At 42.3% G+C, this 144,179-nt stretch overlaps 3 protein-coding genes and 2 long non-coding RNA genes across 10 annotated transcripts; 2 read left to right on the top strand and 3 right to left on the bottom strand.

The window, feature by feature from the left end:
* Positions 1-33,224: 33,224 nt before the first annotated feature.
* On the bottom strand, positions 33,225-34,539 carry LOC104602553 (RING-H2 finger protein ATL64-like). The gene has a single exon (XM_010266281.3). It carries the CDS (start codon positions 34,176-34,178, stop codon positions 33,342-33,344), a length of 837 nt encoding a protein of 278 aa, XP_010264583.1. The 5' UTR covers positions 34,179-34,539; the 3' UTR covers positions 33,225-33,341.
* A 799-nt stretch (positions 34,540-35,338) lies between these two features.
* On the bottom strand, positions 35,339-103,969 carry LOC104602554 (6-phosphofructo-2-kinase/fructose-2,6-bisphosphatase). Of its 5 annotated transcripts, none has more exons than XM_088898219.1 (23): positions 103,609-103,969; positions 103,431-103,494; positions 103,022-103,317; positions 101,007-101,225; positions 100,495-100,686; positions 100,247-100,342; positions 99,687-99,785; positions 99,557-99,586; positions 91,522-91,575; positions 90,626-90,679; positions 90,473-90,550; positions 87,781-87,872; positions 87,587-87,642; positions 87,413-87,489; positions 52,991-53,038; positions 52,499-52,596; positions 44,953-45,028; positions 39,248-39,310; positions 39,022-39,113; positions 37,156-37,224; positions 36,986-37,049; positions 36,831-36,896; positions 35,339-35,622 (listed from the first exon to the last, which is right to left on the bottom strand). In XM_088898219.1, the coding sequence occupies exons 1-23, from the start codon at positions 103,792-103,794 to the stop codon at positions 35,545-35,547; spliced, it is 2,247 nt and encodes a 748-aa protein (XP_088754345.1). In that variant the 5' UTR covers positions 103,795-103,969; the 3' UTR covers positions 35,339-35,544. The 5 variants fall into 5 exon arrangements, 3 of the variants coding, with proteins under 3 accessions (XP_088754345.1, XP_088754346.1, XP_088754347.1); XM_088898220.1 differs by having other exon boundaries at positions 101,046-101,225; XR_016082550.1 differs by having other exon boundaries at positions 35,540-35,622; positions 36,831-36,892.
* A 247-nt stretch (positions 103,970-104,216) lies between these two features.
* Positions 104,217-105,679, top strand: LOC148802167 (uncharacterized). 2 transcript variants are annotated; one of them, XR_016082553.1, is made up of 2 exons: positions 104,217-104,809; positions 104,933-105,679. It is a non-coding gene; the product is annotated as an uncharacterized LOC148802167 (long non-coding RNA). The 2 variants fall into 2 exon arrangements; XR_016082552.1 differs by having other exon boundaries at positions 104,927-105,679.
* A 9,996-nt stretch (positions 105,680-115,675) lies between these two features.
* LOC104602555 (uncharacterized) lies at positions 115,676-116,132 on the top strand. Its single transcript, XR_736097.3, has 2 exons — positions 115,676-115,814; positions 115,935-116,132. It is a non-coding gene; the product is annotated as an uncharacterized LOC104602555 (long non-coding RNA).
* A 21,129-nt stretch (positions 116,133-137,261) lies between these two features.
* LOC104602557 (pyruvate decarboxylase 2) lies at positions 137,262-139,984 on the bottom strand. The gene is made up of 6 exons (XM_010266284.3): positions 139,310-139,984; positions 139,042-139,205; positions 138,281-138,931; positions 138,073-138,190; positions 137,790-137,978; positions 137,262-137,677 (listed from the first exon to the last, which is right to left on the bottom strand). The coding sequence occupies exons 1-6, from the start codon at positions 139,835-139,837 to the stop codon at positions 137,507-137,509; spliced, it is 1,821 nt and encodes a 606-aa protein (XP_010264586.1). The 5' UTR covers positions 139,838-139,984; the 3' UTR covers positions 137,262-137,506.
* Positions 139,985-144,179: the final 4,195 nt, after the last annotated feature.

The raw sequence follows: 144,179 nt of genomic DNA, 5'->3' as shown, positions 1-144,179 counted from the left end.
AACTCGGCGTACTAAACTCGTCGGAGCCCAGCAATATAACTCGGCGGACGTAGCAGCTCGCCGAGAAGAAACATTTAGCATACTCTGAATTCTCCCCAAGGGAGGAGGACTCCCGAGCTCCTCTCAGTGGGCCCCAAACTCTTCCTTCCTGAGAAGGGAACACCCCGATCTACGGGAAGTATCCCGAAGTGAGGACACTTCGGGATAACCCCATTAAGGCTCCTGCCCATACTTGCCTAAGGCTCGCCTCAAGCACTCGCACCTCGGCTACCCCATCACCCCGGTGTAGGGTAGCTCGGACCAAAGCAGCTCAATGCAAAGTAGCTCGGCAACCTGCAGAAAAGATGTGCCTGACAATAGTACCTGCCGAATCTAGAGGCTGCGCCCACGTCTCTTGTCAGGCGGCGTCGTGCCTGCCTCTTCTGCCAGATGTGGCACGCCTGACAAGTCCGTACCCTGCAACGGCTGCCCACATCCGCCACCTCGGCTCTGACAATAACGACTGTGGCAAAGGTGGTTACGCCTGATTTGAGAGATCTTCAATATAAAAAGACCCCGACCCTCGAAGAGAAGAGGTATTGAACTTGCGCCATCTGCACTCTCAGCTCTTTGTTTGTATTCTTCAGTTTTCTCAGAGTTCTAACTTAAGCATCGGAGTGTTCCCGCCGGGCGAGCTCCCCGGGAATTCTTCATCTCCCTCTTCGTCTCAGGTACTGTCTGTCACAACTAGGAGCCAGGTTTCCGCCAGGTAGGAGTGCTCGGATCGCGCAGCATCATTTGGCGCCGTCTGTGGGAAGCGCTTCAAAAAGCCTTCCTCTAATCTCCACAACTCCCTCTCTAAAATTCAGCATTCATGGCTTCTTCCAGCAATGTCAGACGAGGTGCAAACCGAAACATCTCTGAGGAACAACCCCAACTTCCCACTGTCTGCATCGGATAGTTCACCGTCCCCCTCTCTGCGGATGGAGTTCCTAGTCTGAATGTGCCTCAAACAGTGGCACCCGTGAACGTTCCACTCCCCCCTACAATTGGAGCAACCTTCCTAGAACCCTCCACCATCCCTCCGGTGGCCAGCCAAAGCCAGCTTGAGGACCTGATGCAATGCATGCGAGCTATGCAAGCTCAAATGCAACAGTTCCAACAGCTTCAACTTTATCAGCAGCAAGTGTTGCACCAAGTTTCACAGTATCAGTATCAACAGTAGTTTCCCCCACTGCCTCAAGCCCAGCAGCCACTCCCTCCCCGACATCCGGCCACACAGCAAGCTAAGCCCCGCCGCCGGAGCGGACTTCCTTCTCGCCGAGGAGAGACCTCGGCATCGTCTCGTGGCGGAAAAGAGAGACCAGCTACCCCTGCCTCGCAACTTGCGGTCAGGTCGGGGGCCTCCCAGCCAGTTAGGCCCACGTTGCCTCAGCATTCACAGTTCGAGCTCCCACTTGTGGAAAACTAGTTCGAGGTGTTGGCCGCAGACTTGAGGCAAGGCCCCTCAGTTCGCAACTACCAACAGCAGTCCAAGCCCCTCCTTGGGCCCATTGAGCTCGGTAATACCGAAGCCAGCAGCACTAACGCCGAGCCAGCAAGGAAGCAGCGGAGGCGCCGCCGAGCTCGCTGAGCTCCCACTCACGACCTCCCCGAGCTCCGGGGTAAGGAAGAGGTAAGCTCGGGTGAAGTAAAAGTTACACCACTTCTTTCACTTCCTTCTCTTCTGTCTCCAAAACTTCTTGTTGTTCCTATGCCAAAGGATTTCAAGCTTCCACCACTGGATAAGTATGACGGATCCTTTGACCCGAATGACCAAGTGGACGCCTTCCAGTCCCAGATGCACCTGGCAAGGGCCAGTGAATCCTGTATGTGCGTGGCTTTCTCCACCACCTTCAAAGGGGTAGCCCGTACATGGTACCGAAACCTTGCGCCCGGATTGATAAGGAGCTGGGCGCAGTTCGTGCAAGTCTTTGTTTCCCACTTTGTCACCAGCAAGAGATGCCCAAGAACTCAAGAGAGCCTCCTTGGCATAGTCCGTACATGGTACCGAAACCTTGCGCCCGGATCGATAAGGAGCTGGGTGCAGTTCGTGCAAGTCTTTGTTTCCCACTTTGTCACCAGCAAGAGATGCCCAAGAACTCAAGAGAGCCTCCTTGGCATAGTTCAGAAGGAACGGGAGTCCATCCGAAACTATATCAAGCGATTCAACGACGCTTGTTTGCAAATACCCGACCTGGACCCTGCAATTCGGCTCATTGCGGCCAAGTGAGGCATCACCCAAAAAGAATTCAAGTGGCATGTGGTTGTTAATCAGCCCAAGACTGTGATCGAGTTCCTCAAGCTCACGGATCAGTTTATAGGGACGGAGGAGGCGATCAACCAGAAAGGTGAACAGACCCTTAAGAAAAGAAAAAGGGAGACGGAGCCCTCAACCCAGGGAAATAGTAAGAAGAAGAAGGACCAAGCTCGGGGGGCAAGGCCAGGACAGCCTTTCCGAGCTCCGGTAGCAGAAAGGGCAGACTACACGCCCTTGGACGCGAAGCAGGCCGAAATCCTTATGGCCATCAAGGACGCCCCGTATGTGAAGTGGCCACCTCGGTTGAAAGCAAACCCTAACGTAAGGAATAAAAATTTGTATTGTAATTTCCATAAAGACCACGGTCATAGTATCAAAAATTGTAAAAACCTCCGTGACGAGATAGAGGAGCTCATCTGTCGCAGATACCTGAGGAATTTTGTATAGAATAATAATAATAAAGCACCTCGGTAGGGGGAGTAGAGTAGAAACGCTCCCAAACCCAGCAGGCAGGCAAAGCAACCGTAGAGGTAGCCCCCGGAAGAGAGACCAGTTCGGGGGACTATCCACGTGATCATTGGAGGTTCAATTGTCACGGGCTGCACTTCGGCAGCAGCTCGGGCATCAGCTCGCGAGGCCGCTAGGGAAGAACAGAATCCCCCGAAGCGGCCAAGGATGGAAGACTCAATCTTCTTCACAGAGGACGACACGTGCGGGGTCCACTACCTCCATGATGACGCGCTCGTCATAAAGATAAAGATTAACGACTTTGAAGTCAAGCGTGTCCTCGTCGAGTCGGGCAGCTCGGCGGATATCCTTTTCAAAGCAGCATTCGACCAGCTCCAGCTCCAAGAAAGTGATATGAAGCCCGCAAATACTCCTCTGGTAGGCTTCAGCGGAGAGGAAGTCAGGCCCCTGGGAAGGATTACAGTACCTGTGGAAGTCGGCACTTGACCTAGCATAGCGAGGCTCAACCACGACTTCTTAGTGGTCGCAACCCCCTCCCTATACAATGCCATAGTAAGTCGGCCGATCACCCATGCTTTACGTGTGGTGGTCTCCACTTACTATCTGATAATGAAATTCCCCATAGACTTCGGAATCGGGATAGCGCGGGGTGATCAGCTTGACTCTCGCAAGTGCTACGTCGCCGCCCTCAAAGGGAAAGCTAAGGTGGCCGACGACCTCGAGCTGGAACGACCTACAGAGCAATGCGAGGAACGAGCTGCACCCACAGAAGAGATTGTCTCCATCCCGGCATCGACAGAGGACCCATCTCGGACACTTCAGATCGGTGATTCTATTGAGGAGCCTCTGCGATCCCAATTGGTAAGTTTTTTACTTGAAAATTTAGATGTTGCATGGTCCGCGACAGAGATGCCCGACATAGACCCTAGCATTATGACTCACAAAATAAATACTGATCCTGTAGTTAGGCCCGTTAGATAGAAGAAATGCAACTTAGCCCCAGACCGATGAAGGGCAGTCGACGAGGAGGTCGGGAAGCTCCTCGCAACCGACTTTATTAGGAAAGTCCATTACCCGAGCTGGGTGACCAACCCCGTTCTGGTAAAAAAGGTTAACGGTAAATGGCGCATGTGCGTCGACTACACCGACCTGAACCGAGCTTGCCCAAAGGACTGCTTCCCACTCCCCAGGATCGACCGTTTGGTGGACGTGACCTCAGGGCATGAGTTGTTGAGCTTCTTAGATGCCTATTCGGGCTACAACCAGGTCAGGATGGATCCAACTGACAAAGAAAAGACTGCCTTCATAACCGAGCTCGGCCTATACTATTACAAGGTCATGCCCTTTGGGTTGAAAAATGTTGGGGCAACCTTTTAGAGACTTGTAAATAAATTATTTGAGCCACTGATTGGCAGGAAAATAGAATGTTATGTAGATGACATGGTCATCAAAACCCAATTTTCACATGATTTAATACAAGATTTGCATTCGGTTTTTGAAATTCTGCATAAGTTTAACATGAAATTGAACCCAAATAAGTGTGTCTTCGGTGTCACCTCGGGTAAATTCCTAGGGTACATTGTTAACCGGCGCGACATTGAGGCTAACCCGGACAAAATTAAGGCTATCCTAGAAATGAGACCACCCCGGAAATTGAAAGAGGTTTAGAAGTTGAACGGCCGTTTAACCGCTCTGAGTCGTTTCATGTCCAAGTCGGCATACCGTTGCATGCCTTTCTTTAAGGCAATAAAAAGCAAAGGCTTTGAATGGACTGAAGAGTGTTAGCTTGCGTTCGACGAGCTCAAAAAGTGCCTCGCCAGCGTCCCTATCTTAACCCTACCCGAAGAGGGTGATGTTTTAGAGTTGTACCTCTCGGAAAGTGACGAGGTGGTCAGCTCGGTACTAATAAGAGAAGTAGATCGGGTCCAACGACCTGTCTACTATGTAAGCAAAGTGTTGTAGGGAGCAGAGACGAGGTACCCAGAGAGAAAAAAACTAGCCTATGCACTAGTCATCCAGTATGCACTAGTCATCACAGCTCGGAAGCTCCGTCCGTACTTCCAAGCTCACACCATCGTCGTCCTTACCAACAAACCTCTAAGGCAAATCCTACTCAAGCCCGAGGTCTCCGGAAGGTTAATGAAGTGGGCCATCGAGCTCAGCGAGTACAAGCTTCAGTTCAAGCCGCGAACTGCTATCAATGCTCAAGCCTTGTCAGATTTTGTCGCAGAATGCACTTCAACTCCAAAGTCCCCAGGTCGGTCGAACACGAGGCCCCCAGCTCGGGCGAGCCCGAGGTTCCCAGGCCGGTTGAGCTCGAGCACCGTGAAGTAGCAACCAGCGCGGCATCTCTCCTAGTCAGACCAAGTGCGAATTGGGATGAGGAGCCCTGGATCCTTCACGTAGATGGCTCGTCAAACCAACAAGGCAACGGAGCTGGGATCGTTCTGTATGGGCCGAGCGGTGTGAAACTGGAGTATGCACTATGCTTCGAGCTCGCAGCATCCAACAACGAAGCAGAGTACGAGGCGTTACTAGCTGGGCTGAATCTAGCAAACGAGGTGAAAGCCAAGCACATTGTCGTCTGCAATGATTCTTAGCTCGTGGTCAACCAGGTTACGGCTGAGTACGAAGCTCGCGAGCCAACCATGATAGATTACTTAGCCAAAGTAAGAGGGGCTCTGCTCAACTTCTAGTCACACTTCATCCAGCGGATCCCGAGATCAGAGAACGCTGTGGCCGATGCCCTATCCCAGTTAGCCAGCACTAGTGATAACACCATGAGAACCGTGTATATAGAGAACTTACCTCGGCCTAGCATTCTCAGGGGGGCAGAGGAGGTCGCTCCCGTCGTTCAAGCAGAGTCGAGCTGGATCGATCCGGTCGTGAGCTTCCTGCTACATGGAACCCTCCCTGCAGATCGTAATGCCGCCAGAAGGGTAGAGCGTCAGGCAGCCAAATACATCATGATAGATGAACGACTATACCGAAGATCGTACACGCTCCCCTATCTGCGCTGCTTGTGACCCTCTGAGGCCGAGCTCGTCCTCCGCGATACTCATGAGGGCCTGTGCGGCGGACACTTAGGGGGCAGGGCCCTCGCCCAGAAAGCACTGCGATAGGGGTACTACTGGCCAACGATGAAGGCAGATGCAACCGAACTCGTCAAAAGATGCGACAAGTGTCAGAAGCACACCAACATCCACCACCAGCCTGCCGCCGACCTAAAGTACCTTACTAGCCCGTGGCCATTCGCACAGTGGGGGATCGACATACTCGGGCCATTCCCACCAGCAACAGGGCAAAGAAGATTTCTAGTGGTAGCAGTCGATTATTTCACTAAGTGGGTTGAGGTTGAACCCCTCACAACAATCACAACTCGGAATGTGCAGAACTTCTTCTAGAAGAGCATAGTGTGTCGTTTCGGACTACCTCGGGTACTGATCTCTAACAATGGTAAGTAGTTTGAGGACATCAAATTCCAGAACTGGTGTCAAGACATGGGAATTCAACAGAACTTCACCTCGGTGGCACACCCTCAAGCAAACGGTCAAGCGGAAGTCACGAACAGAGCTATCCTCTGCGGGCTAAAGGCATGCCTAGACCGAGCTAAAGGACTATGGGCAGACGAGTTGCCCAGCGTATTATGGGCTTATCGGACCACAGTAAGGACCGCAACAGGCGAGACTCCCTTCAATCTCACTTACGGCACTGAGGCAGTAATCCCTGACGAAATCGAGGTTCCCACGCTATGACTAGAAGCATATGATGACAAGGGAAATGAAGACGAGCTACGCACCAACCTCGACCAACTTGACGAGGTACGGGACCTTGCATATATCAGGACCGCGGCCTACCAGCAAAGAGTAGCTCGGTACTATAATGCCAAGGTCAAAAAGCGGAACTTCCGCGTCAGAGACCTGGTTCTTCATAAAGTTATGGAGCCTGAGCCCGGCGTTGGTAAGCTCGGGCCTAATTGGAAAGGACCCTACCGAGTAAAGCGGGTGCTCGGGGAAGGTACATACGAGCTCGAAACCCTAGAAGGGAAACAAGTACCTCGGGCATGGAACACTGTCAACTTAAGGCAATATTACCCATGATCGTCTAGCTGAGTAAACTACAAGTCGCTCTCTGAGCCCAAGGGCCAAAATGCCAAGCTAACGATGACCTCGGCACTATAGGACCCAGTCGCCTCTTCGGCATGGGCAAACTCCAGGAGAGGATGGATCGTAGTCGCTCCCAGAGCCTAAGGGCCAAAATAACGAACTAACAATGACCTCGGCACTATAGGGCCCAGTCGTCTCTTCGGCATGGGCAAACTCCAAGAGGGGGTGGACCGTAGTCGCTCCCAGAGCCTAAGGGCCAAAATGCCGAGCTAACGATGACCTCGGCACTATAGGACCCAGTCACGTCTTCGGCATGGGCAGACTCTAGGAGGGAGTGACTAAAGTCACTCCCCCCAGCCAAAGGGCTAAAACGCCAAGCTAACCAAGGGCCTCGACACTGTAGTGCATAGTATGCCAAGGACGCAAGCAGCTCAGGTATGGACCCTACGATGCTTAGCCCACCTCGGCATACAACGGGTTGGACCCGCTAGGGATAGCCAGCAAGTCAAGTACTGGAAGACAGTTCGGGCATATGCCTTACTATGTTGCTCACCTCGGTGTATGTTATAAAAACCACCCCTACAAGGTATTGGGAGACAGTTCGGGGAGGCGACAGATGAAAAACCCTACTTCGGACACTTAACAGTTCGGATAAAGCAGTCACTCTAGCAAAAGTATAAAGTGCATAGTACTTTGCAAAAAAGCAAAATTCATTGATTGAGAGTTCCATACAATGAGCTCAGTAAAAAAGAAAAGAAACTAAAATTGAGCTCACAGGCTCAAGGTACAAGGACTACACACTATTTTGGGGACTTGTCATCTTTACTCGGGACCTCCCCAGGAGCTTCTACCAGGTCGGTGGCATCTGCCTCTTCATCGCCGCTCTCCTCTTCAGAATCTAGGTCCTCTGTGGCCTGGCGGGCTATCTCGTCCGTGATCCGCGAAGTGGTGATGACGCTCGTGTCGAGCTCGGGGTATGTGTGCCTTTTCAACCACCTACTAAGCTTGAAGCCCTTACAATAGGCCTCCGTCAGCACGGTGTCAAACTTGTCTGATCTGACATAGTCTAGGGCGGCCTTAACCTTGGTCTCCTCTATGGCCTGGTTGAAGATCTCAGTTTTCTCCTCAATATCGGCCTTGAGGAACTCCACCTCGTGCTTCAGGACCCCTTTATCCTCCTTAAGGCCTTTCACCTTGAGCTCTAAAGCCCCCTTGCCTGCCTAGAGGGCGCTCACCTCGCTCTTCAGCTCATCCCTCTCACGTGTCAGCTCCTCCTTCTCCGCCATCAGCGCCTCAATGACATTCTTTTGAGCTAAAGAATTGCTCTCCAGCCGATAGATTTGGTCACGAGCTTCCCTCAGATCGGTGTGGGCTGCGCAAGCCAAGTCCTCAACAGTTAGAGCCCGTTTCAAATGCCTCTCGGACTGAAGGGTCAAGGCGTACACGGCGGAGTTCACCTGACCAGAGAGGATTGGTTAGCACCGAAGAGATGTACAAAAAAAAAAGAAAAAAAAAGGGGGGATAAAAGAGAAGAGAGAGAAGGGTCTTTATAACTTACCACCATTGTGTGGGTGGCAGCTCGGGCTCCGAGTTGAGCAGGAGTGAGGTCGACCCAAATGGAGACCTCTTCGGTGTAGACAGCCCCCTTGCTCTTTCAAAGGCTGCACTGAGGAATCAGGATGCTCCGGGCTCCCTCTTGACTCCCCGAGCTGGAAATGGCCGTCTCGGCTGTGTGGATGGGCTCAGCGGATGCTTCAGCCACTGCATCATTGGCCTCGGTGGCGACCTTGCGCTCCACAGCTGCCTGTGGAGCAAGCTCTGCCGATGTCTCGGGCTCCCGAGGTGGTCGGATCTCCTCCAAGTCGATGATTGGAGGTACGTCAGGGAGCTCAGGCTCAGAGGTAGGAGCTTGCGGAAGCTCGGGTTCGAAAGTGGGGGCCTGTAGAGACTCGACGCGAGCTCTCTTGGCAGCTCGCTTCTTCCTCCCTTTCATTTGGTGGAAAAGCTTCTCCCCCTTAAGCTTCTCTTCTTCCATGGGCCCTACAACATAGCTCGGCATTAGTAAACATGAAAGTACCAACTATTTAAGCAAGGTACTAAGTAAGACAACCTACCCGGGCTCAAGCTGGCCTGTATGAGCTTGCTCTCGGGGATATAATCCTAGTAATTAAACCCGAGCTCAGCCCATGATTGGAGCATCTCCCTTGTCTTCTTGTCTAGGATAACGCCGGGGTCTTGAATAGCCACCCTCCAATGAGTGGGGAAGGGCCACCTCGCGGTGTTCCGGACTACAAAGTAGTCCTGCTTCCAGGCCAGAACTTTGCTAGGAAGCTTGTGTAGTAACTTAAAACCCGGGCGAGGGGACAGGTAGTAGGCCCGCCTGTGCTCGGGGAGAATGCTTGAAGCGCTCTTCTTTATTGAGAGGATCGAGCAAAAAATATCCAAGTTCAAAGGAAGGAAATACTCGAAGCAAAGGGATATGGTCCCGACCACGTTATGAACGGAGATCGGGTGAAGTTGGTCTATTGTGACGTTGAAGTGGTTCAAGACCTCTACAATAAGAGGGTGGAAAGGAAGACGGAGCCCGGCTATAAGCTGCTCCCGGAAGATCACGATCTCGTCAGGACCATGCTCCCATGGTATGTTACCCGCAGGAAGTCTGTAGGTATACTCCCTACGTAGATTGTATTGCCAGATGAGGTATTGAAGCCTCTCCAGGGTCATAATGGAGGGACTGAACCTATCCGGCATCCGACCTCGGTGAGAGGTGGACGCCAGATTACCCGAGGCCTCCCGCGCCTCGTGAGACTGGACTTCGGTGGGGTCACCCTGAGCCGAGGTACCTACCTCGGGCTCATCCAATTGGCTATCGAAGCTAGACATAGTGGAGAAAACCAAAACGAACTGGAAGGAAAAGAAACTGAAAGAAAAGCAAAGGGGACTCACCAAGGAAAAGCAACCGAACTAAGGAGAATTGACCCGAGCTGGAGACCTTAGATGCGAGCTCAAGACGAGTCCTGAGGACTTATTGCGAGGGAAAATGACCAAGACCCCCGCTATTTATAGCCACTGTACTCGGGCATCAACGGTCAAGATTAAGACGATCTGACGGCTCTCAAGAAAATCGGCTTCACGACCCCCGAGATGAAATCGGTTTAGCGCGTTTTTTGACGTCCGTGGAGTTCATAGATCGCGTGACGTCCGCGCGTAGACTGTACGTGACTCGGGTTGCCCTTGATCGAGCCGAGCAGTGAACTGGTCTAACTAATAAGCTGCCTGACCAGGAGGCCAGAGCTCCGAGCCAAATTCACCCAGCACACCGCAGACTCCCCGCACTGGGTCAGAACCCCCAGCACGGGGAGTGGGGGCAATTGATGGAGGGTGATTTGGGGTGACCTCGTCGCACGGGGACACGTGGGTACAACCTGGCATAAGTGACAGCTCAGCGTGGCAGCCTGGCCATAACTCGGCATACTAAACTCGCCGGAGCCCAGCAATACAACTCGGCAGATGTAGCAGCTCGTCGAGAACATCTAGCATACTCTGAATTCTCCCTAAGGGAGGAGGACTCCCGAGCTCCTCCCGAGACCCGAACTCTTCCTTCCTGAGAAGGGAACACCCCGATCTACGGGAAGTATCCCGAAGTGAGGGCACTTTGGGATAACCCCATTAACGCTCCTGCCCATACTTGCCTAAGGCTCGCCTCAAGCATTCGCACCTCGGCTACCCCATCACCCCGGTGTAGGGTAGCTCGGACCAAGGCAGCTCGGGGCAAAGTAGCTCGACAACCTGCAAAAAAGATGTGCCTGACAATAGTACCTGCCGAATGTGGAGGCTGTGCCCATGTCTCTTGTCAGGTGGCGTCGTGCCAGCCACTTCTGCCAGATGTGGCATGCCTGACAGGTTCGTACCCTGCAACGGCTGCCCACATCTGCCACCTCAGCTCTGGCAATAACGGCTATGGCAGAGGTGGTTACGCCTGATTTGAGAGATATTCAATATAAAAAGACCCTGACCCTCGAAGAGAAGAGGTATTGAACTTGCGTCATCTGCACTCTAAGCTCTTTGTTTGTATTCTTCAGTTTTCTCAGAGTTCTAACTTAAGCATCGAAGTGTTCCCGCTGGATGAGCTCCTCGGGAATTCTTCACCTTCCTCTTCGTCTCAGGTACCGTCCGTCACAGCTAGGAGCCAGTTTCCGCCAGCTAGGAGTGCCCGGATCGCGCAACATCATTTGGCGTCGTCTGTGGGAAATGCTTCAAAAAGCCTTCCTCTAATCTCCACAACTCCCTCTCTAGAATTCAGCATTCATGGCTTCTTCCAACAATGCCGGACGAGGTGCAAACCGAAACACCTCTGAGGAACAACCCCAACTTCCCACTGTCTGCATCGTACAGTTCAGCGTCCCCCTCTCTGCGGACGGAGTTCCCGGTCTGAATGTGCCTCAAGCAGTGGCGCCCGTGAACGTTCCACTTCCCCCTACGATTGGAGCAACCTTCCCAGAACCCTCTGTCATCCCTCCGGTGGCCAGCCAAAGCCAGCTTGAGGACCTGATGCAATGCATGCGAGCTATGCAAGGTCAAATGCAACAGTTCCAACAACTTCTTTATCAGCAGCAAGTGCTGCACCAAGTTTCCCAGTATCAGTATCAACAACAGTTTCCCCCACTGCCTTAGGCCCAGCAGCCACTCCCTCCCCGGCATCTGGCCATGCAGCAAACTAAGCCCCGCTGCCAGAGGGAACTTCCTTCTCGCCAAGGAGAGACCTCGGCATCGTCTCGTGGCGGAAAAGAGAGACCATGCATGTGGGGCTCACATACATTTTACAAGGTGGGCCCGGCATACCATTGGTAAACATGCATGTGGGGTCCATGTCTGGACATGTATGTGGGGCCCACATACCATCAGTGGACATGTATGTGGGGTCCATGTGTTGACATGTATGTGGGGCCCATGTACATTTTACAAGATGGGCCCAACATGACATTGGTGGACATGCATATGGGATCCATGTGTGGACATGTATGTGGGGCCCACATACATTTTTCAAGGTGGGCCCCACATACCATTGTTGGACATGTATGTGGGGCCCACATACATTTTACAAGGTGGGCCTAACATACCATTGGTGGACATGCATGTGGGGTCCATGTGTGGACATGAATGTGGGGCCCACATGCATTTTACAAGGTGGGCCCCACATGCCATTGGTGGACATGTATGTGGGCCCACATACATTTTTCAAGGTGGGCCCCACATAATACCTAATGTGGGCCACAATTTTTCCAAAGTGGGCCCCACATACCATTGGTAAGTCCCACTTACACATTCAAATAGTTTTTAGTGGAAAGATAACCCATTTTCTCCCAAGCATGTGCATCATGCCACACATTCGATGAAGACGAGATGCTAAAAGATCGTAAAAGCTTCCTGAAAAAGCTCAAATTCAGGTTGTTAGCGTCTTTTATGGGCAAGAGCTTTTTCCCAATAGATCTTTTCATTGCCAAACGGGAAAAACCCACAATTCAGGCTTCTGGATTGGTCCATTCCCATAGTCTGTTTGGTTCAGATAGGAATGGGAATGAGAATTAAAATTAACAGGAATGGGATTTCATTCCCAAAGGAGGGTCATTCCCTCGAATGGGGGAATGTCATTCTAGCAGGAATGAGAATGGGATTTCGATTCCACCCAATCAAACAATTAGAATTGGAATAGCCCATTCCGATTTTGATTCCAGACCCATATTCTTGTGAACCAAACGGGGCCTTACTTCATGGTTTGAATTATAAATTTGTTTCGTTTTTTTTTTATGCCTAACGTCACTTACAAATAAAGTTGCTCAAAATTAACTAACATTCAAATTCAACACATCCACAATGAAACAAGGACAATGCGACCATGTGTTTGCATCAGAGATGGAGAGAGAATGTAGGAATGGCAATGGGGCGGAGCGGGGCGGGAGGGGGTGGGTTCTGCCTACCCTGTACTCTACCCTGAATTCAAATTCCCTGCCCTGTACCTGCCCCAAACCCTAATAAGGCTAAAAATCCTAACCCCATCCTCATCCTCGTGGGGAATGGGGATCCCCAACTTTGCCCCGCCCCACCTTGGTGATTCTTACTTGTATACTTATTAATTTATTTTTTTATTTTTTTGAAACTTATGTAGAACTATTTTACGTTATGTAATATAATATAGTATAATATAATAAATAATACTATAATATAATATAATATAATATCCTATATTAATAATTATATATATATTATGTTATATAATATAGTCGGGCCAGGGTGGACAAATATCATCCCTGCCCCGTCCCTGACCCTAGAGTTTCAGATTTTCTCTGAATTCGCTTTAAGCCCTAATCAATGGTAAAAAAACCCACCCTAATCGAGGCGAGGCGACACGGGGCCTCACAAGTACGGGTCAAATTACCATCTCTAAAAGCATGTCGAGCAATGAAGAAGTGAGCCAACTTATTTAGCATTTCGAGTCGAGGTACATATTTCACTAAGCCGTGCCTAGTGGAAGCAAGGATTTAAGTATCAGTATCGGGTATCTTATCAGACAATTCGGATACAGATACAGATATGCTTTGGAAACGCATGGATATGGACAAAAAATATGAAAATGCATAGATACGCTAAAAAATACATACAAATTCCATAAATAAAATAATATCATTAAATTTAAGATCAAAATAATCACAAATAGTATATAAATACATAGGAAATGTATATTTTAGTGATATATATGAAGAAATATATTATAATTAATATATCAGGATGCATAGATATCATATAATTTTATATGCAATGCATTAATCAAGAGTCCAAGGCACTAAACATATGCACCTATTATATTTTAATTATTATATAAATTATTTTTATTTTTATTTTTATTTTTAAAATTTTTAATATTAACAAAAGTCAACTAAATATTAAATTCTCAAATACAAATTAAAATATTAATTAATAATTTATAAAAAAATCTAATCTTAACTTAATGTATATCAAATTTGTTAAAATTTATAATATGCATATCATATAAAAAATCATAATTTTTAATTACTAAAATAATTATTCCTTTATTAATATTTTATTTATATAATTTTTCTAATATGAAAAATAATTTTTTGAAATAAATGTAGATTAATGGATTTGATAAATTCAATTTAATGTTATTTTCTTAAATATTTTATAAATAATATTTTTCTTTTTATAAATAATAAATATGTTGTTATTACTTATTAAAATATTAATTAATAATTTGTAAATATATAATAATTTTAATATGCATATCATTTGCAAATTTATAAATATTAAGTATTAAAATAATTATTCTATTCTTAATATTTTATTTGTATAATTTTCTTGATATTAAAAATCATCTTTTTATATAAACATGGATTTGATAGATTATTTATTGTATTAGTTTATAAAATACTGTTTTTGAATATTTTTCCTTTGAAATTTTAGTTTTTTTCTTTTTGTATTCGTTTTGAAATTTTAGATAGAGTTTTTTTTTTGGTAATAGAGATTGAAAAAATCGCATGTAGAGACAGAAGTTAATAAAATTTATTTTATTTGATTTATTATCACAAGGATAAATGTGGATTAATGGCTTAGAATTGCATTTAAAGTATAAGGCTCTGGTGCACTCTATATCTGAGATTGAATCACCATATTTGCACTTTTTATAAAGAAACACTGCATCCTGTATGGATCTATTCTCGTATCGATATCTAAATTCTTGAGTGAGAGATATGAGCTAAGATATATGCATGCAATCGGCTGGGTATCAAACATCTGATACACAAGGAGGGGCAATAGAGCCACCCAACTCAACAGTGGATCTCCCTCAATTTCGATATTTTAGAAACAATAACGCCTAAAGATTCCAAAAGGGCCAATAGTCGACAGCGATCCAACTGATTTTAGGTGATCCAATTCAGCCCAATAGGAAAAGCCAATCCAAGAGGGAGAGTCTCCAATCAGGCGCAATCCTAACCGAGAGCCCAATTGCTTTTTAATAGATGGGTTTATAGGACATATGAGGAATATGCAAAATCATCCAAATTGTGAAAACTAGGTAAAATACGGAAAAAAAAGGCGCCTACATAAGTTATGCTTTTTAAATTGTCCCTATATTTACCTTAACTTGAAAATAAAAATAAATAAATAACTGTAAAAACTGGAGAAAGAAAAAAATTGCTTTTAAATAGTTCCAACTTCCGATATCAGCTTGAATCGGTGCAAATTCCACTCAAACGGTGTTCCAACAGTCTTGTATTGAAAACATCTCCCTACTTCTATGTTTTATTTTAGAATTCAAAATTCTGCATCATTTGTATCCATACTTGCCCGTTTATTTTATGGGAAAATACTTCCAATGCAAAAGTATAAAAACTGTTCGAATGCGACGAATGGGACTTGCACTGACTGAAGCAGTTTCCCAACTTCCAACTAACCTAGACGAGCCTCACAAATGGGATGCCACAAGAAATGTGTATTAAACAGATCTATATATGCTATTCAGATGTTATGCATGTGTATACAATAATATCTTAGCAGCATCAATTTAAAATATATTTCCTAATAAATAAAATAATTCATTAATTTTCAGTAAATGTATTGGGTTACTAGGCAAGGTCCTGGGCCGTCCATCCTGGGCCAAAGTTAGGCCCAGGCCTGACATAACCCCAAAAGCATTAACTGTTCCCTGTAAATGGTGCTCTATCACCTATCGCAACGGCATGCGTAACTACTGTGTTGTCACTTTTCATCCATCAAGAACAGCTACACCTGGCATTTACTTCTCAGTTCCCACCATTGTTAACATTAAGTCGGTTAACATCAACGTTTTTAAAATCGGATCGGACATGGAACCGTTCTGGGATCGGTTCTCAGGTTGAAGGGTCCGACTGTTTGATTTGAACGGATAAATGGCCAAAAACCACTGTTCTGATCAACAATTTGAGTGTTCAGGTCTATGGATCGTTTGATCAAATCAATAATTTTTTATCAAAAAACGATTTTAGGGTGAAATATAACTAATCGGTTTCTGGATTTTTGGGTCCAATCCGATTTTCAAAACCATGGTTAACATCATAGAATAATCCTTTGAACATTTTTTAAACTCGAAATTACCCTTATTTTATGAGATTATTCTGCCCTATGACCCCATAGTCAAGATGGTCACTCGGTATCCTTGCAATGGGAGGTGCATGATCAAACCTATGGAACTATGGGTCCATGCCCTTAAGCATTTTTCACTTAATGTAAGTGATCATACTACTATTTTCAGATGGCAAAATAAAGAATTCTTAACGAAATATTGATTAAGTAAATAATTATAAACTATAATGGATTTTAGCAAAATAAAAACTATAGGGTAGGTTTAATTAAATCTATAAAATTATAGGGATGTTTAATAAATGACCCTAGGAGAATAACAAAAGAAAAAATAAAAAAAGAATCACGATGCATGGTGAATTGACCCCACCCCACGCATCAAAAATAACAAATATAGGAGAGCTTTACATTAGATATTCACGAATTTGATAAAGAGTATTGATGATGCGCAATCCGGCCGGTCTTAGCTGTCAATGACCTTGCCTCTGAATCGAGTAGCGGGGACCTGAAACGGAGGAGATGAAGAAGCTCCAGGGAGAACCCGATGTAAAGGCTCCGAAGCTTAAGTTAGAATCTTTCAAAGGCAAGATAAACCAGATAGCGCAAGGTTTTTGCATACCTCCTCTTTGGGGGTGGAGCACCTTTTATAACCACCTCACACACTCACTCCTAGACTCCTGTCAGGTCGGGAATGAGTATTTCCGTGCTTCTGCCAGTCCGAGCGTCATTGCCTCTGCTGGGGCAGAATCGTCGCTGCTCCTTTTGTCGGAGCCGTCTTTGTAACTGGAGGCAGTGGTGACAGGTGATGGTGGCAGGTGGCCATTGGAAATGCGGCCGTCAAGCGTCAGATCCCAAGTCAGTCAGGTGTGCCGCCCCTGGATACGGACTCCTTCAGTGTCTCCCTACGGTGTGGTTCATCCAGTTCAATGCTCCGGAAGCGAAGTGCCTGGAGTGGTGCGTAAGGCAAAGTCTCGAGTTTGGAGAAGGGGAGAACCTGAATTGTCATAAGACGGGCCCGTTCGGGTCTCTGCTTTGTGTGACAGGGTCAAAAGGGAGAGTTCGGGCTCCTCGCAGGGAGTCCGATCACTAAGTAGGGAGTTCGGGCCTCTTGCTAGGGAGTTCGAACTCTAGGTAGGGAGCTCGGGCACTAAGTAGGGAGCTCGATCACTAAGTAGGGAGTTCGGGCCTCTTGCTAGGGAGTTCGAACTCTAGGTAGGGAGCTCGGGCACTAAGTAGGGAGCTCGGGCCTCTTGCTAGGGAGTTCGAGCTCTAGGTAGGGAGCTCGGGCCTGCTGGTCCCTTCCCTTTGGCGTTTGTACCCTCAGTATGCTGTCTTGAGTTCCGAGCTGCTTGCCTTCTTTCCCACATGCCGTGATTTGCGAGGTCGGGCCAAATCTTTCTTCATCAATTGCCCCCCACTCCTCGTGCTAAGGTCTTGCCCTGGCGCGGGGAGTTCGCAAGGTGTCAGGTAGATTTGTCCTGCACTCTGAACCTTGGTTCGGCTGGCGCGAGGTGCGTTTGTCAGGGTTTCTTGGGTTTCTTCGAGCGTCCATTTATGCGGGAAGTGTGTTGGCCTGTCTGAATGTTGCTAGATGTGGCAGTGCACGCGCTTTGCTTCGAAATTTCAAAAAAAGGGGGGCACGCCACTTGGGGGCGCGAAAGCGGGCACTTTTTCAAATTTGAAAAAGACGTGCCGCTGCCGTCTTTTTTGAGACGTGCGCTGACGTTCCGTCAGTTTCGAAAAGATGCGCGCCGTCATTGTCAGTTTCAGAAAGACGTGCACCAATCACGTCTCGGTTTCGGGCGACGTGCAGTCAGGGCGGTCGTAGGCCGTCGGATTGGCTTTGATCTGAGCCGTTGCCTTTTGGTCACTGTGTGCATAAATAGCGGGGGGGATCCCGGTTCGTAGTCGCCTTTGTATCTCTCGAGCTCACGTCTGAGTTTCAGCTCGCATCCAGTTCGCGTCCAAGTTTTTTCAGTTCGCACTCAAGGTCTTCCATTCGTCCGAGCTCCTGTGGTCTACAGCTTTCGTCCGGGTGAGTACTTTCCTGGGTCTACTCCCAATGTCTAGCTCGGATGGCTCAGATAGTCATTTCAGTGGGTCTAATGCAGGTTCTACGAACCAAGTTGCATCCCCCGATAGCCTTAGCGAGCCAGAGGTAGAGCTCGAGGAAGAGTTCGAGCCTATAGGCCGTGGCGCTTCGGGTAGTTTGGCGTCCACCTCTCGCCGGGGTCGGATGTTAGACAAGTTCGGCCGTTCGACCATGACGCCCGAGGGGCTCCAATCCCTCATTACTTACTATAACTTGCCCGAGGAGTATGCTTATTTCATACCTTCGGGTAGCTTTCCTTGGGAACATGGTCCTGATGAGATCATAATATTCCAGGAGCAGCTCGCCGCGGGGCTGCGATTGCCTTTCCACCCCCTCTTCGTCGAAGTCTTGAACCACTTCGGCGTGACAGTCGGCCAGCTTCACCCGAACTCTATTCGGAACTTGGTGGGGACAATCTCCCTTTTCTGTGACGAGAGCTTTCCGTTGGACTTGGAGATTTTTTCTTCAATCTTGATGCTCAAGAAGCAAGCGGGTCCTCTCCCCGGGCGTAGGCGGGCTTACTACCTGTCTCCTCGCCCGGGTTTTAAGCTTTTACACAAGCTCCCCAACAAGGTCTCAACATGGAAGCAGGACTATTTCGGGGTGCGAAGTGTGTTGGGGTGGCCTTTTCAGACCGAGTGGGGAATGGCCGCTCCTGACTCTGGGGTTACGCTTGACAAGGAGACGGCGAAGGGCCTCTGGCAACGGGCGCGGCTTGGGCTGAAGTGTGAACAGTATCTGACGGAGGCCAAGCTCATTGCGGCCGGCCTGAGCTCGGGTAGGTCCTTCACTTAGAGTCTCTTATCTTGTTGTCTTTCTTGCTTTTTACTGATGGCGAACCTCTTTTCGCAGGTGTGATGGATTCGCGAGGGACCCGAGGTGGACACTTGTTTCAAGGTATGAAGAGGAGAAAGCGGGTTGCCAAGCGAACTCGCACCGAGGTGCCTCAGGATGCGGAGCCCGAGGTGCCGGGCTACCAGCCAGAAGATCCGCACAGGGGGCCCGAGATGGTCCCTCCGATGCAGGAGCCAATGGGGGGCCCTTATGCTGAGACTACATACACAGGGGCTCCTACATACTTCGGTGCTTCTGCTTACTCCGGGTCTGCTCATACGCGAGCTGGTCCCTCGGGCTCGGGGGCCCTGGGGGATTTCAAGAGCGTGTTGACGCCGACCTACGCTCTTCAAAAGAGTAAAGAGGCCATCTTCCCTGAGGAGGTCGCGGCATGGACTGATCTCCCTCTGCATCAAGTGGCCTGCCGTGCCGTTACCCACGCTATGGTGGTAAGTGTTCTCCTTTTTTAGCTCTTTGGCTTTTGTTTCGTTGGTTCTTTTGATCATTCGGTCTCTTTTTTGGCAGGTAAATTCTTCCATTCACGCCTTGGCGGCTCAGGTGGAGAGGAGCTCGAGGCAGGCGCGAGCTACCGAAGAGGCTCGTCGTGCAGCCGAGGAAGTCGCTCGTGCTGCTGAAGAGACTGCTCATGCTGCTGAAGAGACTGCACGTGCTGCCGAAGAGACTGCTCGTTTTTCCCGGATTAGGCAGGTGAGGTCTCAGAGAGATGCCGAGGCCATGGGAGTGGTGGTGAAGCACATGGCGGACTTGAGGCTGGATCTGCAGCATCAGGTCGAGTATCTTCAGGAGGACATCAGGGAGAGGACACAGATCTTCTCCCAAGGTATCGAAGATGCCAAGAAGAAGGTCATCGAAGAGTACATCGCTTCGCCGGGTTTTGACGATCTGATGGTGGATTCATATAGGTGGGGTTTTAAGCTAAGCCGGTGGATGATCCGGAATACGTACCCCGAGCTCGATGTTAGCGTCACATCCACTTCGCACATAACTCAGGAGATCGCTAATGCTGCTGACGCCGAGCCAGACTCCGAGGGCGAGGCGGGGCCTTCGGGTTTTGTCGAAGTGCCTTCAGACGATGATGAAATAGCTCCTAGCTTGTAAATTTTTTTTTTTTGTATTACCCTACTTTTGGAATAGAATGATTTGTTCAAGTGCCTGTTGTTCTCTCCCGAACTGAATGTATTTGCCGAACTGACTATACGTCCGGTCTATTTTCTTTGCTTGTGCCAAGATTCCTTCGTTAGCTCAGCATCCTAGCCCGTAGGCTTTGGTGGTGATTTTACCCATTTCGCTTGGCGGTCTATAGGTAGTATCGCCTTAGGTTGACAATGTTCCATGTTCGAGGTACTTGTTTTCCCTCTAGGGTTTCGAACTCGTATGCCCCCCCGAGTGCTTTCTTTACTCTATAGGGTCCTTCCCAATTTGGTCCAAGTTTCCCTACGCCGGGTTCGGGCACCATGACCTTACGGAGAACCAGGTCGCCGACGCGGAAGTTCCTCTTCTTTACTCGTGCGTTATAATACCGAGCTACCTTTTGCTGGTAGGCCACAGCTCGGATGTGCGCGAGGTCTCTCACCTCGTCCAGTAGGTCGAGGTTGGTGCATAACTCGCCTTCGTTTGTCTGTTCGTCGTATGCTTCTAGTCGCAGCGTAGGTATTTCGATTTCTGCCGGGATTACCGCCTCAGTGCCATAGGTGAGGTTAAAGGGGGTCTCTCCTGTGGCGATTTTTTCTGTGGTTCGGTGAGCCCATAGAACACTTGGTAGCTCGTCTGTCCACAACCCTTTAGCTCGGTCTAGTCGTGCTTTCAGTCCGCGGAGGATGGCTTTGTTCATTACTTCTGTCTGACCGTTTGCCTGCGGGTGTGCGACCGACGTGAAGTTCTGACGAATTCCCATATTTTGGCACCATTCTTGGAACTTGATATCCTCAAACTGTTTGCCGTTGTCGGAGATCAGTACCCGAGGTAGCCCGAAGCGACATACTATGTTCTTCCAAAAGAAGTTCTGTATGTTTCGGGCTGTAACCATTGCCAGAGGTTCAACTTCTATCCACTTTGTGAAGTAATCTACTGCCACCACTAGGAATTTTCTCCCACCTGTCACTGGTGGGAATGGTCCCAGAAGGTCGATGCCCCATTGGGCGAAGGGCCATGGACTGGTGAGGTATTTGAGGTCGGCAGTGGGCTGGTGGTGGATATTGGCATGCTTTTGACACTTGTCGCATTTTCTGACGAGCTCGATGGCCTCTGTCTTCATCGTTGGCTAGTAGTATCCTTGTCGAAGTACTTTTTGGGCGAGGGCTCTGCCCCCCAGGTGTCCGCCGCACAAGCCTTCATGAGTGTCGCGGAGTACCAGCTTGGCTTCGGCTGGGCGCAAGCATTGCAGGTAGGGGAGCGTGTAGGATTGTCGGTACAACCATTCGTCTATCATGACGTATTTGGCTGCCTGGTGCTGCACCCTCTTGGCTGCGTTGCAGTCTACGGGGAGGGTTCCGTCTAACAGGAAGCTCGCGAGTGGGTCGATCCAGCTTGGCTCTGCTTCAGTGATGGGAGCGACCTCTTCTGCTCCACCGAGAATGCTAGGCCGAGGTAAGTCCTCTACATACACGGTCCTCATGGCGTTGTGGCTCGTGCTGGCTAGTCGGGACAGGGCGTCGGCCTCAGTGTTCTCTGACCTCGGGATTTGCTTGATGAAGTGTGACTGGAAGTTGAGTAGAGCCTCCTTTACCTTTGCCAACTATGCAATCATCGTGAGCTCGCGCGCTTCGTATTCGCCTGTAACTTGGTTAACCACGAGCTGGGAATCACTGCAGATAACTATGTGCTTTGCTCCAACCTTGTGGCTTAGGTTCAGCCCGGCTATCAGTGCCTCGTACTCCGCCTCGTTGTTGGATGCCGCGAACTCAAAGCGTAGTGCGTATTCCAACTTTGTTTTGCTCGAGCCGCGTAGCATTATTCCAGCCCCGCTGCCTTGCTGGTTCGAGGAGCCATCTACGTGAAGGATCCAGGGCTCCTCATCCCAGTTCGCGCTTGGTCTAACCAGGAGGGATGCTACACTGGCTGCTACTTCACGGGGTTCGGACTCGATTGGCTTGGGAGCTCCGAGCTCGCCCGAACTAGGGATCTCGGGCTCGACCGGCTCGGGGGCTTCGAGGCTAAACGTGCATTCTGCGATAAAATCTAACAAGGCTTGGGCCTTAATGGCAGTTCTTGGCTTGTACTGGAGATCGTACTCGCTGAGTTCGATGGCCCATTTTGTCAGTCAACCGGAAACCTCGGGTTTGAGTAAAACTTGTCTCAGAGGTTTGTCGGTCAGGACAATGACGGTGTGAGCCTGGAAGTACGGTCGGAGTTTCCGAGCTGCAATCACCAGTGCATAGGCTAGCTTTTCTATCTGCGGGTACCTCGTCTCTGCTCCTTGCGAAATTTTACTAACATAATATATGGGTCGCTGGACCCGGTCTGTTTCCTTTATTAGTACCGAACTGACCACCTCGTCGCTTGCCGAGAGGTACAATTCTAAGACCTCGCCCTCCTCGGGCCGAGCTAAGGTTGGCACACTAGCGAGGTAACCTTTTAGCTCGTCAAACGCGAGCTGGCAGTCTTGGGTCCATTCGAACCCTTTGCCTTTGATTGCTTTGAAGAAAGGTAGGCAGTGGTCTGCTGACTTGGACATGAAGCGGCTTAGGGCGGCTATGCGACCGTTTAGCCTCTGAACTTCTTTTACTTTCCGAGGTGGTCTCATATCTAGGATGGCTTTTATCTTGTCCGAGTTGGCCTCAATACCGCCCCGATTGACAATGTAGCCTAGGAATTTGCCTGAGGTGACGCCAAAGACACATTTGTTGGGGTTCAATTTCATGCTAAACTGACGCAGGATTTGGAAGACAGAATCTAAGTCTTGTGAAAACCGTGTCTTGACGACCATGTCGTCTACATAACACTCTATCTTCGTGCCAATCAGGGGTCGAAATAGCCTATTTACAAGTCTTTGGAAGGTCACCCCGGCATTCTTTAATCCGAAGGGCATGACCTTGTAACAATACAGACCGAACTCGGTTATGAAGCTGGTTTTTTCCTCATTGGACTGGTCCATCCGGATTTGGTTGTAGCCTGAGTAGGCGTCTAGGAAGCTCAACAACTCATGTCCCGAGGTCGCGTCCACTAGGCGGTCAATTCTGGGGAGGGGGAAGCAATCTTTCGGGCAAGCTCGATTCAGGTCGATGTAGTCGACGCACATGTGCCACTTGCCGTTTGCCTTTTTTACCAACACAGGGTTGGCCACCCAGCTCGGGTAATGGACTTCCCTTATGAAGTCTGCTGCGAGGAGCTTATCGACCTCCTCGTCGACCGCCCTCCAGCGTTTTGGGGCTAAGTTGCGTTTCTTCTGTCTAACGGGTCTGACTACAGGATCAGGGTTAAGCTTGTGAGTTATAAGGTCAGGGTCAATATCGGGCATATCGGCCGCGGACCATGCAAAAATATCTAAATTTTGAAGTAAAAAACTCACCAGTTCGGTCCGTAGGGGTTCTTCGACGGAAGCACCGATCTGGAGTTTGCGAGCCGGGTTCACAGGCGAAGTCGGGATTGCGACTGTTTCTTCTGTGGGCGAAGCTCGTTCCTCGCCTTGCTCCGCAGGCCGCTCCAGATCGAGGTCGTCGGCTGCCTTGGTTTTTCCCTTCAGGGCGGCAACATAACACTTGCGGGACTCGAGCTGGTCGCCCCGCGCTACCCCCACACCAAAGTCCGTAGGGAACTTCATGGCCAAATAGTAGGTGGAGACCACCACCCGTAGGATTTGCGTGATCGGCCGCCCTATTATGGCATTGTATGGGGAGGGGGTCGCGACCACCAGGAAGTCATGGCTGAGTCTGACCGCACAAGGCCATGTGCCGAATTCCACAGGTACTGTTATTTTTCCAAGGGGCCTGACTTCCTCTCCACTAAAACCCACCAAGGGAGTGTTCGCGGGCTTCAGTTCTCTCCTCCGTAGCTGTAGCTGGTCAAACACTGATTTAAAGAGGATGTCTGCCGAGCTGCCCGAATCTACGAGGACGCGTCTGACCTCGAAGTTGCTAATCCTTGGTTTAATGACAAGCGCGTCATCGTGGGGGTAGCGGACTCCTCGCGCGTCGTCCTCCGTGAAGAAGATTGGTTCTTCGGTCTTTGGTCTTTTTGGAGGGTTCTGCTCCTCGAGGGCCGCTTCGCGAACTGAAGTCTGGGCTGCTGCCGAGGTACACCCTGCTACCACCGAACCTCCCACAATTACATGGATGGTTCCCCGAACTAGCCTCTCCACCGGAAGCTGCTGCTGTAACGGTTCGGTAGGCCTACTGCTAGATTCGGGGGCATCCTTTTCGTGCTCCCCTGGCCGATCTGCCTTATTGTTATTATTGTTGTGTTGTACAAAGTTTCTCAAGTATCCGCGACAGATGAGCCCCTCTATCTCGTCTCGGAGATTATTACACTGCTCGGTACTGTGACCATGGTCTCTATGGAAACTACAGTACAAATTCTTATTTCTTTCGTTCGGATTTCCCTTTAGGCAAGGTGGCCACTTCACGTATGGGGCATCCTTGATCGTCATTAAGATCTCGGTCCGCCTTGTGTTTAGTGGCGTGTAATCCATCCGAACTGCTAGGGGAGCTCGGAACGACTAGTTCAACTTTGGCTCTCGGGCTGGGTTTTTCCGGTCGACTGGGTTAGAGGGCTCGCCTTCCCTCTTTCTTTTCTCGTTTCCGCCCTCGGTTCGTTGGTTGATTTCTTCCTCCGTCCTCATGAACTTGTCCGCGAGCTTGAGGAATTCGGCCACGGTTGCGGGCTGGTTAGCTAGCATGTGCCATTTGAATTCTTTGTGCGTTACCCCTCTTTTTGCCGCCGTGAGCTGCACTGCGGTATCTGCAAGCATGCTTCGTTGAATCGCTTGATGTAGCCCCGTATGGATTCTCTTTCCCTTTGGACTACCTCGAAGATGCTTTCTTCTACTCTGGGGCACCGTTTGCTGGTGACAAAGTGTGCGGTGAAGACCTGCACGAACTGAGCCCAACACTTTATCGACCCGGGGGCCAGATTCCTGTACCAAGTGCGGGCTACCCCCCGGAGGGTGGTGGTGAAGGCCACGCACATGCATGATTCGCTGGCTCTCGCGAGGTGCATTTGGGACTAGAAGGCGTCAACGTGGTCGTTGGGGTCGAAGGACCCGTCATACTTGTCCAGAGGTGGGAGCTTGAAATCTCTGGGCAAGGGGACCGCCAAGAGTTCTGATGCGAGGGGGGAAGGAACTAAGAGAATCGGGGCAACTCCTATCTCGTCCGAGCTCATCTCTTCTTTGCCTCTGAGCTCTGATAGGACACGGGTGGCGGTTCGGCGACTTCGTCGGCGCCTCCGCTGTTGAGTGGGCCTTGTACTGGTGCTACTGGCCTCCGTGTTGCCGAGCTCGATGGGCCCGGAATGCTGGTAGTCTGCTGCTGCCAGTGCACCGAATCGGTTTTCCGTAAAGGGGAACTCGGGCTTGGAGCGCCGAGGTGCCGACCTCGCGGGTGAGGTTCCCGACCCGCCTGCGAGCTGCGAGGCGGGGATGACTTTTTTTTCTCTTCGGCCCGAGGACGAGGCCTGGCTGTTAGGGGGGTTCTGGGGCCCGGAGGCCTTTCCTTGGTGGGGGCGCCCATCCTGCGGGGAGGCCTTGACCGGCCTCGGAGCAGGGTGGCGAGGTGGAAGTAGTGATTGGTTCAGTGGCAGTTGGGGGAACTGCTGTTGATAATGATACTGGGAGATGTTGTGCAGCACTTGGTGCTGGTGAAGCTGGTGTTGCTGGAACTGTTGCATTTGGGCTTGCATTGCCCGCATGCACCGCATCAGGTCGTCCAACTGGTTTTGGCTGGCTGCCAGGGGGACGGCAGTCGGTTCACTAAAGGTTGTCTCAATAGGGGGAGGGAAGGGGATGCTTGTGGCAGGAAGGTTTACGGGCGCCACCGCTTGTGGCGCATTCAAACTGGGGATTCCATCCACCGAAAGGGGGATGGTGAACTGTCCAACACACACCACGGGAACTTGAAGCTGTTCCCCGGTGGTGTTTGTCTCTGTGCCGCGTCTGACGTTGCTGGAAGAGGCCATGAGTGTTGGGTTTTTTGAAGAAAAAAGGGGGTATGAGAGTTTGAAGGGAGGCTTTTTGAAGCTTTCCCACAAACGGCGCCAGTGATGATGTGCAATCCGGCCAGTCTTAGCTGTCAATGACCTTGCCTCTGAATCGAGTAGCGGGGACCTGAAACGGAGGAGATGAAGAAGCTCCGGGGAGAACCCGGTGTAAAGGCTCCGAAGCTTAAGTTAGAATCTTTCAAAGGCAAGATAAACCAGATAGCGCAAGGTTTTTGCATACCTCCTCTTTGGGGGTGGAGCGCCTTTTATAACCACCTCGCGCACTCACTTCTAGACTCCTGTCAGGTCGGTTATGAGTATTTCCGTGCTTCTACCAGTCCGGGCGTCATCGCCTCTGCTGGGGCAGAACCGTCGCTGCTCCTTTTGTCGGAGCCGTCTCTGTAACTGGAGGCAGTGGTGACAGGTAACGGTGGCAGGTGGTCGTTGGAAATGCGGCCGTCAAGCGTCAGATCCCAAGTCAGTCAGGTGCGCCGCCCCTGGATACGGACTCCTTCGGTGTCAGGTACGGCGTGGTTCATCCAGTTCAATGCTCCAGAAGCGAAGTGCCTGGAGTTCGGGTCTCTGCTTTGTGTGACGGGGTCAAAAGGGAGGGTTCGGGCTCCTCACAGGGAGTCCGATCACTAAGTAGGGAGTTCGGGCCTCTTGCTAGGGAGTTCGAACTCTAGGTAGGGAGCTCGAGCACTAAGTAGGGAGTTCGATCACTAAGTAGGGAGTTCGGGCCTCTTGCTAGGGAGTTCAAACTCTAGGTAGGGAGCTCGGGCACTAAGTAGGGAGCTCGGGCCTCTTGCTAGGGAGTTCGAGCTCTAAGTAGGGAACTTGGGCCTCTTGCTAGGGAGTTCGAGCTCTAGGTAGGGAGCTCGGGCCTGCTGATCCCTTCCCTTTGGCGTTTGTACCCTCGGTATGCTGTCTTGAGTTCCGAGCTGCTTGCCTTCTTTGCCATGTTCCGTAATTTGCGAGATCGGGCCAAATCTTCCTTCATCAAGTATGAACAAGAAATGCAAGACGATCCGCTGCAAAGTTCCCCTCCAGCATGATATGATATGCTCCTAAGAAATAAAGACAGGGGATGTGTCTCTTACGAATTTCCTGACATTCTTCAATGAGGTTGTAGATGCTGCATGGGGGCTTCATCTGACCACGAGGACAGTTAATGATGATATATTTGAATCTCTTACACTGAGTAAACCTGGCAGGTTTGCTCATCCGACGGTTTCCAGCAAACTAATATGTCATCTTGACTTTTGGAAGCGTCAAAGTTGATTTTGAACCAACTTTGCTCTGGCGGTTTCCACTTTCCACCGAACTAATATGTCGTGTGAGAGGGTGTGAGGATTTTTAATTCCATATCTACAAACAACCCAATCCTCTCAAGGAGGAGCTGGTTGAGCATGTTTTTATTTTGGAAGAGCTTGGTATTTCTCTTCTTCCATATGTGCCATAACGTTATACAGCCAATTTCAGGATTCCATAAGTTATTAATTAATCTTCGATTTAATCACTACTTTATCCCACTAATATATCCTTAGTGGACTCACCTAACCAGGGTTTTATGTCAATGATGTTCAACTCTTTCCAGATTTGTTTTATCTCCGCACAGTGTAGTAACATATGATCAATATCTTCCTCTTCCTCACAATGTGGGCAGGATGAATATTTCTCTTCTTATCTTCCACCGTGCAAGCTTTTTCTCAATATTTTCCTCTCATCTTTTTGAAAATTTTCTTCATCAATTTACCCTCAATAATTGGGGCTCTCAAATATTTCTCTTCTTTCCTTTCTAATGGAATTTTGAGAACTCTCGCAATTAGCTTTTTGAAACTAGGGTGAACGTTTCTGGAAAAGAACAAGGTGGATTTATTAAAACTGGGGCTCTGTCCCCCAAGGCTCCCACAAACACCTCCATTATCTCTCGAATTTTTATTTCATTATCAATAGTAGCCTTTGCAAAAATAATAGTCATCAGCAAATTGTAATATGGGGATATTAGGACCCCTCTTAAAGCCTTGAATCCTAGGTTTTTCCTATAGAATCCTAACTTATATGGCATGTCATCCTACACAGAGCCTCACTACATAGAACAAAAATGTAGGTTGATAGAGGGCCACCTTGTTTAATTCCTTTGTTGGGTTTGAAAGTTCTCTCCTAGGGGACCCATTTATGAGAATTTGGTATGAGGCTTAGTAATGCACTGCATAATCCAATTTATCCATTTCTCATGAAAACTCATTTTCTTCATGATTTCTTCAATGTAGACCCATTCTAGTTTATCATACTCCTCCATGTCAATTTTACAGGCCATAAGCCCCTAGTTGCCTTTCTTCCTCTTCATCGTATTCATCATTTCATGGGATATTAATATATTATCAATAATTTGACTATCCAACACAAAAGCAATTTGGAATGGGGCCACAATATCCCCTAGCATCGATTTTGATCTATTTATAGACAGACTTGTAGGCCTGTAATTTTCGTTCTGTCTGGATTGCCAGTCTTAGGTACAAGGGCAATAGATGTTTTATTTAACTCTCGTCACTTTGGGCCCAGTGGATTTCCTCTCTAAGGAGAAGTTTATTTAGTTGTTTTTAAGAGCTCAATCTCTGTTGACTAGCTCTCTTTTATTGGGTTTCTATTCTAGTTTTAGTTGAACTATCTTTATTTCTCTTCTTTTCATGGATATTGTCAAATACTTCTTTATTCCATCTTTATATTTCCATTGCCGTTCTGTTTTCTTTTCTTTTTTTTTTTTTATAAATTATTGTCCTCTTGATCCATCGTCTCTTTGTCTCCGAGCTCTATCCATGATTTGGTCTAAATCGACTCGATCGATTATTCCATATTATTTCAAATCTGAAGGGTATAGGCCGAAAGTCATAGTTTTGACCATCATGAACGACAATAGGAGTATGATCCGAACTTAGAAACGGAAGATACTCTTGATAGGCCGTCGGGAAACTACTCAACCACTCTCTGTTGACCAAATTTCTATCTGGTTATTTTTCCATGTATACTTCCCCTCGTTTCCAACTCAATTAAATTTTTTTGACAATTATAAAAATTTTCCCTATATTTTGATTAAAACAAAAACCTCCACTGTAGATTTAAATAAATTGATAATTTCCTCCTTTCGTCATCTAATCAATAACAGGGACAAGAAATATTACCCATTTAAATTTTTTTTTTTTGTTCTTTCACCTAGGGCTGTTCATAAGAATGCCCAACCCGACCAACCCGGACCGACCCAACCCGAGTCGGCTGGGTTTTCATTCGTACTGGTCGGTTTCGGGTTGGGCACATACAAAAACCGATATGAAAACCGAAACCGACCCGACCCGAACCGAACTAGTCTTTCTTCTACTAGTTTGGTAGTTCCTACTTCCTAGTTTGAGTAGTTTCCTAATTCCTACTAGTCTTCTAGACTTCTACTAGAAATAGAAGGCCTATTAGGCAATTACAATTAGAATTCAATTAATTAGGTGTCATTTTTTAGTTTTTTACCTAGATTAGGCAATTACAATTAGAATTCAATTAATTAGGTGTCATTTTTTAGTTTTTTACCTAGATTAGGCAATTACAATTAGAATTCCTACTAGAACTAAAAGGCCCATTAGGCAATTACAATTAGAATTCCTAGTTTCCCACTAGTCTTCTAATTCCATTTTTGTCTTCTCTTAAAATCTTCTATTCTCTAACTTAACTTGGTTGGTCCGCCCCCCTCAACTGAAGTCCTCAATTAATTCAGAGTTTATTCGGCTTTGTACAGGAGCAAAACCGAAACCGACCCAAACCGACCCAACCCGACTCAAACCGACCAGGTCGGTTTGGCCTATCAGTGGGTCGATTTCGGTTCCCACCTCTGGTAACCCGAATAGGTTGGGTCGGTTGGGAAAATCCCATGAAACCGACCCAACCCGACCCGTGAACACCCCTACTTTCACCAATAATAATCCACCAAGTTAAATGAATTGACAACGATATTAAGAAGAGGAAATAGATGTATAAAGGAGAACGGATGTCCCCTCCGCCTCGTTCAGACCATCACAACTAATTAAAAACAAGCTTTGTTCTCCCTCATAGGGATGCAAATCGGGCAGGTTGGGTCGGGTTTATGGTCAACTCAGGCCCAAGATCAAGTTTGATTTTCTCAACCCGAGCTCATCTTTTACTGTAGTCTAATGCACTCGGGTTGGGCTTGGGCCCAGGCCGGGCTTGGGTTAATTAATGAACCAACTCTAAAATTATACATATATGTATTTAAATAGGTAAATATGTATACAAATCACAAATGTGTGTATATATATATACACACACATGTGTATAGTTGGGCTGGGCTCGTGCTGAGTTCAGACTATTTAATGGCTAGGCCCAGGCCTGGCCTGAAAAATAAAAAAAAAACTCAATTTCTTGGGCTCAAGCCCAGCTTGAGGACCGAAAATCTAAGCCCATCCCATGTAAAATTTTGGACTGGGCCGGTTCAGGTTCGGGTTGAGCCCACCCAAGTTGCACCCCTACTCCCTCCTCACAACCATTCCCTCGTCCATCTTGATTCTTACCAGTAGACAAAACACTCAACCTTGTGGAAATTTTTTCTATTGCCACATCCAAATCCCGGCACATGTGTCCCTCTTACTCATCAATCCCATATCAAGAACCTTAAGCACCTCTTGAGAATTTCCAGCTCCAAAATGGAAAACCACAATGTAGAAAGATCTCTCAAGACAATTAAGACAAAGTAACAAGGACACAAATGGAGCTGCTTCCATGCCATCTCCAGCACTACCTCTGCTGCTCGGAATTGAAGTCACCGGTGGTAGCGAGAATAGCGCGATGTTAACAAGTGCCGGAAGCGAAGTGTCGAATTCAGAGATATAAAGCCATTGAAAGGCATAAATAAACCTTCAAATTAGAAAATAGTCTCTTGGGAGACATTTCATTAAAAAAAAAATAGAACGATAAAGAGAAATTAGAAAATATATAGGAAAAAGGTTTCGTGCCTAAATGTAAATATAAATAAAGGGAAAATCTGTGATGCCAAAAGACATGATACAGGAAATGCTTTGACCAATCACAATCCCATTAATTTTGGTAAAAAACACCTGATTAATTCTTATTTTATGATGTTGGTTCATTGATTGTAAGTTTTTTCAGTATCATATTTCTGGCAACATAGTCGAACCCATAAATAAATACAACTGGCAAAACAAAGAAAAAAAGATGGTTCTCAAAGATAGACAGCCTATATATTTCATGGCTCAAGTTTATTCAAATCCATATCACGAATTATGTCAAAATCCATCTTTTCTAGTCTCTACTTTATGTCTCATGTAGTAGTGCAATAATTCTTATGTTGGATGAAATCAAAACCTAGAGGAACCCAAGGCTGACCATATACGGTATTCAGGCCCCATTTGGTTCACGGGAATAGGGGTCTGGAATTGAAATCGAATGGGTTATTCTGATTCTAATTATTTGGTTGTGCGGAATCGAAATCCCATTATATTCCTCCATTTGATCAAAAAATAACCTCTGCTCTTCCCTTGAGAATGAAACCTCATTCTTACTGATTTGAATTCCCATTCTCATTTTTATTTGAACTAAAAAGACTATAAAAATAGACCATTCCGATTCTAATTTCAACTACAAATGAGATGATTTTGGACCAAGGACCAGCAATATACAAAGTGAGCCAAATAGTGGATATTTACTGTAGGTTTGAGTATGTGGCCAATCTAATTGATCCTTTGTGCAAGTGTAGAAAGGAAGAGAGAGATGAATTCGAAAAATAGTGGAGAGAGAAAGAGTGATAAATAAACGAATTTTATATTTTTGGCATGGTGGACTAGATGTGATAGGCAAGTATTAGCATTATAATACCAACAGGTCCTTGACGTGAATCCAGGATTATTATTTGGGGACAATGCTGCAAACATTGGCCAGAAAACATGGAAAATAAGTCCACCATGGAATTAAAGTATCAACTCAAGAAACTTCATAGGATGGATCTTCTTCTTCTATTTGGATGAGGATGACATAAATGGTTGTCCTCTTCCTATTAAAGCCGGTGAGATAGACACGTGGAAGAATAGGGCTGCTACAGTTCTATCCCTGTAGCCCCCACTACCACTATATCTTTAGTGGGCAGAGGGCAGATAGGAATAATAGAAGACAAAACGCAGGACAGTGATGTGTCAGATGAAAAGACCAAAGAAATGGTTTTGATCAAAGAACTGCTAGTGCTCAATCCATCTGCTCAAACAGTTTTTTTACGTGGCCAGTTGGCCTTGTGGGTCTTACGCCAGGAATCTGGCCCACTTTCAACTTCAACCCTCAGTCCCAACCCAACTTTCCCATTTCGCGTAAGGCCCGTTGCGTTTGGTTTTTCCCCTTTTACACCAATTGAAATTTGGAGCTTGGAGCCGGGGCTATATATGTACAACAAACAATACAAGATCCCTTCGTTCAAGTCAAGTCACTACCATAGCTTACGGGTTGACCCGAACCGTGTACCCAGCTCTTCCTTTCTCTCCTTCCCCAGCAGGCATGGAGGGTTCCCGAGATTCCAACACTAACAGAGTCAGAACCCCATCATGGCACAGTGGCTAACTACTGAAGCTGAACGCCTGAACCCAATTTCGATCGGTTTCCACAATTGAATGAAGAGTTCTCAAATCTCAACTTCCTTGAGTCAGAACCCCATCATGGCACAGTGGCTACTGGCTAACTACTGAAGCTGAACGCCTGAACCCAATTTCGATCGGTTTCCACAATTGAATGAAGAGTTCTCAAATCTCAACTTCCTTAAAACACTTTTTTACCAAAAGGACAAATTAATAATAAACCATTCATTCAGTTCAGCTACTCCGGCTGTGTTCACTGGTCCCAGTAACTCAGTCAGAAAGATGAATGTTGGGATTATCAAGTAAAGACCGCGCGGCTTAGCAAAGTCAAAGTTGTTTTTATTTAGAGAACCGGGTGAATCAGATTCGACCAAACGAACCCGTCCCTAGAAAAAGAATAGTGCTCGCGCGCGTTACATCAGTCGGACTTGGAGTTGGAGGCTTGGAGATCGAGTCGAGGACGGAGGACCAGAGCAAGGGAAACATCAGTCATGAAATGCACAGAGATGGATCGATCGTAAGCATGAAGTGAAAATGTACAAAGTACAAATAACATATATAATATAATATTATATGCATCTACTTCAGTAGTTCTAATTAAGAGGAAGACTTTCGGAACCTCAACAAGGAAAATTTTGCAATCAAACGTTCAGCTCATTTGCATTAGACGAAGGAAACACCTTGCGCTCTGATCTATTCCTACTCAACATTCTCTTCAACGAACAACCCAAAGACGACGACGAAGCCAGCGACGACGGAGATGATGGTTGCGGTGGCGACGATGAGGAAATTTTGGGGGCTGAAGTTGTGTCTACCTGTATCTCAATTGAAGCATCCGAAGGAGAAGTCCCCTCAAAAGCGGCCGAAACACCGGAAGTTGTGTCGACGGGTTCTCCGCCCTCTTCACTGGGTAACATTGCACTTGCAGATGATAATGGAGTAACTCCGATCAACTTGTCGGGTCCCACGGGAGCTCTACAAATGGGACAGCTCGAGTGCGATTGCAGCCACATGTCTATACATTCTACATGGAAGGCATGTTGGCACTTGGGTAGGCTCCTTCCCGTCTCATCATCCTCAAACACGCTCAAGCAAACTATGCATTCCAACTCGTTCTTGTTCTCATCATGATCAGATTTATAGATGAAAATAGGAAGGGAAGCTATGACTGAAGAGTCGAGACCGTCGGCCGAGCAACCGGTGTGGGTATCATCGTAAGCAAATGCACGAACATGATGTAATCGGGCGGGGCCGAATACCTGTGATATAGATATAGAGCGTCCCCTCCTTTGGTGGGCTTGTCCCAGTAACCATCTGGTGTACGCATGAAGCAGCAAGACAAAGAAAACTACGACGAGTAAGGATACAATGGCCGCTAACATGACTTTCCCATCGTAGGAGTAGATGCTGGGGAAGATCTGACTCGGCCCGTCAGGGCTTTCTGTGGACGACTCCGGTGAACTAACCATGCCCATCATCGATCTCGATCAATGCTGCTTCTTCCACTCAGTAGAGAAGAAGTGGCAACGGAGGCAGTGGTGGCAGAATGGCGGTACTAAGTAATAAGACTTGATACTTGAGAGAAGACGAAATTCTGACGAGGAAGATGAAGCCATAAGGTAAAGGTCCCAAAGGAATCTCTATAGGAAAACGTTTACGTGAAAATGAAGTCGTTAATAACGGATTGAATTACGGGGATGGTTCCCACGTTTCTTTACATTGCGTTTGCGTGTATAAGTGATCAAGTACCCTTATTGATTATTTTTCTTTCTGATTTTTTCTTCCATCTAATTTACCCATACTCTCTCTCTCTCTCTCTCCATTCCACACACATTGATAAATGATAAGGGGCATGAGTGTTGGTTCCTTGGATAAAGGGATTCGCTTTGACCTGAAGGAGAGAGAGTGAGAGACCAGAGACTGAAATAAAAGTCTCGTGAAGGTGACGGCAAGCAACTATGGTTTTAATTATTTTCATGAAGGCTTTATTTTTATCTTAACGGGTGGGATGGATCCCTAGATATCAATATAAATCTCTCTCTTCTTGGGTTCCACTTTTTTTAACTACGGGGTCCCCTTTTGTCTCCCGAGTGAATTTATTCACTCCTCCCATGTGAGGGCGTCTGAAGTGTGAGCTTACAAGTACTGGTACTCTCTATCTCCCACTTGCCTACTTTCATTTTCTTTTCGCTTTTTGAGAGCAAGAAATCCAAGTACGTGGCGGTGACTGACATGGGACAGCCCCATTGAAATTCATGGGGAGTGAAATTTTTTCCCCATTAGTCTCTTTTCTCAATGCTAAAACTGAAACTACTATCCAACGGTAACACGTGAATGTTACGGTAACCATCATAGTCCCAACGAATTCTGACTAAAACATGGGCACAGATTCAGGATATGCCTCTTATTTGCACCAATTTAGGAAGATGTGCAACCAAATATGCCCAATATCCCTTTCTTAGCCATCCCCAGTTTAAATTTTAAACTGAGATAATAACCTCTTTTGTTGATTGTGGTTGGAACTTGGAACTAGTTAATGATTAAATCACAAGTTTTGTAGGATAGTTTGTATCAGTTCAAATAAATAATACCAACTAATTACCTAAAAAAAAGTTAAGAATATCAACTGGATCAGCTCTTTTGAATGGTTTAATATTCAATAAATAAAAACGTATCCATTTCAACAATAAGAGCTATAATGATTACAAACAGTAAGATGCATTTTCTCTAGTCTCACATCTTGTCAATGAACGAAAATTAAATAGACCAACTACTGCAATGGGCATTGCATATGGCGTTTGATGTGCCAATGTGTTACAAAACATAAGATCTCTTAAAACAAAATCAGTCCATAAGTTTGTATCTTTTCTCTTGCACACCACTAACCCCCATTTGTATCTCAATTATGGTATGAAGTGGAACCTGAAAATGGAAAATTTGTCTCGGTCAAAACGAATTTATACCATAACATTTAGCGAAGTGCTCAAACAACATGATGCAATCCTTTTACTAGTGACGGGATTTTTCTTGAATTTCTGCTTGGTAGGAAATTGGTTCTGTTCTAGATATATTCATAGGATGAAAGTAATGCGCATTTTCTGAACCAATGTTGTCAAACTTTGACAAGACTAGAGTCAGACTTTCAGAACCGGGAGCCGGCAGACAATGATTTTTAGGTTGTCCAGTTCTTAAAAATGTTGACTCGGTCAAACCCACCTCAGATATAAATGTGTTAACATCTGTTATAATCCATAATATTTTTCACGTTAAGCTTAAGTTGAAGTAAAATGGATCTAAAAGATAATCTCAAACCATATGCTATTTTTTAGGGCCCGTTTGGTTCACAGTCGGACTCGGAATCGGAATCAGAATGAAAATCCTTTGGAATCAAAATTGAGAATGGTCTATTCCCATAGTCTGTTTGGTTCAAAAAAGAATCGGAATGAGAATTGAAATAAGCTGGAATGGGATTTCATTCCCAAGAGAGGGGGAGGGAATGGCCATTCCCTCAAATGGGGAAATATCATTCCACCAGGAATGGAAATGGGATTCTGATTCTGTCAAACCAAACAATTGGAATCAGAATAGGCCATTCTGATTCCAATTCCAGGCTCCTATTCCCACAAACCAAACAGGAACTTAATTTTCTTTCAGTGCATGCTTTTGGGCGAGTTGAACACAAACCGGACGGTCTACCCATGACCCAATGACCAGAACAGTTTTGTGTCCGGTCTGAGTCTAACAACCTGTTCGAATGGATGTGTTCACAGGATGCAAATAATGGACATCGCCCAGGTTTCGAGGCTTGATGTTTTGCTGCCCGTATCATACACCTGATAATCTGATATATAACAGCTGGATGCAACATCTGGAAGGCTACATGAAGCAGATTTAATAGGTGGAATATCAATGGGTTAGGTGACAGTATATAAATTTCAATCCCTTGCCTAGTTCGTGGCCTTGAAAATCTCCCAATGCCACACTCAACACCCCCTCCCCAGAGCTGCATACTATGCATCTATATGTATAGCACAAGCACAGACAATGGCTTATTCTTATTATTTTTTGCTTCCTACACAAGACCAAAACCAAATCATTCTGGGAGTGCATATTCAGTATTTATGGATTACCTCAATGTGTGGAATTTCTTTCAAAGGCCTGTCCGCAAAATATGCATATAATGCTCTCAGTACTGCCTATAAAGATACAAAGAGCATGTTACATGGCAGCTCTTCTAAAGCTTCAAAAATTCAAAATAAGATGGACTTTAATAAAAATGTATAACCTGATGAGAGATCACCACAACAGGTGCACGTTGTCGTTCAAGCTCAACAATTACAGGTTCTAACCTGCATTAAGATTGTAAATGGAATTATAATGCATGCTAATTAAAAAAATGAAAGACACAAACTAACATGTTTACTCATTGAAATTGAAAAACAATAAGCTGCAAACCTTTGGATAACATCTAGGTAAGATTCCCCACGAGGATAACGATACCTCAGTTTATCCTTCTTACGAGACCTGCAGTAACAGAACAGATCCTTGTAATCAAGAATGAAATGAAGTCCAAAGTACTCAATGGAAATATGAAATAAAAAAAAGGATTAATTTCCATGTTTCAGCAAGCAATGTTTCATTCCCCACTATGCTACCCAGATATTGTAAAATCACAGCTGAACAAGGTGTCAGATATGGAATTTTACAAATGGAAGTATCCAACAAAACATGTACAGGTATCCACATATCTTAGTTGAAAGTCCACAGAGAACAGCAAAAAATAAATGGGTCCAGTTTAACCCCTACTAGTCTCGTATTTGAATTTCATGACAATGCTAAAACCGTATCTAGCATGACAAGTGGCTGACTGGCTGCTATTGTCATTGATCAGTCAATTAATGACTGTCCTGCACTCTTTCTGGTAGTACATTTCCCTGGAACTCTTAATTAACTTCTCTTTACCACCTTTTGAAGGATAAACCACCTTTTCCCGTACATATTTGGAGTTTACCTTGTGCTTGGAAGTAGTGCTACTTGTAGGAAAAAGTAAGTTCATACTTTGTTCTCTTTATCTTTATAGTAAAGTACTACAGTAATTGATTATGTTTCTTTACTTCAACAAAGTAAACTTGAGGTAAATTTTATCTTTAAAAAAGACCGAAAATATTGTAGATGTGCAGAAAGCCATATTTAGTTAATGGTTATTCATGAAGACACCCTTGGATGTGTTTCTTTGAACATACTAATGCATTCAAAAAGGGATAGTTATTGCAAAATTAAAGGCTGGAGATAGAATTTGCAAGATAATGAACAGGCTCAATCATTAATTTCAATATTCAAAATCATTAAACATTGGTACAGAGAATCGTGGAAGTGCTAAATACAAATGATGGACAAATTTCATATGGACATACATAGAAAACATAGAAGAGAGAGAGTGAGAGAGAGAGGCCTTAGTCAAGCCTTACAAGCCCACATGCAACCAATAAAAGCCTTATCCCAACTATTTTGATTGGCTTCATTATGCTTTAGGTTATTACAAAAAAAAAATGTATGCTTTAGGTATTTTTCTTTTTCCCTTCCCAAAATTCCTATTCTCTTCTCTTGGATTCTATCTCTCAAGCAGTTTGGTTTAGTGATATACTTCAGAATCATGCTTAATTATTTAGGAAAATTTTCCTTGCAAATTAAAGCAGGGATGCCAGTAATGATAATCTTGCTTGAGTAGGGCTTCTTCTAAGCACATCCATATAAAGCCATGTGATTAGACTCTTTAGATGAATGTAACTTTTCTTTAAGGATTTCACCTTGTATCGATTTACAAAGGTGATTCCTCTCACTATTCATCATTTCCTGAATTCACTGGAATTCAGTGCCATGCTTTACCCTTAATAGTGCTTAATCCGTTCATATCTCTTTCCCTCTTTGTTTCTCTTTTTCCAATTCTTTCTTCCCTCTTTACCACTTCCGGCTATACCTCCATTCATGTTTTGCAGCTCTCTAATAGGCTGATATTATGCCATTCCAATTGTTTCTTTCAGCCCTAAATCCCCTTAAAAATCACCCATCAAAACCTAACATCTCAGCAAATTTCCTTTTATAATCCAACTCTAGATTTCTCCTCCTTTTAACCCCAAAAAAAGCCAAATAAATGTTATATGCTTATTTAACTGCTCTATTGTACGAAAGGATCCATTGTCAGACAGATATCTTCCAATGAAATTGAAATTGGAGAGAGATATTACAAATAAAATAATTACCACATAAATAAAGAATGGAAACTTTCGGTATACAATGTTCAGATGATACATAAAAACATACTCATATTCCTCTGGCATGTTTTTCTTTATCTCCTCATATGTCATTCCATCACATACTCCAGCATTTATCTCATCAAGTGCACGCCATTGTATCTACAAAAATTTATAGAAACAGTTTTTTTTTTTCTGCTAAATTTTCCAGGATGCACATGTCATCCACCAAAATTTTGCAAGTAATGTAATATAGAGATTCAACAAACAAATGACACATGTGGTTTAGAAACAACCTTTGGGAATCCAGCAATTGGACTTGCAGTCAAAATTGTTCTCTGCAATGTGCTAGTCCATATCTAAACCACCAGAAGTAACATAACTGTTATTTACTTGTATAGCATGAATGAACAACATCATGATTACCTATCCCTGAGAAATTTTAAGCATAAAAAATGGTGAAGATAGATCAAATTTCTCCATACACAAGTTTGGGAATATTGATAAAAGAAAATAAAGTAGAAATTAGATGAAACTAGTTTATTTTTAACAGAACTTTTAAGTTAAATGGAAAATGACTGGTCCTAGTACTTTTTTTATACTCAGGTCCAATTAATAAGCATAATTCCTCAGGTATAAATCTGCCTGAGGCAGATACTGACCTACTAATGCTAATGTCCTTTTTATTAATAACATTATGTTGAAACTTGAAGATGAATCAAAAGCTATTCTCTGAGCTAAGATTCTTGCATTTAGGTTTCACTTTAAATCAACTGTGAATTAATTGATAAGGGCTGTTTGGAAGAAATCCATCATATCAAATTGATTTTTCAGTTTAAAACTTCTCTAAGGGATATTCTTTATGATGTTGCCATCCAGAAAAAGAGAACTCTTTTGCTATAAATGTCATCACTTGGGCATTGCCTCTTTTTTTTACTGATCAGAGATTTTTACTGACCTAAAGGAAAGCATGGAAGATGCAATTGTTAAACATGATCATAAGTGTAACACATCAAACCTTTCTATGGTACTCCAACTATTTGGGGTCAGCTGCAAGGTGCCAACCAGCTGGTTGGTAAGGTCTCCTGCTGGTCATAGTGGAGACTTGGGATTGCACCTGGGTTGGGAGAATTATGGGTTGGGGGACAGGCTACCCCCCCGTTTTGTAGCCCTTCAAAAGATATAAAAAAAAAAAAAAAAACTATTTGGGGTCAGCTGCATGAATCCTGCCCCATCATTATTCTGATATTCTCTATCAAGAGCCCTAAACAATCAAACATCTCTATGGTAGCAAACAAAAACACCATTAGTACATGCTCATACAACAAGAATACTAACTTGGAAGGATGGCTCCCAAGCACAAGTAATGTCTGCCTAAACTACTACATGCCAGGCTATTAACCAAGAACCTAGTCGATCTTTGAATCCATCTGAACAAGATATTTAAAATTCTAGAGCTCAACCTTCCCTAATAAAAAAGAACCCACAGACCCTCCACGTCATCTCTGAGGTATCATCCTATGACCATCTGGAAGTATATGTCAAAACATTCTAGAACTACCACATATAGTAAGCAACTCAACTCAACTAAGCCTTGTCCCAGCTATGTAGGGCAGTACATGAATCCTCTTCTTCCTTTCCTCTCTATTCAGTGCCCATATATATTGTTAAGGGTCCTTAAATCATTTCTCACTACTTCTCCATGCCCTTTTTGGTCTGCTCCTAGCTCTTCTAGACCCTTCAACTTGTAATAGTAATAGGTCACTTCTTTCACTGTTGCTATAGATGGTCTTTCTTTAGTTTTTCCACTCATCCATTTCTACATTCAGTAAGCAGTAAACTCCTTTCTGCTTTGGCCGAGTCCCAGAGTCAATGGTTCCTGATATGCTAGTAGAATCTCTCCTGTCATCCCTTTGTTAGCATCTAATTCCATATGGTAGAGCATCTACCCTGGGCTCTTAAGCACAACACTAGTACAGCTTTATATAATAACATAATGATAAATGGTGGTGATAGTTCATCAATTCTGAAATTGATTTCAGCAACGCACATACACAACCAATATTCTTACTGTGGTTCTCAACCATGTTTTCCAATATGGCTCCTAAAAACTTCAGCTCTTCTTAACAGTTTTAAACTGTGAATATCTTGCCTTGAAAATTTCTCATAAAAAGTGGCTCCAAAACTGTGTTGTATGGACTCTGAAATGGGAATCAGAATGAAATGCATGTGGAAGACTCTGACAGAGCAAGAAAAAATTAATATTTTAACAAACAAAAACGTGTGTGTGCGCACACACACTGACATAATACAATATATAGAGTAATATAACATGCATCCAAATTGCATTTGGGAATTCTTACATTCTCTTATTAGTTTGATCCAAACAATCACTTCTTGTGCCTCATAAAGCTCTAATAGGACAAAATAGACCATGGACTATAACTGGGACAAAATAAAGGTTGAAATACTGTTGCATGAGTTGCTTAAATTATATGTAAGGGTTGATTTTTCTGTAACCTTTTTTTTTTCAAATGGATCGTGTCAGCTTGTTTGAAGGTAGGTTGGACCACTGTAAGTCTGCAATCCTTATTGGTTTGTTATCCATTCTCAAGTTAGATCCATCTGACATATGGTAAAGTTTGGGACTTCTATCATTAATAAATGAGATCTAGATCTGGTGAAGTATTTCAAACTCCTATAGAGATCTTCCTCCTCTCCCTCCCTCCCTCCCTCCCTCCCTCTTAGGGGTTGATCCATGGAGACAGACAGGCTATACCTGAGTTTGGATGACAGACAGGCTATACCTGAGTTTGGGTGACAGACAGGCTATACCTGAGTGGGCAAGGGTGGCAGTAGTATGCTGTGAAGTAGTCTGGAGGAACCGCTCATACTCATCACGCGGTACACTCACCATCTCCTTCCCAGAAACAGATGTAGATGTGGAAGGAGTTAGATCTGCCTGTTGGTTATCACTGACATCAACCCCACCAGCTACTGCATGATTGGCCCATGTAGAAGGAGGGCCATGGAGATCACAACAGAAATTCACCGAATGTCTGTCCCTGCCACAATGTGTACACTTCCTTGTAGAGTTACTTTTTCCTTTATCACGGCCTCCCCCTGAGTCACGACCACCACCACGACCAAATACGGAACCACCACGACCTCCTCGGGAGGCATGTCCTCCCCTTTTAGTACCACGTCCACCTCCTCTGGCTATCACAAATGCTGATCTGTTAGACTGTGTGGGATTCTCTGTAGGTCCCAAAGAAATCCTACGAAGTCGTGCAAACACTTCCTCAAGTGTAGGAAGAGTAGAGCCCCCTAATATTTGGGCCCTAACTAGTTCATATCCTGATTTCAACCCCACTAAGAACCTAGTGACATCTAGTTGTTCCCTCTGTTGTTGCTGAACCTTAACATCCGGAGTGAGGGGATGATAGACATTGAGTTCATTTCTGAGGTTCTTCATACTGGCATAGTACTCTTCTAGGGTTTTATTCCCTTGTTGCAGATCGAAATACTCCTGATAGAGCTGATATACTCTTGTAGTATTATCCTGCCCAGAATAAAGCTTCTTGGCATGTTCCCATATGTCCTTAGCTGTATCTAAGAACATAAAGTTGGCACTTATTTTGGGTTCCATACTATTCCATAACCATGTCATGATTTGGGCATCTTCTTGTTCTCAATCATCAAACCCTGAAGAGTCAGCTGGTGGTTTATCTTCCTTCACATGCTTCACTTTCCTCTTTGCCTTGAGAAAAACTTCCATTGACTTGGCCCATGGAACATAGTTCTCACCATTAAGTTTAATTGAAGTCATCTGCACACCTAGATAGTCAGAGGGAATCACCACACTAGGTTTCTGATCACTACAACCATCTCCAGTTGCTGCCATGATTCTCTTCCAGTGCTACTTCTAATCTGAATTCCCAATCACCAACTAAGTACTGCTATCAGGGGTTTGATGTTCCAGACACTACAGCAGTCCCCAAACACAATGATAGGCTCACAACCAGTCACAATCAATCACTACTGTTCACAATCAGTCACAATCAATCAGTCCCCAAACACAGTTGATAGGTACACAAGCTTTTGTTCTTGTTCACATCACTACTGATTTCATAAAACCATGAATCACACTGACATTAATTCAGCACTAACTGACCACATACAAGCCCTCTTGAAGCTACTCAATAGAGATTGTGCATCACAAGCACCACCACACAGCCATAGCTGTCACACATGGTACAGACCTGTCTGACCTTTTTCAGAGGGCACTACAAGTCCAAGGAAAACTCAACTAGTGCCACTGCAGTACCCCTTACACCATTCGGCCACCTGCAGTACCCCTTACACCATTCGGCCACTGTAAACACAGCCTGTTCTTGGACCTTTTTCCAAGAACCAAGGCTACAAACAACCTAGTTCTCTAGGTTCTGATCAGTCCCCACAGATTTTGAAGGCTTTCAACCCAGAAATACCAACAACACAAAAAGAAAGGAGGTAACCAACCTTCTTTTGAGAGCTTCAGTCGACCATTCACTGCTGAAGTTGTTCTCTTGAAAAAAAAAAAAAACAGGTTCTGCGCAGAGAAAGAGGAACTGAAGTGTTCTCAGACCTAGGTCGAACCTGTGTTCTCCATTTTCAGCCCAGAAAGAAGAAAAAAGAAGAGGTCACGAATCTGTGAGGAGCTTTAGAGAGCAACGTCCTGCTCTGATACCATATTTTCTCTGTAGCTACAGTAATTCGAACCAGGAGAAGAAGAAGAAGAAGAAGAAGAAGAAGAAGAAGAAGATGAAGAGAACAGTCGAACATGATAGATTAAACCCTATCAGTCAATCCTTAATATGGATTAGGCTCTAATTAGTAGTACAAAGACTAAACTGCCCCCACTTAAGTATGGGACAGGAAGTCTCTATTAAGACTGCCACATAAACACATAACTTAACAAAAGTAAAATGACTAATCTACCCTTATTCGGCTAGCTCTAACAATTAATAAATGAGATCTGGATCTGGTGAAGTATTTCAAACTCCTATAGAGATCTTCCTCCTCTCCCTCCCTCCCTCCCTCCCTCTCAAGGGTTGATCCATGGAGACATCTCAGTTCATCAGTCTTTGAAAAAATATGGGGAACATCACTGCTTCAAAGACATTGTTCACCTCATTATTTATTTCTACTATATGCATCCCTTGGTACCACCTGAATTGGCGTCAGAACTTTTATGAACTGATTAAGTTCAACAGCAATACAATAAGCACTACTTACAATTGTATAAAGCAAGTATTCAATCCAGATGCCTTAGCAAATTGAAGCCACAATTCACAGACAATAATTCTCTTCTATTAGTATGCTCCCTTAAAGAATTTTCATTTTCAATGACAACTTGATAATACTCTCTCTCTCTCTCTCTCTCTCTCTCTCTCTCTCTCTCTAACCACAAGATGGATAAACATGTAGACGAGTGAAAGTTATAGTATCTGGACTGGAAAAAGAGAATTAGGATCTCTCTTTAATACATAGAATACTAAGCTTTAATACATAGAACAATCAATACACATTTATAGGGGGTATCAAAGTTAGGCAAAATGTTAGGAGAAGGAATGACAAATTACTTCAATAATTTGAAAAAAACTATAAAAAATATAAGCAATAGGTGCATAGAAGACCATCTACAGAACCCATAAGAGGCTAGAAGGGCTAGTGGCAAACCAAAAATGACATGAATAGGAGTAAGAAATGATTTAAGTGCTCATAATTTTACAATTCCTATCGTGCTAAACAGAATGGGATGGTGAAATAGGATTCATATGGCCGACACCATATAGTTGGGATAAGGGTTAGACAATGATGATAGAAGATGCAAGCAATCTACTTAATGACTTAAACAAACATTCATATTGAGAGGTGAACTAATAAATAAAATAACTAAATAAACAATAAATAATTCTATAGTAAAATAATTAAAAGGAATTTTTTTTCAGAAGCTTACAGAAGCAGCACGTTCAGATTTTAGCCGTTTTTCCACAAAGTTGGCAAGTTTTTTTGCATAAAGTTCTCCGGCTTCACTGCTCAATCAAACAATATTAAAGAAACAATTGAGAAGAACAAGCTTTGTAGGTAATTAGGAATGCACCAAGAAAAAAATGGTCAAAGGAACAACAGAAGCATAAATGTGATCATGGAATAGACTTTAACAACCATCAGATCTAAGTTATATGGACCCAAGGGTAGCAAAGATATAGAAAACTGGGGATAATATACCCTTGCACATATCCTAATTTTCATACTTGCAGGGATGGTAGATGCATAATTTAGAATATAGACCTTTACAGAGTAACAGCACATGAAATGATGGCAATGACAAATTTTCAATAAGACTGTTTGGATTGTGGAACAGAAGTGGAAAAGGGCCACAGATTCGATTATTCAATGGACAATGGAAAAGACTATCCTCCTGAATGTTCCTTTTTCCTCAAATCTACAGAAAACACATCTAGAAGTTTTCTGTCTTCCATGTTTTTCCTCATCATTTTTGGAGCCAAATGGAGTGGACATATATACTTTTCTGCTGCTCATTTCCACTTCTGCCGCAATTCAAACACAGCTTAACCAATTTAGCCACATTACACACAAGTATTAATTATATACAAAGCTGAAGAAATGAAAGACATTTCTTTTCTTTGTGGCATTTTTTTATTTTAATATTTCTGTGTATATAGTTAGTTATATTAGTCTTGAATTTGGTATTGGCAGTTACCCTTTTGTCTATAAGAATATACCATGCCTAAAGATCTTATATCATTTGAGATTTAGAACTTTCACCTTAGCAGCTTATTCATCCATCCTTATGAAATAAAGTAAACATGCTCTTAATAAGTTCTATGAGTTTAAGGCATTCTACCTTTTATATAGTAGATGTTCAGGACTGCTATCAGTCTTGAACCCTAATGGATTTCAGGTTCGAAAATAGAAGAAAAAGTATAGAAAAGAGAGGAGAAAGAGAGAAGAGAGAGAGCAGTAGAACACAAGAGTTGAAAGGAGGAACAGAAGCATCATGTTCTGCCGCCGCCACTTTATTTAGTATTTATAGGTTATGCTCATTACATGGAAAGGACAGATCTGCCCTTAGTATTTACATAACAAATAGAATAAAATAAGACTGAAATAAATAACAACTGACATAACTAACTGACCACCAGCTAACCCTAGGAAGACTAGAACACCTTCTACCCTATGAACACAGTGGGACCGTAGCTGTGGGGCCCACATCAGTGTTCTCTACACTCCCCCTCAAGTTGGGAATAAATGTTTATCATTCCCAACTTGGATAGATCCGCTTCTAGCTTCTTCCTTGGTACAGCTTTGGTGAGGATATCTACTAGCTGCATGTTGGAGGTGATGTACGGGAGACACACTTCTTGTGATGAGACCCTCTCTCGTACAAAATGCCGATCAACTTCAATATGTTTGGTTCTGTCATGCTGCACCGGATTGTGTGCTATATTAATAGCCGCTTGATTATCACAATACAGCATCAGGGGCTTCTCATACTCAATACCCAACTCCTCAAGTAGTGATCTCAGCCATAGAATTTCAGCCACTCCGTTAGCCATTGACCTGTATTCAGCTTCAGCACTAGATCGGGAGACAACACTTTGTTTCTTACTCCTCCAAGAGACAAGGTTACCTCCCACAAGGGCACAACATCCAGAGGTAGACCTTTTGTCATCAACACTCCCAGCCCAATCGGCATCCGTATAGACCTCCACCTTCATGTGGCCATTGTTCTTGAATAGTATACTTCTACCCGGGCATCTCTTCAAGTATGCTAATATTCTTTTTGCTGCAAGAAGGTGCATGGTTCTAGGAGAATGCATGTACTGACTGACAACACTAATTGCATAATTGATATCTGGCCGAGTGAGGTAGAGATATAGGAGCTTTCCCACTAATCGCTGGAACATAACTTTGTCTTCAAGAAGCTCCCCACTCTCTGCACTAATCCTGTGGTTCTGTTCAATGGGTGTATCCGCAGGGACACCTAACTTTCCAGTTTCCGCCAATAGATCTAGAACATATTTCCTCTGAGAGACAAAGATCCCCTGTTTAGATCTAGCAACCTCAATACCCAAAAAATATCGAAGGGCACCGAGATCTTTCACCTCAAACTCTTGATGAAGGAGCTGTTTGAGGAACTCAATTTCATGACTGTCATTTCCTGTCACCACAATATCATCAACATATACTGCAAGTAGTGTCAGAGAGGACTCCACCCGCTTGATGAACAGTGTATGATCTGACTGAGCCTGTACATAACCGAACTTCCCAAGGGCTAGTCTGAATCTATCGAACCAAACTCTAGGTGACTGCTTCAAACCATACAATGCCTTATTAAACCGGCAGACCTTCTTACCTGTCTCTGTATCATAGAATCCAGGAGGCAATTGCATGTAAACCTCTTCCTGCAGGTCTCCATTCAGAAAAGCATTTTTAACGTCCATTTGGTACAAAGGCCAATTGTGGCTTGCTGCAAGAGATAATAGAACTCGAATGGTGGTCATCTTGGCTATCGGGGCAAATGTCTCCAAGTAATCTATACCATAAGTCTGGGTGAACCCTTTTGCAACTAGCCGAGCTTTGTACCTCTCAATGGAGCCATCCGCGTTGTGCTTCACAGTAAATACCCATCTGCATCCAACTGGTTTCTTTCCTTTGGGCAAATCAACTAGCTCCCAGGTATTATTTTTCAACAGGGCATCCATTTCGACTTGCATTGCACCTCTCCACTCCGGGACTGATAGGGCTTCTTGCACTGTTCTTGGAATAGGAACATTAGCAACGGAAGTAAGATAAGACCTATAGGAGGGAGATAGGCGATCATAGGATAACAACTGGGAAATGCAATGGGTTGTAGATGTGGTGCAATGCCATTTTCCTTTACGGATGGCAATGGGAAGGTCAAGGTCGTCTGTAGGGGGTGAAGTGGAAACAATGGAAGATGTCTCTATGGATCCTGGGACTGTAATACCTGGACTTAGAGCCGCAGAAGAGGTTGGAGCTGGCCTGGACTGCTGATGACCGAGATCAACCTGCCTACATCGCCTGTGATAGACTCTCAACTCCTGATCCCTCTGACCACCCTCACTACTGCAGCCCTCATCACCCAATGGAATAGGTAAAGGAACAGCCCCAAAAGTATTAATCCTGCCCTCACTGCACTCCCCCTGAAGAAAAGGACCCAAATCCCCACTCTCACTGCTCTCCCCCTAAGGAGAAACCCGAGAATAATAGGGTGTCTCCTCAAAGAAAGTGACATCCATGGAGACAAACTTCTTCCCTGAAACAAGATCATAGCAGCAATAACCCTTTTGAGTTTGTGCATAACCAAGAAAGATGCATTTGGAGGCCTTGGGTTCGAACTTGGAGTGATGGGGTCCGAGAAGCTGAACAAAACAGGTACAACCAAATGTTTTAAGGGGAACAGTAAACAACTCCTCATTTGGGTATAGAAGGGAAAATGGAGGTTTCATATCAAGAACCCGGGAAGGAATCCGATTAATAAGATATACCGCTGTGAGGATAGCATCACCCCAGAACCGAATAGGGACATTGGAGGTAAACATAATACTTCGAGCCACCTCCAAGATGTGCCTATTCTTCCTTTCTGCAACCCCATTCTGCTGAGGTGTATGAGGGCAAGTGCTCTGGTGGATAACCCCATGATGAAGAAGGTAAGATGCCAATGGCTTAGCAAAGTATTCCTTTGCATTATCATATCTAAGAACTTTGATCTTGGCAACAAACTGGGTCAAGATCATTTGGTGGAAGTTTTGGGTCAGGGCGGGTACCTCATCTCGTAAACGCATAAGATAAACCCAAGAAAACCGAGTATAGTCATCAACAAATAACAAAAAATATCTATACCCACCCATGGAAGGGATGTGATATGGCCCCCAAACATCAGTATGCACAATATCAAAAGAACTATTACTCCTTTTATTACTCAATGAATAAGAGTTTCTACAATGTTTAGCAAACTCACAACTTTCACATTTCAACTGGGACAACTCAACAGACTCAAACAAAGTAGGGAACAGACTCTTTAAGGACCGAAAAGACAAATGACCCAATCGGTTATGCCAAAGCATAACCGGACTCACAATCTGAGAAACAAGTGACTTCTTATCCACTGACTCTTCCCGACAAGAACTCTCCCGGAGCAGATAGATCCCATTCGTCTCACGGCCAGTCCCAATCACCTTCTTCATCTCCAGGTCCTGAAAAACACATCGGTCAGGGAAGAAAGTTACTAAGCAGTTCATATGTTTGGTAATACTACTAACTGAAAGAAGGTTAGTATCAAGTTTAGGAACATGCAAGACAGAAGACAAGGAGATAGTATCCGATAGTTTGATGTCACCCTTGCCAGAAATGGGGACAAGAGAGCCATCAGCAATAGATACCTTATCCCTACCAGAAGATAAATGATAAGTGGTAAACAATGAAAGCAAGCTAGTCATTTGGTCAGATGCACCTGAACCTATTACCCAACAGGGTGCAGTAGTACTTGGAGCTGAGGCATGGTAGGCTGAGGCTCGAGTACCTGAATGTGCGAAAGCAGATGTGGCAGGGGCTGATGGTGACTGCGATGACTGAGCTGAGTTGCCTACTTCCTTTTCCAACTGTATTAGAGCAGCCCGAACTGCAGCTAAGGTCTCTAAAGGTGTGCCTCTTGTGCCAGACGAGGATGCTGAATTAGTAGTCACTGCCACATGAGCATTACCCTTCTTGCTTCTCAACTTTGCCGGGACCAAATGAGGATGCAGCTTCCAACATGTTTCTTTTGTGTGTTTAGGCTTCTTACAATGCTCACATACCACATCCCTTTTATCTTCCTTCTTCCTGTCCCTCTCTGAATCACCCCCTGATTTGGGTTTAATTGCTACAAGGGCCGGTGTAAGAGGTTGAGGTTGCATCATGACTTTCCTCCTAGTCTCTTTACTATGCACTAAGGAGTATGCCTGAGAGAGGGTCACACTATCTCTAGTCAAAATCCGTTGCCGCACAATATCATACTCTGAATTCAGGCCTGCCAGAAACTCAAACACCTTGTTTGTCTCGATGTGCTTTCTATGGGTCTGTGCATGTTTGGGACTCTCCCACTCAAGAGTCTCTAAGTGATCAATCTCATGCCACAGGGACTTCAAGGTAGAGAAGTAGACCGAAACCGATTTCTCTCCTTGTTTAAGGGTATTCACTTCACATTTCAATTCATATGCTCTAGCAACATTAAGGGGTTGGGAGTAAGTTTCTTTCATAACATCCCATATCTCCTTGGCTGTCTTTGCCCACAAGTAATTGCGGCTGATATGAGGCTGCATAGAATTATACAGCCATGTCATAACCAAGTAGTTTTCTTGGACCCACTCAGTATACATGGGGTTTCCCTTGGAGGGTTCTTTCACATCTCCCAAGAGATACCCTACTTTACCCCTTCCCCCAATAGCCATCATGGCTGATTGGGCCCATTCCAAATAGTTTGATCCATCAAATCTTACGGTTGTAATCTGGAAACCTGTCTCAGAAACACCACCACAACTGCTGTTCCCAAAACTGCCTTCTGCCTGATTCTTAAACTCCATTTCAGTCAAGAACCAGTAGTCTCAAGATTAGGGTTACTACAGTTGAAAAAACTGCACTTGGACTATCAACCACAATCACAAAATCAGTATAGAACCAATCTGTATTCACGGCAGATGTGCATGAAACAGATATAAGTCTGATCTGAAACCAATTATCAAACACAACAGCAACAGTCCATACAGTTTTCACCCCTTAGAAAAGTTCGAAGTCCCCCCAAAAGAAATCTGAAAACAGCTTGGAGAATAATCTGATATGCTGAAACAGAATTAGGGTTTTAACCAGTCCTTAAAAGCAAATTCTCAGCCACACACTCCTGGTAGTACCGTATGGATCACACTTGTAGTAGGGTTAATATGAAACCCTAAAACTGATCACACTTGAGAAAAGTTTCACAGATAGATCACAAGGTTCAGACCAGTATTAGGGTTTGCCGCAGGGTTAAAACAAAACCCTAGAGAATAGAAGGAAGAAAACCCTAGAGTGGTTTGGCCGCCCTTTCTAGATAGGTCCAGCCTATCTTCTCTGATAGTACTTCTCTCAGAAAATAAAAAACTTACAAGAGAATGCTGTTCGCTGCTTGATTCTTCCTGATCACCAACACTCTGCAAATCTTCAAACAGCTGCTAAACCCTCTAGCGATCTCCAAGAATCAGTCAACGAACTCTACTTTCTCAGCTTCCAGCCTTAGATGGTTCTCATGTGGTTGGCTGGACTAGACTCACATGAGAAACCCTAGCTCTGATACCAAGTAGACGTTCAGGACTGCTATCAGTCTTGAACCCTAATGGATTTCAGGTTCGAAAATAGAAGAAAAAGTATAGAAAAGAGAGGAGAAAGAGAGAAGAGAGAGCAGTAGAACACAAGAGTTGAAAGGAGGAAAAGAAGCATCATGTTCTGCCGCCGCCACTTTATTTAGTATTTATAGGTTATGCTCATTACAAGGAAATGACAGATCTGCCCTTAGTATTTACATAACAAATAGAATAAAATAAGACTGAAATAAATAACAACTGACATAACTAACTGACCACCAGCTAACCCTAGGAAGACTAGAACACCTTCAACCCTACGAACACAGTGGGACCGTAGCTGTGGGGCCCACATCAGTGTTCTCTACATATATATTTTGTAGTGGTATGAGGCTATTAGTATGCTTCAGAGAAGCATATTTTATAATGACAATTTTATTTCTACATAGTATCTATTGATTAAAAAATAACTTCCACAAAACCATTGTTGGGTTCCTTGAGGATATGGTTGATATACATGCTCATGTTTATTACACTATTGCCAATATTGGGTGATTTTCTATTTGCTACTAAGGGCCTATTCTTCCAAAGGCTTATGAAGAAAACTGAAGAGAGGAGAGCTTGAGAGTTCGGCAATGAGGATCTGAGAATGAGAGTTTCGAACCTTCACTCTCTCAGCACCCTAACACTCTTTTATTAAGATATATTTGAATAATTACAAGGAGGCCCTTAGTTGGGCAAGAATTTACAAAAAACTTAATATAGATAGGATGGGCCCAGAATAAGGCCCATTACAGAAAAACATAAATAACAAGAAAGAATAAACAACCTATGGGCCATTCGGCCCATCTTCTCTACAGCTTACTTTTGAAGAAAATTTAGATCCAATTACTGAAAGATATTAATATTAGAAATCTTAAAAATGATGACCAGTTGCAATCTTGGAGGTTCTATAAAAATTATCTATCAAAGTCATTGTAAACATCATGCACATTCCACAATTGCAGGTTGCAGGCTTGCAGCTCTTATTTCTGTATGAAATGCATGAAGAAGAATTCAATCATATGTGAACATTTTTATTTTTGGTGATATCAGTAAAAGGTTTTAAAAATTTCCACCATTATACTTTATAATACACTGCACCTCAAAACTGTGTCTCCTCCAATTCTGCCCCTAACATTATCCCGACTCTCTCCATGTCGAGTCAGCAATATTGGTCGGGGTGTGAGATGCATATTTACCTGTGAAGAAATAAATTACATGAAATTCGATTTAGAAAAGACAACAATTTTTTAAAACAAAATTGATGAATCACAGAAGTAGCTGCTGAAAAAGGAGATCTGCATTTGAGTCTGGCATCTTAGCCCAAGTGAGGCAACAGTATTATTATAAATGTATTTCAGGATATTCCTTTTGCTCCATATCCACTTAAGCTAACTCAATTCATGGTTGTATAGAGGAGAAAAAAATAACTCAGATATGTACAAAATTTTGAATGATAGACCCATATGCAGAAACTTATGCACAAAGTTGTTTCCTTAAGTTACAAACTAGTTTGCCTTTCTGACTAAAGAATCAAAGAAAAAATATACGATGTCAAATTATAATTGACATCTTGAACATGTTTTCACATACCAAGAAAAATACGATCCTTCCTGGAAGATAACCACTGATATTGTTAACCTGAACAGAGAAGATTTCTCAATTATCTTAGTATGAAAGCTATGATTACAAAAATCAATAGTATATGATTAACAGATGTAGCAAACCAGAGCAATATGGCAGAATGGCATAACAGGATTCAATTAGCTGACCCCATATAGTTGAGACAAGGCTTAGTGCCTGTTTGGAAGGGATTTCATGTTGTTGCTTTTGGTTTTGTGAGGTGGGGTCCACCAAGGTTCAATGTATTGATACACCCTGTAGAGAAGATGGGCCGAATGGCCCATAGGTTGTTTATTCTTTCTTGTTATTTATGTTTCTTTTCTGTAGTGGGCCTTATTCTGGGCCCATCCTGTCTATATTAAGTTCTCAGACCCTCATTGCTGAACTCTCAAGCTCTCCTCTCTTCAGTTTTCTTCATGGTATCAAAGCGTATCTGAACTTGAATATCCTAGGGCTGGAAGCTTAGTCACGTACTGCCTGATTCTTGGAGGTCATTGGACGAGCCCAAGACTAGAATCTCTTGGAGAAGTGGTTCGGTGGCCAGGAAGAATCAGAGAAAGAAAGAGGGGAAGAGGAACAGCTCGGTTCTGTTTTGAAGCTCGACTGTGTTTGGACTGTTGGAGTTCGAACTATAAGTTGTGCTCAGTTTTCTGGTTGTTCTGTTTTGAAGCTCGACTGTGTCTGTTGAAGCTCGAACTGTAAGTTGTGCTCAGTTTTTCTGGTTGTTCTGTATTATCTTCGACTGTGTTTGGACTGTTGAAGTGTCCAAAAATCCTAGCTGTTCTGTACTACCTTCGACTGCATTAAATCTGGTTTAACCCAGAAATTTCTGGGCTGTTTTTCTCTTCTTCTTGGACTGTTAAAACCTGCCGAAACATCCTTGTAACAAAGCTGTGTATTGTTACTCATATTTTGGCTGTTTTAGGGGGCTGTACGAACTGTTTTTTGGGTCTTTTCTCTTCCTTGACAGTGGGGTTGTCTCTATTGCCCACACTGTGTTTGTGAAAAGGCCTGTTCAGCAATACCGATTGGTATTTACTCTTCTTGGCTGAGTGCACAGCTTTGAAAAGGTAATTCGGCTGAGTGCACAGTGCCTAGGAGTTTCTGATTACTTCTTGAAGGCTGAACTCAGTATATTGTCTTCTTGTGGTCGGCTGAACTCTGTTATTGCTTGTCCTCATTCAGTATACTTGTATAAGTCATCTGAAATCATATTTAGAGTGTGTACATGATGTACTCCTCAGAGTTTGAAAACAAAAATGGTGCTGAATATGGACTGGTTCAGGGGACTCCAAGTGATTCCTTATTGACTGTGACCATAGTTAAACTAGATGGAACTAATTATCTGGCATGATCACAATCAGTAAAGATTCATGTTTGTAGTAGAGGAAAGTGGGGATTCATTTCCGGGAGTAAGAAGGCTCCCCCAGAAGATGATCCATCCTATGAGAAAATTACACTGTCATTGGGTGGCTTGTGAACTCAATGCAGCCACAAATCAGCCAACACTACCTATGGATGAATTCAGCAAAAGAAGTTTGGGACAGTGTTGCGGAAACCTTAACACAAAAACTCAATGTGGCCCGGGCATATAAATTGAGAAGTGATGTAAAGAATTTAAGGCAAGGGGAGAAACCTCTTGCTGTATATTTCTCAACCCTGAAGTCCCTATGGCAAGAGATTGACCTAATAGAAGCTGTAACTTGGGACACCACCAATGATGCAGAAACCTACAGAAAATTGGTTCAAAGGAACATGGTACTTGAGTTCTTAACTGGACTAAACCCAGAATATGATATCACAAAACAGAATATTCTTTCCAAGGAGTGTGTCTCTTTGTCACAAGCTTATGCATTGGTGAGTAGTGAAGAGAGCAGAAGGGTTGTTCAGGTTCAAGGGGCTGATATTAATGATCACTTTGCCAATATGGGGATTAAACCCAAAGGGAATGCTGGAACTTCTAGTGGCATAGGAAAGAAAGAAGTTATATGTGAGTACTGTAAGAAGCCGAAGCACACCAAAGACAAGTGCTGGAAATTACATCCTAATCTTGTTCCCAGTCGGTTTCAGAAAAGGCATGATAGTAAAAGATCAGGAAGTGCAAATGTAGCTGCCGGGCCAGATAGTGAAGAAATGTCTGCTTCTGCACAGTTGGCAGCCATGAGAGCAGAATATGAAAAGTTTGGGAAGATGATCAGTCAGCTGAGTGATGTGACCTCTTCTTCCAACCCTTCAGGCAATTCTTCTGTTGCTTCAGCATTTGCTCATTCAGGTATAAGGGCTTCTGCCAATCATGCTACCACTTCAGGTAATCTCAAGATCCCTTGGATTATTGACTCAGGTGCTTCTGACCATATGACCAATCTCTCTACCTTATTTGTTTCATATGACTTGCTTCCTGGACGTGATAAAATCACTTTAGCTGATGGTTCACTTGCCCCTATCTCTGGTAAGGGAACCATCAAGGCTACGGATTCCTTGTTCCTACCTTCTGCCCTTCATGTACCTAAACTAAATACAAATTTGTTGTCTGTAAGCAGTTTAACCAAATCACTAAATTGTTGTGTAACCTTTTTTCCTTCCTATTGTGTTTTTCAGGATCTGGAGTCTCAGAAGGTGATTGGGAGTGGCCATGAGGCGAACGGAATATACCTGCTTGACACCCCGGAACAATGCACTGATCATCTTGGGAATGCTGCTCTTGGATCTGTTTCTTCAGAATATGTTAGTCGGATTATGTTGTGTCATCGTCGTTTTGGTCATCTGTCTTTTTCTGCCTTGAGTCATCTTTTCCCTGAACTGTTTAAGGGAATTAGTTTGTCTAGTCTTCATTGTGAGTCTTGTGAATTGTCAAAGCATTGTAGAAACAATTATCCTTTGAGTAATAAAAGATCTTCCTTTCCTTTTAATATTGTGCACTCTGATGTGTGGGGGCCTTACCACTTACCTTCCATGGGTGGCTATAAATATTTTATCCTGTTTATTGATGATTTTTCTCGGTTCATTTGGATATTCCTGATGAAATCCCGTGATGAAGTTCCAAGACTTGTAAGACAATTCCATGAATTTGTTCTAACCCAATTTGATACCAGGATTAAAATCTTCAGATCTGACAATGCAAAAGAATACTTTGAGAAAAACCTATCCTGCTATCTCTCTGACATGGGGGTCATTCATCAAAGCTCATGTGCTAGGACCCCAGAACAGAATGGGGTTGCTGAGAGGAAAAACAGGCATATTGTTGAAGTTGCAAGAAGTATCTTATTTACCTCACATGTTCCTACCAGGTTTTGGGGTGATGTTCTTCTTACTGCTACCTACCTTATAAACCGTATGCCATCCAGGGTTTTGGGGTTTAAGTCTCCCTTCAATCTTCTTCATCCAGACAATGACCTTTTTCCAGTTCCTATTCGTGTCTTTGGCTGCACCTGTTATGTACATGTTCCAAGTGTCCAAAGGCATAAATTTGAACCCAAAGTTCAAAAGTGTATCTTCCTTGGTTATTCCCCCACACAGAAGGGTTATTGTTGTTTTGATCCAAAGTCTGGCACTCAGTATGTCTCAATGGATGTCACCTTTGATGAGTTTTCCCCCTTTTATGGTTCCTCCCCAGAAGGACATTGTCCACAGGGGGAGGATTTGTCACAGGTGTTTGCTCTTCCTCTTCCTGTCCCTGTTGAATCTCTTGATGTGTCTGCTTCTCCTATCCCTGTTGAGTGTCTTGATGTGTCTGCTTCTCCTTGTCCCAATACTCTACCTCCTCATCCTATCCTCAATCCCAAAGTGTATCAAAGGCAAAGATCCAGAAATGTGCAGGTTGTTTCTCCTACAACACATGAGCCTCATACACTTCCAGTCACAGAAGAGACAACAGGTACTGTTTCAGCACCTTTGGATTCATCCTTCCCTGACCTTGATATTCCCATTGCTGTTAAGAAAGGAAAACGGAAGTGCACTGCACACTGCATTTCCAAGCACCTTTCTTACAGTTTGCTTTCACCTCCATACTTTGCCTATCTCTCTTCTGTTGCTTCTCATCCTATTCCCAGGTCTGTGTCAGAAGCTCTTAAGATTCCAGAGTGGAGCGATGCTATGAGATCTGAAATCGATGCCCTATACAAGAATGACACATGGGAAGTTCTGGATTTGCCTGAAGGGAAGGATCCAGTCGGTTGCAAGTGGGTCTTTACTATCAAATACCGAGCTGATGGCACCAGTGAAAGGTACAAGGTCAGGCTGGTTGCAAAAGGCTATACACAGACATATGGGATTGATTATTTAGAGACCTTTGCCCCTATTGCCAAGATGACATCTGTGAGGGTTCTTCTATCTTTAGCTGCTCACTTTGATTGGCCTCTTTATCAATTGGATGTGAAGAATGCATTTTTGAATGGTGAATTACATGAGGAGGTTTATATGTCTCTTCCTCTAGGGATGTATGGAACTGATATGAAAGGGAAGGTATGCAGGCTGAAGAAATCTCTTTATGGACTGAAACAGTCCCCTAGAGCATGGTTTGAGAGATTTAGAACAGCACTTGTTAACTTTGGTTATGTGCAGACACAGTCCGATCATACTCTTTTTGTGAAGAGGAGTGAACCTCTGGCAGTATACCTCATTGTGTATGTAGATGATATTGTAGTGACTGGTAATGATGTTTCAGGAATTCATGGTCTAAAATCTTTTCTCCATACAGAGTTTGAGATTAAAGATTTGGGGGACTTGAGATACTTTCTTGGTATAGAAGTGGCTCGATCCAAGGATCGGATTCTTATCTCCCAAAGGAAGTATGTTCTTGACTTGCTCTCCGAGACTAGAAAGATGGGTGCTAGACCAGTTGCTACTCCTATTGATATGAGTCATAAACTCTCAGCCTTAGAAGGGACATTGTTAGAAGACAAAGGAATCTTTCAGAGACTTCTTGGGAAACTTTTGTACCTATGCATGACTCGGCCAGATATTGCATATGCAGTTAGTTGCATTAGCCAATTCATGCATGCTCCCCGAGACACTCATATGGCAACAGCAGAGAGAATCCTATGTTATTTGAAGGGCTCCCCAGGAAAGGGTATTCTGTTTACCAAGCATGGTCATCTGAAACTTGAAGCCTACACCGATGCTGACTAGGCCGGAAACATTGCTGACAGAAGATCTACTTCTGGGTATTGCAGCTTGGTGGCTGGTAATGTTGTTTCTTGGAGAAGCAAGAAACAATCGGTTGTTGCTCGGTCTTCGGCTGAAGCAGAATACAGGGCCATGGCACATGGAGTTTCTGAATTATTATGGCTAAAATCATTGATGGAAGAACTTGGAGTTGAATATGACAAGCCAATGATGTTGTACTGTGATAATCAAGCTGCCATCAACATTGCTCACAACCCAGTGCAACATGATAGAACCAAGCATATTGAAGTTTATCGACACTTCATTAGAGAAAGGGTCTCTTCGAGTGAAGTGTGTTTTCCTTTCATCACATCTGAAGGACAGTTGGCAGATTTTCTCACCAAAGGCATTCCCAAGGCAAAACTTCAGCATGATACCAGCAAGCTTGGCATGATTGACATCTATGCTCAGCTTAAGGGGGAGTGTAGAGAAGATGGGCCGAATGGCCCATAGGTTGTTTATTCTTTCTTGTTATTTATGTTTCTTTTCTGTAATGGGCCTTATTCTGGGCACATCCTGTCTATATTAAGTTCTTTGTAAATTCTTGCCCAACTAAGGGCCTCCTTGTAATTATTCAAATATATCTTAATAAAAGAGTGTTAGGGTGCTGAGAGAGAAAAGGTTCGAAACTCTCATTCTCAGACCCTCATTGCTGAACTCTCAAGCTCACCTCTCTTTAGTTTTCTTCACACCCGATACACATGAACATGTGTATCAGGTGAATAAAAAACTTTATTTATTCTTGTGAATAAACCCTAGTTGTTTCTAGGTCAAAGTAGAGAAGAAGAAGGAAGAAAGAAAAGAGAAAGAAGAAGGAGAGGAGAAGAGTGTTCGGCCAAACTAGAAGAGAGGATGTTCAAAAGTTACTCTCCTAGCCGACCCACTTGACTTTTATTCTTGAAAAACTTGAGTTACAAGAAAGACAATTTTGTCCCTCATAAAAGATGGGACACATAACTTAAACTCAGATACAATAGACATTTCACTTTCAATAAGATACACCTAAATGACCAAAATGCCCCTGACTCGAGCATTCTAACACTCCCCCTCAAGCTAGAGAGTATATATCATATAGTCCCAGCTTGTTACAAATGTAATCTATTCTTCCCCGAGACAATCCTTTTGTGAAGATATCTGCCCACTGATTTCCTGAGCTCACATGAGATGTAGTTATTACCCCACTTATCACTTTTTCTCTCACAAAGTGACAATCCACCTCAATATGTTTAGTTCTTTCATGGAAGACAGGATTGGATGAGATGTGAACAGTAGCTTGGTTATCACAGTATAGTTTCATGGGTTTGTCAATTGAGAAACCCATCTCCTGTAATAGGTTCTTCAGCCATACTAGTTCACATGTGGTATGGGCCATAGCCCTGTACTCTGCTTCCGCACTACTTGCCACCACTGTTTGCTTCTTGCTCTTCCAAGTTACAAGATTGCCACCCTAGAAGGTACAATACCCTGTGGTTGACCTCCTGTCTGATATAAAGCCAGCCCAATCAGCATCTGTGTACCCTACTATCTCAAGAGGTCCTCCATTTTGGTATAACAAACCACGACCTGGAGCACCCTTTAGGTACCTAACAATTCTCATAACAGCTTCCCAGTGAGGAACCTGGGGATGTTGCATAAACTGACTCACCACACTCACAGCAAATGATATATCTGGTCGGGTAATGGTCAAGTAGTTCAACTTTCCCACCAACCTTCTGTATCTTCCAGGATCATCAAACTCTTCACCTGCATCCACACTTAACTTGGCATTGAGTTCCATAGGAGTCTCTGCTGGTTTAGCACCTAACAACCCTGTTTCTTCAAGTAGATCAAGAACATATTTCCTCTGACATAGGTTGATCCCCTATTTTGACCTCGCAACTTCTATTCCTAAGAAATACTTTAGCTTCCCCAGATCTTTCGTATTGAAGTGGTCCTGTAAGAATTTTTTCAGCCTATCAATTCCATTGCTGTCACTTCCAGTTATGAAAATATCATCCACATACACGACTAGCAAGATTTTTCCATCTTTTGAATTATAGCTAAACACGGAATGATCAACCTGACACTGTTTCATCCCAAAGGCCTTCACCACTTCACTGAACCTGCCGAACCATGCACAAGGAGATTGTTTCAGTCCATAGATTGCCTTTTTGAGCCTGCACACCTTACCAGCCTCCCCCTGAGCAACAAACCCTGGTGGTTGCTCCATATACACCTCCTCAACAAGATCACCATGTAGGAAGGCATTTTTTATGTCAAGTTGTAGGAGAGGCCAATCATACATAGTAGCCAATGAGATCAACACCCGAACTGAACCAATTTTAGCCACAGGAGAGAATGTCTCCATATAGTCCACACCATATAACTGAGAATAGCCCTTGGCCACTAACCGTGCCTTCAATCGTTCCACACTGCCATCAGGAAGATGCTTCACTGTATAAACCTATTTACACCCAACAGTATGCTTACCAGGAGGAAGGGGGGTGAGTTCCCACGTATGATTATGTTGTAGAGCAGAGAGTTCTTCTTCCATGGCTTGCCGCCACCCTGGAGAGGCAAGGGCTTCTTGTACAGTCTTGGGAATGGGAACCGATGAGAGTAATGATATAAACTTGCAATGAGAAGCAGAAAGGTGAGCAGTGGAAACATAGTCTAAAATGGGATGAGAAGTACAAGTACGTTTACCTTTCCGCAAAGCAATAGGGAGATGAAGATCTGAGGGAGAAGGAGCAGTAGCAGGATTTGTCGGCGGGTGCTGAAGTGGAGGAGGAGCCGAAGCACTTCTACGAGTATACACTTGAGTAATTGGCGGCCTCTCTGTAGTAACTGGCGTATGATGTGCATCTGCAGTAGGAGTGGGAGCTACGGGAAGGGGGTCCACAACCGGAATAGGAAGAGGAACCACAGAGGGAGAAGAAGAGACCCCGACATTGGAGAAAAAAGGAACTGACTCAAAGAAGGTGACATCAGGGCACACAAACGATTTATGAAACTGAGGGTTATAACACTTGTACCCTTTCTGAGTCCTTGAGTAGCCAAGAAAAATACACTTCGTAGCCCGAGCATCTAGCTTGTCTACTCCAGGCCCCAAATGCTGAACAAAACAAACACAGCCAAAGACTCTTGGGGTGAGAGGAAAGGGAGACAAAGTGGGGAACAACACGGAGAAAGGGGATTGACTTCCAAGGATTGACATGGGCATCCGATTTATTAAAAAAAAGGATGTAAGAGCAGCATCACTCCAAAAGTGCTTTGGGACATGCATATTGATCATCAAGGACCGAGCAGTTTCAAGAAGATGTTTATTTTTCCGTTCAGCTACACCGTTTTGTTGCGGGGTGTAGGCACAAGAAGTTTAATGAATTATTCCATGATGTTCTAGGTATTGCTGAAATGATGAGGAGATGTATTCTTTGGCATTATCGGAGCGAAGTATTTTCATATGAACACCAAACTGAGTGCGTATTTCAGCATGAAATTTCTGAAAAATAGAGAACAATTCACTACGGTCTTTCATAAGATAGATCCATGTCATCCTTGAAAAGTCATCAACAAAGATTACAAAATACTTAAACCCATTGTATGAAACCACTTTAACTGGACCCCATACATCAGAATGAACTAAAGCAAAAGGACTTGAGACACGACTATCAGTTCTTGGACTAAATGAGACTCGATGATGTTTTCCCAACTGACGTAACTCATAATCTAATGATGAAAGATGACTCAAGGAAGGAACTAGCAGCTTCAAAGCCTTGAGAGAGAGATGACCAAGTCTGCAGTGCCATTGGAGAGGAGTAAGAGACGACTGAAAAGCCACTGGAAGGCCACCACCATCAAGGTAATACAAACCACCGGCTTCATGCCCTCCACCAATCTTCGTCCCCGTCTTGAGATCCTGAAACACACAAGAAGAAGGATAGAAGGTTACAGAGCAATTAAGGGACTTGGTTAATCTACTAACGGACATAAGGTTAAAAGGGAACTTAGGAACATATAAAACAGATGCTAAAGACAATGAGGAGAGATCAACATCACCAACACCACAAATAGGAGATGTAGAACCATTAGCAAGTGTAACTGTCTGAGATGTGGAGGTGCGAGAAAGGGAAGAAAATACATCAGGAGTCCCAGACATATGGTCCGAGGCGCCAGAATCAATGATCAAGGGTGAGGCTTTGGAAGCTAAACAAGTCATACCTGAATGGGCAAGTGTAGCTGTGTTCTGCTGAGATGTTTGAAGGAACTGCTCATATATTGCCCGTGGTACACTCACCATTTCCTGCCTGGAAGCACAAGTGGGTGTGGAGGGGGTTGGTGCAGTTTGTTGGCTTTCAGTAATTGTGCTACTACTTTTAGATGTAACATGGTTAGCCCAAGTGTTGGGTGGAGCACGCAAATCATAGCAGAAATTAACTGTGTGCCCCTCTAAGCCACAATGTGTACATTTTCTCTGAGCATTACCCCTTCCTTTTCCACGGCCTCCCCCTGACTCACGGCCTCCAGTCCAGCCACTGGCCCGGTTAAACATGTGTCCACCACGGTTGCTTGGAGGACCACTGCTGCCACCATCACTTCTACTTCCACGACTACTCCCTTTAGTCACTACCAAACCAGATCTATCAGAGAAGGAAGAATGTTCCACTGGCTCAATGGATGTCCTCTTAAGACGGGCAAAAACTTCTTCAAGTGAGGGGAGAGCTGATCCCCCCAATATCTGTGCTCTGACAGGCTCATACTCAGCCTTCAAGCCCACAAGAAACCTAGTCACATCAAGCTATTCACGTTGCTGTTGTTGGATCTGGACATCTGATGTTAGAGGGTGATACACATTTAGCTCATTGCGGATGTTTCTCAAACTTGCATAATACTCTTCTAAGCTTTGACTTCCTTGCTTCAAATTGAAGTACTCTTGGTATAACTGATATACCCTAGTTGTGTTGTCTTGTCCAGAGTACAACTTTTTAGCATGATCCCAGATCTCTTTGGCTGTATCTAGGAACATGAAGTTCACACTAATCTTCGGTTCCATGCTGTTTCAAAGCCATGTCATTATCTGTGCATCATCTTGTTCCCAATCACTGAACCCAGGAGAATCAGAGGAAGGTTTCTCCTCCCTCACATGTTTTACTTTCCTCTTGGCCTTCAAGAACACCTCCACAGATTTTGCCCATGGTACATAGTTCTCACCATTCAATTTGATGGATGTCATTTGAACACTTAGATAAACTGAAGAGAGCATGATGCCTGTTTTGTTGTCATTCCCAACTATAGTTGAAGCCATCTCAATTATGTCTCCTCTGAATATACACCACAATCTCACACTTGTCACAAGACTTATCTCACTTACAATACCACCAACCTACTTTCTTCAACTGCACATTACACACTACACTCTAAAGCTGAAATCATTCAGTCAACACATCAAACACTTGGACTGCACACTGCAGGACCATTTACCACCAACACACCACTACTGAAATTACTCAGTCATTTCATCGAACACTTGTTCTGCACACTACAGAACTGATTACACACAAGGTCTAGGGGTTCACTTTTAAGCATTTAAAAACATAGATATGTCAGCCACCACAACACAATCAACACCACACCACTGCTGTCGTGGACATCAGCAGTCTACCACTCTTCTTTCAGCACACATGTGAGCAAGAAAACACAAAAAAAGACATGACTGATATGTGTATCAGTTTCACCCAACACCACAACAACTAACTTTCGAAGCACACAAAAAAAAAATCAGCATTCACAGTCCATTTCTGAGCACACGACAGCAGTGTCCATACCTGTATACGACCAGCCCTCTTCGTACACTGAATAGAGGGTCTAGTATACCACTTCAACGACCACCACAGCACCGGCCAGAGGCATTCTCACCTCCAGGCCCTCAAAACGACAACTCCTTTTCAGCCCTTTATCGAGTCGTCAATCAGATCAGTTATAGGATGATGAAACCTACTGTGAAGCTGGCGGCGAACCCAGGAAGGAGACAGCAGCAAGAAAACGAACACCAGACCTTAATGCTCTGATACCATGTGAATAAACCCTAGTTGTTTCTAGGTCAAAGTAGAGAAGAAGAAAGAAGAAAGAAAAGAGAAAGAAGAAGGAGAGGAGAAGAGTGTTCGGCCAAACTAGAAGAGAGGATGTTCAAAAATTACTCTCCTAGCCGACCCACTTGACTTTTATTCATGAAAAACTTGAGTTACAAGAAAGACAATTTTGTCCCTCATAGAAGATGGGACACATAACTTGAACTCAGATACAATAGACATTTCACTTTCAATAAGATACACCAGAATGACCAAAATGCCCCTAACTCGAGCATTCTAACAATTCTTTTTACTTTCATATTTTTACTGGGAATTGTTTTATCGTCATTTAACATTTAATCACTTGGAAAAACCTTAAAAATGGCATATCCAAGGTTCAAAGTATCAATACACTCAATATGCATGAACATGCGCATCAGGTTTTCCAGGTGAATAAAAAACTATATTTTTATTTTTTACTTTCATATTTTTACAGGGAAAGGTTTTATTGTTATTTAATGTTTAATATCACCCCTATTGGAAAAGCCTTAAAAAAGGCATATCGATTGGCCACTGATATGATACAATATGCCCGACACAGTGCATATCATATCAAAATTTTGAACCTTGGGTGTATTGATGGGCCACCAATACAATACAATACAGCCAATATGGGACATATCATATTGAAATTTTCAACCTTGGGGCCAAGCCAACCTAGAAAGCCTATAAGCAATGGTTAAGTGAAAAATCCAGAAAGACCGAACTGACTAGCAATAGTCAGTTGAAGCTTAGATGTCTATCTGTTGAAGCTTCCTTTATTGGATTCTTCAAAGAAGTTCAACTAGTAAAGCAACTCAACCAAAGCTTGACCCTCCCAAATGGGGCCTTAGTTGAGTTGAGTTGTGTAAAAGTATTTGGAAGTTGGTGATACAAGCCAAAAACCATAAGAGCTTTCCATCTAGAAAAGAAACATGTTAAAAGGTCAAATATATACTATTACACAAATAACAATAAGAAGAAATCTGTATGAGAAGAGAAGAAGAGAGGAAAAAAAGATTGAGAGCCAAGAAGTCGTGCTGGTGGCGCCAACATTAGTATTTATATTAGGGCGATCAAAAACAAAGTAAAAGTATAATATTGCCCTTACGGCACTAAAACTAAACTTAAGACAATCTTTTAACACTCCCCCTCAAGTTGGGACATAGATGTCAATCATGCCCAACTTGCCACATAAATCATTATTCTGCAAGTGATGTAGGCCCTTGTGAAGATGACTGCAAGTTGCTCTTCAAAACTGACATAGGGTGTACACACTTCCCCACTCACAAGTTTTTACCCAACAAATTTTTTTACCCACATGATCTCAACCACTCCATGAGACATTACTCTATATTTAGCTTCATCACTAAACCTACCCACTACATTTTGTTTTTTACTTCTCCATGTGACTAGGTTCCCTCCCACAAAGGTATAGTAACCACTGGTAGATTTTCTTTCATCAATTCATCCTACCCAACTGCACTTGTATACACCTCAACATTCAAATGCCCATGCTTCTAGAACAACAAACCAGCACCTAGGAATTTCTTAAGATATCTTAGGACTCTCTGAGCAACTTCTTGGTGGGTGGTCTTAGGGGTATGCATGAATTGACTAAAAACACCCACAACATAAACAATGTCTGGCCAGCTTTCTTGAATCTAGTAACAGATCTAGGATGTATTTCCTCTGAGAAATAAAGATCCCCTTTAGTGAATGGGCAACTTCAATTCCAAGAAAACACCTTAATGGGCCTAAATCTTTCACCTCCAACTAAGTGGCAAGGAACTCCTTCAGCTGAATTTCACATTTCCAATCACCACTGATAACTATATCATCAACATATACTATCACGGCTGCAATTTTACCTTACCCTCTTTCCACAAACAATGTATTGTCAAATTGACACTACTTGTAGCCTCTCTTGTTGCATAGCTAAATGAAACCTATTGAACAAGGCCCTTGGTGATTGTTTTAGGCCATATAAGGACTTCTTCAGCCTGTACACCTTTTGCTCACTACCTTGAGCATGAAAACTAGGGACTACACCATGTAAACTTCTTCAAGACCATCGTTCAAGAAGGCATTTTGATATCCAACTAATGAATGTCCCAATCAAGATTTGCAACTAGGGAAAAAAAGGACTCTAATAGAATTCATTTTAGGAACCAGAGAAAATGTCTCTGCATAATCTACTCCATACACTTAAGTAAACCCTTTTGCCACTAATTGAGCTTTATATTGTTCCATAATGCCATCAACCTTGTGCTTTATTATAACACCCACTTACATCCAACCGGTTTCTTTCCTTCAAGAAGATCCACCAATTTCCATGTGCCATTTTTATGTAGAGAAAATCTCTTCTTTCATTGCATCTGTCAATTCAAGCACTAAAAGAGCTTCTGCCACATTCTTAGGAATAGGAACACTGTCAATAGAAGAGAGAAAGGCACAGAAAGAAGGTGTGATCTTCAAGCACTAAAAGAGCTTCTGCCACATTCTTAGGAATAGGAACATTGTCAATAAAAGAGAGAAAGGCACAGAAAGAAGGTATGATATTCTCATACAAGACAAAATGTGAAATGGGATGCTTAGTGGTATAAGACCTAACCCCTTTCCTTTGAGAAATAGGAAGGTCAAGGTCATCAGCAATAGAGGTATCGATAGCAATAATATCAGAAACATCGATAGGGATAAAAGTACCTAACTGGATTGGATCAACCCCTGAGGAATCTGATGGCATTGGTGGTACAGCTTCTAGGTGCTCCACGGCCCTTGAACTTGGCTGGCCTCTGTGACGATGAAAGAAAACAAGGAATGGAAAAGGATCAAGAAGAGGAGGGAGCTAAACCTACGCATGCTCAGTCCTACTCTCCCTTGAGGAGAAACAATAAAAGAAAGAGAAATCCATAGAAACACAATATTTTCAAGAAACAGGGTCAAAACACAGGTACCCCTTTTGAGATAAGGAATACCCGGTATACCCCAGGAAACACAGGGAATAGCATAAGGATCCAGTTTACCACGAGTGGGAGACAAGCCTTGAACGAAACAATGGCAACCAAACACACATATAGGAATAGGAAATAAGGGAGCCTTGGGAAACAGGAGTTGATGTGGGACCTTGTACTCTAACCAACAAGATGGTATATGGTTAATGAGATATGCAACACTTAAAATAGCCTCTAGCCAGAAACATTTTGGGGCATTCATATGTATCAGGAATCAACGAGCAACTTTAAGAATATGGTGGTTCTTTCTTTCAACAATGCCATTTTGTTGGGGTGTTTGGGCATAAGAGTTGCTGCCAAAGGACCCACATGAAGCAAAAAACTCCATGAGATCACTATGAAAATATTTTTTGACATTACCGGGTTGGACGATTTGGATTTCAATTTGAAATTGGGTGAAGATTATGCATTGGAAATCTTTTACGATTTTGGCACTTCATCTCTTGATCGCATTGAATACACCCATGTATATCTATAATAGTCATCAATAAGTGTAATAAAATACTTATAACCAATCTTAGAAGGAAAGTAACGAGGCCCCAAACATCAGAATGAATAATATGAAAAGGAAATTTAGATTTATTATCTCTTGAAGAAAAATGAGTTCTACAATGTTTACTCAATTGGCAAGTTTGACACGTAAACTCTGACCATGGTTTTTAAAACCAACCTGGTGACCGGACTGGTCAGGGGTCCGGTTACCGGATCGAACGGTCTGACCGTTCGAACCGAACGTTCGGTCCGTTCTAACAAGAAAATAAAAAAAAATCAAAAAAATAAAAAACGGTCAAAACCATTCGAACGGTTAACCGCCTGGTTCAGCATTTTGCTAACCAAAATCAACGGTTTTGGGGGGAAATCCGGTTTTTGGGGAAAACGGAACCAGTCACCTGATCGGTTCCCGGTTTTTCCAGTCTGACCGTCCGGTCCAGTCTGGTTTTGAAAACCATGACTCTGACACTAACACTGATTTAAACAACTCCAGAAACAAAATTTCCAATGACTCAAAAGACAAATGACCAAAACGATTGTGCCACAAATAGGTTTGACTCTTACTAGATTGACTCTTGGACTGTGATCGCAAGACTAGCCTTACTCTCCATCATATAGAGCCTGTCGACCATACTGCCTCTACAAATTGTCTTCCCCGAGGCCAAATCCTATATTACATAAGAAGAAGGGAAGAAGGTCACTAAACAATTTAACAAATTAGTGATACTACTAACAGAAAACAAGTTAATAGGCAACTTTGGAACATGCAAAACATTAGAAAGAGTAAGGCCAAAGGGAAGGGAAATGGTTCATTGACCAGTAATGGTGGAGAACGAGCCATCCGCTAGTCTCACCTTGTCCCTACCAGAGAGAAGATGATAGGACTAAAAACAATTTTAACTTATCGGTCATATGGTTTGGGACTCCAAAATCAATTATCCAATGAGAGTCAGAGGAATGAGAAGACATATGGAAAGTTGTGGCAGAGTTACCTGATGTAGACGCAAAAGAAGTGGGGGGAGGTGGGGTAATATCCATCTAATGAATTGCCCTACCATACAACTCCATATGGTCACAGAAGGAATTAATGAATCTGTTGGGACCCAAATACTCCCCCGAACCCAACAATGGGAGTGGAGCAGACCACCACCCATCAGCAGTTCACAAGGAAGCAGAAAGGACATGCGACAGAGCCCCAGAGTTAGTTACACTCAAAGTTGGTTACTCTGCCGCTAGAGGATATTCCCTCCATGATATTTTCCAGAGTTAGTTACCCTGCAAATCAGAGGATATTCCCTCTATGATTACACCTGTAGGCCAGCTATATAAGGACATACTCATATAATGAAAGGTGTGAATGAATATCCCTTCATTTTTCTCTCACTGAGTCCCTCCTTTTTTCCTACCTTCCCTTCTCTTCTTCCCCTCCATCTTTTGTTTCAGGAGGTTAAGCCACCCTCGAAGGGGCTTCCGAGGTGAGCGGTATCTCACCAAGTTGGTATCAGAGCCAGGCTATCCAAATCGTAGGCCAGCTATGCCGCAGACACGTTCCTCTACCATGGATGATAGAGTCGACCAGCTTGAGATTGGGTTCCACCAAGTGTTGAACGAACTCAGGGAACTCAAGATGGTCGTCTCCAGCATCGCCTCTCAGCAACAATCTGGCGAGACTAGTCACCCAGTAGGGGCGGAAGCCTCTGCTTCCAGCAACCAAGGAACTGGGGGTTAACCCGTCGGAAAAGTCACCAAGATCAACTTCCCCAACTATTCCGGTGGAGATCCCATTCCTTGGACGCGATTCTATGGCTCCAGTGGTATCGTCAAATCCATCCTCAGATAACTTGGGCAGAGTTCACTGAAGCCCTGTGCATTCGTTTTGGGCCGACGGCGTTCGTGGATTACGATGAACTCCTCACTCGGTTAAAGCAAATTGGGACGGTAGAAAACTACCAGCTCGAGTTCGAGAGAATGGCGACCAGGGTACATGGATGGCCGGAGAAGGCCTTAGTAGGGTGTTTTGTGGGAGGCCTCAGAGAGGACATCCGCCTGGAGGTGAGGGCTCTCCGTCCGGAGACAGTCATGGCTGCAGTGGGTTTGGCTCGCCTGCAAGAAGAGAAAATCGACAATATGCGCAGAGCCAACTAGTTGTCCTACCCAAATGTGAAGGTTACCCAACGGGCCGAACAGCAACCAATGAAACAAGTTGGGGATTCTCAGAAGCCCATTTTGCCCAGGCTCACTATGCCCTTCAAACGCCTCTCATGGGCTGAGATGCAGGCCCGACGCGAGAAGGGCCTCTGTTACAACTGTGATGACAAGTTTGGGCCGGGCCATAAGTGTCGGGTCCAGCGAGTTTCTCCTTCAAACAGAGGAAGAGCCGGAGGGGACAGAACCAGAGCACATAGAAAACTGTGAACTGATATCAGACGAACCAGAACCTGTCGAAGCCGAGATCTCCTTACACGCTCTCATGGGCCTCAACCCTCTTCAGTCCATGCGAGTAGAAGGAAGATTGGTTGGCCAGTCTGTGATGATTTTGATTGACAGTGGCTCTACCCTGAATTTCATCACTTGTCGTTTGGCAAAGAAACTAGGTATGACTATACAACCCACTCCTCTCTTTTCGATCCATGTGGCTAATGGGAATCAGATGTTATGTGATGGTGTATGTAAGAAGGAAAAGATCCTCATACAGGGCCATAATTTCGTGGTAGATCTCCACCCATTGGATTTCTCAGGGGCTGATATTATTTTGGGAATCCATTGGTTACGTGGCCTAGGTCCTGCACTGTGTGATTGGGCCAAAATGACAATGGATTTTTACCAGGATGGACAGACTTGCCATTTACCAGGGGTGTGGCCCCCTAGTCCCCAAGGTGATACTTTAGCTTCCATGACACAGGCCTCCAAGGATGCTGGACAGCCCTTGTTTATGCACTAGGCATTCGGCCCACAAATCCAATTTTAAACAATCAGGGTTGTGACCAACCCACGGAAGCCCAACACGAGGCCCTACGTTCGATACTCAATTAGTTTGGTGACATATTCAAGGAACCGAACCAATTACCTCCACCCCGGGCCCATGACCATCAGATACCCCTCTTACCAGATTCCAAACCGGCCAATGTGAGGCCATAGATACCCTTATTTCCAGAAGCTGGAAATTGAGAAGGCAGTAAGAGAGCTATTGGACAAGGGGCATATACAGACCAGCACCAGCCCGTTTTCATCCCCTGTACTCCTAGTGAAGAAGGATGGTAGTTGGCGTTTTTGCATAGATTATCGGGCCCTGAATCAGATTATAGTGAAGGACAAGTTCCCGATACCCCTCATTGATGAACTGTTGGACGAGTTAGGGGAAGCACAAGTGTTCTCCAAACTAGACCTGCGGTCCGGGTATCATCAGATCCGGGTTCACCAGGCTGACATCCACAAGACAGCCTTTAGGACCCACGATGGCCATTATGAGTTTCTGGTTATGCCGTTTGGTATCACCAACGCCCCCTCCACCTTTTAGGCCCTCATGAATGACATCTTCAGGCCATTCCTAAGGCAATTTATTCTGGTGTTTTCGATGACATTCTAGTTTACAACAGGGATTGGGACACCCATATGGAACATCTGAAACTTACCCTCACAATTCTAAGGGAGCACCAGTTACATGCCAAAATGACAAAGTGTTCCTTTGGACAAAGACAGATTCAGTACTTAGGCCATGTGGTTGCAGCAGGGTGGGTCATGGAAGACTCAGAAAAGATAGATTCCATCCAAAAGTGGCCCAAGCCCACTACTGTAAAGGCTCTCAGGGGTTTTCTTGGGCTTACCGGTCATTATAGGCGCTTCATTAAGGGGTATGGGCTTATGGCCGCCCCTCTAACGCGTTTGTTAAAGAAGGATTCTTTTGGTTGGGCTAATGATGCCCAACGGGCCTTTGAAGACTTGAAGATAGCAGTTTCTAGCCCTCCAGTCCTCACTCTTCCGGACTTCTCTCAGCCCTTTGAGATAGAGTGTGATGCATCGGGTGTAGGGGTAGGGGCCGTCCTGATGCAGAAGGGGCAACCCATTGCTTATTTCAGCAAGGCTCTCTCAGCAACTCACCAAAATCAGTCCACTTATGTCAAGGAAATGATGGTTGTGGTAATGGTAGTACAGAAATGGCATACATACCTATTGGGACGCCAATTTATCATAAGGACAGACCAACGAAGTTTGAAGTACATAGCAGAACAAAGGGTGCACACCTCGGAGCAGCAAAAAGGCTTAGTAAACTGATGGGATTTGACTACCACATAGAGTATAAACCTGGGCCCGCCAACAAAGTAGCTGATGCCTTATCACGGGTAGAAGAGCTGGCCCAACTGACCTGCTCTCAGCCCAGTTTTCCCTTGTTTGAAGCTATACGGCAAGAAGCCAGATCTGATCCGCGGCTACAGGACATCAGGGAAAAGTGGAGACGTGACCCTTCCCAGGTTGCGGGTTACCAAATTGTAGGACCTGATCTTTTTTTTAAGGGCAAGTTTGTGGTTGCTCCAAATTCCACCCACAAAACTGAACTGCTAAGGTTGTTTCATGATTCCGCGTTGGGGGGACATTCAGGGGTGCTACGGACCCTAAAGAGACTCAGCAGCCACTACCATTGGGTAGGAATGCGCAAGGATGTGTTGCACTATGTATCCAAATGCCAAACTTGCCAACAGCAAAAATACTCCTCACAGTCTCCCGCGGGCCTTCTACAACCCCTCAAAATTCCAGAGCAAGTGTGGGAAGACCTCTCCATGGACTTCATCACAGGACTTCCCCGTTCTGTAGGGAAGGAGGTTATCATGGTAGTGGTTGACCGTCTCACCAAGTATAGCCATTTCTCTGCATTGCCTCACCCTTACACCGCAGCAATGGTGGCTGACATCTTCATACAGGACGTGGCAAAACTGCATGGAACACCAAGATCCATTGTCTCGGACTGTGACCCTGCCTTTCTGAGTTCGTTTTGGAAGGAATACTTCCGATTGCAAGGAACCCAACTGCATCCATCCACAAGCTATCACCCGCAGACTGATGGACAGACTGAAGTCCTTAATCGATGCTTAGAAGCCTACCTTAGATGCTTCATAGGGGAGAAGCCTAGACAGTGGGCCCACTGGCTTCCGTGGGCAGAATACTGGTACAACTCGACTTATCAGTCGGATGCAGGAATGACACCCTTCAAGGCCCTATACGGCAGAGAACCCCCTCCCATATTACCCTATGAATATGGGTCGTCCAAGGTGGCAGAAGTAGAGACTCGCCTACTGGCAAGAGACGAGATCCTTAGACTGCTCAAGACCAATTTGACAAAAGCCCAGCAACGAATGAAGGTCCGCTATGACTCTCACCACCGCCCATTAGAGTTTCAGGTGGGTGATTTTGTCTACCTTAAGCTCCAACCTTACCGCCAGGTCTCAGTGGTAAGACGGGCTTGGCACAAGCTAGCTCCCAGGTATTATGGGCCCTATAAGGTGCTGGAGAGAGTGGGCCTTGTTGCTTACAGATTGGAACTCCCTGCTACCTCAAAGCTTCACCCGGTGTTTCACATCTCTCTTCTCAAGAAAGCTGTGGGAAATCATACTCCTATCTCATCCAACTTACCCCAATTCACTGAAGAAGGGGACATTTACACGGAGCCTATCAGAATTGTGGATTTCCGTTGGGTTCGACGAGGTGGGCAGGTTGTACCAGAAGCCAAGGTAGAATGGGCTGGGCTGCCTCCAGAAGACGCCACTTGGGAACCTTATCTAAGGCTGAATGAGAGGTTTCCGAACCTAGACCTTGAGGGCAAGGTCAATGCTAAGGAGGGAAGAATTGTTGGGACCCAAATACTCCCCCCGAACCCAACAATGGGAGTGGAGCAGACCACCACCCATCAGCAGTTCACAAGGAGGCAAAAAGGACATGCAACAGAGCCCCAGAGTTAGTTACACTCAGAGTTGGTTACTCTGCCGCCAGAGGATATTCCCTCCACGATATTTTCCAGAGTTAGTTACCCTGCAAATCAGAGGATATTCCCTCTATGATTACACCTGTAGGCCAGCTATATAAGGCCATACTCATATAATGAAAGGTGTGAATGAATATCCCTTCGTTTTTCTCTCACTTAGTCCCTCCTTTTTTCCTACCTTCCCTTCTCTTCTTCCCCTCCTTCTGTTTCAGGAGGTTAAGCCACCCTCGAAGGGGCTTCCGAGGTGAGCAGTATCTCACCAGAATCCTCCCTAAGGTCAAAGCTAAAAGGGCATTCCTAAGTCATAGTAGTAGTAGGTGGTTGAGTCTCCTAAAAAGCCATATTTGTTGCATTGAACTTCTGTGGCCCCTATTGTCCTAGTTTCTTATTGTAATCTGAACCGGTTTCTTACTCAACTCCTTAGCCCACTTCGGCATCCCATGAAGATTCCAACAAGTATCATGAGCGCTCCAAGATCTCTGGCAACGAGTGTACCATAATCTGTCCTAGTCACCTTTCTTCTAGAAGTCCCCCTTCTTAAAGGAATTCCCACCACTTGCAACGACACTCCCTTTAACTGCCAAAGCAATTGATTCTCCCTCATAAATGTTCATTAAATTCCTTCTACTCTTCTCCGATTGTACTAGGGCATACACTTCTTGAACAAATAGGAGGTCCTTACTTACTAGGATCTGCACCCTAATAAACTCATATACAGGGTTCAAACCAAAAAGGCAAACACCTATTGCTATGAAACAAGAGACTTATAAGCCTTAGCATATTCATCACACTTCTAGTTAACACTCTAATAATGATCCAACTCCTTCCAAATGGAGGTCAGGTCTGAGTAATACACAAAAAGACTTCTCTCCCCCCGCACATAAACCTGTTACAGGTTTTTTTCTTGGTATGGGGCCAAGAGAAAGAGAAAACAAACTGAAAAAACACCTCTCAGATCAGTCCAATGCTTTTCTCTGTTTTCTCCAAAAAGAAACCCAGCAAAGAGAATAAGAAAGCTTAATAAATCTTGCTTTCAGGCCTAATAGGCCTGCTCTGATATACCATATTAAACAAAGAACAATAAGAAAGTTATAAGAGAAGAGAAGAAGAGAGGAGAGAAAAGAAGAGAGGAGAAAAAGATTGAGAGCCAAAAAGTCGTGTTGGCGGCACCAGCATTAGTATTTATATTAGGGCGATCAAAAACAAAGTAAAAGTACAATATTGCCCTTGCGGCACTAAAACTCAACTTAAGACAGTCTTTAACATATACAATTGGACCACTTAACACATAAACAGGACAAATAGAAATTTAATCTCTTGCTGGGAAACTCAGGGCTCATAATCGATCCAACCAAGACTTTTAGGACGATTCAGAAAAGAACCACAAGCAAAAGTGAGATCATATAGTATAATATATTATACTTATATCTTCGAATTGTTTACAATAGTAGAAAGGTTTTGATAACCTCTTTTGATATAAAATTTGTAAAAGAAAGAAGAAGAAGGAGAAGAAAGGAAAAGGTTTCTGCTAGAAAGAAAGAGGAGAGATAGAAGAGAATGGGGGAGAAGCCAAAAAATTTTTGAGTCTGGCCGCCCCTTTCATTAGATTATATACTCATAAATAAAAGAGTGTACAAGTACAAGTATGCCCTTAGTAAGCTGCCTACTTGTAAGAAGATGAAAAGTCACACTTAACTTAAACATAAACCAATGGGCCTAAGGCCCAACAACTACCTAACTAAGTTATGTAAATAAAAACAAGTAAAATCAGCCTACAATTCAACACTCCCCCTCAAGTTGGGAATAAATGTCACACATTCCCAACTTGCGTAGGTCATGCTCCAGCTTGTTTCTTGCAACACCTTTTGTAAGAACATCAGCAAGCTGCAAGTCAGATGCAACATATGGCCAGCAAACTTCTCTGGAGATCACCCATTCTCTTATAAAATGTCTGTCCACTTCGATGTGCTTCGTCCTATCATATCGAACTGGGTTGTGGGTGATGTTAATTGTTACTTGATTGTCACAGTATCAATGTTTTAAAAGGCATGGGAGGCGTACGCCTGAAGGCGCGCCTCTAGGCGAGGCACTCCCAAAATGCCCTTTCAACTAATGTTATGCATATTTATTCTTCTTGATATAAAAGATTTTTATTAAAAATAAAGAAAAAATGAGATCCCCCTTCCTCTTTATCCTCCACCCCTTCCTCCTCCTAACCCCCCTCCTCTTAAGGAGGCTTACGCCTCCTTGTGTTCGGGAGGCTTACGCCTCTTGTGTTCTGAACTACGCCTCACGCCTCTAGGTAGTTGAATGCCTCACGTCACACCTCTGTGTTTTAAAACATTGCACAGTATAGCATCACAAGTTGTTTTGCCTCAACTCCAATCTCCCCTAACAAGGAACAGATCCAAAGGAGCTCTGAAACACCATGTGCCCTGGCTCTGTATTCAGCTTCTACACTTGACCTTGCCACAACTATTTGTTTCTTACTCTTCCATGATACTAGATTACCTTCAACAAGAGTGCAAACTCCCGAAGTAGATGTCCTATCGACACCCTACCCAATCAGCATCTATGTAAGCCTCTAACTTCAACTATCCATGGTCAGCAAACAATATGTCTCTACTTCGGTGTCCCTTCAAATAGGAAAGTATCCTGTCGATAGCCTCCCAAAGCTGAACTTGTGAGAAATGCATGTATTGACTCACCACACTCACTACATAAGAGATGCCTAGTCGTGTCATACATAAGTATAGCAACTGCCCCACTAATCTTCAATACCTCCCTACATCCTTCACTAGTTCACCTTCTGAAGCATTTATCCTGTGGTTCTGATCAATAGGTGTATCAGCTACCTTTGCCCCAAGTTTCCCCGTCTCCTGTAGTAGATCCAAAACATACTTTCTTTGTGAGATGAAGGTTCCACTTGGACCTTGCCACCTCAATACCCAGAAAGTACTTCAGCTCCTCAAGATCCTTAATTCCAAACTCTTTGTGCAAATTCTTCTTCAAGGTATCAATCTCATTCAGATCATTTCCTATAACTACAATGTCATCCACATACACTATCAAAACTGACACCAGTGACCCCTTCCTCTTCACAAACAAAGTATGATTAGATTTTGCGTATAGCCACATACAACCAATGCACTTCTAAACTTGTCAAACCAAGCTCTGGGTGATTGCTTCAAACCATATAGAGACTTCTTCAACTTGCATACCTTTCCCTTTTCCACATCATTGTAGAAACCAGCTAGAAGATCCATATACACCTCCTCTTGCAAATCCCCATTGAGAAAAGCATTCTTCACACCAAGTTGGAAGAGTGGCCAAGAGTATGTAGCTGCTAGTAAAAGAAGAATCCGGACTAAGCTCATCTTTGCCACTGGTGCAAAAGTTTCCAAGTAATCTATGCCACAAGTTTGAGTGTACCCTTTTGCAACCAGTCTCGCCTATACCTTTCTATACTCCCATCAGCCTTCTATTTCATTGTATAAACCTAGAGGTGTAAATCAGGCCGGGCCGTGCTGGCACGAAGGTCCATGCCGTGCTGGGCCGGGGGTCCGAAGCCCATGGGCCAGCACGACAGCACGTGCCGTGCCGCCCGCGGCCCACTAGGCCCGTAACGGGCCGCACTCAACCCGCTCGAGAATATAGCCGTTGGGCCCCCCTCCCAAAGGGGACCAACAGCTAGTTTCAGCTTTTGGGGGGGCTTATAGAAATACCCCCCAATAGCTATAAACAACCATATTAGGGGGGGTATTTCTATATTTTGCTTATGGGGGTTGAAAAATGACATAAATGCCCCCCCAACAGCTATATAACAACTAGTTTAGGGGGGCATTTTGGGTAAAATTATAAGTAACTTTACAATGACCAAAATACCCCTCCCAACAACTAAATAACAGATAGTTTTTTGGGTATTTTGGGCAATTGAATTATGTTCAATTCCTATAAATAACCCTATCCTCCACCATTCTCATCACACCAATTCAACAATTCTCTTAATTCTCTCTCTCATACTCATACATTCTCAATTATCTGTAATTTGAGAAATTCTGATTAGCTGATTGTCTGATTCTGCATTCTCCAATTCTCAAGTCTCAACTTTATCGAAGTTTCGACTTTCAACAAGAAGTTGCTACAATAACTAGTTTTAGTACTTTTAGATATTCACAAGAAAAAGTGAGACAAGAACTTGCTAAGTATATTTTACATGCAGAACAACCATTTATGTTAGCTAAAGATCCAAAGCTAGAAAAATGGTTGTGTAGTTCTATAAACCCACAATATAAAAAAGTTTCTAGGAATACTGTAAGAACTGATGCTTTAAAAATTTTTTATTCATATAAACAAAATTTAATTTCTTTGTTAGCAAATCTTAATTCTAAAGTTGCAATTACTTCGAATGTTTGGACATTCAAATTTAATATTAGTTATATTTATGTTACTGGCCATTTCATTGATGAAAATTGGCTTTTGAATAAAAAAATTTTACGTTTTACTAGGCTTGAATGGTCACATAGTGGCCCAGCCATTGCTGCAAGTATTTTAAATAATTTGCATGCTTATGGATATTAGTTTTGATAATGCTAGCAATAATGATTCTGCAATAAATATTTTAAAATCTCAATTAAAACCATGCTTAAATGGTAAATTATTTCATATTAGATGTGCATGTCACATCTTAAATTTATGTATTCAAGATGCCTTGAATATTATTTCGAATCATATTTCAAAAATTAGAAATTGTATTAAATATGTAAAAAGTTCAGGGGCAAGAAAACAAGAATTTAAATATTTATGCCAAAATTACGGTTTAAAATATAAACATTTTATATTAGATGTAAAGCATAGGTGGAATTCTACCTATGCTATGTTAGAAAGTTGTATATCTCATAAACAAATTCTTTCTAATTTTTATAATTTAAAAATGCCTAATGATATGATATTTGAGGAAGACTGGGAAATGGCAGTCTGTATAAAGAGATTTTTTAAAACATTTTTATGATGCAACAAATGAATTATCTAGAATTTATTATCCAACTAGTTGTAATTTACCGTATCAATTAATGGTAATTAACGATTGTTTTGCCAAATATAGAATCAATCCATAATTTCAATGTACTGTTGAAATTATGGAAAATAAATTTAAAAAATATTGGGAGAACATTTTTCCCCTTTATTGTTTAGCTACAATATTAAACCCTAGGATTAGGAAAGATGGTCTAGATATTTTACTTGAAACATATTATGAAAATATGAGTATTGATATAGGAAATAAAAAAGAAGAAATTAATAATTTATTATTTGAAATGTACAGTTTGTATGAATCTGTTCATCTTCTTCTTCTTCTCCTTCTGACTTTGAGCCCAGTAGTAGAAGAGAAAAGCCTTTTTATTTAATAAGTAGAAGGTAGAAATCTACTAGTTCTACAACAAGTTCATTTACTTAACTTAATTTTTATTTGCAAGCAAATTTTTCAAATTTAGGTGAAGTATCAAATAATTTTGATATTTTAGCCTGGTGGAGTGAACACTCGAAAAATTATCCGGTTCTCATCGCCATGGCATGAGATCTACTAACCCCTCTGGTGTCTACAGTTCCATCGGAGTCTTGTTTTAGTGCAGGTACTAGGGTGCTGAATGACAAAAGAAGTTGCATGAACGATGAGAGCATAGAGATGTGCATCTGCTTCAAGGATTGGCTAGATGCAGAAGATATATTACAAGACAAGGGAGGGCATGATACAACACCGGACATTCCACCCGAAGCAGATGATGAAAGTCACGAATGATGATTCATGAATTTGACTACTTGTAGAAATTTTCATTTTTTCAAATTATTGTAAATTTTTTAAATTTTATTTAATTTATTTGATATGTTTTTTTAATTTTTTAACAATGTAATTTTGTATTTTCAATTTGTAACCATATTGTATTTTTTATATTTTATTAATTTGTTCCATTTTATATTTCATTCATCCAAGTATGCAATGATCCAATCATTGTATTTGTAATTCACTAATTTGTACCATTCAAATTTAAATGAAATAAAATTCCTATTTTTCTTCCAATTTGTTATTCCATCAATCTTATTTCAATTTGGTTAAGTATTTTTTTTCATTTATATATTAAATAACTTAGATTTCTCATTTCTTAATTTTTTAAATAGTCCATAATTCCCAAAGTTCATAGGAAAGTTAAATATTTTAGTTTTACAATTTTACTTAGAAAAGAAATCAAACTTTTCAAAAATAAAAATTAAAAATTAAAAAAATAACAGTGCAGCCCGGTTCAGCCTAGGCCCAATGCCCGCCCTGTGGCCCAGCCCGGCACGGTCCAAGCCCACGGTACGGCCTACAGCCTGGCCCAGCCCAGGCCCTCATGCCGACACGGCCCGCATTTAGGGCGGGCCGCCCGTACGGCCCACTTTACACCTCTATATAAACCCATTTGCATCCAACTATCTCCTTGCCATCTGGTAGATCCACAATCTCCAACATCTGATTCTTAATCAAAACTCTCATTTCTTCCTGCATGGCTACCTTCCACTTAGGTTTGGAGAAAGCCTCACTAACACCCTTGGGTATCGACACGGAGTCGATGGAGGAAAGGAAGGCTTAGTAGGAAGGAGATAATCCACTATAGGAAAGATAGTGTGAGATGAAATGAGTAATACACTTTCCCTTCCCTTTTTTGAGTGCAATAGAAAGATCAAGATCATCTACAATGGGGTTAGGAGCAAAGGGTAGTAGTATCAATAGGAATTAAAACATCAAAGGAAGCAAGGGACATACCTAGGTCAGTGTCAATCGAACCTGGAATCTTTGATGAGCCAATAGGGAGTGATGTGGGTTCCTCTACTGTGGAATCAACCTCCCTGTGCAATTATAGGCGTTGTCGTGTAAAACACTGAGAAACAAGACGCAAGGGAGGTGGTAAAGTGGGTGAAATAGGTGGGTCAAACACTAGAGTGGACAAAGGGGCTGGAACCGAAAGTGGTATAGATTGCTCACTTCCTTCCCCAAAACACTCCCCCTGAGAAGAACCCTCTATAGAAAAAAAAGATGTAGACTCAAAAAAAAAAAAAAAAGTGGCATCCATTGTAACATACCGACTCCCGAAGGCTGCGTCATAGCAACAATACCCCTTCCAATTTCCTACATATCCAAGGAAGACACACTTCTTCACCTTAGGGTCCAGCTTTGAGCAGTGAGGACCAAGAACATGGACAAAGCATACAAACCCAAACACCCTTAGAGGAATATGGAACATCTCTCCCTCAGGAAAAAGAAGGCTGAACAGAGTGCTATATCCAAGAACATGAGAAGGCACCCGATTAATCAAGAAAACTGCTGTAAGAACTGCATCACCCCAAAAACGAACTAAAACAATAGAGCTCAACATCTTTTTTTTTTTTTGATTGGAAACAATTACTTTCATTAATTATTTAAGAAACTTAGTACAACTGTCACCTTCAAAAAACAAGGTGACTCCTCATCAAATTACAAGCAGGCCCAAAAAAGGTTCTACATACTAACTCCTTGCTTTGCTAAAGTATCAGCCATTGCATTGGCTAATCTCCTAGTCCATTTAAACCTGACTTCAAGCTCCCTTGTTAGTTGCATAATCTCCCTTACAGGTTGTCTAAGGGACCAGGCGCCTAAGCTGTTTGTTTGCATCCAACCCATTACCAGTTTTGAGTCTCCTTCCACTTCCAACTGCTGAAAACCCAGCTGTTTAGCCAGCTTGATCCCTTATAGGAGTACTAGAACTTCTGCTCTAAGAGAGTCCCCCAGTCCTATCAGGCCAAAATAAAGGGCCAAGACATTTCCTCCCCCATCTCTAAAGACACCCCCAATTCCAAAGGGGCCTGGATTACCTACAAAACTGTCATCAAAGTTTAACTTAACAGCCATAGATAATGGGGGTGACCAGTCCTCTTGGATAGCTAAAGAGGGGCAGGAAGAAGCTGCTACTGTACTCCACCCTCTAATTAAGTCATCTACAGAGAAGTCCTTGAACAGATCCAGCGATTTCAGCCAATGTATGACCTTGATGGTGACCCCTTCTATGACTTCATGTGCTAATTTTTCTTTCCCTTGAAAGATTCTATTATTTCTCTCTTCCCACACTGCCCAAACAACTGCTGCCCTCATTGCTCTCCACATTACCCTTCCTCTTTTCTTTGACTGACGGAAAAAACTAGATTCAAAAAGATCCACCACGCTTGTAGGAGGAACCCACCTGCACCCAAGGAGAGAGAAAAACCAATCCCAAATAAGAGTAACAAAAGGACAAGATATTAGTAAATGATTTACCGTCTCACCACACTTCAAGCAAAGGCTACAAACATGAGGGGATAAGAACCTATTCGGTCTTTTTTTCTGAAGCAAGTCCGAAGTGTTGATTTTTTGGAGAACCACTTCCTAACAAAAAGCCCTCACCTTTAGAGGTACTGGAGCACTCCACAATTCTTTTATAGGAAAATAGTAAAATAAATTGGAAGAGTGCACTAAAGCATTGAAGAAAGAAGAACATGAAAAACAACTGGAGGACTCTTTAGACCAAATTCTATTATCAGGACAAGAATGATCCAAAAACACCGAATTTAGTAAAGCTCAACATCATGCTTCTTGCAACTTCCACAATACGTCTATTCTTCCTTTCTGCTACACCATTCTGTTGTGGAGTGTATGAACAACTGCTTTGATGGATTACTCCATGCTCCAATAGGTATGATGCCAGGTTTTTTTCAAAGTATTCACTAGCATTGTTTGATCTAAACGCTTTCACTCGTACCCCAAACTGCGTCAGCACCATTTGATGAAACTGTCAAACCAAAGATGGTACTCATCAAATATAGCCAAGAATATCAAGAATAATCATCCACAGACAAAAGAAAATACCGATAGCCACCCATAGAGGAAACACGATATGGCCCCCACACATCAGTGTGAATAATATCAAAAGTAGAAGAACATCTTTATTACTTGTTTTAAAGGAATGTCTACAATGCTTTCCAAGTTGACAACCTTCACACTCCAAACTGGACAAACTAACAAACTTAAACAACTTCGGAAACAAGAAATAAAAAGAAGCAAAAGACAAATGCCCTAACCAATTATGCCAAAGCATAATCTGACCCACTGACTCTGACTCAATACCCCTGCTAACATGATGACTCTGATGACTAGGAAGCGCATCAAGAAGATAGATTCCATTCACCTCACGACTACTCCCAATCGTCCTCTTTGATTCTAAATCCTACAAAACACAATGGCAGGAGAAAAATCACTAAACAATTCAAATTCTTTGCCAAGCTACTAACAGATAAAAGGTTAGTACTCAGCCTAGGGACATGAAGGACAGAGGGTAAGGTGATGGTATTGGTTATCTTTACAGACCCTTTCCCAGCAATGGGAACATGTGATCCATCAGCTATGGAAACTCTATCTCTGCCAGAGCTGAGGTGGTATGAGGAGAAGTGGAAATGTTGGGCATATGTTCTAAGGCTCCTGAGTCTATAATCCAAGGAGGTCCCTCCTTACCTGTAGTGGAAACATAATTTGCGATGGCATGTGAACTACCTGTACGTGCAAACGAAGTAGAATGGCTACCTCCTAATCCACCTGTACCTTGTTGTCTACCTGATAATGAGTTGGAACTGATTGTATCCCTCTGATTCAGAAACTGCCCATATCTCTCCAAATCGGCCCTCACTGCAGCTACTACAACAAACTCTAGGAAAGTTGTAGTAGGTGGTCCTGATAAGTCACTAGTCACTGCCATATTCACATATTCACATATTCACATAAGTCACCAGTCACTGCCATATTCACTGTAGCTATTGCAACAAGCTCCTTCCTAGGTTCATTTCCACCCTTGTCTCCACTCAGCTTAGGCTTCACTGTGCTAACCATAGTTGATTGCTCAAGGCCTGGGTTCCTCATCATCACATTCCTCCTACTCTCCTCTCCCGACACAAAGCCATATGCCTGAGAGAGAGAGTTACACTATTTTTGGAAAGAATATGTTGCCGTGCAATGTCATACTCGGGGTTAAGTCCAGCTAGAAACTCAAAAACCCTATTCTTCTCTACCAACTTCTGATAAGTTGTTGCATCCTTGCTACTTTCCCAAACCACAGTCTCCAAATGATCTATCTCCTACCATAAGGTTTTGAGGGATGAAAAATAAATAGCAACAAGTTTATCCCCCTACCTAGTAGCAATCACCTAGTTTCTCAACTGGTAGGCTCTAACAACATTCTCATTCTATGAATAGGTTTCTACAACTCCATCCCAAATCTCCTTAGTTGTGTTAGCCCATAAAAAGTTTTTACTTATATGGGGCAACATGGAATTGTACAACCAAGTCATCACCATGTAGTTCTCATGTCCCCACCGGGAGTAGTTAGTTTCAAGTTTCTTTTCCTCACCGGTGGCATACCCCAATTTCCCAAGAGCACCAATAGCCATCTTTGCAGATTGTGACCACTCTAAGTAGTTTGTACCATCTAACTTGACTGTAGTGATGGTCTCAGCCCCGAAGAGGTCTCCAGCACCTCCTCTCCTTTGTCTCATTTCACTTCCAAGTTTGTTTTCAACACCACAACTCCCAAAAAGGATTAGGAAATCAATTTGAGATGAAAAGAGAGGTATTTATCTCCTTCAAAAACCTCAAACACCTTTCTAGTAACCTAGAAGCCCATTCCTCCAAAGATTCCCTTTTCCATTGGAGTGGGAGAAGAGAGAGAAGAGGCTACCGCTCCCTCCAAAGGCCTCCAAAAAAACTGGGACTTGAACCGCCCCCTTCAGAAAAAACTCAAGGAACCCTAGAAAACTAGAGTGGCACTTCCTAGGTCAAAACTGAAGAGTCCTAAATCAGGACTCTCCCCCTATCTCCAGTTCTTCTTGATTTTGGTGTTAAACCCTAGACCAGCTACAAGGGATTGCAAATCCACCAAAAAAATCCAAAAAATTGGGCTTACCTAAAGTCTTCGATCAGCCCTTTATCTCATCATGCAGTCGGCCGATCTAGGGCTGCATGATGGAGCAGCCCAAGAAATCTTTAAACTTGCTTTGATACCAAGTTGAAAGGTTTTAATAACCAGTTTTGATATAAAATTTGTAAAAGAAAGAAGAAAAAGAAGAGAGGAAAAGGTTTCTGCTAGAAAGAAAGAGAAGAGAGATAGAAGAGAATGGGGGAGAAGCCAAAAAAAATGGAATCTGGACGGCCCTTTCATTAGATTATATACTCATAAGTAAAAGAGTGTACAAGTACAAGTATGCCCTTAGTAAGTCGGCTACTTGTAAGAAGCTGAAAAGTCACGCTTGACTTAAACATAAACTAATGGGCCTAAGGCCCAAAACTACCTAACTAAGTTATGTAAATAAAAACAAGTAAAATCAGCCCACAACTCAACAACAATCTTTAGATATTAATAGTTTTGTAGCTGTACTAAAACCAAAAATTCCTGAACTCAAAAACCCCAACTTTATAATTGTAGCCTCCTCTTCAGTTGTTATCACTCATCAAAACTTCGTTTGGATCAAATCAATCATCAAAACTTTGATCAGCATCAAGCATAGGAGAATCAAACAGATCCCAATGGCAACCATGAAAACCCAAAGAGGTTCAGCTCCAATCATAGAAAATGGTGAGATCTAACTGCAATGCAACAGAGTGGAAGAGAACTGGCAGTAATCATGAGAGATCCAACAATGAGCATTGCAAATCATGAAAAAATCTGTGAGATCTGACTGCAACATGACATAAGGGAAGAGAGATTGAATGGAAACCATCAGAGATCCAGAAGGATCCAATGGCAAGAATTGAAAACTTTAGTGAGATCTGACAGTGAGCATTGGAAATCATGAGAGATCTAGTGGGATTTAATTGATCTGGAGTCATTAGAAAGAGAAGTTCAAGAAAATTTCACAATACAAGATTTCTTTATCCATTTTTGCCCTATCAAACTCAGTTTGATTGGGATTACTTGTCCAGCTAAGCACATTAGCTAATGGCTCAAAGTGACTTGGCTGAGCCTAGGCTCTTCAAACCTACCTGAGTTGTCTGACTTTTTGACCTCAGACCCTTATAAAATGACTAAACTTGTTGACTTGGCCTATTTGAATCCAAGTTTAATGATTATAAATTTATTGCTCTGACCAAATAAAATTTATGAAAGAATCCAATTGCATCTTGTTTATTAGTAAAAGCAATCAAAAGAACTTTAATGAAAATAAAAGAAAGAAAACCTTATACTTGAGAAAGGATTGAGAGGAACAAAAGACAGCCTATGGCTGACATATATTTATATAATATCTGGTAAAAGTCCATCTTGGGTGTTGGGACGGATAGACTGGATAAGGTCCTAACTCCTAACCTTCATCTAGTGTTATGCATCTTCATTGTTCTTAATACAAGACATCTTTCATAAAAAAGAAACAAAAAAAAAAAACAAAAATGAGATAAGATCCTTTTTTCCCTCCTTCCTCCTCACCCTCCTCTTAAGGAGGCTTACACCTCTTATGTTCTGAAATATGCCTCACAACGCCTCTAGGTAACGGAATGCCTCATGCCATGCCTTGTGCTTTAAAACATTGGTTACAAAAATCCCTTCCAACCAACCTAATAAAATCGGACCAGATTTGAAGATAATAACCCAATTGGAGGATAAGGTGTTAGAGATTCCTTACAAGAATCACAAAAAGGGAGAATCTCTTTGTCTAGAAATGAGATGTTCAATTGTGAGAGTTCTGTTTAGATACTGTCCACACAGAAAAGACAGACCTTTGATGGAAAATTGGGAGCCAAAATCAAGTGCCAAGCAAAAGAACCATGTTACCTACAAATAACTTTGAGATCCCTAATTGAGAAGAACCCACATGAATTTGGGAAAGCAATTGAAAATCCTTCTTTCCTCCCTATTACAATAAACCCTGTATTGTTGAAAGCAATTGACAAGGTTAAAACAAAAATTTTCTTCCCATTGTCGTTGAGCCTTCTGAATTGCAGAATGGAGCCTATTATTTCATTTTCCAATATATATATATATATATATATATATATATATATATATATGCATGTAGAATCAAGTAAGAAATTGTTCCCTTATTCTGCTTTATTTTCTTGGGTTTATAATGTTTTGAATATGTTTCTTTGCATTGGTTTTGTTTTCTTCATTTTTAGTCTTTTCTTCCATTTGGAAAAATTGCAATGGGAACCCGTGATGTACTGTAGAAACAGTGTAGCATGGTAAATGACATAATAGCTTATGGTGCATTTATTGTAAGAGACAATATCACAAAACAAAGTGCTCCAATTAATTGAACTGAAGGGGTGTGGTCAATTCCTTGTTGATGAGAGATGTGTTTTTTGGCTCATGAATATGCTACATCAGTTTCTTTATAAGCAAAGATATGTCTTATATTATGACTCTTGGAAGAATATTGCATATTCAACTCCTTTAATCAAACCTAGTCTTATATAATGAACTGGACCATCTGCTACAACCAAATCTAGGATATAAAATATCAAGACAAGAGTACTACTTAAAAGGCCAACAGAGAAATACAGTAGATGAAATCCAGTTGATACATGCAAATACCCTGCCAAAATATAATTAAAAAGATAAATCTGTAAGGCCAAACTTACCTGTATCTGCCCACCATGTCCACTAACCATATCGATCAGCTTGATGTATGACCCTTCTTCCACTGGTTCATAAACCTGGTGCAAAAGCAAAGATTATCATGTAAATGCACCAGAAACAGAATAAAAATATCATAAACAATAACTACAAGTATCTAATAAATTTGAAGCTTAACTTCTCATAATTGGCTAGTCTTATTTTGAAGTCCTGTAATCCTGCTTCAAAATCTGGCCTGCAGAATACAACGAGTAGCTTTATTCACAATTTTACATTAAGATAAGAATTTAATATAAAACTTAAATTTCAATAATGACAATTTCATGTTAAGCAATGCCCAGCCCCAGAAAGCAAAAGCTATGTGCCAACTCACTCTTCTGCATAGTCAGGACTTTGTTGAATTTTAAGGCGTATATTTCGTTCAATAATCCGTTCATCATTGCATATTGTTTCCAAAAATATCATCTGAGGAAAAAGTCAAACATGTAATCAGTTAGGAATTAAATTACACCACTGTTTTAAAAGTGCAAGGCGAGGCGCGCGCCTTTTTAAAGCAAGGCGCAAAAATAAGAAAATGCTAAAAAACAAAAAAAAAATGTCAGAAAATAAAAAAAGCCAAAAAATGCAAAAAAAAATATTAAACATAATATTAATAAAAAATATAACTTTTAAATTTTAAAATAAATGTTTTAAAAAACCTATTATCTAAAATTAAAATACATAAACATAACATGTAAAGCATATTCAAATGTGAACTTAAAAATAAAATCAAACATATAAAACATTTTCAAGCATGTAAAACCCACAATCTCTTTTTTTCCTCAATTGCATTACTTAAAGTAGTTAATGTGATGTAAACCATATTACATTCCTGATTCTACGAGCTGCCTTTGTGCCATGCCCCTCGAGGCAAGCCCAAACAAGTCCATGTTAGGGTCCTAAATTCTTAGTTCTCACACAAAAAAAAAATAATGATTTTATAATTTTAATTGCTATTTAAGAAGATATTTTAGTAGGACGAATGAATGAACAACATTACCAAATAGAGGGTTCTCGGAGCTTCGGTGAGCGAGCGAAGTGAGTGAAATAAGAATTTAAGACCCTAACATGGACTTGTGTTGCCTCGAGGGGTGTGGCACGGGGGTCCAGGGGCAGAGCCCCCGGCCCAACCGCTAGGTTCAAAAAAAATGCAAAAAAGCGTCAAACTTTCAAAAGGCACACGCCTGGGCTGAGGCACAAGGCACATCAGGTATGCGCCTTTTGAAAGGGTTGCGCCTAGGACCTAGGCGAGGCGCCTACCCTAAAATGCACCTTGCTTGTGCACCTAAATGTGCCTTTTAAATCACTAAATTACACATCTAAAACCATTCAATCCAATAGTAGTTGACTAGAGGTTTTGTGAGCATTCTTAAGACATTCCCATGAGACCAGATAAACAAAACATGTATTCAATAACTATTGTATTTTCTATATAAGGCCAGGTTTGGGAGTGCTTAAAAATAAGGCTTATTTAAAATAAGTGCTTATTTGTGCCATTAAGCACTTATTGGTATTTGGGAAATAAGCTCGAAATAAGTGCTTATTTTAAAAATAAGGGCTTAATTTTTAAGCCCAAATTTCCAACTTTTTTAAGTGCTTATACAATAAGCACTTATTCAATTTTTTTCTTCCAAAATTATCCCTAGTTGAATTTTAAAATACCACTTATAAAATTATCCCTAGTTGAATTTTATAAAAGTACTTTTATGAAAACACTTTTACGAAAGCACTTTTATAAAGTACTTTCTTAAAAGTGCTTTCGTAAAAGTGTTTTCATAAAAGTACTTCTATAAAAATGCTTTCAAAGGTTATATTTTGAAAATTAGAAAGAAAATGAAGGACAAAATAGTCATAAATGCTTATGTAAGTGCTTATTAGAGAAAAAGACTACCAAACGCCCAATATAAGTGCTTATTTTGAAAAAGTTGGGTGCCAAATGCAAATAAGTGCTTATTTGAATAAGCACTTATTTCTAAGCACTTATGTTTTAACTTAAGCACTCCCAAACATGGCCTAAGATATTTATCAACTAAAAAGGTAAGATGGAAGAACATAAATGTATCTTAATGCTATTGAAATTGAATGGCGGTATCATTTTTGGTAAACAAATTAGGAATCTGCATCAATTATAACTTTCTCATCTAAACCTTAACCCCGTTAGGCTTCCAAAACATGTTTTGTGGTAATTGGATATACTATCTATTGAAGAAAAAAATCAAAGATTCACCTTATTATCAGCTATTTGCACAGTCTTGCAATATATTGCATTCATCTAGAACCAAGAGAATGGGAGAGGGGATCTCAATATTTTCTGACCATCTTTGTTGAAAGCATGAACGAATTGATTAATATAGGACATAAGCCAGTTAACACAACATGCTATAACATTAATTATCTTCCCATCAAAAGTATGAACAGACCAAATTGTTTATTTCATGAATTCAGTATAGTCAATTTAGCTTAGGAAAGATAAATAGAATGGAAAAACAAAATCTTGTGTAATAATTGAATTCCCTGAAGTTCAATGTTTCTGTTCTTATTTCTTCTTATTTCTGTCCCTTTATTCATCCTGTTTAACAAAATTTTCCATCTTAACGATTCAAAAAAGAAATATCTGTTTTTACAAGTTAAGCTTCAGAAGATAAAGCAGAACTTATTAACCAACCAAAACTTAAAACAATTCAAAAGCATCACAAGTAATTTTTAAGGACAATCATAAACATCAGCTAGCCTGTAGCAGCAGTCAACCAACAATGCACAGGCAGCAAATGGAACCACCATTCAATGAGTCCCACCTAAGAAATATTCTTTAATAAAATTCTAGTTGTTAAAAAGAATTTAAGAAGAGAGGTAGCAGCAATTATCCATCAGGTTAACTTTTTGCTAAAACTCTCCTTATATGGAACCAATATATGGTTGTGGCTTTGTGGGTATCCCTCCAACTGTGTATGCAAATGGACTGTGATGCCCACATGATGAGAATCTTACATACTTACCTTTGAATGACCATTGGCAGATTATGGTACCTTGCATTTCCCTTCAGCCATTTTCATAAGCATGTTCCTTCGTGTCCTGATACTATTTGTGGCATCAAATATTCCAACCTACGATTCAATCAGAATAATAAGAACAAAAGTATTTTGGTGAATCTTATGAAACTAAACATAGGAGACTCTTACCTGGCCACCTTCTTGCATCCATGATATCATATCATCCATTGCCAGGGCTGCTACCTAGTGGCATGTTATATATTAAGATTATGTCCAAGGAAGAAACAGTTAATCAAGTGTGAAATGAACCATTTCAATGCCTAAAAAATAAAAAATAAAAAAAATGCAATCACCTTAGTAAGAACAAACTCAGCATTTAAGAATATATTTCTTGTCATTTCTCCCTAATGAATAAGCTATTAAGGTGACATGTCCATCCTTTGAACTGCAGTTGGTTTCTAGATATTGGATTCAAGCAATTCAATGGTGCTCATCTGGACCAACCTGAGGAAAGCCTAAATTGACACTCAAGGGTACAGGTAACATTCATGCAGTTATTTCATGTTTTATATCCATTAACCAATACAGCCAACAAACCCACTAAAAGAGATATCCAAACCAAAAGTTGGCCCATTCAGAATATTGTTGCCATTCATTCTATAGATATCCGTATGGACCATTTATCATATTTATGACCATGAAAAAAAAATGCAAAAGATTATATGGCTACGACCATTTTCATGCCAGATTTTGACAATAGAAAATTGCTCGGTGTTACTGATCATAATGGGAGTTCAGCCCTCAGGTTTTCTGCAATTATTTGTAGACTGTCCACAGAATCTACAATTTAGAACCTTAGAATGCTATGGAAATATATTAATTCTGTGGAAGCCATAATAAGAGGTAAAATGAATATCAGAATCAAAATTCTATAGCCTCCGTAGAAGAGTGTCATAAAAACAAAAGTATAAATCAAAAAAATTAAAAAAAAAAAAGAATGTAAGCTCACTTGAAAGGGAAGAGAACACGACAGGACATAAACAAATGGAATTTTAGAATAATATGATTGTTTGATGGATACTCACTTCATTGCGTGCCTCCATACCATCTGGATTGTCAGCACGGAAAAAATCAGCAGACTGCATCAGAAAGCGTACTCTCTATTAAAGCTCCCATGTCTAAAGGATTGCAATGTAACAAAGAGAATACTCAAGCAACTTTGGAAAAATATCATCTTTCAGCAGTGGTTTGTTGAGAGACTTTCTTGTATAACACATCATAGTGAACCAATAACTATGACAGGCTCAGAGCATGGTAAAGGAGTTACATGTAAAAACCATTCAAACAACCCTACCTAATGAAGTAATTATACACCATATCCATGCATTCTACCATAAGATTCTTTTCTATATTATCGTCTTTTTTTTCTGTCTCAAACATGTGGACAAACACATTGACCAACGCAAAACAAGTAAATAAATGCACTTTCATGGTGGGAAGGAACTTCTTGCAATCAAAATGTAAGACATTCTAAAACTCTTATTTATGGATTTGAATCTTTCTGAATAATCTCCGAGAAAGAATGTAAAATATTTCTCATTTCCAATACATATGACAATATGGAAGCTGTTATGGTTGTGCCTTGAATTCTTTGTTGCGACCGGTTTCATGAGCCTGCTCTGAATTAAGTTGAGAAAAACCCGAAGGCAAAATTTCATAGAGATTTTGGTGGAAGCATAGTGGCGGTATGGACCCGATCCATATTCAGCTTATGGATCCAAACTGAATACGAAGAGTAATGTATTTCGGGGGTTTTCTCTCTCGTATACTTGGTCTTTGTCTTGTGAGAGAAGAGGGAGACTTAGGGTGTACTTGGGGTTTAGGGTTTTCTGTGAGTGAGGTTGTGAGTGCGCATAGCTCTGTATTCCTCTCAATTACAGATTACATAGTGGATTTCCATAGGCTATAAGCCAAACCACATAATTTGTGTGTCCTCTTTGCTTGCTTCTCTTTATCTCTGTTTTTCTTTCGTTTTTGGGTGCCATTTGAATCTGTATTTCTGGGTTTTGCGCAACAGAAGCTAAATGAAATTTCAATTAGAGGTAATCACAGATTGGGCAGGGTTGGGTTCAGCATTGCATATAAGAGGAATAGGGAAAGCCTAGGCCCAGCACAGTCTAGATCTTGGACATAGATAACAGGCCCAGGCTTGGCTCCAAGCAGGCCTAGGCCAGGCTGCTGGGTCTATGGTCCCTAGTCCATTCTGGTAAATCGTGGTATTTGTATTATATTTTGATTACATACCATATATAACTCATTTGTGCATTAACCTATCTATCTATCTATCTAATACACAGACACAATAGTAGGTTATATTCCATGTATTTCAACCATTTATTTACATTGTATAAATTCAACATAAAAATAAATGAAGTAGGTGATGAAACTCAGACTAAAGTCAGTATAGTAAAATGCAAGAGTACATACAAATACCATTTTTTAAGGGAAAGGAAAAAGTATTGCATTTCTGTGGCAAAACTATTACATATTTACATGTATAGAACTTACAAATATATTTATATAACATTAGCATTGAACTGGACCAACTTTCAAGAACTCTCTAGGTGGTTAAATCCCATTGAGGCCTTGATTCAAGTAAAGGTGAAAGTATAATTCTTTTTCAAGAAGAGAGGTGTGACTCCTTCATTTTATCCCATTCTCATTATCCATCTCTTTCTTGGAGGCCTTATGGTAACAGAACTGAATGACTTGTTACTTAAGTTATTCAGGAAGCCAGAAGCTCCTGATGGCTGAAGCTAAAATTGGATTGTTATACACTCAAATATTTTATTATTTAATTATTTATCCACTAACAAACAAATCAATAAGTCATTCAGTTCAGATGTTATCAAACAGCCCCTTATTATTTCATTTATTTATTCTGATATTCATGATCTTGACTCTTGTCTTAATGCACAGTCTCAATACACTAAACCTTTCAATGAGTTCTTGAGTCCCTAATCCAACATCTAAAATCTTCTCAAACTCATAATCCTAAAGATATGCATCCACATGCCTAATCCACTCTAACGCCCACACTTATTTTCTTATGCATTTTATAATTTCCTCTTAGATTCCTAAAATATACATAGCTCAAATTCTGATTCTCTTTCTTTTCAGTTTCTCCTTTTAATTTATTTTAAGTTTGTTTCTCTAATTGGAAAATTCTTAAAGGGGTGAAATATGAATAGTCTTCCTTTTCCAGGTAATGAATCTCTTTTTTCATTCAATTATATACACCACAACCATTTTTGTGATGTTCTTAGCAAAAGTAGGAAATCCAAGTTCCCTTGAGGAACTCATATCCTCATGAGAAAATGAAGTTCTTCTATTTTCTATGTAGAGAAGATGGGCCGAATGGCCCATAGGCTGTTTATTCTTTCTTGTTATTTATGTTTTTCTGTAATGGGCCTTATTCTGGGCCCATCCTGTCTATATTAAGTTCTTTGTAAATTCTTGCCCAACTAAGGGCCTCCTTGTAATTATTCAAACCTATCTTAATAAAATAGTGTTAGGGTGCTGAGAGAGTGTAGGTTCGAAACTCTCATTCTCAAACCCTCATTGCCGAACTCTCAAGCTCTCCTCTCTTCAGTTTTCTTCATGGTATCAGAGCAGGCCTGAACTTCAATATTCTAGGGCTGGAAGCTTAGGCTCGTGTTGCCTGATTCTTGGAGGTCATTGGAAGTGCCCAAGACTAGAATCTCTTGGAGAAGTGGTTCGGTGACCAGGAAGAATCAGAAAAAAAAAAAGGAAGGGGAACAGCTCGATTCTGGTTTGAAGCTCGAAACTGTAAGTTGTGCTCAGATTTTTGGGTTATTTTCTGATGTGTTTGGACTGTTGAAGTGTCCGAAAATTTCTGGTTGTTCTGTACTACCTTCGGCTGCCATTGAATCTGGTTTAACCCAGAAATTTCTGGGCTGTTTTCACTCCTTCTTTGACTGTCAAAACTGCCGAAACATCCTTGTAACAACGCTGTGGATTGTTACTTACATTTGGCTGTTTTTGAGGGGCTGTACGAACTGTTCTTGAGGCCTTTTTTTCTTTTTGACAGTGGGGTTGTCTCTATTGCCCACACTGTGTTTGTAAAAAGGCATTTTCAGCAATACCAATTGGTATTTACTCTTCTTGGTTATTTCTTTTGTGGTTACCTTGAAGTCCAGATTTGAAAAGGTACTTCGGCTGAGTACTCAGTGCCTAGAAGTTTCTATTACTTCTTGAAGGCTGAACTCAGTGTATTGCCTTCTTGTGGTCGGCTGAACTCAGTTCTTGGTCATCCTCATTCAGTATACTTGTAGAAGTCATCTGAAATCATATTTGAAGTGTTTACATGATGTACTCCTCAGATTTTGAAAACAAAAGTGGTGCTGAATATGGATAGTTCAGGGGACTCCAAGTGATTCCTTATGGATGTGACCACAGTTAAACTAGATGGAACTAATTACCTGGCATGGTCACAATCAGTAAAGATTTATGTATGTAGTAGAGGAAAGTGGGGGTTCATTTCCAGGAGTAAGAAGGCTCCCCCAGCAGATGATCCATCCTAGGAGAAATGGATGCAAGAAAATTACACTGTAATTGGGTGGCTTGTGAACTCAATGCAGCCACAAATTACCCAACACTACCTATGGATGAATTCAGCAAAGGAAATTTGGGACAGTGTTGCAGAAACCTATTCCCAAAAACTCAATGTGGCCCGAGCATATAAATTGAGAAGTGATGTAAAGAATTTAAGGCAAGGGGAGAAGCCTCTTGCTGTATATTTCTCAACCCTGAAGTCTCTATGGCAAGAGATTGACCTAATAGAAGCTGTAACTTGGGACACCACCAATGATGCAGAGACCTACAGAAAATTGGTTGAAAGGAACAGGGTATTTGAGTTCTTAACTGGACTAAACCCAGAATATGATATCACAAAACAGAATATTCTTTCCAAGGAGTGTGTCTCATTGTCACAAGCTTATGCATTGGTGAGTAGTGAAGAGAGCAGAAGGGCTGTCCAGGTTCAAGGGGTTGATATTAGTGATCACTTTGCCAATATGGGGGTTAAACCTAAAGGGAATGCTGGAACTTCTGGTGGCACAAGAAAGAAAGAAGTTATATGTGAGTACTGCAAGAAGCCGAAGCACACCAAAGACAAGTGCTGGAAACTACATCCCAATCTTGTTCCCATTCGGTTTCAGAAAAAACATGATAGTAAAAGATCAGGAAGTGCAAATGTAGCTGCCGGGCCAGATAGTGAAGAGATGTCTGCTTCTGCACAGTTGGCAGCCATGAGAGCAGAATATGAAAAGTTTGGGAAGATGATCAGTCAACTGGGTGATGTGACCTCCTACCAACCCGTCAGGAAATTCTGCTTCTTCTGCATTTGCCCATTCAGGTATAAGGGTTTCTGTCAGTCATGCTACCACTTCAGGTAATCTCAAGATCCCTTGGATTATTGACTCAGGTGCTTCTGACCATATGACCAATCTTTCTACCTTGTTTGTTTCAATAGACTTGCTTCCTGGACGTGATAAAATCACTTTAGCTGATGTTTCACTTGCCCCTATCTCTGGTAAGGGAACCATCAAGGCTACGGATTCCTTGTTCCTACCTTCTACCCTTCATGTACCTAAACTAAATACAAATTTGTTGTCTGTAAGCAGTTTAACCAAGTCACTAAACTATTGTGTAACCTTTTTCCCTTCCTACTGTGTTTTTCAGGATCTGGAGTCTCAGAAGGTGATTGAAAGTGGCCATGAGGCGAACGGAATATACCTGTTTGATACTCCGGGACAATGCACTGATCATCTTGGGAATGTTGCTCTCGGATCTGTTTCTTCAGAGTCTGTTAGTCGGATTATGTTGTGTCATCATCGTTTTGGTCATCTATCTTTTTCTGCCTTGAGTCATCTATTCCCTGAACTGTTTAAGGGAATTAGTTTGTCCAGTCTTCATTGTGAGTCTTGTGAATTGTCAAAGCATTGTAGAAACAATTATCCTTTGAGCAATAAAAGATCTTCTTTTCCTTTTAATATTGTGCACTCTGATGTGTGGGGGCCTTACCACTTACCCTCCATGGGTGGCTACAAATATTTTATCATGTTTATTGATGACTTTTCTCGGTTCACTTGGATATTCCTGATGAAATCCCGTGATGAAGTTCCACGACTTGTAAGACAATTCCATGAATTTGTTCTAACCCAATTTGATACCAGGATTAAAATCTTCAGATCTGACAATGCAAAAGAATACTTTGAGAAAAACCTATCCTGCTATCTCTCTGACATGGGGGTTATTCATCAAAACTCATGTGCTAGGACCCCAGAACAGAATGGGGTTGCTAAGAGGAAAAATAGGCATATTGTTGAAGTTGCAAGAAGTATCTTATTTGCCTCACATGTTCCTACAAGGTTTTGGGGTGATGTTGTTCTTACTGCTACCTACCTTATAAATCGTATGCCATCCAGGGTTTTGGGGTTTAAGTCTCCCTTCAATCTCCTTCATCCGGACAAGGACCTTTTTCCTGTTCCTATTTGTATCTTTGGCTGCACCTGTTATGTACATGTTCCAAGTGTCCAAAGGCATAAATTTGAACCCAAAGCTCAAAAGTGTATATTCCTTGGTTATTCCCCCACACAGAAGGGTTATTGTTGTTTTGATCCAAAGACTGGCACTCAGTATGTCTCAATGGATGTCACCTTTGATGAGCTTTCCCCCTTTTATGGTTCCTCTCCAGAAGGACATTGTCCACAGGGGGAGGATTTGTCACAGGTGTTTGCTCTTCCTCTTCCTGTCCCTGTTGAGTCTGTTGATGTGTCTGCTTCTCCTTCAAATGTATCAAGGGTGGACCAGTCATTCCATTCTCCCTGTCCCAGTGTTCTTCCCTCTTTACCTCCTTGTCCTATCCTCAATCCCAAGGTGTATCAAAGGCAAAGATCTAGAAATGTGCAGGTTGTTTCTCCTACAATACATGAGCCTCATACACTTCCAGTCACAGAAGAGACAACAGGTACTGTTTCAGCACCTTTGGAGTCATCCTTCCCTGACCTTGATATTCCCATTGCTGTTAGGAAAGGAAAACAGAAGTGCACTGCTCACTGCATTTCCAAGCACCTTTCTTACAGTTTGCTTTCACCTTCATACTTTGCCTATCTCTCTTCTGTTGCTTCTAACCCTATTCCCAAGTCTGTGTCATAAGCTCTTAAGATTCCAGAATGGAGTGATGCTATGAGATCTGAAATCGATGCCCTACACAAGAATGACACATGGAAAGTGGTGGATTTACCTGAAGGGAAGGATCCAGTCGGTTGCAAGTGGGTCTTTACTATCAAATACCGAGCTGATGGCACCATTGAAAGGTACAAGGCCAAGCTGGTTGCAAAAGGCTATACACAGACATATGGGATTGATTATTTGGAGACCTTTGCACCTGTTGCCAAAACGGCATCTGTGAGGGTTCTTCTATCTTTAGCTACTCACTTTGACTGGCCCCTTTATCAATTGGATGTGAAAAATGCATTTCTGAATGGTGAATTACATGAGGAGGTTTATATGTCTCTTCCTCCAGGGATGTATGGAACTGATATGAAAGGGAAGGTATGCAGGCTGAAGAAATCTCTTTATGGACTAAACAGTCCCCTAGAGCATGGTTTGAGAGATTTAGAACAGCACTTGTTAACTTTGGTTATGTGCAGACACAGTCCGATCATACTCCTTTTGTGAAGAGGAGTGGACCTCTGGCAGTATACCTCATTGTGTATGTAGATGATATTGTAGTGACTGGTAATGATGTTTCAGGAATTCATGATCTAAAATCTTTTCTCCATACAGAGTTTGAGATTAAAGATTTGGGGGAATTGAGATACTTTCTCGGCATAGAAGTGGCTCGATCCAAGGATGGGATTCTTATCTCCCAAAGGAAGTATGTTCTTGACTTGCTCTCTGAAACTAGAAAGATGGGTGCTAGACCAGTTGCTACTCCTATTGATATGAGTCATAAACTCTCAGCCTCAGAAGGGACATTGTTAGAAGACAAAGGAATCTTTCAGAGACTTCTTGGGAAACTTTTGTACCTATGCATGACTCGTCCAGATATTGCATATGCAGTCAGTTGCATTAGCCAATTCATGCATGCTCCCCGAGACACTCATATGGCAGCAGCAAAGAGAATCCTATGTTATTTGAAGGGCTCCCCAAGAAAGGGTATTCTGTTTGCCAAGCATGGTCATATGAAACTTGAAGCCTACACCGATGTTGACTGGGCCGGAAACATTGATGGCAGAAGATCTACTTCTGGGTATTGCAACTTGGTGGCTGGTAATGTTGTTTCTTGGAGAAGCAAGAAACAATCGGTTGTTGCTCGGTCTTCTACTGAAGCTGAATACAGGGACATGGCACATGGAGTTTTTGAATTATTATGGCTAAAATCATTGATGGAAGAACTTGGGGTTGAATATGACAAGCCAATGATGTTGTACTGTGATAACCAGGCTGCCATCAACATTGCTCACAACCCAATGCAACATAATAGAACCAAGCATATTGAAGTTGATCGACACTTCATTAGGGAAAAGGTCTCTTCGGGTGAAGTGTGTCTTCCTTTCATCACATCTGAATGACAGATGGCAAATTTTCTCACCAAAGGCATTCCCAAGGCATAACTTCAGCATGATACCAGCAAGCTTGGCATGATTGACATCTATGCTCAGCTTAAGGGGGAGTGTAGAGAAGATGGGCAGGCTATTTATTCTTTCTTGTTATTTATGTTTTTCTGTAATGGGCCTTATTCTGGGCCCATCCTGTCTATATTAAGTTCTTTGTAAATTCTTGCCCAACTAAGGGCCTTCTTGTAATTATTCAAACCTATCTTAATAAAATAGTGTTAGGGTGCTGAGAGAGTGTAGGTTCGAAACTCTCATTCTCAAACCCTCATTGCCGAACTCTCAAGCTCTCCTCTCTTCAGTTTTCTTCATTCTACTCCCAACAACCACAATTGGAACATCCATACTAGTAAATGAATTAAGAGTGTTGTAAATATGCATCTATTTTGTGACAATACAGTATATATTTTAAACATACCTGATTTGCACCATGCTTGAGACGGCGATACTGTTACAACCAAGAATTAAGTCATATCAAGACCTTATTACAGTCATGACTGATGCTAGGAGCAAGAAGCATAACTATGTTAAAAAATAAAATAAATCACCTTCCCAACATTGAAGTGTTTGGTATCATGGCCCAACCATCGGAGGTATCTTGTAAGTTTAGCTGCAGTAAAAGTCTTGCCTCGAGCTGGCAAGCCAACCTAGGAGTGTGAACAATTTATCAGAATCATCTATCCTCAACAAGGACTCAGTAGCTCATAAAATATGCTAAATTAGATCATGTCATTCCTACAGGACTTAGGTGCCTACCCATGAAGTAAACAGAGTTGTCATGCCTGGAAGGGACATAACATTAACATCACATGTTCCATTCTTGCTAGGCTTTTCACTCAACAAGAGAAAAAAAAGGAGAAAGGATATAGGGAGAAAGCATTAAGCTGCTATGGTTAACCATTCATAGATACAAATACCAGATTTATTGCTAAATACCTACTCTCTTTAGCCCAAGCATCTGTCAGCTAAATGATAATAACATTACATTTTCCAGTTTCAACAAGTTTCTTCACTCAACAAAAGAAAGAAAAAGGATAAATAACAAAGAAAGAAAGCATCAAAGGACTGAGAAACTTAACAAAGCCTAACCATTAATATGGAAAAATACCAGAACTATTGCCAAATGTCTATCCTCCTTTGGCCCAAGCATCTGATCTGCTATAGCTGCAGCAGCAACAGCTCCAGCAGCTGCTGGCATGGCATTCTACGAATTTGGCAAAAAAAAAAAAAAATATAAGAACCACCAATTGGAACGAAAGTGATTTTGATAAGAATACAATTATCAATTGGATGTAAGAAATACTAAATGGAAGAAGAAAAAATAGAACCTATGGCACCCATCAGATGTGCACCAACCTTGGTTTCAGTAGCCAAAGTAGTTGCAGAAGTTGATTTAGCAAGCCTAGGAGATCCTACACCCCTATCCACAAAGAGTCCCCTTAAACCATCCTGCTTCTGAGAGGGTGAAAGTGTTCCGGCTGACTTTGATTCAACCATACTAGAGGTAGAATAAGCTTTTGAAGGATCTGGAACTATGACCTCCATTTCCTATATGACAAACCTAATTAATCACATCAATTGATATATGATGCATGATAATCAACAAAAAATAAAAAAGAGTACTACAAGAAGATAAAAATATAAGTTCCAAAAGAAATTACAAAAAAAATATGTGAAAAATAAAATTTGAAAAAACCCAGGGTTCCTAGTCATACTAGACCTTGATGTATGAAGCAAAATATTGATCAACAAACTAAATTGACTCATATAAAGTACCATAAAAAGATCAAAAGTATTAGTTTCTAAAACCCATTGCATTTTTCACTAATATGGCCTACAAATGTGCAGGAAGGACTACCAGGATAAACCTTTTTAGTTGTAGGTTGATCGACTAAGGCAATACTAGCCTTGTTTGAATGTGGATCACTGCTTGAGCCATCACTGTTGGAGAAGGTCCCACCACAAGTTAATGACCTTGGATTCTCTGTCATGTTAGCTGCATATACTATGCCTGAGTTTGCAGAAGTCACTGGAGCTGGAATAACATAATGTTCTAGATCAAGCTCCAAACTTGTTGCAGAGCCATTCTGCAAGAAAATATATATATATATGAAAGATAGCGGTGACTGGGTTAATTATGATTGATAAGAAACAACTAAGAATTCATAAATACCCACTAAGTACTTCATCTTCATTTCGAAAAAGTGAAAAAATATAGTTTATGGAATGGTGCCTTTAGAGAGGACGAATTCTCAGACAACTATTTTTTGATTCAATTATTTCCCAAAATAATTTAGGGTAAATTACAGATAGGTACCTTTTACTTTGGGGGTAGTGACAGATAGGTACCCTGAACTTTTAATTGCAACACTTGAGTACCCTGAACTTTCAAAAATAGACACTCAGGTCCATCCACTAGTATTCCATTAGTTAAACATTGCATAATTCCAAAAATACCCTTCTCATGTATTTCTCAGATCATTCTAAGGTAACTGAATGTCTCCCCATGATGATGTTTCATCTCACATGGACAGCAAATAACATATTCAAATTTTTCGACGACAGCATTCTCTAGTGATGATTTTACTCCATAGAATGATCTCAACAATACACGAGAAGGGTATTTTTGACATTATGCAATGTTTAACTGACGGAATACTAACAGATGGACCCAAGTGTTGCAATTGAAAGTCCAGGGTACCTATCTGTCACTACCCCCAAAGTACAGGGTACCTATCTGGAAGGTACCTTCCTAATCAGTTCTAGGGGAGCCATCTTCAAAAGTAACATAAAGGCCTAATTGTCATGATAACCAAATAGAGGAGAGAAGGGATCATTGTTTGGTGTGGTGGTAAAATCTTGGGCCGACAAGCATGATGGTCCTTTTTTATCTGAATAGGGGAGAGAAAGCCCAACCAATTGGATGATAATGAAGAAATATCCAGAATAGATAGACACAGAGAACTCTTTCCCTGCCACATTGAAGAAACTATATTGGAAGGAACAAGAGATGATGATGATAGTGATGATAAGACTTGCTACAAATATTCTTTACGGATTCCAAAGAACATCTTATCCAGCACGGAAAAATACATATAGATACAAACACTGAACAGGACTGCAAAATAAATTCAACCATAATGGGTCTGTGATTTTTTTTTTTATGATGGGTCTGTGTTGAGGCAATGAAATACATCATATGGTTAGTTTTGAGAATAGAGGAACAATAATCACTGTTATTTGCTAGTTTTCTTTGAGTGGAATAGCAAGTAATATTTACAAAAACAGGAAGTCTCTTCAGCAACTCTAGTGAGATATGCAGAACCCTGTACAGAGGTTTCATAAGGTGCAAAGCACTTGTGGTTGGTTGTTTCTCTTTTTATTTGTGCAATTTGCCTTGTTTTTGGGTGAAGAAATTCATTTTTTATTTAATCTTCTTCTCTTAAAATATTTTGTTCAACTAGAATTGTGCATACAAATTACAAATATAAGAAAGACTATCCTTCTATCAATTAAGTCGGTATTTGGAAGTATTGCAAAATAAGTCATTTCAATTTAGCTTTACTTGGCATTAAAGCACGAGCCCATGGTCTAAGGTGGATCTATCATCAATTATTGACAAAATTGGGGCATTAGTTCATTGGAAATTCTAAAACAACTTAGCTTCTACTTCTGGTAGATGCATGAGCAATATAACAATATCATATTATAAAAATAAGATAACAAATGTAGACAAAAAATAACAAATAAATTACATGCATGAGTTCATTAAACATGTTTTCAGGTGTCCCTACTTTTCTTCCATACTTTCTTCACAGGTGTGGCTTTGCAGATGCAATGACTTCAAACAAGTAATTCTGAATGAAGGGAAGATGCTTCATACCTCAACACCTGTTTCAGGTGTTGCATTGATACTAATATCAGGGATTCCACGAACAGTTGATGGCTGAAGGTTCTCCTTATAAGCTCTCCAACTAGCCGCAAGATCAAACGGCGAGAGCCTATCAGCTTTGATGAAGACACGATACTCAAGCACTTCATCACCATTAAGCCTAAACAAAGCCAGCCTAGCATCCCCTTGCAAAGTTCCCTTGGTAAAGAGCCGGTTGGGACCCTCCTCAGCAATACAGGGGACATTAACGTGCTTTGGCTTCAAAAGGAACTTGAAATCCAAAGTTTCTACAATCGTACATTCGTACCAGAAGGTCAAACAAAACACTAAGCCCAAACACCTTAAAAATAAAATATTCCAAAGAAAAAACTCCGTGCAGAATACGAGCACCATTACGTACCGTGATTCGAAGGAACAACAAAGCTTAATTCCCACATCGACTTTGATTCGCGCTCCATTGAAAGCTGGATCATGTGCATGCACAGTAATGAAAACAAGTAAAATGGAAATACAGAGAAACGAATATACCGAGAACAAGGAAAGCTGGAGTTCAGTTGAAATGTGGAGAGAGTGGTTACCGCTTTAGAGCAATCCCAAGAGCCAACGAGAGGGACGGAGCCATAAACGTGAGGGATGAGGTCGCCTTTGAGTTTGTAATTCTCCATTTTCAAGGAGACGTACAGTTGTCCACCTGGATGGTCCAGGCTATCTTCTCGGTCGCCGCCATGAGAGCTATCCGGGTTCTTTGAGGCACTGGCCCCCATTCTTACCCTTATCTCTGGAAGTTACTTCCACGATTCCGGATTGAATCAATATAATATGAACTCGTTGCGTTTGTTCAAAGATTTATATGTAGATATATACGATCGTTCTCTCTCTCTCTCTTTGTTTTTGTGGATGCAGTTAGATTAAGATTGAGAGACTGAGAATAAACCGCGAGAAAAAGAAAGACGATAGCAGCAGCAGAAGGTTGAATAGTAGTTGAGGCTGTTGAGTTAAAACTAGAGAGGTGCTGGTGGTGGTGTTGGCTATATTCGGAACCTGTCACACCGCTTTTGTCTCATCAACTACGCATTATCGTGAATTCGCGACTTGAAAAATTGGACGAAGCAGAAAACAACTCTGAACTCAACGAACGAAACGAGGAATTCACATCTGCGCCCCACAGCAGGCGCCTCACAAACGCCACATAGCATATCACAACCATGTATTGAGATGTTCCCAAATCCCAACGCGTGTGCATGTAAGGCGTTTGTGGGGCGCAGGTGATTGTCGCAAGGGACGATTGACGACAATCCGTCAACTTCTCAAAAGGCCATAACCCAAGTTAACGAGTCCGGATTCAGTGGATCATTGGGTTCACGGAAAGCGTGCATCCTCTAATAGTCATCCACTTCAAATTCATCTTAACATTAACGGGCTTTTGGGCGTTAATTGAATTCGGTTGAACCGGATACAAAAAATTCTTTTGAATTATTTGGGATTTGGGAGATCATTTGAACTCCCTCCCATTTTCTCTTAGCCCTAACTCAGAAGCAAACCACAGGCGATTTCATTGTACATCCGACGTTCACGAGTGTGAAGTACACCGGCGGCAAGAAACCAACCGGCGATAAGTATTCTTTCATTATTCCGATGCGAGCGGTCATCAACCATCAGAACGAAGGTCCACCAGGGGAACAGGTACTCTCCCCACCGTACCATTCGAACCCTACCCTGTTACCAAATCATCAGCGACCAACACCAACCGACATCCATGAGAAGCTTCTATCCAAAATGGTACATCACGAACATTACTTCCCCCGGCCCCCACTGTGGATACACTTGAAGTTACATTAGTGTCGTGTTGCTTGATTTTTTTAAATAATTTTCTGAAACTATTGTGACTGCTATAAGATACAGGTCCCTTGATTATGAAATTCAAGCTAGCTCCTTACTAGAAATTGCTGGTTTCACAAGACGTACTAGTTTCCTGTCATGAAGATCAATGCTGCTTTAGCTTTGGTAGGTATGCTTTAGCACATTAAACCAAGCAATGCATTAGTTTGTTTACAGAAGTGCAAAGAGTTGAAGGTTAGTATGAGCTATATTTTTTGTTTCCTTACCTATTTTCATTACTGAAGTTTAGCTTTTGGAGGAAGTTCCATTAGATGTTGCTCCACATTCTCCAAGTTTAACACCATTGCTTTTCTAATTGTTGAGTTCTGTCTGCTGGCCTCTTCAAGATACTAGGTACTGGAAACAAGGCCAAGCTACTGGAAACAAGTTGATGCCATTCATTGGGTACCCTAGAGTTGCCATGTGGCAATTCATGCCACCTGCTGCAATTGGTGCCTCACAAGATCATGTTCTCTGTCCCCCGATTGCTTAAGCTGGAAGATCTTGGTGATAGATTATTAGCCTTAATGTGCCTGAAGAAATGTTCAGTGTCTTTGATCTTTTTTTTTTTTTGGAAAATTTCCCTATTGACTTCATTTTAGTTGGAAATAAAAAATAACCAGATTAGATGGGTTTAAAACATTCGGAATTTTGTAATTTTGTTAACCCGGTATTTTTGCTCATTTGTAAAATCGGATCCAAGTAATTTATTTTGGATTCTAGTTTGTGTGTTTGGCACATCAATGTTATTCATTAGATATTTAATCTGCATATGCTATTGTTGCTCATTTCAGTCATTCTGTTCCTTGGGTTAATTTTATTGTCCCATGCGTGGTGTTGTCTGAACGCCAAGAGGCAAATAGAACTACTCAGATGGAAGCTTGTTTTCTAGATAGGCCACCTGTAAAATTTGAGCCCAAGTTGAATGTTAACAGTTAACATTCAAAACTTGGTAGCACCGTTTTTTGCACAGGTCCTACAGACATTGTTGGTGCAGCATATGACAGGATGAGTGAATACTTGTATTGGTCTCGATTTTCACTTGGCCATTGGTCATGTTAGATCATTGCCTCATCATTTGCGGACAAAACTCAATACTATTTATCAATTGAATGCTCTCATTTTAATGAATACTAGTTGATTGGTTCACATTTTTGACACCTGTTGCTTGGATGTAAGTTTTTCGGGTATCGTGGTCAAATCCCTGGTTTTCCATTACACCATGTCTGCAAGTGCAGGATCAAGTTTCCAGTTGTATTTTATCAATTGGCATTTTTTCTTGAACATGGGTAACTGCCTCATAAATGATTTTGAATCTTCGTAGGAGGTCGATTATATTGGCAGTCTGATATACCCGATATGTACAGAGCTGATGTGTTTTGTGATTAGCCAAATCTTATAATAAAGGGTATTATTATTATTATTATTACTATTATTATTATTATTATTATTATTATTATTATTATTTTTAAAGCATTAGTGCGTTACAAGTTGCATCGTAGGCATTTAACTTGCACACAAATTCATTATGGTAGTGTAAATACAAAGAAACCTCATAGAGCTAACATAGTTATAACTTACTGAGAAAATAAGAACAGGGGCATAAAAACAAGAGTAGAATACTCCATGGAATCCAACAAAATCAAACAATGGATTTATACTCCATGGAATCCAAAGGCTCCAAAGCTAGTAATCAAAACAATACTTATAGCCATAACTGTACAGACTGAGAATACAATGGAGGCCCTACCATATTTCACTATGGCCCTCTGCACTACCAGTAACCCAAGAAGTGATGCCACAAAAGTGCCAATAGAAAAGATAATTTCATTTATGTGATCCACGCCGGCCGGTAAGTATTGGGCTGCAGACATTGAAGAAGAGAATCAAATCATGAAGGAATAAGTGGTTGCTGTCACCAGCACACAACAAAGCCATAGCAAAGATGATAACTCAGTGTAACAAACATGAACCATGATCTTTCATAGAGTTTACCCAGATATTGCATTCATGAAGGCAACCCCAAATAAATGAAACTTTGCTTGAGGCTATTTCTATTGCACAAGATCATGATGGTAAGCCAGCCAATGCAGTACAAAACTCTAAGACTGGGTCTAATTAGCAATAGTACTCGTTTCCCTGGTGGACCTTCGTTCTGAAGACTGATGACTACCGGTGTACTTCACGCTCACGGGCATCGGCTGTACAGTGATATCGCCTGTGGTTTGCTTCAAGGTTAGGGCTCGGAGGAGAACATGGGAAGAAGTTCGAATGAACTCCCAAAACCCAAATAATTCAAATGAAGGAATATTTTTTTGCCTTTTTGTTTCTTTTTTGTCCGATTCAACCGAATTCATTTGACTAACGCCCAAAAGCCCGTTAACGTTAAGATGAGTTTGAAATAGGTGACGTGTACGCCTCCTATTGTCGCTAAAACCTTAAAATCAGGGAAATGTACGCAGTAGGCCCCCGCAGAAAAATTTATCGTTGAAACCCTAGAACGAGATTAAAACTCAATTCACACCATTGGCCACCTATATAAATCCCACGTCATTCATATTTTCAGGAATACCTAAAATGTACATCAAGAAATGCCACCTCATCTCCAAAATGTCCATTTCACACGTGTGCGGTAATTTTCCTTTCCTCTTCATTTTCACCTCCTTCGAACAGCTTGAATGCAATTGTGGTCGTAGCGCCTTCAGTTCTCTTCAGGAGTGCACATCGACAAAAGCGGAGGCATCTCCTTCTTCCTCCCATTGATTGTCATCTTCGTTTTCACGCATTTGGTCTTCTTCACTGGTGCACAGTTGCACACTAACGAAAGCAGAGATATATCCCTTCTTTCCTTCGTTGTCTTCTATGCCGGACCCAGTTAGACAATGAGCGTAGAAGTATGACATATTGTAACTCGAAGTCAAGGTATTTGAAATTTTTGTGCCACATAGGCTTATGTTGAATTCATTTAAAATATCAATTGGATACGATTATATGTTCTACATTTGATTTTTGGCGTGGATTATGCATCCGATCATCAATGAAATGAATTTGTTGATCAACCAAAGTGTTTGCCCAATGCATATTGTTTATCTATGTTTTCTCTATTGAATTCTGGTCCAGGGAAGCTAATGCCAAATAGGCAAAAATGTCTATAGCAATTCCAATGACAAATTTAGGTGGCTCAAATGAATTATGAAATTATAAATGAATTCTGAAATTTCTATTGACCATGTGATCCTAAGCACATGAATTTTCAAATTTAAGCCAAATTATACATTGAAGTTAATGAAAACCACTAATTGTTTGGAAACTTTATGTGCCTTATACATAATAAGAATTTGTCCAACAATAAAAACCATCTCTATAATTGAATGTATATTATTTTTATTCCAAGTTATAACAAATGATAATATAGGCACAGTTTGGTTGCTATGGTTAATGGTAATGCTTATTAGTGTGAATTTATTTTGTATATTTCTGTTTATAATATTTAATGCATAGTTGATTGATTAACATTGTGGGTACTTTTTATGTATTCATGGTGTGCAAATGTTATGCGGCTTGAGTTATACGACGGACGGTGACTCGTGCATTTTAAGTATTTATTTCAGATATGCTATCTGCATGATACCGATCCAAAGTAAACTATGCATTGAAATATTTTTAATAGTATAAATTATAGTCAATTAACATGTTGTTTATGTTAAAACTATGAGTTATTAGTCAAAAGTATAGGAAAAATTTCTTAAACTACCCTTATGGTTTAGCTAATTGATCAAGTATACCCTTATTTTGAAAATTGGCTAATGCTACCCTTACTTCTAACAATTGACTAACTCTACCCTTATCATTAATTTTCCATCAAAACGCATAAACATGTGACACCACATGACATTTAAAATATTTTAAAACCCAATTCTACCCTTATCCCCTTCCTCTGGACTGGGCACACCCTTCCTCCTCTGGCCTCTCTCTCTTCCCTCTATCTTCCTCCCACATTCTCCACCAACACCAGATCACCGAAGAAAACTACACCGTATCAACTAAAAAACCCAAAAAAAATAGTAAAGCATATGTCGATCTTTTTACAGTCAAGAACAAAAAAGAATAAAAAAAATTAAAGCAGAGAATGAACAAGTGAACCAGCACACCCTTATCCTCTTTCTTCTTCAAAAGTGGGGTGCTCTGTTGAAGAAGCAGAGAACGAGTGAACCGAATAGGGGCGGCGGCGGAGGCAACTGAAGGGGTATGAGCAAACTGAACAGGGGCGACGATGGCAACTCCCTCTGAAGTCCGATCTCTCTCTCTTCTTCCTCTGGGCGACAACGGTGGCGGTAGCGACAACTGAAGCGGTATGAGCGAACTGAACAGGGCGACAGCGGCAACAACTCCCTCTGAAGTCCGATCTCTCTCTCTCTTCTTCTTCTAGGTGACGACGATGATGACAGCGGCGGTGGCGACAACCCCCTCTGAACTCCCATCTCTCTTTCTCTCTCTTCTTCCTCTGGGTGACGGCGATGGCGGCGACAACCCCCTTCTGAAATCCCATCTCTCTTTCTTTCTTTCTTCTTCCTCTCGGTGACGGTGGTGGTAACCCCTTTGAACAAGAGATGAAATAGAGGGAAAAAAAAGAGTTACGCTGTAAGATAAGAGTTGATGAGATTGGAGCAGTTACATCGACGACACAATTACTCGACGTCAATGTCAGTCCAACAATAGGGTCTGGCAACGACTTCCCACTAGGATTTGCATACGAGAGGAATCGCTTGAAGAGTTGTCTTTTTGCCAAAGGCATTGTGGCATTTCTGCTGGTGATGAAAATCAAGCCCAACTCCTTCAAATAATCTCCAACCTACTGCCGATCTTGCCACGAAAGTGCTAGTGTCGGAGGGGGTCGATGTAGATGATGATGGCGGAACTGAACCTGACCCCAAGTCCTTTAGCTCGACTTGCATTAGCGAGATAACAAGCGTGGATCTATTTTTGGTGAAAAAAACTCATTGACCTCCACCGTTTGGTATTTGCAGCGACCACCGTAGTTGGCGATGGCCGTGTCGTGGATGGCATTCCTCCCTCTTCTCTTTCGACAGATGGGGTGAGTGTCTGAGAGGGATTATGAGTTAATTAAAATCAATGACAAAAATATAACTTTGCATAGGGGTAAAACGGGTACTTGACCTTTTCCGTCCATCCATGTTTAATGGTTAAGGTACACTTAGTCAATTGTTAGAAACAGTAAGGATACACTTAGTCAATTAGCTAAACCATAAAGGTAGTTTAAGAAATTTACCCAAGAGTATATTATCCCCTCCCCCACAACCAATTAAAGTACAAAGTGAAGTATTTCAAGTGCCAAAGGAAATGTATTATTCGTGTGTCCGAAACACCGTAAAATCCCAATAGGATCTTTTACTCCTACCCTAACAATCTTGATGTAACTAATATTGCCACCTAATATTGTACATCGCTTAGATATTTAGAGCTTCAATATTCATATTGATATTTTTTTCTTTGAATGTGAATAAGGGAATCTGCCAATTCATAGGCAATTGAAACGCGAGTTAGATAAAAGAACACATCAATGGTCATTACAATTTTTTTGTTGGGCAATTTCCAATAGCTTTGTAGATAAAATTACTTATCCAATGAACATTGGCGGGAATATTGGCTACCACATTCTTGAGCTAGAGTGAGTGGTGTCTTAGGGCCTACTCGTTTGCTCTGAAGTCTGACATCTGAAAGTGCAATAATTATATTAATAGGTATATTGATATTGGTGAACTTTTCTTTCCTCTGAACTCTGAATACAGAGAATGTTGTTTTGAACTTTGAATTCTGAATTATAAAAATTATCAAATATCCATTTTGACCCCATATATGAGAATTTTTGTTTGTCTTTTTGGGGGTATCATTGGAAAACAAAAAATTGTATGATTACACTTTAAGAGATAAAAGATAAGAGGAAACAAACAACAATTTTTCTCTTAAAGTTAAAATATTCCTCTTAAGTAAGAGTTAAGAGGAAACAAACAAACCCTTAGTGTCACAAACAGATGGGTTTCATGGTGTCATCTCAATATCTATTATTGAAAAGGATGAAGACAATTAGGTTTATAGTTATTTCCTTTGCCATTTTATTTCTATTTTCATATACATTTAAAAGCCACCAGTAAATCGTCATATTTTTTAGAAGGTGAATCGTAATGCATATATTATCTATGCATAACCAATTATTCATGTAGTATTTATGCATTTTTTTTGTTAAACTTAAATTTTGAACATTGTAATAAGCTTTAGATAGAAATATGAGTAATGTATTTTGTTTTATTCCTTTTTTCTTGTTGTAAAAAACAAATATATGTAATAATACATTCTCTATTGACGATGCCACCTTTATGGGTACCTCTAATTCATATCTTCCATTTAGCATCTTGTAAACAAGAGAAGAGGATTAATTGATGCCATAATTAAAAGTGAAAGTCAGCTTTGTGTAAGAAGATGAGATTGGGAAAATGTCAATTTTGTAGGACTAAGACATACATTGCAAGGGCTTCTGCAAATGCATACCCTTTGAATGTCGGGATAGTGGAAGAGGTGCCCTTTAGATCAGTAACACGGATAACTAGTGAACAATGATCTTGCCCCAGCACATAGCAATATGTCATTTGTGTTCGCTGTTGTCCTTGATCCTATGGATGATAATGAGGTTAATCGATGTAGTTGTCTTTGAGTGAGTGACCTCAACTTTCGCCTTACCCCCTTAGTGGGGTTAAAATTGGCAATGCAAGACTTACTCCACCATATAGGTAGAAACATAAGTCGATTCAAGCACATAGGGCAGTGAACAATAGTCACAAAATCATATTTTCAGTTAAAATTTTACATAAATCTAGTTCCCCTTCCACTTAATCATTTCCTCTGGTAGGTGGGTTTTACCAAACCCGGTCGTCGCAATTCACAACAATGGAAGCAAGGACGATGACGAACAACGTTCGCATAATCAGATTTCCATATAGAACTTTACATACATCTTGCTTCAAATTAATCCTCTTCTTTGACATTTATTCACTTCCAATACTTCCAAAAAGATATTGGGATGGTAAGGGGTGTTTACTTGACTTGTTTGTTATAACACCGTGGCGAGACACGCACAAACGACAACAAAAGATACTTACAAAATAAGACTACCGATGCAAAAATTGGCATACATCTAGTTCCCATTTCCACTTATTCCTCTCATATGGTATGAATTCACCTACAATGCTTCTAAAAATATAACATAATGGTAACCCTGTGATAGGATACACATGAATGGTGATAGACGATGCTTACAAAATCATATTATTGTGCAAAATTTGATGTACATCGAGTTTTTCCTTCAATTTAATTTGATTCCACTGACATTATTTCAACACAAATGCTTCCAAGTGGATATCAGGATGGTAAGTGGGGTTTACGTGACCCGTTCGTCATAGCCCCGTGCGGATGATGCTCACAAAATCATATTAAACGGTGTAAAATTTGGCGTACCTCTAGCTCCCCTTTCTACTTAATCTGATTTATATGACATGGATTCACTTCCAATGTTTCTAAGAGGATATTGGGATGGCAAGGGGGTTTAGTTGATTTTATTCATCAGAACCCACGATGGGATATGCATAGATGGTGACGAACTACACTAATAGAATTAGATTAACGGTGCAAAATTTTATGTAGATCTAATTCCCCTTTCCACTTAATCCTCTACTATGGCATGAATTCACCCTTAATGCTTCTGATAGGATACTGAGAGGGTAAGGGGGTTACTTGACCCTTTTGTTACAACCCCGTGGCAAGACACACAAGGACGGCGATGCAAAATTTGACGTTTATCTAGCCCCTTTCCACTTAATCCGATTCCTCTATCATGGCAAAGGAATAACCATATTGCCCCATTTAAATAATCGTAACATGGCAGTGGGTCTGTGGCCTTGAACGTTGTACAATGCTCATACAACCATGCCCACAAGTGAAGAGAATTAAAGATTTTACTCTTTCAATAACAACAAAAACAAAATTGTTCCATGCCATATAACATGAGAAATTAAACTGAAATATATATGAGAGAGACTAACACACATCGTGAAAGCAACAACAAAACCAAACACATTGTCCGAATATAGTGTTCAACCATCGATACCAGACTGGCGGGCATCATTAGCAACTCTATCAAGGGCATGTATTAGGAATTGATACACACATTGTGCCCATGAATAATACCAAATGTGCATTAGGTCATTAACATATTCCACCCAAATAGGGTTCACCCTAGGGACACCTTGAAGGAACAATACCGAACTAGAAAGATGCAAAATAAGCAATTTCACCACATCTTCAATGGCTTCATGTGACTCCTTATGCACTATATCCAAAACCTTCTCCTCCACCAAAGTCTACAACAATTGTGTTAAAAACACTACCATCAAACAAGCGAATAATGAAGTTTGAGTTCATAATATCCATCTTTGTATCCACGGGCTGCCCATGTAGTCTCAGACCCAATATGAGTAAATTGTCATGCTCCATAAAAAGGCATGAATTCACCACCACCTAGATTGAACAAGCAATTGTCCGAATCCCAACATTGAACTAGTTCAAGAATAAATGTCTTATCAAGTATGATATGTGGAATATGCAGGAAGTGTCCGAATGGAGTGGCTTCCATTGCTTCTATATGCTCTACTCTCAAGAGCAACCTTGCAGTAAGTTTCTTAAACTGTTTCTGGGAACACCTCGTGCCAATTCCCCTAGATGCCATTGTTTGAAAGTATTGCCCTGACGCACATAGATAATATAAATCCATACAACATTACAACCAAATAATATAATGTATAGTATAATTCTTTTAATTTGGTTGTATATATTGAATGGTTGAACTTACTGCTTTGGTGGGTTATTTATTTCTCTTTCGGTTGAAAAATAAGACCAATTTACTTTTTTCAAATTGCATATGGAATCAATGCGATCCTAGGGAAAGCAATGGAAGATTTAAACAAATTCTAGATTAAAGAAAAGATTCATAAACATTTTAAAAAACATTCAACAACCAATCAAGGATTAGATTAGATGAATAAGAATTCAATAGGGAAAACAAATGCATCTCTAATGCTTAATATCAAAGAGATAAACAATATATGTTGAGTGAACACCACTTGGTTAAACAACCAATACATTTCATTGATGACCAAATGCACAATCCACCACAAAAAAAACCCAACATAGAACATATATTCGAATCCAACTAATATGTTAAATGAATTCGAAAAAAACCCTATGCGACCGACATTTAAAATACCTATTTTTTTTCGAGTTATAGCAGCTCACACTTCTATGCCCATTGTTTAACTGCGGTATGACGAAGAAGACATGACAAAGGAATGAAGGGATATATCTCTGTTTCCGTTAGTGTGCACACCAATGGGGAGAATCAGAGGCACTGTAGATTTCCCCATGAAGGCACTATATCTCAGGTTATTTGATGGAGGTGAAAATGACGATGGGAGTCAACAGGGGAAGAGGGAGATATCTCCGCTTCCATGGTTGTGTGCTAGTGAAGAGTATTGAAGGTGCTGTGCTGTAGATTTTTCGATGAAGACATTTAAGTTGTTCGACGCATGAAAAACAATCATGCCCATCTTGCTCATTTTCATTTGTTAAAGAAACTCTATGTCCACAATCGTAAGCCGTTGACTTATGTGTACAAAATTGTTGTCATAGATGTTTACTAGCGAGCTTCTTTGAAAACTTACACCAACAGACATTAACCATTGGCCATTGGCCAATAAACATCTATGCCAACCATTTTGGAAACCTAGGCCGGTAGTATATGATTGCCAACACAGAGTTTTTATTTTTCTTAGAATGAAAGTGAGCAACAAAGGGTACTTGTCAGCCTTAAATAAATCATTTGTTAAGAAAAAACATTTAGTTCATAGCAATATTTTCTCATTCTACCAATTTTTATCCATTCTTATTGATTTTATAATTTTATCTTAAATAAGAATGAAAAAAAATGAGAATTGACCAAACACGGCTTAAAATGCCCATAGAAAATTGTCTTATTCATATATCTAGTCTTCAAAAACAAGATTCTTAACCAAGATGAATTAGTGCAACGAGGAATGAATGTACACCCAAATTTCCCTTTTTGCGGGGAAGCCAATTGGGCCACACTCATGACAAATTTAGGATGATGTGAAAGTATTGCTAGCCCACGAGCCCATTGTTAGAAAAACAAGATACGTTTCAACACCCTATCGACATCATTTGATACCATACATCTCATACATCGCAGGTCTCACTCGAGTTGACATCTCTGCCCCACAACGCTCCACAGCACATCCCGGCCATGTATTAAGAACATCTTCTGATGAGAATTCCGTCCTGGTGATGTCATCATCAGGAGATGTTCTCAATACACGGCAGAGATGTTCTATGGGGCGACTCTCTGTGTGGTGGAAATGTGATCTCGTCTCACTTTTATGATGGGCCCAATTTGATATTGCGATGTGCGGTGTCAGATCAAGTTGATACTTGATAGGGTGTTGGAAATTGTTTTATTGGCAGGAGAAACCAATTAGATTTCAGAGTTTAGCACTATAGCTTCTCTTAAGTCTTAACTGAACCAGATAGTGAGGCGCGCCTGTGGGACGCCGATGTTAACTCTAATAAAACAGATTCGGAGATTCGAACCGGCGACCATCCACACAAAGTTAGGGTTCAATAGTATAAATAATTGCACCTCCCCCTAGTATCTTAGAACCCGAGGCACCCCTTCCTTTCTTCCTAGTTGTTTTCGGCCGACTAGGGTTCTGAGATCTGAAGAAGGGACTGATTGGGTTTCCAGACACCTACCATGAGAGCTAAGGTATGAACTGTGCTATATTTGCTTTTTCGTTTTTTCTTACCAAAAAGAAATTATCTGTTATTCGGTCGAGATAGTGATCGATTCATGTTATTTATTCGTTTCTCGTGTTTCATTTAACAGTGGAAGAAGAAGCGCATGAGGAGGTTGAAGAGGAAGCGCCGAAAGATGAGGCAGCGATCCAAGTAGAACTTGAGTTCGGCTCATGGCGGTTTTTGTCTTCAGAGTTTAGAGTCGTGCCCCCCCCCCCCCCTCCCAATTTGCCTGTTCAAGATGCTGGAAATGTGATTTTATTATTGCTTAACTTCACTTTTCTAGTAATGCTTCCTCATGATGTTGTTAATGAATTTAGTAATTTAGGCTTGTCTTAGGATTAGCGATTTATATTTTCGGGATTTGCGTGCTCTGATTAGTATTATTATCACCTTTTTGCTTGATTTAGTTCGTGCGTACTTCTATTTTGTTACTCTAAATTATGTTTTCTCACAGGGCTGATGATTGGAAATGACTGCTAAACTTTGAACTATCTATTTAGAGGGCGGTGTCTACCTCATGAGATTTATATTTGCTCATATGGTATGTAAATTAGGTACTGCAATAACAAAGTTATTCTTAAGCCTTAACCCACAGTTTGCGAATTTTATATTCCAACATACAGTCTATTTGAATCCACATTTTAGGAAGAACTATAGATGCTTGATGTATAATTTGTGAACGTCAGTGTAAGAATGGGTTTGAACATGCAACCCATCTTTGTTCTCTTAGAGCACTTTTCATAGATTGCGTGACCTCACCTACACAACTCAACAAATCCTTATTCCCACTATATAAAAGAATCTTGTTCTTCTATTGTATTCCATCAGGTGCCATGTCCTCTGTCAAATTGTTATACAATACACCTTTAACCTCATTGTGGAACTCAGGTTCAAGACCTGTTATATTTAGCATTGTCTTCAGAACTCTTTTTCTCATGTTATTGGCGAATTAAGGTTAACACTAAACAGTCTTTGGGACATATCAGCTGGTAACTGTTAATATGCTTTAAGTGGCAAAGAAGCAAGCCATTCAGTTCAGCCATTTCAGCTGATAATTGGATCAAATAGGAATAGACCCTTATTTGTTCAAATTATTAAATGCACACATGTTTTGAAATCCAAATATGGTTTTGTTGATATGTTGAACCTTATTAATAAGTTATAAGCTCATCATAAGAAATACATCTTCGGGTAGTTTTTGTGAAGTGTGAAATATTGGGAAATACCTAAATTCTTGAAAAAAGGTTGGAAAAAAGTAGTAGAACAAAGGTGTTTAAAAAAAATTTAAACTAATCTATTTAGCACCTTGTATTATGGTTTAGTGGCTATAACTCTTGCTTTGTCGCATGGATGATCTCGTTTCCAATCTTGTCAATTAGTTTTTTTTATACTCTGCTAAAAGTAATACAGGTGATGCACGGATTGGTAATTTGGTATTAAAATGGCTATTGTAATTAGGTTCGGGTTCCTGATAAAAAAAGACATTGAAATGGTTGTGGGTTAGTTTAAGTATCATATTTAATATTTTTTTTTTGAAATGCAGAAAAATCATAGAAGCCATAAAGAATTTTAAGCATCATATCTAAAAACCTCTAGCTTATTGGTCTTGACCCCCCTACTGAATCTAGATTCGGTATGGAATGGAAAAATATCAAAGTGGCGAGGTTGGGTACAGAACTTGCTTCTAAATTTCCTATAAACATAAAAAATTTTAATTATTTGATTAAAATGTGTAAAAAATACAAACCATCAATTATCTTCAAGTTCAAAATATTATTAAATTTAACACTTGATACATAAGTTCATTTCTTTAGCCTAATACTCTACTTGTAAAATCTATCCGCAAATAAACCTTCTTCAGGGACTCGTGCAATGCATGAGAAAATCTCAAAGATTAAAGATTTAATAATTTTAATTTTTAATAAATTTAGTTTTATTAATAATTTATAGTAATTTTAATAATTTTTGTTCTTTTTATTATTTTTAAATGAAATTTTGATTTACTATAAATAAATAAAAATAATTATAAAAATTAATATTTTTATTAATTCTACTAATAATTAACAATTATATAGGAATGACAATGGGGTGGGTTCAGGATAGGGCACCCCATCCATGCCCCATAGTTAAGACACTCTACCCCATCCCCGCCCCATCTCTAGTGTCGTGCGGGTTTAGGGCAAGGTAACCACTCCTCAATGTCGGGTGAGTTCAGGGGCAAGGCACCCACTCTTCATCAAGGATAGAGAATCCTTGAATTTCTTTGCCCCGTCCCCAGTATTGGGTGGGTTCGAGTTGAGGTGTAGGGTGGGTTCAGGATAGGGCACCCCATCCATGCCCCATAGTTAAGACACTCTACCCCATCCCCGCCCCATCTCTAGTGTCGTGCGGGTTTAGGGCAAGGTAACCACTCCTCAATGTCGGGTGAGTTCAGGGGCAAGGCACCCACTCTTCATCAAGGATAGAGAATCCTTGAATTTCTTTGCCCCGTCCCCAGTATTGGGTGGGTTCGAGTTGAGGTGTAAATTGGGTTGTGCTAGGTCGTTACAACACGACCCACATTGGCCTTGCACAAAGTGCGAGTCATGCCATGCTGGCCCACAAGGCATCCCGGGCCATGCCTCCCTCCTCTAGGGTAATTGGGGGGGTTGGTTTGACACGACCCACGGCCCGAACCCGCACGGTTCCATGTCGTGCTTTGGGTTGGACTAGTCCATGGGTCGTGCCTTGGGCCAAGCCATGCTGTACACCAAGCAAAGCTCAAGGCAAGGCACCCACTCCCCATCCAAGGTTTTTAAAATAGGATTGGATAGGGAACCGTTCTGGGGTCGAATGGTTCGATTGTTCGGTCCAAACGGATGACCTGCTCTAACAAAAAATATTAGAAAAACTAAAAAAGGACAAAAATTGTTATCTGGGTTGATGGTTCGACTGCCCAGGTCAGCAATTCACTAACCAAATAAACAATTTTTGGACAAAAAGCGGTTTTGAGGTGAAACGGTGTCTGGTTCCCAATTATTTTGTTCTAATCATTTGGTTTGATTTAGTTTTGAAAATACTATCTCCGCCAACCCAATATTCAATTTGATGATAGAAATGATCAAAATGATATATTGAGTATCAACACATGATAAATTATTATTATTGTTAATTGAAAGATTTAATAAATTTTCATTCAATCGGACCTCAATCCCCATGTTTGACCCCAACCTCAACCGGGGATTCCTATTAATCCTCGTCCCTATTTTCGTCCCTACCCCCAGCCCCACCAAAACAATCCCCATCTTTCAAAAAAAAAAGAGAAAATAGATATCATTTTTTGTAAACTTGAAGTAAATTTCACTCGATAGAGTAAGATGATGGGATAACTAATGTAATGGACTTGGGAATTTGGAATAACGCTGAGTTGAGTTGGATTGACTAGGCAATAAGGGAAAGTTACTTTAGGATTTATGACCCCTAAGTGGGACCACCAAGTGCCTGGTTTCAAAAATCAACACTTAAATCCAGCACTGTCAACCAACATCATGGTGAGCGGTACAACTAGCAAACTACCCTTTTTAAATTTCTTTTAGGTAGTTCTGAAAGTGAATTTTTTAATGATCAGTTTTGATGTAAGGTCACTAGGGTTGTCGTCTGTATTTGAAAATTCGATTTTGAATTTGAGATTTGATATAATCTAATCAAGTTCCGATAATTTAAACATCTAATCAACTAAATTCAGATATGACCTGATTTGATTTGATAAATATTTGAATTTGATTGATTATTTAATTCTTATGTATAATATTTGAAATATTTATTAATTACTTAAAATAGTTAATTGCTTGAATTTGAACCAAATTGAATATTTGAATATTTAATCAAATTTGAATGTTAATTTTCGGTATCCATTGAATATTGAATCACATTTGGATATTAAATTTTCTGATTAGATTCAAATTCTGATATTGCTTGATTTAATTCGAATTCGATCTATTTACACTCTTAAAGGTCACTTCGGTAGAATTAAAAATAGCCTTTGTAAAATCTCATAAATTATGTAAAGGGTAGTTTGGAGATTTTTGAAATGCGAAATGTTTTAAGGCCTGTTCGGATCAGGTAAGCACAATTTTATAAACTAGTAGAAAATATTTTGACACCTGTACCTTAAAATACTCCATCCTACCCTTTCAAAAAAATTAAAACCACTTTTGATAATTATCAGAATATTTATCAAGTACTCATTAGATGTAATTACTATATTGTGCCTACTGATTCGGTCTCTTTTAAGGCGTAGAGGAGTCATAATACTCATAACATCATGTGCTGTAATCAACTAATGAAATGCTCATGGTTGGACTTTAGAATTGATTTTTTTTTTTTTTGTAAGTTTAAGGTACTTGGTTGTCTCACTTTAAAACTGACACCCTTTTAGCATCCCAACTGCCTAAGTACAAGGCACCAATTTGTAAATTTCCCTTCTAATATTCTCCAACATGGGGATGACAGTTTTTTCCATTCCTGACGTGTACCCAACTTCCTCCACCCAATGAGATTGGGGATGGGAATTGCTTTGACAGGGTAGGGTTGGGGATTAATAGAGTTCATCAATCGGGGTCAAGGTGGGGATAGGGAATGAGGTCCCTGCCTTAATCCCAAATTATTCATATTAAATATATGTTTATTAAACATATGATATTATTTATATTTTAAAAATGTTATTTATTTTAAATAAATTTATTATTCAAAAAATGCTATGAACTAAAAAATTTTGGGGATTCACGTCCCCACAGGAACCTGTTCCTGTTGAGGATGGATGAAAGGACGACTTTTATCCCTGACAGAGATTTGGATCAGAAATGGGGAATATGATCCTGCCCTGAATCTACCCGTTGCCATTCCTACTCTAACATTCATATCCTGAACAAGATTGACAGGCTCTCCTTTTAATCTCGAATCTTCATATCCTTTGGATGAAAAAGGATATTTAAATGGTTTGTTTGTTTCTTTGATCGAATGGATATTTAAATGGTTTGTTTCTTTTTCCCCGCTTCTAAAAAGGCCTTTGCTTCATCAGTTACCGATGAGGAAGCCTGCACTGGACCAAATTTGGCCACCAAACATACTCCCATAGAGTCTCTGAACACACAACTAAAAGAAGCCTCACTTGAATTAACAGAGCCACCATCCACATTTGCTTTGACGAAATTAGTTTTCAGGTAGTAAGGTTTAAAGTATCGAAAACGTAATTTTAAGAAACATATCGGGATACATTTTAAATATGCATAGATACGGATGAAAAATCAAGATACACATAAATATGATAGAAAATTCAAATAAATTGTAAAAAATATATTAGTAATAATACTTACAAGTTTTATATGATTGTAAATAAGTCATTTAAATGTAAAAAACATATTTTAATGTTAATTTAAAATATGACATATCAAAATATAATTAGTAACCATTGAAAAAAGCAAAAATAAAAAACTAAAATGTGAATATATATATATATACACATCAATTTTCAAATAACCAATATAATTTATCTTAATATTTATTAGTATATAAATGTTAATAATTAATTTCAGCACTACTAAGAAAAGATAAAATTTACTTAAAACTAAAGATGTATATAATTATAACAAGCAAATTGGAGTGTCTTAGTGGTGAAGTTATAGGTGTTAAAATCTAACCAAGGTTCAAGTCTTGCTATTGTTAACATTTGAAGTTTTTACACTAATGAAGCGAAATTAATAAGAGAAAGGATCACTAATTAATCGAATTAATGAAAGAATTGGAGTTAGGCGTTAAAATTCAAATTTGAATTTGAATTTAAATTTATCTTAAATATAGGACTAATTAACTATGTCTTAAATATATGACTAATTAACTAATTAATGAAGAAGAAGTTAGACATAAATATAGGAGTAACAAATGATATTAATAAGTGAGATTTGATATTAAATATAAATTAACCAAATTAATGGAAGAAGAGGATTCAGTTTGTTTCAGGTTTGTACAGACCAATACGTTACAATATTTTTGAACCTTATCAGGTAGCATCCAAAAGGATGAGCTGATACCATCAGCCTTTAAAGAGCTTTTCCATCTGAGTCAAGATCTGGGATCTCTCCACTATAGACTTTGAAATAGATGAAATGATAGCAAGGGGATTGGTATCAACCTTCTCGTAATAGAAAATACTTTGATCCTTCCATATCTCCCATAATCAAATTGCACAATTGGCTATGATATCTGATTTTTTTTTTTTTTAACTAAAGATCTTTTAACAAGTGCACAAACCAGCTGTCAAAACGATTAAAATGGCTGAGAGTTCAAATCAGTGCTAATGCCAGACCCCAATCTAATGCACCTAAATTTATCACAGTAAACCAATGTATGGAGATTGGATTCAGGCCATGAATTAAACCTTTCACAGGTAGGGGATGGAGAGATTTTACTAATAAATATGTTCTTTATAGCAATGCTGTTTAAACAACATTTCCAAATAAAATTGAAAATTTTCTGCTCTACAGTAATCTTCCAAATAAAATTTGCAGACCTTTTGGGGAATCATAGATGGAGAGCTCACAATATCAACCTTAGTAACCCTGTCATAAGCAACTTTATAAACAGATTTCACAGTAAATAGGCATTTATCATTAAAAGCCCAAAGTAACTTTTCTTCCCACAAATTATTAGAAATATCCATCTCTTTAATTTTCTCCACAATAAAGGGAGAGAAAATAGAATTAGCTTTTTAATGTCCCAACCTCTGACATCCTGATTTATAAGATCCGGGCTACTAGGACCAAACATTAGTGATCATCTCACACCAAAATATTTGCACCTTTGTTAACTTTTCAAACAATACCTATCTCCAGCACTTTTCAGACTTCTAGGACACTTTCCTACCCCAAAGAGTGCCCATTCCTACTCTTATCCTTTAGAAAATGCTCATAAGAATGGTACTTAGCTTCAAAGTTCTAACCCAAAGATTAGAGGAGTCATGGCAAATATTTACTAAAGGCCCATTACGTGGTGTAATGGTAAAATCTCTGGTTGTGAAGTGTGAAAATGGAAGTTCAAGTTTGAAAGTGACACTTTGTGCAAAAATTTGTTAAAGGTTAGGATCGTATTCATTTCACCCCTACTTGTAACCTAGACAGATAGTTGGGATCAACATTATTTAATGGATTTTTTTTTTCTTTTTTTTGGTATCATCTATCAAAATCCATGATGAACTTAAAATAAAAGAATTATTGATAATAACGCAATACACACAAATAAAATGTCAAGAATTCTAGTCTTAATGATAATTAATGACAATATTTCGGAATTTAATTTTATATAAAGGTAAATTATAAATACCCCTATACTATGGGGGGTATGTGACAAAGACCCCTGTACTTTGTTTTGCCACAAAGATCCCTGTATTATGACCGTGAGATAAAGACACCTTTTTGATAGTCTTCCGTTGAAGTCCGCCGTTACAATATTTTTTAATTTCCATAATACTCTTGTAATAATTATTTTGAAAAAAACATTGTTCTATCTTCCCCAACCTCATGATACACGAATAACAGAAGATTTTTTTGAAAAGAGAGAAATATGATCGTTTAATCGGAGCAGGAACATCTTCCACAACTGAAAGTGAAGAAGGAAGATTTGGCCCGACCTCTTGACCACCCAACACGTGGAAACAACCGAGGGTGGCCTGGTAGAAGCAACAGCTCGGCACGGCAGTACGCTCAAGGCGCGAGCTCCGAGAGGAGGAACCAGCGGTCTGAGCTCAGGAGCCCGAACTCTCCCTTTGACCCCGAGCCTTATGAGGAGCGCAAAGGGCAACAACCCGAACTGGCCGACCCCAGGGCAGTTCGGGCCACACTTCTACCCGAACTCAAGACTTCACTTCACACACCACTCCAGCACTTTGTCTCCAGGCCGCCAAACTGAACAACCGTACTTGACACCAAAGGAGACCGTATCCTGAGGCGACGCACCTGACTGACTTAGGATCTGATGCTTGACCGCTGCACTTCAACGGCCACCTGCCACCGCCACCTCCAGTCACAGAGACGGCTCCGACAAAGAGAGCAGTGGCGGTTGTCTGCCCCAGCAGAGGTGATGACACCCGAACTGGCAGAAGTGCAGAGGTAATGATACCCGACCTGACAGGAGCTTGGGAGTGAGTGCGCGAAGTGGTTATAAAAGGCTCTCTTCCCCCCAAGAAGGAGGTACGTGATAATTTTGCGCCATTTGGTTTTTCATCTTGCCTTTGAGAAAATACTAACTTGAGCTTCGGAGCACTCTCACCGGGTTCCTCCCCAGAGATTACTCGCCTTCTTCCTTGTTTTAGGCACCTTTTACTCCAGCCAGAGGCAAGATCGTTGACAGCTCGGACCGACCGGATTGCGCTCCATCAATTGGCACTGTCTGTGGGAACGCTTCTAAAAGCCTCCCTCTAAAACTCTCATAACCCCTTTTTTTCAAGAAACCCCAACACCCATGGCTTCTTCCAGCAATGTCAGACGTAGCACGGAGATGAACGCCACCGGGGAACAACTTCAAGTCCCCGTGGTGTGCATCGGACAGTTCACCATCCCCCTTCCGGTGGATGGGATCCCCAGCTTGAATGTGCAACGAACAGTGGCGCCCATGAATCTCCCGCCATGAACGTCCCCCTTCCTCTCCCTGTCAAGACAACCTTTACCGAACCAACTGTTGTCCTCCTGGTGACTAGCCAAAACCAGTTTGATGACTTGATGCAGTGCATGCGGGCAATGCAAGCCCAAATGCACCAGTTCCAGCAGCATCAGCTCCAACAGCACCAAGTACTGCACCACATCTCTCAGTATCACTACAACAACAGTTCCCCCAACTGCCTATGAACCAACCACAACTTCCACCTCGGCACCCTACTCCGAAGCCGGTTAAGCCCTCCCCTCAGGGCGGACGCCTTCACCGAGGAGAAGCCTCCCAACTTCAGAACCCCTCCAAGAGCTAGGCCTCATCCCCGGGCCGGAGGGAAAGAAAAATCACCCCCACCTCACAGCTCGCCGGCGGGTCGGGAACCTCGCCCGCCAAGTCAGCACCTCGGTACTCCAAGTCTGAGCTCCCGCCCACAAAGAACCGATTCAGCGTCCTAGCGGCGGACTACCAACAGTTCGGGCCCATCGAGCTCGGAAACACCGAGGCCAGCAGCGCCAGTACTAGGCCCACTCAGCAATGAAGACGTCAATGAAGTCGCCGAACTACCACCCGCGTCCTGCCCGAACCATGAGGTAAAGAAGAGACAAGCTCGGACGAGGTAAAAGCTGCCCCTATTCTCTCAGTCCCCTCCCCCCTCTCATTAGAATTCCTTGCAGTCCCCATGCCCAGAGATTTCAAACTCCCCCCTTTAGACAAGTATGATGGGTCCTTCGACCCCAACCACCACGTCGATGCCTTCCAGTCCCAAATGCACCTGGCAAGGGCAGTGAATCATGCATGTGCGTGGCCTTCACTACCACCTTCAAGGGGGTGGCCCGCACCTGGTACAGGAACCTGGCCCCCGGGTCAGTAAGAAGTTGGATCCAGTTCGTGCAGGTCTTCACCGCGCATTTCGTTACCAGCAAGCGGTGCCCCAGAACCGAGGAGAGCATCTTCGGAGTAGTCCAGAGAGAAGGAGAGTCCATCCGGGGCTACATCAAGCGGTTCAATGATGTGTGCTTGCAGATACCGTGACTGGACTCCGCGGAAGCCAAGAGAGGAGTGACACACAAGGAGTTCAATTGGCACATGGTAGTTAGCCAGCCCGCGACCGTAGCTGAATTCCTCAAGCTCGCGGATAAATTCATGAGAACAGAGGAGGAGATCAACCAAAGGACCGAAAGAGGGATCAAGAAAAGGAAGAGGGAAGGCGAGCCCTCCAACTCAGATGACAGGAGGAGGAAAAGATCCAGCTCGGGAGACGAAGCCGATCCAGCCGTTCCGAGCTCTCCTAGCAGCTCGGACGGACTACACACCCTTGAACGCGAAGCGGGCTGAGATCTTGATGACGATCAAAGACGCTCCGTACGTAAAGTGGCCACCTCACCTAAAAGGGAACCCCAACGAGAGGAACAAAAACTTGTGCGGCAGTTTCCATAGAGACCACGGTCATAGTACCGAACATTGTAATAATCTTCGGGACGAGATAGAGGGACTCATCCGTCGCGGGTACCGAACAAAAATGGTAAGGATGCCCCCGAGTCCAACAGCAGGCCGGTCGAACTGTCGCAAAGACAGCCTCTGGAAGAGAGGCCAGTTCGGGGAACCATCCACGTAATAGTGGGAGGTTCGGTAGTAGCGGGTTGTACTTCGGCAGCGGCCCGGGCGTCAGTTTGCGAAGCTGCCCGAGAAGAACAAAACCCTCCAAAGAGGCCGAAGACAGAGGAACCGATTTTCTTCACGGAAGACGATGCGCGAGGGGTCCACTACTCCCTTGATTCAGGAAGCTCGGCGGACATTCTCTTTAAGTCGGCGTTTGACCAGCTTCAGTTGCAGAGAAGCGAGTTGAAGCCCGCAAACACTCCTCTGGTGGGCTTCAGCGGAGAGGAAGTCAGGCCCCTCGGGAAAATAACAGTACCTGTGGAAAGCGGCACATGACCCTGTGCGGTCAGACTCAACCATGATTTCCTAGTGGTCGCGACCCCCTCCCCATACAATGCCATAATAGGGCGGCCAATCACTCATGTCCTACGGGCAGTGGTCTCCACCTACTACTTGGCAATGAAGTTTCCTACAGACTTCGGTGTGGGGGTAGCGCGGAGTGACCAACTTGAGTCCCGCAAGTGCTATGTTGCCGCCCTGAAGGGAAAAACCAAGGTGGCCGACGACCTCGAACTGGAGCGGCCTACGGAGCAAGGCGAAGAACGAGCTTCACCCACAGAAGAAACGGTCGCAATCCCAACTTCAGCTGGGGACCCGGCTCGAACACTACAGATCGGTGCTTCCATCCAGGAACCTCTACGAACCGAACTAGTAAGTTTCTTACTTCAAAATTTAGATATTTTTGCATGATCCGCGACCGATATGCCCGGTATTGACCCCAACCATATAACTCACAAACTTAATACTGACCTTGTAGTCAGACCCATTAGACAGAAGAAACACAACTTAGCCCCAAAACGCTGGAGAGCGGTTGACAAGGAGGTCGAAAAGTTCCTTGCACTGGGTAGCCAACCCAGTGCTGGTAAAAAAGGCAAACGACAAGTGGCGCATGTGCGTCGACTACACCGACTTGAACCGATCTTGCTCGAAAGATTGCTTCCCCCTCCCCAGAATTGACTGCCTAATGGACGCGACCTCGGGACATGAGTTGCTAAGCTTCTTGGACGCCTACTCGGGCTACAACCAAATCAGGATGGACCAGTCCGACGAGGAAAAAACCACCTTCATAACCGAGTTCAGCCTGTACTGCTACAAGGTCATGCCCTTCGGACTGAAGAATGCTGGGGCGACCTTCCAAAGACTCGTGAATAAGCTGTTTCAGCCCTTAATTGGCACAAAGATAGAATGTTATGTAGACAACATGGTCGTCAAAACAGTTTTCGCATGAACTAATACAAGACTTACATTCTATCTTCCAAATTCTGCGTCAATTTAGCATGAAACTAAACCCAAACAAGTGTGTCTTCGGAGTCACCTCGGGTAAGTTCCTAGGGTACATCGTCAATCGGCACGGTATTGAGGCCAACCTGGACAAAATAAAGGCCATCCTAGATATGAGACCACCCCGAAAGGTAAAAGAGGTTCAGAGGCTAAATGGCCGCATAGCCGCTCTGAGCCGCTTCATGTCCAAGTTGGTAGACCACTGCTTGCCTTTCTTTTAAGCAATTAAAGGCAAAGGGTTCGAATGGACCCGAGACTGCCAGTTCGCGTTTGACGAGCTAAAGAACTACCTCGCTAGTGTGCCGGTCTTAACCAAGCCCGAGGAGGGCGAGGTCTTGGAACTGTACCTCTCGACAAGCGACGAGGTGGTCAGTTCGGTACTAATAAAAGAAGTAGATCGGGTCCAACGACCCATCTATTATGTTAGTAAAATTTTGCAGGGAGCAGAGACGAGATACCCGCAGATAGAAAAGATGACATGCACACTGATAATTGCAGCTTGGAAACTCCGCCCATATTTCCAGGCTCACACTGTCGTCGTCTTGACTCACAAACCTCTGAGGCAAGTCTTACTCAAGCCCGAGATTTCTGGTCGCCTTACGAAGTGGGCCATCGAGCTCAGCGAGTACGACCTTTAGTATAAGCCACGAACTGCTATTAAGGCCCAAGCCTTAGCAGATTTCATCGCCAAGTGCACGTTCAGCCACGAAGTCCCTAGGCCGGTTGAGCCCGAGATCCCCAGTTCGGGTGAGCCCGGAGCTCCCAGGCCAATAGAGTCCAAACCTCGTGAGGTATCAGCCAGGGTGGCATCTTTCCTAGTTTGGCCAAACGCGAATTGGGATAAGGAGCCCTGGATCCTTCACGTAGATGACTCCTCGAACCAACAGGTAAGAGCGAAACACATAGTTATCTGCAGCGATTCCCAGCTTGTGGTCAACCAGGTTACGGGCGAATACGAAGCACGCGAGCTAACTATGATCGCTTATTTGGCAAATGTAAAGGAGGCTCTGCTCAACTTCCAGTCACACTTCATCAAGCATATCCTAAGGTCAGAGAACACTGAGGTCGATGCCCTATCCCGATTAGCCAGCATCAGTCACAACGCCATGAGAACCGTGTACATAGAGGACTTACCTCGGCCTAGCTTTCTCGGTGGAGTAGAGGAGGTCGCTCCCGTCCTTGAAGCAGAGCCGAGCTGGATCGACCCACTCGCGAGCTTCTTGCTAGATGGGACCCTCCCTGCGGATCGCAATGCGGCCAGAAGGGTGCAGCGTCAGACAGCCAAATATGTCATAATAGACGAATGACTGTACCGACGATCCTACACGCTCCCCTACCTGCGTTGCTTGCGACCTGTCGAAGCCGAGCTCGTACTCTGCGACACTCATGAAGTTCTATGCGACGGACACTTGGGGAGCAGGGCCCTTGCCCAGAAAGCACTTCGACAAGGGTACTACTGACCAACGATGAAGATAGAGGCCATCGAGCTCGTCAAAAAATGTGACAAGTGTCAGAAGAATGCCAATATCCACCATCAGCCTGCCGCCGACCTCAAGTATCTCACCAGTCCATGGCCCTTTGCGCAATGGGGCATCAACCTCCTAGGGCCATTCCCGCTAGCAACAGGTGGAAGGAAGTTCCTAGTGGTGGCGGTAGATTACTTCACAAAGTGGGTAGAAGTTGAACCTCTCGCAACAGTCACTACTCGAAACATACAAAACTTCTTTTGGAAGAACATAGTATGTCGCTTCGGGTTACCTCGGGTACTGATCTCCGACAATGGCAAGCAGTTCGAGGACATCAAGTTTCAGGAATGGTGCCAAGATATGGGGATTCGGTAGAACTTCACATCGGTCGCGCACCCGCAGGCAAACGGTCAAACAAAAGTGATGAATAGAGCTATCCTCCGCGGGCTGAAAGCGCAACTAGACCGAGCTAAAGAGTTGTGGGCGGACGAGCTACCAAGTGTTCTATGGGCTCACCGAACTACGGAAAAAACCACCACGGGAGAGACCCCCTTTAACCTCACCTACGGCACTGAAGCGGTAATCCCGACGGAGATCGAAGTACCTACACTGCGACTAGAAGCATACGACGATCAGACAAATGGAGACGAGCTACATACCAACCTCGACCTCCTAGACGAGGTAAGAGACCTCGCGTACATCCGGACCGCAGCTTACCAACAAAGAGTAGCTCGGTACTACAATGCCAGAGTAAAAAAGTGGAACTTCCGCGTCGGCGACCTGGTTCTCCGTAAGATCATGGCACCCGAGCTCGATGTGGGCAAACTTGGACCGAATTGGGAAGGGCCCTACCGAGTAAGGAGAACGCCCGGGGGAGCATACGAGCTCGAAACATTAGAGGGCAAACAAGTACCCCGAGCGTGGAACGTCGTTAACTTAAGATGATACTACCTGTAAATTACCAAGCGAAGTGGAGTAGGAGTCGCTATCAGAGCCTGAGGGTTAGAATGACGAGCTAACAAGGACCTCGGCACCATAAGACTTAGTCACCTCTTCGGCATGGGCACACAAAAGCAAAATGCTAACACCAAGCTGACATGCGAAGTAATAACAACAAGCTGATAAGGACCTCGACATCTCATCATCAGAGGCATATGGTCAGTTCGGCAATATAGTCAGTTCGGAAAAAATTGGGTGATAGAACAACTTAATCAAAAGAACATTTCATCACAAAATACTCTGTTTACATTCCAAAAAAAAATATACTCTGTTTACATTCCAAAAAAAAATATACTCTGTTTACATTCCAAAAAAAAATATACTCTGTTTACATTCCAGCAGTCTGACAATCTCAATCCTCACCATCGGAAGGCACATCGACGATACCCGAGGGTCATGCCTCATCCTTAGAATCCGGTTCACCATCAGCCGCGTTGGCCATCTCCTGATTAATGCGCGAAGTAGTTATGACGCTGATGTCGAGCTCGGGGTACGTATTCCTGATCATCCACCGGCTCAGTTTAAAACCCCTTATGTACGAGCCCACCATCAGGTCGTCAAAGCGCGGCGAGGCGATATAGTCTTCAACGACCTTATTCTTGGCATCCCCGATGCCCTGAGAAAAGATCTCTACCCTCTCCCTAATATCCTCTTGAAGGTATTCGACCTGATGCTGCAAGTACAGCCTCAGGTCCGCCATGTGCTTCACCACCACTCCCATGGCCTCAGTGTCTTTCTGAGACCTCGCCAGTCTGGCCTGTGCAGCGCGAGAAGCCGCTTCGGCAGTGCGGGAAGCCTCTTCGGCAGCTCGTGCCCGCCTCGAGCTCCTTTCCGCTTGGGCCGCTAAGGCATGGATAGAGGAGTTCGCCTACCAAAAGGAAAAATAACAAGAATGTTCAAAGAGCACTAGCAAGAAAGGTAATGACAAGGAGCCCGACAAGAAGTCGCTAACTTACCACCATGGCATAAGAGGCAGCACGCCCGACTACATGGTTCAAAGGAAGCTCGGTCCACGCCGCGACCTCCTCAAGGTAAACGGCCTCCCTACTTTTTTGAAGAGCGTGGTTCGGCGACAACACGCTCTTGAACACGCCGCGACAACACGCTTCTTGTACTGGAGGGGCCATCTCGGGCTCCCTGGGCGGATCCACTGGCGGATAGCCCGGTACCTCGGGCTCCGCATCTCGGGGCAGTTCGGCATGAGTCCGTTTGGCAACTCGCTTCCTCCTCTTCATGGCATGAAACAGGTTCCCACCACGAGTCTTTTCTGCGTCCATCACACTTGCAAAAAGAGCTCGGCATCAGGAAAATGAAAGAACGGAAAGCAAAACAAAAGGCAAGCCTCTGAGCAAGGAACCTACCCGAACTCGGGCTGGCCTGGATGAGCTTGGCCTCCATCAGATAATGGTGGCATTTTAGCCCAAGCCGGGCCCATTCCCGAAGGCCCTTCGCTGTCTCCCTATCTAGCGTAACACCGGGATCGGGGGCAGTCATCCCCCACCCGGTTTGGAACGGCCACCCCATTGCACTTCGCACCCCGAACTAGTCCCATTTTCACGCCGGGACCTTATTGGGAACATCGTGTAAAAGCTTGAACCCCGGGCGAGGAGGCAGGTAGTACGCCCGGGAAGGGGACCCGCTTGCTTCTTAAGCAATAGAATGGAAGAAAAGATCTCCAGGTCTAAAGGCAAAATTTGTCCACAAAAGAGGGAGACAGTCCCAACCAAATTACGGATAGAATTTGGGTGGAGCTGACCGACGGTAACGCCGAAGTGGTTCATAACCTCGACGATGAGGGGGTGGAAAGGTAGGCGCAACCCAGCGATGAGATGCTCCCAGAATATCACGATCTCGCCAGGACCGTGTTCCCAAGGGAAGTCGCCCGAGGGTATAAAGTAAGTATACTCCCTAGGAAGGTTGAACTGGGTGATAAGGGAGTAAAGCCCCTCAGGCGTCATGGTTGAGGGCCCAAACTTGTCTAACGTCCGACCTCGACGGGAGGTGGACGCCAAACTACCCGAGGTGACTCGGCCTACGGGTTCAAACTCTTCCCCGAGCTCCTCCTCGAGCTCTACCTCGGGCTCACTAAGGCTGTCAGGGGATGCAGCTCAGTTCGTAGAACCTGCATCTGACCCCTTCGAAGAACTGTCTAAGCTATCCGAGCTAGACATCGGGAGGAAAAGAATACCAGGAAGAAAGTACTGACTCACCCGGAAAAAGCAAATGGACTACAGAATGTGACGCAAGCTAAAAACTTGAACACGAGCTAAAACTTGAACGCGAGCTAAAGAAGCAAATGAAAGAGAATGGCAATGAAAAGCGACTGGGGGTCCCCCACTATTTATACCCACAGTGATCGAAAACCGATGACTCTGATCGAGGCAAATCCAACGGCCCACGATCAAGCTGACCGCACGCCTCCTAAGACCGAGACGTGACTGGCCGCATGTCTTTTGAAACTGAAGCAGCGCCGGCGCACGTCTCCCAGCATTGGAGGTAGCAGTGACGCATTTTTCAAATTTGAAACTTTTGAAACTGAAGCAGCGCTGGCGCACGTCTCCCAGCATTGGAGGCAGCAGTGACGCGTTTTTCAAATTTGAAATAACGCCCGCTGTCACGTCTCCCAGCGGCACGTTTTTTAAATTTGAAATAACGCGCACTGTCACGTCTCCCAGCATTTAAAGACGGATTGGCGCGTTTTTTTGACTTTTTGGCGCTCGAGGAACCCGGAAATCTCTTGATTAATGCACACTTCGCGCTATCAGTCAACCGGTTCGAAGTACGGGTCAAATCCACTCGTCACCTCGCGAACTCCCCGCGCCAGGGCAAGCCCCTTGGCGCGAGGAGTGGGGGGCAATTGATGAAGGAAGATTTGGCCCGACCTCTTAACCACCCAACACGTGAAAACAACCGAGGGTGGCCTGGCAGAAGCAATAGCTCGGGACGGCAGTACACTCAAGGCGCGAGCTCCGAGAGGAGGAACCAGTGGTCTGAGCTCCCCAAAAGGAGCCCGAACTCTCCCTTTGACCCCGAGCCTTACGAGGAGCGCAAAGGGAAACAACCCGAACTGACCCACCCCAGGGCAGTTCGAGCCACACTTCTACCCGAACTCAAGACTTCACTTCACACACCACTCTAGCACTTCGTCTCCATGCCGCCAAACTGAACAACTGTACCTGACACCAAAGGAGTCCGTATCCTGAGGCGGCGGCGCACCTGACTAACTTAGGATCTGACGCTTGACAGCCGCACTTCAACGGCCACCTGCCACCGCCACCTCCAATCACAGAAACGACTCCGACAACGAGAGCAGTGGCGGTTATCTACCCCAACAGAGATGATGACACCCAAACTGGCAAAAGTGCAGAGGTAATGATACCCGACCTGACAGGAGATTGGGAGTGAGTGCGCGAAGTGGTTATAAAAGGCTCTCTTCCCCCAAGAAGGAAGTACGTGATAACTTTGCGCCATCTGATTTTTCATCTTGCCTTTGAGAAAATACTAACTTGAACTTCGGAGCACTCTCACCGGGTTCCTCCGTCATCAGAAAGCATCGGGGGAAGCCGGGGAAACGTTCTTCCAATGAGATATAAGACATCTGACCAGCATCAAGGGAGAACCTCACATCAGTATCGCAGGATCTCCGTCCACATCCGTAATCTGCAATTTCCAACTGCGTCTCCCTGAACTGCCTACGCGACGGCTTTTCGGCCCGCATTGTAGTCGAGGCACCGTCGCCATCGCCTTCTTTCTCCTCCACTTCTGCAATTTCTTGCTAAAAATCGAGGCGGCCAACCAAAAACTGCCTGCAATCTCCTTTAAATCCCTCCCTGGAGGCTTCCCTGGAGGCTTCTTACCATGCGAATCGAGATCTATGTGATCCTTCATTTTCTTCACTTTCTCTTCCTCCACTACCACCACCACCTCCTCCTCCTCCTCTTCGTCGTCCTCCTCGATCTCCTCGTCTCTCTCTTCAACAACGACAGCGTTCAAATTGCTAGAAACGGTGGCAGCATCCTCCAGAACCTTAATTTCCTCTTCATTTTCCTCCTCTTCTCTGGACTCGAAAACGGGACTTCCAACCCTGGGAAACCCTAAGGTCCTGATTTCGGCCCCAACGTCACCCCGGACCTCTTTTCTCTCAGCCTTATGTTCGTCGTCGAGGCTAAACAGAGACCAGAGTGTTCCGTATCGAACGTCGCAGGATTTCCTCTGCGGCTCGAACACGCTGGAGAAACCCTCGCCTCTCGGGCCGGAGGACTTGCTTCGGCGGAGCTCGGGGAAGAAGGAGGAAGAAGAGGAGGCTTTGTTCCGAATGCTGTTACTGTAGTTGGTAGTGGCGGTGCTAGTGTCTCCAACAACGCTGGAGCGATTGAAGATGGCTTTGAAGGCGGAGGCGGCTGTGGAAGTGGAGGAGGGGTTGCTCTTCTGGCGGGTTGCTGGATCCAAACAAGCAAGATTCGCATAAACATGAGGGGCAGAAGCCAGTGACGGTTTGGTCGGGATAACGATCGCAGGTGGAGAGACAGTTGGGTTGGGGGAGTTCTAGATTCATAGCAGGTGTACAATGCGCACCCAACAAGTTGTAGCTTTGTTCATGTTACAACCAACCTCTGGTAAGCTGAGATATCATCACAGAAGAGTTGCCGATAAAACTTGGGTCAGCGTTTCTCTGTGAGCTTCGGTTAAAGCTTAAGCTCACAGAGTGTGTCAAAAAGCAAATACAAAACCCCTGAAAAACCTTCAACTGATGCGACCCCTCTCCTGTGTTGGAATTTCTTTGGGGAGAATGATAGATCAGCGCAGATCAGAATTTTATAGTCCCATAGTACAGGGGGAATGCATCCTGACGGTGAATTGATGTCAAATTCACCGCAGGATGTGGATTAAGGCTAGTATTAGTAGCGGCTGAAATTTAGAATTCTGCATGGAATGTATCCGTACTTCTGTTTTTTGTTTCTCTCTTTACTATTTTTGTCTGTTTAAATTATAAAAGAATTAGAGGAGATTACTGCCGCTACTGTTCGTATATTGAAGTCGGAGAAAATAAATAATATTTTTCTTCGAATAGTTATTAAAGGATAATACGAGAATTAAAAATATTACAACAACGAACTTCAACGAAAGTCTAACGGAAGGGGGTATTTGTATGATATTACTTTGTTGTGAGAATAGAGTAAACCCCCATTAGTGAACTAAAATAGACACGTGAAACGTAAGCATGACATTTAGAGCTGTATTAATATTTTTTTTAAGTCTCCACTACTACCAGCGGGAAACCTTAGCAACACGCTGGTAGTAGCATGGGATCCAGGATTCAAATATTCCTGAAATCTAGATTAATATATCATTAGCCCTATTGACAGTAGGTGAAGACATTCGTGTAAAACGAGCTACGTAACCAATTACGTATGAACACGAATGTTCCGTACAAATGGGATCTTAATGTAACGTGGGCCATGTGTAGAAACACTGGTCTGTTCACTTGAGACAGGGAGGTGATGCAGCCCATCGATTTGAATACCATAACCATAAGCGTTTGTTAGACTTGGAAAAACCATGCGCGCTTTTTGCTTACTATTTCTTTAATTTCTTCACAACTGGGTAAATATCACACTCTTATCTATTTTCGTCTATAGAATTAGAATGTAGTCATGGAAAAATAAAACCAGTGGTTGCCAATATCCATTTGGTGTTGAATTTCAGCTCAATTCAGTCAACCTGATTCTACTCTGAAATTCGGTGCTGTTCATACGTCAGTTTACTCCTACTATAGAGGTCTTCCTCAGCATAAAAGTTTTACTTTTTCTTTTTTTTTTTTGTCTTACATCAGAATAAAGATGTTCTTATAAAACAAAAACCAACTTTTAAAAAGAACATGTTTATATTTTCAATTGACTAATGACTATACGAGTGGGTGAGTATGTTGTACACACGCAGACGTACACACCGAATATAATTTGATTAGACCCTCTTATAAGTGTTACGTATCTGATTTTTTCTTTAAATTTTTTAAGCCATTGGGAAAAATTCCATTCACCAACACCAATAAGACTTGTGATACCAAGACCTTACGAAGTCAGGAGCATTAGACCATAGACCAGGTGAGATTATGCCAAATAGCTTATTGAGCCAAGCCCGTGGGCCAATTTATTACCAGTAGTTGACATGGAAAGCAACGCAGAAGAGGAGAATTCAAATAGGATCTCAGAATGAACAATCCAAGGAGGAGGTTGTAAATTAATGTGAGGAGATCACTTCAATTATGTCTTTCAGGGCAATATAAAGTCCATTGCTAAAAACAAGCCCTCTAGAACAAACAGCATGACTGCATGAACAGTCATGTCAAGTGTTACGTACCTGAATATCAGCATTTATTTACTGAACCTATAACAATAATCTCTGTCAATAATCTCTGTCAAGTGTTACGTACCTGAATTTTTCTCTTTTTTAGGCAAAATCCCATTCACCAACTTTGACCCAGGTCAGGAGCATGTTATTATGCCGAATAGCATATTGAGCAAACCCATGGGCTATGCGCTAGCTTATTACAAGTTTACAACTACCGAGTGCCCGTTGGATTCGTGGTTGTAACCAAAATTGAATTCCAAAATTAAAATCCTTTGGAAATTGGAACAGACAAGAATTAAAACCAACAAGAATAGATTAAAATGAAAATTAAAATCAACAAGAATTTCATTCCCAAGGAAGGGAGATGAAGTGAATTCCAATTTCGTCCATTCAAATAGTTATAGAATGACCCATTCTGATTCCACCAACCAGTTGAAATTGAAATGATCCAAATTCAGAAAGTATCAAACTCATTTTTAATTCACTTTATTAATATTTTAATTATTTTTAGTTTAACTTTTTAATGCTATCGTAAGTCCATTCAAATCCAATATAAATCTGACAAATAAGACTTAATTCAAAATCGAAACAAACAAATTTGGATCTACTAAGCAGGCTCAATCAGAATATCCACCTGTATGATCTTTGAATTTTTGAAACTAGAATTTAGAATTTTAAAAGGAAATGCCTGGTTTAAAAGAAAGAAAGAACATTGTACAATCAAAAACATATCGAATTTCCTTAGGTTCACAGGGAAGAAAACAATTCATACTGTAGAGTATTCCATTAATCTGACATGGGTCTGTATTTTTCCAACTATGAACTTCATAGAGACTAGACCACATCCCGGGCAACGTATTCAGCCAGAGGGCAACTGAGACAGGGCAAGAACGAATACTTCTCTAAGCATGAGACAACCGAAAATTGAAGCTCACAAACTTCAACCCAATTTAAAACGGGTAAGGAACAGAGAGCCTCAATCACAAAATGAAACTTCGTTTTGCTCATTAGACCAATAATTGAAAGGAGAGAACAGAGAAATGGAATGGAGCCTCATTTTCATGAATGTAACTATATAAGTACAACCTCGCTCATTATACCAACAGTTGAAAGGAGAACAGGGAAGACTAAAAACTACAACATATAATCAATTAATCATATACCAAAACCGAATTAAATATTCCCAACCATTTCCATCTAAATCAGCCGGCTAGATCGACGGCTTTTACTGAGGGTTGGGTGGACGACTATTGGCAGCACAGACCCTTGATCCCCATTCGAGCAGCTCTTTGCTTGTGTCATCTTTGTGAACGATTACCTCTATGAAGCACAAGCAATCCTTCTTATCTCCCGTCGCCAACTTAATCGCTTCTACGAGCTCCTCTTCACATCGGACCTGCATCACCACATTTAATTACATTACACAGGGTCGTCTCAAAACTCACAACCAATTTCCCCTGTTTTAACCAAAATTAAAACAATTTCCTTCTCCATGTTTCCAATCCTACCTTGGTTGTCCAGCACTTTCCTTCTCCATTGTGGATTGAATCAACGAATCCAGTGTAGTCCCAGTTCTTGATAACATTGTAAGGACCATCGTGGATCTCCACCTCGATGGTGTATCCCCCGTTGTTAATAAGGAAGATGATGCTTTTCTGATTACAACGCAACATTGTCGACACCTCTTGTGCTGTCATCTGCCCATCAAAATCCTTCAAATATGAGTTCTCTGTAAAGGGTTTATGAATTACTTCTTTAACAGTAAAATTGTGAACAGAGACTATTAGTTACCTGGAAGCTTCCATCACCAATAAAAGCAAGTACTCGCTTGTTGGGCACAGCCTGGGCATAACCAAGAGTTGCTCCTACCGACCATCCAATTGATCCATATTGCATCTGGAACTCATACCTGCAATATATTATTATTGTTAGAGATGCTTATCAAATGCATAGGCCAGAGGGCCACACAAAACCAAAGCTTGCCTTTTCTCTTGCTTACCCGCAACCCTCTGGCAACTTTAGCTTCTGGCAGTTGAACCAGGAGTCCCCTGTATCGGCAATAACGGCAGTGTGGCTTGATACCATCGCCTGTATGTGCTTGAACATGACGTTAACCCTCAGGGGCTCCTTGGGCTTACTTTGGGGGGGCTGTCCATCCGGCACAAAGATTCGATAATAGTTCTCGTATGCTGTTGTGTTGCGTTTAATCCTCTTTGCTAGCCCCCGGAGGAAGTCTTTCATCAGAATACACCCAAAAGCAGGCCCATTGGCAATAACAACCCGGTCAGGCTGAACAATGATCGCTTTCTCCTTCTTGAGGAGTAGAGAGTATCCGACCGAACTATAGTCGTTGAAAATGGGTCCCGCAAATATGTAAGCATCAGCGGATTCCACAATCTCTGCACAGAAAGCAGTGCTCACGGCACCCCAATAAGTACCAATAAAATGAGGATGGTGCTCTGGCACCAACCCCTTTGCCGATGGCATCACCGCAACGGCATAACCAGAGGCATCGGCAAGCTCGACAAAGGCCTTAGAAGCCTTAGCCACCCGGAGTTTCGGCCCACCCACCATGACGGGCTTCACTGCCTTGTCCAGGAACTCCACCGCGGCCTCCACCGCTGCTTCTAGACCCATTTGATTACTTAACCTGAATCAAAACAAAACCAAGAGAAATAGATATCAGATTCCTCTTCTATCAATGACATATAGATCACGAAGAGAGAACATAAAAAAATTTTAAAAAGATCATCATATTACTTGGGTGACAGGGAGAATGGGACAGGCACCCCGCTAAATGTAGGATGAGGGATTCCCGCCAAATTACAGCTCACACTAATATAGACCGGCTTGCTTTCTTTCAAAGCCGTTGAAATCGCCGTATCAATCAACTCATGAGCATCTTCCAGGTTATTCACCACCGCCTAGATGCAGCAAAGACACACCATAATGACTAATTTTACTATAAACCAATTTAAAGATTACAGAAATTTAATAAACCGATCGGAACGAGGAGAAATAAGTATACCTGGTAGCAGGTAATAGTCTGGAAGCATCGAAGTTCTTGACTAAAATCGGGCAATCCGATGGTGTGGTGAAGAATCCTGTTGGTGCCGTAGTCATTGGAATTGGGGCCACCGACTATGCAAATAATGGGGAGGTTCTCACTGCAGGCACCGGCTATGGCATTAAGAACGCTAAGGCCACCAACCGAGAAGGTAACAACACAAGCCCCGACGCCGCGGGACCTGGCGTAACCGTCTGCAGCGTATCCAGCATTGAGCTCGTTGCAACAACCTATGACTTTGAGAGCAGGCTCGGCGATGAGATGGTCGAGAAGGGTAAGGTTGAAGTCGCCGGGGACAGAGAAGACATCGGTGACACCGATCTGGGCGAGTCTACGAGCGAGATGACGGCCAAGTGTTGCATCGGAAGAAGAAACCACGGCAGGGGTGGCCGAGTTTTGGACAACCGAGACCGCGCCGTTCTGAGGGATGGAGCCTACGTCGTTACAGGCCGGCTTGCCAGCGTCGATGTTTCCGATCTTAGTGTCCATGGAACCAACACAGACAAAGTACAAAGGACTCGGATTTATTTATCGTACACTTGTAGGGTTGTGGAGAAGGTTTTTTGAGGGTGAAAGAGAGAGAGATTTTGCTAGAGATCGAGGATGTGTAGGTGAAATCTGTCACTGAAGACAGATGAGCGAGTGAACGAGGAGGTTTATTTATAGGTTGTATCATGTATGAACCTATAAACTTTGAAGCGGTTCGTGAAACCAGGGGCGGTGGGGTCTAACTCATTTGACGAATGTCACACCAGTCCTTTGCTGCTTCCGTGGTTTACCACGTATGCAAGAAAACCACGTGTTTTTAGTAAACGAAGGCCACGTTTAGCACTCACTTCTGGTACGGAAGATGTTTCCAATGCACGGTGAGATGAGCCTGTTAAGTTGTTGTGAGGCAATCCTGTGTGAGGAGCATATCCAATGCACAGTGGGATGTCTGTCAGGTCGTTTCAGAATTAAATTCTAAAATTATAGCTTAATAGCTCTCCCATAAACTGTATCCTGTTCGTAGATTTAACATTTATTCACGGTCAGAATTCATCTCCTGTACGGTAGAGTTAAAAAGTTCTGAGCTGGGCTGATCAATAATTCTCCCGGGCCCTTGTGAATATGGATTCTACAGTGGGTCCAGAGTCCAACCCTTGTGAATATGGACTCTACTATGGATCCAGAGTCCAGACGATGAGACAAGGCTATTGATGTACGTTTGATTTATTTCATCATTGATGGCCCGGTGGTCGGGAAATTCAGATTCCAATCGGTGAGCTTGTGGCGGGTACAGTAGCCTTGTGAGAAGGTCTAAGATACTTTGAAAGAAGCCTGAGATATTTTCTTCGGCGGTCAGATACAGATACTTTTCGTACTTTATTATTGATTAACGTTTTTTTATTGGTAATAATTTTCTGCTTCATGGAAACATGGGATTTTGGTTAATGGGTCGGAGATTTTCCATTTTCTATGAGCAGAAAAGCAAACATTGTATCGGGACGCCTTTTTCGTTTTTTGTTAATAGGTTGGAGATAAAACACCGCTGGAGACAGGAGCCCAGAACCACTTGTCCCTCAGACTCTAAAGATCCGGTGGTCTTAAGGTCGCGGGTTTTGGGGCGGTTTACAGTAAAGATGGGCATCACCGTGATGGTGGGCGGCCTCCGAAAGTAGTGGAAATGGAACGAGTAACTCTGTGGGCCCGCTTATTGTTCCAATCATGTGGTGATAAGCTACACTTCAAGTAAGTCCTGCCGCGTTGAATCGGTTTTGAAAAATAAGAACGGTTTTCGACCCTTCTCGAAAAGTGGTTAATCCACGGGTTTCAATACCGTAAGCGCATCTTCTGCGAAGATCCTTGCTTCTCAAAGAATCAGGATCCACCACAACACAACCGCAATCAAAGCCAACAAAATAAAGCCCACAAATTCATCATAGTCGTGGAAGAAAGAATGTCCTTGCTAGTTGCTAGTTGCTACTGCGAAACTCAAACTTTTTTGGTTTATTGGGTTCGTTCATTGCTTTAACAATTAACACCATTTGGTTGACTGAGATATTATATATTTGACCAATGACGTTACATTATCAGACCGTGGTTAGAGCTAAATAAAAAAAAAAAAAAAGCAAAGTGTCATTCATATCAAATAGGCTCAAGAGGCATATGTACTGGTGCAAATGAAATTGTATTGCAAATTAATAGAGCTTAAATGAATAATTATATCACAAAATTGAAATTACATTTCGAACATAGGTGGCATGAAGCTGTGATATATCTAAGCATTGCTTAATTGTTGCTGGTAGATTGGTAACGTTAAGACTTAAGGAAAAAAAGCTTTAATTAGTTTCTACAATTAAATTATTAGTAGTAAAATAATCTTCTTTTTATCTGTACTAATATGGTGTTAATCAGACGAATCATACAGTTAGACCAACGGAAAAAAAAAAGGATAAAACCTATAGACACCAGAGAACCTGTAGACCAGCTCTTCAATAACATCGTGAGTGCAACAGCCATAGGTTCTGTTGTAGGCATAGCGATGACAATTTCCTACTATTTGAAAAATAGATTTTGGACCGGGTATAGGTTTTGAGATTTTACAATGTCTCCAGGGATAGGTAAATATAGATTGTCGAAAAAGCATGTGAATTTATGTATTTTTTATAAGTATTTTAAATTATGTAATTAAGTGTTGAATTTAACAATATTTTGAATTTATGTAAAAGATAATTAATAATTTAGGTAATTTTATATGTTTTAATCAAAGAATTAGAAATTGTGATGATTGTTGATATTCTTTTACTTGTTTATTGTTTATATATAATAGAAAAATAATAAGAAAATAGATGTGGGTTTAGGGATGGCAATTTCCCCCGTAAAACCGGGGCCCTGTCCCACCCTACCCCAAACGGGGTGGGTTTTCCCCGACCCTAAACAAGGACAGGGCGGGGATGGGTTTTGTATATAATTCTCCGAACTCGCCCCGAACCCGAAGGTAAATTAGTAAAATATCTCTAGGTTTAATATTGATATTTAAAACATCTCTAACTTTTCCCTAAATTTTTAAAATCCTAGGATCCCATAATTTTATTTTTGAATTAGCCCTAAAGTATTATAATTCAATTCTAAAATACCCCCAAATTCCTATATCCTATGTATAAATTGTCCATAAAATAGATAATTTTTAAGTAATTGTCTTGGAGCAGAGAAAATTCGGGAATTCCCTGCGCTCCAAAACCGCCCTGCCACCAGGGATGGGGCGGGTACGGGGCAAGGTATCGTGACTTCGGGGCGGGGATGGGGAGGGGGTGCCTCGCCCTGTTGCCATTCCTATGTGGGTTCTATACCCAACCTACCCACTCTCAAATGTGAGGAGGACATGGTCAAGGAGGCTTTTGTATTTTCATATGTGGGGAAAGTTTGGATTTTGAAAATCCAACTTGCTACGAGTTTTGGGGAGAGTATGGGTTGGGAGGTCTAGGAAGGTTGGTAGAGTCTAGAATTTACAAAACCCTCCCTAAACCCGCCATTAGAGGTTTAAAATGGGCCATGCTTGGCTAGTATGGAACAACCTGTGTGCAGCCTACAGGCCATCCATCCCACCCTTGGGATATTTTGGGGGGCCGGCCCGGCACAACCCACAACCCGAGCCCATGTGGACCCGTTCCAAGCCGGGGACCAGGCCAAAGCTATTTATTTAAAAATTTGAAAAAAACTTAAAATTTTAATTTTATATGAATTCTGATGTATACAATTGCATATATATACAATAACTAAATAAAATTGAAAAAATTATTTATTTTATTAATATATAATATACTATATATTATATATATAAATATATATAGGTCGTGCCATGGGCAGCATGGCACGATAGTGCGGGCCGTGCTAGCCCTGCCCGCAGACCTAAAACTCCAAGCCTGACACAACCCGTACAAATCGTCAGGGCTGGCTCAAAATCATGCCAGGCCGTAGGTGGCATAGCCCGATTTACACCTCTACTTGCCACATTGCCATCTACCCAGGCATTGTCATATCACCACACAAAGTGAAGCCATTAAAATCTAGGGAAGAAATATTGGCTCCTACCCGGTCGGAGGACATGTGTCCAGTCAAAGCCCCGTTCACTTTTTGGTAAGTCACTTACTTGGGTAAATAAACTTACTTGGGTAACTGCATTTACCCATGTTCTTTTATTTTCCATGTAAATAAGGCAATAATCATTTTAGCCATAAAAGTGTCATTATTAAAAGGGGCATTTTTGTCCCATGCATCCAAAGTATTGGCAACTTTCCCCTAGATACGAAAGTTAATTTAACCACTTACCCAGGTAAGTAATACCTAGTAGGGGTGCTCACGGTTCGGTTCTGGGTTTTTTGAATCGAATCGATCTGATCGGTTTTTTAATATCCGAACCGATTTACCGCGGTTTGGTTTTTTGGTTTTTTTATGCACTCAAAATAAAAAAAAAGGGAAAAAAAACTTCTTGTTATACTAGTTGATCTAACCCAACTAGGGTTTGGTCGAGCTAGTGTGAGGCGCACAGAGCAGAGCTGACATTTGTAAGATACGACAGAAGAAAATGAATAAGGAAAAAATAAAAAAACATTGGATGAGATACATAGTGAATTAAAATAGAAAGAAAATTGCGATATGGTACAAAAATAGAAATGGATAAAAGAATGAACTAAAACAAATCGAAAAACCTCATATTTATTACATTCAGATGGAAAGAAACAACGTGGAGCTAACATTTACAACAACAAAAAAGAAAAAGGAAGACATAGATTGAGAGAAATATGCACTTGCTTGTTGTAGATGCTGAAGTAGACATTGAAAAGGTACC

Source organism: Nelumbo nucifera, chromosome 2 (genome assembly GCF_055504915.1).
Source record: "Nelumbo nucifera cultivar China Antique chromosome 2, China Antique-T2T, whole genome shotgun sequence".
Classification (NCBI taxonomy): domain Eukaryota; kingdom Viridiplantae; phylum Streptophyta; class Magnoliopsida; order Proteales; family Nelumbonaceae; genus Nelumbo; species Nelumbo nucifera.
Note: the sequence above shows the minus strand (reverse complement) of the source record. Positions and strands in the feature narration are given on the sequence as shown.

Coding starts and splice junctions, on each gene's coding strand:
- LOC104602553 (XM_010266281.3), bottom strand. CDS start 34,178: ATGATGGGCATGGTTAGTTCACCGGAGTCGTCCACAGAAAGCCCTGAC.
- LOC104602554 (XM_088898219.1), bottom strand. CDS start 103,794: ATGGGGGCCAGTGCCTCAAAGAACCCGGATAGCTCTCATGGCGGCGAC. Junction 103,495..103,608: donor CTTGGGATTGCTCTAAAGCG/GTAACCACTCTC, acceptor CACATGATCCAG/CTTTCAATGGAGCGCGAATC. Junction 87,643..87,780: donor AGTCCTGACTATGCAGAAGA/GTGAGTTGGCAC, acceptor TGTATTCTGCAG/GCCAGATTTTGAAGCAGGAT.
- LOC104602557 (XM_010266284.3), bottom strand. CDS start 139,837: ATGGACACTAAGATCGGAAACATCGACGCTGGCAAGCCGGCCTGTAAC. Junction 138,932..139,041: donor CCATTCTCCCTGTCACCCAA/GTAATATGATGA, acceptor GTTTTGATTCAG/GTTAAGTAATCAAATGGGTC. Junction 137,979..138,072: donor TTGGTGATGGAAGCTTCCAG/GTAACTAATAGT, acceptor TTTGATGGGCAG/ATGACAGCACAAGAGGTGTC.